At 40.7% G+C, this 144,179-nt stretch overlaps 4 protein-coding genes across 5 annotated transcripts; 1 reads left to right on the top strand and 3 right to left on the bottom strand.

The window, feature by feature from the left end:
* Nucleotides 1-39,278: 39,278 nt before the first annotated feature.
* Nucleotides 39,279-57,031, bottom strand: Mat2b (methionine adenosyltransferase 2B). Of its 2 annotated transcripts, none has more exons than XM_028864296.1 (7): nt 56,639-57,031; nt 48,810-49,004; nt 46,019-46,133; nt 45,187-45,339; nt 42,558-42,751; nt 40,881-40,994; nt 39,279-40,181 (listed from the first exon to the last, which is right to left on the bottom strand). In XM_028864296.1, the coding sequence occupies exons 1-7, from the start codon at nt 56,666-56,668 to the stop codon at nt 40,011-40,013; spliced, it is 972 nt and encodes a 323-aa protein (XP_028720129.1). In that variant the 5' UTR covers nt 56,669-57,031; the 3' UTR covers nt 39,279-40,010. The 2 variants fall into 2 exon arrangements, with proteins under 2 accessions (XP_028720129.1, XP_028720128.1); XM_028864295.2 differs by lacking the exon at nt 56,639-57,031 and adding an exon at nt 54,287-54,485.
* A 5,870-nt stretch (nt 57,032-62,901) lies between these two features.
* Nucleotides 62,902-94,812, bottom strand: Hmmr (hyaluronan mediated motility receptor). Its single transcript, XM_028864293.2, has 18 exons — nt 94,664-94,812; nt 90,379-90,477; nt 89,639-89,718; nt 86,463-86,510; nt 85,020-85,208; nt 83,768-83,854; nt 83,578-83,678; nt 78,318-78,392; nt 77,061-77,236; nt 76,504-76,652; nt 75,199-75,413; nt 70,562-70,678; nt 68,958-69,104; nt 68,490-68,642; nt 68,292-68,391; nt 65,495-65,671; nt 64,356-64,518; nt 62,902-63,645 (listed from the first exon to the last, which is right to left on the bottom strand). The coding sequence occupies exons 1-18, from the start codon at nt 94,707-94,709 to the stop codon at nt 63,626-63,628; spliced, it is 2,142 nt and encodes a 713-aa protein (XP_028720126.1). The 5' UTR covers nt 94,710-94,812; the 3' UTR covers nt 62,902-63,625.
* Nucleotides 94,813-94,968: 156 nt separating this feature from the next.
* Nudcd2 (NudC domain containing 2) lies at nt 94,969-102,774 on the top strand. The gene is given in 5 exon segments (XM_028864294.2): nt 94,969-95,487; nt 97,066-97,114; nt 97,533-97,595; nt 97,598-97,683; nt 102,125-102,774. Coding segments are annotated over 5 exon segments (471 nt in total). The 5' UTR covers nt 94,969-95,298; the 3' UTR covers nt 102,209-102,774.
* Nucleotides 102,775-113,079: 10,305 nt separating this feature from the next.
* Ccng1 (cyclin G1) lies at nt 113,080-118,088 on the bottom strand. Its single transcript, XM_028864291.2, has 6 exons — nt 117,825-118,088; nt 116,605-116,865; nt 114,681-114,934; nt 114,067-114,145; nt 113,888-113,986; nt 113,080-113,705 (listed from the first exon to the last, which is right to left on the bottom strand). The coding sequence occupies exons 2-6, from the start codon at nt 116,863-116,865 to the stop codon at nt 113,514-113,516; spliced, it is 885 nt and encodes a 294-aa protein (XP_028720124.1). The 5' UTR covers nt 117,825-118,088; the 3' UTR covers nt 113,080-113,513.
* Nucleotides 118,089-144,179: the final 26,091 nt, after the last annotated feature.

The following is a 144,179-nucleotide window of genomic DNA, read 5'->3' on the forward strand; positions in this document are numbered from 1 at the left end:
TGAAAATATCAGTAATAGATACAAATGAACTCCCTACAAGTTACTGGTCAGGAAGGTCCCAGAGGTACCCAAAACAACACAGACTATGTCAGTACCCCTAGTTGTCTTCTATTAAGGAGATGGTAATATCCTATTGCTTCAGATAATAGGTATAGCTAAGGTGATATCTATTAACTTAGTTTGGGAAAAGGACAGAAAATCAACCCTGAACTGACTAGGAAACTCTCCCTGCATTCTAGCTGGGGAGGTTCAGTGCAGGCTGCTGGAGGAGAGAAGATTCAGGGGTCTTACCCAGTGCATGATGATTCATTCTACAACACAGAGCCACTAGCAAGATGGGCTCACTGGTGCAACCGTGGCATGAAAATTATGGGGATAGCCAATTATTTTCTGGTTGGATATAAGACCTGCTCCATAGACAGGAATTCATATCTAGTACTGAAAACCTGGTCAAAGACCCATGACTAGGGAGATCACAGGCCCAAAGGGTAGACTCTAATGTTGTTTTTCTAAATGGTCATACCATCAAACCATATTCTAAATATTTATGTTTATAACCATACATTTAAGCTGTTCTCAGAAAAGCCTTTTTTGCAGAATGTAATGGTTAACGCAGAGACTGGTCAAAACATCAAGTATAAATAATGGAGTGAATGGATCATCTATGCCAACTCCAACTATTCAAGGTACAGGGAAATTTGCAGAAGATGAAGCAGAAAGAACATGAGAGCTAGTGGGTGGGGAGGAGAGTTGTGAAATGCTAACTTCTGAACATCACATAACTGTTGTTAGTCACCTGAAGCCCCACCCTCATATAGGCAATACTAACTGGACGTAAATCTGGAAGAAGTTGGGGTGGAGGGCACTTGGAAGTTGGAGGAGGTGATAGTGGATGAAAATGATCAATATACCCTGTATAAATGAATAAAACTTTTCAAAGAATAAACAAGTTTTTAGCTGGGTGGTGGTAGCACACACCTTTAATCCCAGCATTTGGGAGGCAGAGGCAGGTGAAACTTTGTGAGTTCGGGGCCAGCCTGGTCTACAGAACCAGGACTACACAGAGAAACCCTGTCTTGAAAAACCAGTAGAAAGAAAGAAAGAAAGAAAGAAAGAAAGAAAGAAAGAAAGATAAAAAGATAGATAGATAGATAGATAGAAAGATAGATAGATAGATACGTACGTACATACATACATACATAGACAGACAGACAAACCCTGCAAGGTGAAAAAGCCCACTAAGTAGAAAACAAAATGAGCCGGGCACAGTGGTAATTCCTGTAGTCCTACCACTTTGGAGGTGAAGGCAGAAGGATCAGAAGTTCAAGAAGAGGAGTACATGCTATTAACTTCTGAACCTTCTTAACAAGCCCAGGAGAGGGAGTTCAAGGTCAGCACAGGCTACATGAAACACTGTCTCAGGAACACAAGCAAATTTTAAAAGGAGCAAATGTATACATAGAGTGGAAAAGACATATGCTTGTTTATATACATTTGTATATTTATATATAGTTGTGTATACACACATACATATATATGCTAAAATTTCTAAAAGAGCATAAGAAAGGCAGCTTGAAACCTTGCAGAAGTCAACCAGAAGATAGGTACTAAATCCTTAGTTCAGAAACATGTTTACCTTGATTGGAAATTAGCACAAAGAAAAGAGGTACTGTTATTTAAACACTGAAGAAAGCTTTGGAATCCTTCAGGATTGCACTGGTTGTGGAACCCCATAGGCTCAAGTCTGTCCACCTCACCTCCTGAACCGAAAAAGCACCAGCCAGCTCCCAAGCCGTTCTGTGTCAGCACTGAAGATCTGAAAGGCAAGCTTCCAGAAGGTTGGTTTCTGCCTATAATTTCCTTCCCTATATGTTGAAAGGATAGAGACCAGAAAATGCTTTGTACCTGAGACAATTTCTTCTAGAGAAATTCCACACAAAATTTCTCAGAATTTAGCCAACAATTTTTGTGAAACAGAGTGGTCCCATAATCAAGTTTGGACACCTGGTACTTCCTCACACTCGTGCCATGGATAAGGCTGAAAAGATGCTGTCCTCAAGTATGAGGATATTATGATTTTTGTCACTTTATTCTGGCTTTACCCTGCCTGAGAGACGGTTATATAACAATCTGAATAACTTTTCCAGCCTTTCGGCAGTGGGTGACATCAAAGCAGACAGAACCATCCATCAGTCATCAAAGTGCTGAGAATAAATGACTGCTGAGTGCTCAGCCCCAAATGGGACACCTATGTCCCCCACTCTGGAGCCAAAGTGAAGTCTCAGAAAGCTGTAAGTGCTCCAGTATAGGGAAGACCTCTGCAAAATGCTGTCTTCTCAATATGACATGACCATTGTAATCACAGAATCACAGCAGCTGTGACCACTTGCACAAGACTGGCACACACGTTAAAAAGGGATATAAGGACTTGAAAGTAGAAGGGGAACTGGTTGGGAATAAGAAGGAGTCAACAGGAGTGGGAGAGGGGATAGCCGGAGGTAATGGGTGTGGGGAATATAATCATAGTACCTTGTGTAACCTGAAGTTTTCCTGTGTCCAGCAGCTGCTCAGTCCCAAGTAAACACACAGAGATTTATATTAATTATAACTGTTTGGTCTATGGCTCAGGCTTATTGTTACCTAGCTCTTACAACTTAATTCAAACCATTTCTATTAATCTATGTTTTGCCACATGGCTTCATGGAGTTACCTGTATTCCATTACATCTTGCTCCCCCAGCAGTGCTCAGCGTCTCCTCTTACTCTGCCTTCTTCTCCCATCTCTTTGCCTGGATTCCTCACCTGGCTCTATTCTACCTTGCCATAGACCGTAGCAGCTTTTTTATTAACTAATGGTAGCAACACATATTAACAGTGTACAGAAAGACCATCCTACAGCACTTCCCCTTTTCTGTTTAATCAAAAAGGTACATTTTCATTTTAACATAGTAAATTACATATCACAAAACAGTTATCAAGCAAAAATTATAGTTACAATACCTAGTCTGTTTGTATTTGGCAAAATTAAAGAAAATATTCTATCATCTATCCTATATTTGTGAGTCTAAGGTTTTATATCTATTTTACTTTTTATCATAACTAAGGAAAACTATAATTATAATTATCTAGTCTTTAACTCCATCAATGACCCAGAAGGATATATTATTATCTAAGTAAAAAGGAAGTGCATTGTAAGCAACTTCCAAAATTCTAGAAGTGGCAGAGGCATCTAGCTTCCTGGACAGTCACCCAAAGTTCCTCTGTAACATTGGGTCATCTATCTTCAACCTACAGACAGGCCTAGAGTCTCTGGCATGCTTTTTGGTGAAGCAGGAAATTTGAAGGACTATTTTACCCTGTCTTGGCAAGGTTCAGCAGTCTCTTTTCCTTGTATCCAGCTCGTCCAGAAAGAACAGTGTGCATACTGTCAGCAGCCAAGGCAAGGGCAGTTCTTTGCCCAACAGGCCATTTTTTGCCAAGAAGAAGACAAACTCCATATGGAGTGTCTTTGATGCCCAACATCGTCTTGGGAGTAGATCAGTGTTGCCAGGAGCAATCGTGTCTCACATTAACAGAATTCAAAGTTATTAAAACATTTAAATGCCATATTCTCCAGGTATATGAAGTGTTTGAAGATCACCTATCCATCTGACCTTTATTTCTATATTTCTATGAAACCTAATTATATAAGTGTAAGTATGACAAGCATGGGTGACTATTAACCTATAATTATTATCAACCTAAATAGTCTAAAGACTAAAGCTTCACATTATAAAAATAACAATCTGTAAACAGATGTATAGTACAGGAACAACGACCTTAAAGTTGTGGCAATATATGAAAATGTCTTAATCAGAGGTAGAAATGTATAGTGCAATATGACGACAATATCCTTAATATGTATCAACATACAAAATATCCTAGAACATATATACAGTATGACAAATATAATTTTACATTTGTATTCATGTACAAAATATTTCAAACAGGAGTAGGAACGTATGTATAATATGACAAATATATTTTTGCATTTGTATCAAAATATATACTATCTTAAACAGGAATAGAACAGATGGCTCAGATGACCCAATGTTTCAGAGTGCCTCTATTGCAACCCTGCATGCAAGTAAGAGACTGACATGAAATTAAATTGAGAAATAACTTATTTTTACTAGCAAATAGATGTAGATCGTTTGCATATAAAAATATGCAAAAGCACATCTGTATGAATCCCACAAAACACAGGGCACATTGCAGACTAGGGGGTAAAGAGAATGTAAGAAGTGGATCTCTGTAAGTTTGAGGCCAGGCTGGTCTACAAAGTGAGCTCCAGGACAGCCAGGACTGTTACACAAAGAAACCCTGTCAAATACACAAACAAACAAACAAACAAAAACAATGTAAAGCACTAGAGGATGGGAGGAGCATTGTGAAATGGTGTCTTCTTGACATGACATGGCTGCTGAGCTCATGAGCCCACAGAGGCTGTGGTTACCTGCACAAGACCTCAACAAAATCAGAGCAGTCGATAATCCTAGCATGGATGGGAGGGCCTCATGAGAGCCCACCTTTGGCTCCTTGATGACTGCTGGGTGGAGTCATATTTCTTTGAGAATGTGGCTGCTGGTCCATTGCTTAAGTTCATGCAGATAACACTGATTGGACTCCGTGTTATTTTAAAGAAAAAGAAAAGGGCCGGGCAGTGGTGGCACACGCCTTTAATCCCAGCACTCGGGAGGCAGAGCCAGGTGGATCTCTGTGAGTTCGAGGCCAGCCTGGGCTACCAAGTGAGTCCCAGGAAAGGCACAAAGCTACACAGAGAAACCCTGTCTCGAAAAACAAACAAACAAACAAAAAAAGAAAAAAAGAAAAAGAAGAGGTTGTGAAGGTGAGAGGGGAGTTGTTATGAAAGCCCTGCAGGGCATGAGAAAGTAGAACTGGCAGTGGGTATGGTCAGGATACATTTTGTATGTGTATGACATTGTTAAAAATTAAAAATATTTTAAAAGAAAAGATCCAAAATATTCTCTGACTGCATGAGTACCTGAGTCAATCCTAAATATTACTCTTCTTCCCTTTATGCTTGCATAAGTATCAATCACAGAAAAATGAGGAGAAAAGACCCTACAACATTTATTCGTAATATTTAAAGACATGTAATAGGATTGCGAAGATTTTGTCTCTAGCAGTAACAGAAAAGAATTTCCATTAGAAAGGAAAGATGCTTCAGTGTTCTCTAAAATGACCCAAAGTCATTCTAAAATTTACTTCTGCGAAAACATCAGAGTTTCACTGACCTAACCTAAGTCAGATTTCTGGCTAATTTGATGCTCATCTGTGAAGTGGCATGGGAAAGCCTAGCAAGGACCTACAGTTACTTTTTAGTCAAGTTTCTCTTTGCCTGTTATCCGCAGAGCAGATATTATTGGAGTCTGTCTCTTTCCCTTGAGACATTAAGGTCAACAGCTTCTGCCACAATGTGCACACAGTGAACCTGAGCCTGCTCAAGGGCAGGCTATTGTTGGCCTCTTTTATTGATTTGCTTGACCCGAGGAGCACACAGTAAATAGCACTCTGGTCAACTTGAAAAGAGAAACTAGACTGTGAACACTGCCCGTACCAACATGAACTCTTCATTGATTTAAAAACAAAGGAGAGACGAGGTAATGTGAAAACAATAAGCACCAAATCAAAGCCAGAGTAAACAAAATGATGGGCTTCAGAAATAGGCACAGTGCTCACTGATGAATTTAAAAACTGTCATGCGTCAGGCTGTCATTGGTCTCTTTATATGGTAGGTCATTGGCAACTGAACACTAGGTAACTAACATGTGTTGGAGCCCAGGGAGCCTTGAACCAGCCTGTGTAGACTACCGTGTGTGACTGTGGTGATATATTGTGTCCCCCAATATATTGTGAACCCTAATAAATTTATCTGGGGATCAGAGAACAGAGCCAGCCACTAAATTAGACATAGAGGCCAGGCAGTGGTGGCACACACTTTTTTTTAATGGTATTTTTTTTAATTTAATTTAATTTTATTTTATAATACAATTCAGTTCTACATATCAGCCACAGATTCCCTTGTTCTCCCCCCTCCCCCCTTCTCCCCAGCCACTTGGAAGGCAAAAATCCATCTGGATCTCTGTGAATTCAAGGCCACACTGAGAACAGAGCCAGGCATGGTGGCACACACCTTTAATCCCAGCACTTGAGATCTCATATCTTTGCTTGAGAAGGACAAATGCCTTCAATCCCAGGAAATGATGGCAGAAAGCAGAAAGGTATATAAGGCATGAGGACCAGGAACTAGAAGCTTTGATCTCAGTTCAGCTGATATCCCTTCTGGGTGAGGACTCAGAGGCATTCAGTCTGAGGAAACAGAATACACTGAGGAATTGGCAAGGTGAGGTTGGCTGTGGCTTGTTCTGTCTCTCTGATCTTTCAGTTTTCACCCCAATATCTGGCTCCAGGTTTTGTTTTGTTTTTTCATTAATAAGACCATTTAGCAATTCGTGTTACATGTAACTTCAGCCAGCTGCTGCCTTATGGGCTTTTTATTTTTTACCTTATGTTTTTAATATGACAGCTATCCCTGACACTAAGAATCATAAGTCTAGATCTATGTAAGTGAGCCTCATCTTTATTTAGTATTATATGCTTATTTCTTTCTACCTGTCTATTCCCCAGGAGCTTCTACAGGGTAAATGCCATGGAAAACAGTACTTGGGACTCAGTCACCACCTTAATCTCCATGTATGCACGGATACATTAACGATCAGTGAATTGCAAGTGTTGAGATAGTTGACACTAATAAAATAGAGTATTTTTTTTCAGAGGCTAGGTAGATGGCTCAGTGGGTGAAGCTTTAAAGACACGGGGACCTGAATTCAGATCCCCATATTAAAAGCTGGGTGTGGTGGCACACACCCGTAACTCCAGTGCTTAGGGAATATAGACAGGCAGTTCGCAGGGACTCACTGGCCAGCCAGTATAAACTATCAGTGAGCTCCAGGTCCAGTGAGAGATCCTACCTCAAAAACTAAGGTGAAGAGAGGTAGAGGAAGATACTCACCCACGCATGGATACATACCCCCCTCACCTCTCTCTCTCTCCTCTCTCTCTCTCTCTCTCTCTCTCTCTCTCTCTCTCTCTCTCTCTCTCACACACACACACACACACACACACACACACACACACACACACACACACATTTTGGTGAGTCATTCCCCACTTCCTTTGTGTCCTGGGATAGCTTTGCTGTCCAGGCATGCCAAGGCAGCTACAGCATCCTAGAATGCTTCCCTGGCACTCAGAAAAATTAAGGTCATTATTAACACGCACACTGAACAGCTTTCTAAGGTAATTCTCTACAAATGGTGCACTGCTCACACTCTGAGGCAGTACTTTCAAAGTGTATGTAACGACACACATCCGATGGTAAGGTCTAAGTTTATATAATTACACAGTGACGACACTGAGGTCTATGTTTTACTCCATCTGTGCTTAGACTGAAGTCGGGAGTGTCGGCTCCCGCTGGTTGTAAAAGAGTTGAAGTGATAACATGTTTTCTTGCAGCATTTGGGATTTAAATCCCCATTTCTCCTTTTAGAGATGTGACTTGGATCTCACCTGGGAACTTCAGACAGTGCTATTTTACATTTACAGTTTGTTTTGCTCAGTAATTAGCCACGAAGTGCTTTATAGGGTCTATTGGTCTCCCCAGCTTGATCTTAAACTTCTGAGGTAGTTAGAAAGCTTTTGCAAATTAAAGGAACATGGAGAGAAATTTTCCTCAGCACAATGTTGGTGCTTTTAGTTAGGTTTTCTATTGCTGTGAAGAAACACCATGACCAAAAAGAAAGCTGGAGAGGAAAGGGTTTATTTGACTTACCCTTCCATATTGCTATTCATCGTTGGAGGAAGTCAGGATAGGAACTCAAACAGGACAAGAAAATGAGGCAGGAGCTGATGCGGAGGCCATGGAAGGGTGTTGCTTACTGACTTGCTCCTCATGGCTTGCTCAGTCTGCTTTCTTGTAGAACCCAGGACCACTAGCCAAGAGAAAGAACCACCCACGATGGACTGGGTGCTCCTGCATCATCAACTAATTATGAAAATGCCTTACAGCTGGATCTTACGAAGGCATTTTCTCAATTAAGTTTCCCTTCTTTCAGATACCTCTAGTTTATGTGTCAAGCTGACATAAGACCAGCCAACACAGTTGTTTACAGAACTGCATTCAAGGTCTTGGGTGGATGCTTTCTGCTACCTCACCCAGCTCTAATCTGGAGAACAAGCCCTGAAATTGTCACCACCAGTAGGAATTTTAATCAGAATATATTAACTTCTTTTTTTCTTTTAAGAAAACAGGTTATCTAGCTGTCATCATAGAGCCTTTGTCCAGTGACTGATGGAGGCAGATACAGAGATCCACAGCCAGGCACCAGGTTGAGCTCCAGGAATCCAATTGATGACAGAGAGGAGAGATACTCGCAGGATCGATCATGATGGGAGGACGTGCAGAGATGACCAGCCACACTAGTGGAAGCCCATGAACTGTGGACTGGTGGCTGTGGAGCCCCCATGGGACTGGACTAGGCCCTCTGGATATGGAAGACAGTTGTTTGGCTCAGAACTGTTTGGGGGGCACCCAGGCAGGGGGATCGGGATCTGTCCCTGGTCTATGGGCAGGCTTCTGGAAACCCAGTGCCTGTGGTGTGACACCTTGCACAGCCTTGGTGCAGTGAGAAGGGGCTTGGACCTGCCTAGGCTCAGTGTGCTGGGCTCTGCTGACTCCCCATGGGAGACCTCGATTTGGGGGATGTGGGGATGTGGGTGGCTTGGGAGAGAGGGCTGGGGGTGGGAGGAGGGAGGAGGTGGCATCTGAGGTATGTGGAGTGAGTAGAAATTTTCATAATAAAGAAAAAAAAAAGAAAACAGGTTAGGCTAGGTGGTGGTGTCACAAGCCTTTAATCCCAGCACTCAGGAGGCAGAGGCAGGCGGATCTCTGTGAGTTCGAGGCCAGCCTGGGCTACAGAGTGAGTTCCAGGAAAGGCTCAAAGCTACACAGAGAAACCCTGTCTCAAAAAAGAAAGAAAGAAAGAAAGAAAGAAAGAAAGGAAGGAAGGAAGGAAGGAAGGAAGGAAGGAAGGAAGAAAGAAAGAAAGAAAAGAAAGAAAAGAAAGAAAAGAAAGAAAAGAAAAGAAAAGAAAAGAAAAGAAAAGAAAAGAAAGAAAGAAAGAAAGAAAAGAAAAAGAAAAAGAAAAGGAAACAGGTTAGGCTGGATAGCTCAATGGTTAAGAGCTTGCAGAGGACAAGGTTTGATTCCCAATATGCACATGGTGACTCACAACCATTTGTAACTCCATTCCAGAGGATTTAATGCCCTCTTCTGAACTCTGAGGGTCCCGGTGATGCATATAGTATACATACATACATACATGCAAGCAAAACACATAAAATGTATAAACTTTTTAAAAATAATAAAGCTACCATATAACCAACATGTATATTCTTCTTGCTAAAATAAAAAATAAAAACCACTAATTGTAAAATATCAGGCATGCATTAACTGTGAACAATCCTTCATATATTTATATAAAATAAAGAAAAGCTACCTAAAATTAATAAAAAATAATTCTCTGCATTTTCTAAAATGCTTGGTCTCATTCATCTCACAAAATCTTCTCAATTCCCTTGGATGAGGAGGAAGCATGCCATCTTTCTGTTTAATAGCTGGAGATACTGAGCTCAGAGCTGGCCTGGGAAGTCATATGGGTACCAAGAGCAGCCTTCATTCTGTGTTCTCTTCCCACCACCAAAGAGCATTGCCTTCTTTGATGAAAACAGATTAACCCCTCTGTTTGCCTCACTCAGCTGCTGTTACCTCACAAGAGCCCCTTGCTAGTGTATAGTGTCTATAGACCCTTTTCTTCGCTCACCAATTAACAGCTTGTCCTCATATTATCCAGATGGATGGCTGCACCTGGTTATTTGAAGCTGTAAGATGGTGGCGGTGGTGGCGCACGCCTTTAATCCCAGCACTCGGGAGGCAGAGCCAGGCGGATCCCTGTGAGTTCTAGGCCAGCCTGGGCTGCCAAGTGAGTTCCAGGAAAGGCGCAAAGCTACACAGAGAAACCCTGTCTCGAAAAACAAAAACAAAAACAAAAACAAAAACAAAAAAAAAAGAGTGCAGTGGCTGGAGAGCTCACTGCTGGCCAGACATAATTAAGAAAGGGAGTTTGCAGGGTCTGATGGAGCATCAGTGATGGGGCCTAGCTGACCAATGTCCTAAAAATGCTTCACTTGATAAGTTGTGGCACGCATTTGCTCCTACTTCATTGGCAGAGCACTGATGTTGCATTCATTGCTGACAGGACGCACACTCTGCTCTTTCTCTAGAATGTTCATTTAAAGCAATGTTGCTCTGGATCCATCCATCAGTCGCCTGTCTGAGAAATATCTTGGTGTTTATTAAAAATTCAGATTGCTTAATCTCTTCCAAGACCCACTCTTGGAAGATTCCGGCATTCTCCTGAGGCCACGACTTCACAGTATCTAACAGTCTTCCTCTAAAATTGAACTATTGACTTGCTATCCTTTAATATAAGGGATTTCTGAACTCACCTTTAAAAAATTGCATGAGCCTGTACTTTCTGAAACAAGTCTAGTAACATCTTTGGTTATCATCAATCAAATCTCCAAAACTATAAAATCCTAGAGTTGATGTCAGAAGTCGAGAGAGGTTTTGTCTCAGAAGACTCCTGAAACACTTCTTTGGAATGCAAATTCTCAGCCTCACACAGAGACTCCAGAGGCAGGTGCTTACCCCAGGAGTCTGATGCACTCTGAAACTCAAGGACCACTGCTTTAGACTCCTGCTGCTCAAGCTTCACTGAGAATTTGAATTTTGTGAGGTGCTCATAAAACTGTAAAATGTAAATTTAGGAACTGTAGTGCCCCAAGTCATATTGATGCTGCTGATTTGTAGACCATGGTTTGAGTGGCAAATCCCTGCATCTTGTCTTTTTATCTAACATCTTGGACAAAAATCTTATACTTGGAAATGAGTGTGGGGAGTTGGCTCAGTGGGTAAGAGCATTCATTGTGCAAGTCAGAAGACCCGAGTTCAAATCTCCAGCGTTCAAATGAAAATCTGAGAATGCTTTTATGTACCTGTATTTTCAGCATTGGCAGGCAGAGACAGGCAGGTCCAAGGAGCTCATTGGCCTGCCAATCTAATGCAAATGATAAGATCCAGGGTCAGTGATGAGCCCTGTCTCAAAAACTAACGTGAATAGTAATAGAAGAAGACTTCTTACATCCTCCACTGGCCTGTACATGCTCTTGCATGAGCATGCACACCCACACCCACACCCACACCCAACACACACACACACACACACACACACACGCACACGCACACGCACACGCGCACATGCACACGCACATGAACACACACCACGAAAGAGAAAAAAAAATGAGGAGGGGATGAATGTAACAACAATTAAAGAGAAAGAGATCATAAATTTGAGATGGAGCTGTGAGGAATGCAGGAGGAATTGGGGAAGGTGGAGGAGGGGTGGAAATAATGTAAATAAAGTCCTCGGGCATGAGGGTTCTGAAAATAATAATTAAAATAAAAAAGAGTCAGAAGGGGGCTCAGAAGCCTGGTGTGATGTTCAGTCTTTATTGTCAACAAGAACGGCTTTAGAATCACACGGAAAGGTACAGACCTTGACCACAGGGGAAGGCTCACCAGACCCTGCATGTGGGCAGCAGCAACATTCAAGGGACTGAGGTTCCATGGTGAATAAAAGTGGCATGAGCATCCATGACTCTACTTCCCGATGGCAGGTATCATGGGACCAACTGCCTCCCGCTCCTACTACCACGCTTTCCCTGTCGTGGGAACTATATCTTCTCAAACTGTAAGCCAAAACAAACCTTTGGTCAGAGCTAGGCAAAAATAAATAAATAAATAAATAAATAATGCACTTGGACTGAAATGGTTGATTAGCCAGTAGGATAGAAGAATATAGACAGAGAAAGTGAGGTTGCTAATATACCATCAGTGTGTGTGTGTGTGTGTGTGTGTGTGTGTGTGTGTGTGTGTAGGTGTGTGTGTGTGTGTGTAGGTGTGTGTGTGTGTGTGTAGGTGTGTGTGTGTGTGTGTGTGTGTGTGTGTGTGTGTAGGGGTGTACATGTTTGTATAGAGAGGCCAGACGTTGACATTGGCACATGTCTTCTTCAATTATTCCTCCTCCTTTTATTTTCCAAAGCAGAGTTGCTCATTGAACCTAGAGCTTGCTAACTGGCTAGACTGGCTGACCAGCAAGCCCCAGAGATCCCCCCATCTCTACCTTCCCAGTGCTAAGGTTATAGGTCCCTGCTACCATGCTCAGCATTAACATGGATGCTGGCTATCTAAACTCCAGTTCTCATACTTAGAAAGCAAGCACTTTACTGACTGGCCTATTTTCCCAGCCCCCATCAGTTGGCTTTGAGTTTTAAAAACTGAGGATGAAAAAAAAAAAAAAGCCGGGCGGTGGTGGCGCACGCCTTTAATCCCAGCACTCGGGAGGCAGAGCCAGGCGGATCTTTGTGAGTTCGAGGCCAACCTGGGCTACCAAGTGAGTTCCAGGAAAGGCGCAAAGCTACACAGAGAAACCCTGTCTCGAAAAACAAAAAACAAAAAAACAAAACAAAAAAAACTGAGGATGTATGGGCTGGGCTTCTGTGTCTGGGTTTATAGTCCTACTGCAACCAGGGTCTGTGCTGATGCCCATGGCCCACCAAAGGCCACACAGATGCCTGTGTTCTAGGCCACCACCTGTGGTCATGTTGGGGTCCAAGGGACATGCCACTACTGGGGCCATGCCCATCTGAGTGGCCTATGTTGCCACCCTGGAACCATGGTGTCATCTGGGCCTGAGCTGCTGCCCAGGGCCATGTCTGGATCCATGGCCTTACCAAAGCCAGTGTCTGCATCTATGTCCATGGCTCCTGTTACCACCGAAGTCTGAGCAGATACCCAGGGTCTGAGGCCACGTTGTTCCCCAAGGATCATGCTGCTCCTGGGGTCATACAGATTGGAGTGGCCTGTACTGCTATCCGGAGGTATGATGACATCCAGGCCTGAGCTGTGGCTCAGGGGGCATATCTGGATGTGTAGTCCTGCTGCAGCTGGGTTCTATGTTGATGTCCATTGCCCACATAACCACAGGTGCCCATGTGAACCATGTGCTGAACCATGTGTTGAAGTATGAGGGCCATCCCTAGCTGGCCCCACCCCTCACTAGACCAGGGAGAGCCACCCCCTCCCCACTGGAGAGTTGACCCCTCCTCTCACTGGCCCTGGGATAACTGACCCCAATGATCCTGGCACAAGAGAGTTGGCTCTGCCCCTCAGAAGAGAGCTCCCCACACAAATACACAGACACCCACACCCACACACCTCACACTTGGCAGACCTGGCTCTGCCCCTCACCTTAAGGAGCCAGTCCCAGAAGCCACTCAGACCAACTCAGCTACCACCTAGGCCCACATGCAGGGCTTTGAACTGGCACTCCTCAATATCCGCTGGAGCACCTGAAGGGACTGGTCTTCCAAAACCATAGCCACAGGATCTCCATGACTCGGGTCAACAGCAGGATATCTGAGAGGAGTTTCAGTGAGGGTCCAGCACTGATGGTGGACCAGAAGCAAGAGGCCTTGAACCAGACCAACAACGCATTACGCAATGAACATTTGCAATTAAAGCTGTTTGGACAGAAGGGTATACTGCATGACACACAGCAGCTCCCCATGCCACTGAGACTAATGAAGAGGTGATAGAAAGGCGGGAAAGACAGAGGAGAGATGTGTATTCTGTTGTTGTTTGCTTGTTTGTTCTTGTTTTTGTTTTCTTTTTTCAATTGTTTGTTTTTAATTAATATTCTTATCAGTATTTTTATTTATTTTTTATCTAATTTTATTGTTTCTTCTTAAGTTCTCCTTTGGGGGGATGCTACAAGAGTGAAGAGCAGGTACAGAGGAACTGGAAAATGAGTGAGATTGGGGTCCATGATGAGAAATTCCCAAGGAATCAATAAAAAGTCATGTTTTAAAAAAAAATTAAGGATGTGTTTGCTTTATCTGATCTTCACGCCATCCTCCAAATCCCTAATATCTAAGACCATAAACTTTTATGTGCCTGGGGAGAGAACCAAAAATGGCTCACAGGGATCAAACTTTGTCTTTTCGCCCAGTACAAAGAAACAGAATACTACTTGGCTGAAGACGTCTGATAAATTGACCAAATCTGTCTATAGAGACAATATGTCTCCTACACAACCCTGGTCTGGGACTCAGGGAGTCTTAATTCTACTCCCAATGCTGCCGACTGGAGTATTGACTGTGACCACATCATGTTGCACCATTTCACTGGGGCTCTGATTTCCTCACGGACTGAATGATAGTATTCGCCTGCTCTTAAAAGTCTTGGCCTTCCGTTCTGTTGAGTCCTTGGTGTGCACACGCTTTTGGAGTTGCATCTGGTGCCTGCAGACAGTCACCCCTGCCCTTTGCATTTATGAGTTAGTGAAAGCTCCAGAGCTCTGCTCCTTGGAGTCAGCTTCTGTTGCTGACTCGAAGATCACAAGCCTTGGTGACACATGTAGGAATTTAGATGCTACATGCTTCCTGAGTTGTACTTTCCACCTTTACCTTGATGTGTCTTAAATTATTCATCCTTGATGTTCCATCTCACTAAAATTACTAATTTGAAATATGGTCACATAACAGATTAGTTTGCCCGGCTGTCAAGGGTTTACTAAGTAGCTCACGTCCACTGAGATGAGGTATGTATAAATTAGAGAGTGAGGATTTGTTCATAATCGGGACCTTCCAGAATAATTTGTGCAATAAAGACTTTGAATAGCTAGTAGGTTTATAGAATTTCTCTAGTGTAATTAGGAGAGGCATTGTTGTGTAATGAAGAAAATTAATTAGAACTAAATGTTTAGGGAATGTGTGGCTAGGTAACTGAAGGCATATTTGCAGCCTAATTGTTTCTTGGCAGCTGGAGGCATTTTACACCCTTTCAGGATGTTTAGTTAATGGATATTTTAGCATGACCTACTGTTTGCTTTCCCTTAAACCATTTCACTATAGAAAAAACGGTTCATCAAAGGCTTAAGCCCAGTATATATCCCATTGGAAAAATGCCTGTTATCCAGTTTATTTGATCATACTGTCTGTCAAGTGTTAATTATTTCTAAAAGTCCAAATTGAGGCTAATTGGCATGGCCTCCTGCACCGTAGAATTATAGAGTTCTTCTGTATGCTTACAAGACATAAACACTGACATGGTTTCTAATGCTTTGCCATCTTTTCACCTTACCTACATCCCACTTCTGAGTGCTCTGCTTTGAGTCCTTTATGGATTCAGGTAGAGTTTTTAAAAATATGATTAAGAGGCTGGAAAGACGTGAATCCAGAAGACCCATATTCACAGCCATCTATAACTCCAGTCCCAAGGGATCCAATGCCCTCTCCTGGCCTTGGATCTCTGGCACCAGCCATCCACATGGTGAACAGACAGACATACATGAAGGCAAAAAATAAAATTTTTAAAGTTTTTTTAAAATATGGTTAATTTCAGAATCACGGTTGGTTCAGCAGGTAAAGGGACTTGCTACCAAGCCTGAGAACCTGAGTTCTATCTCCAAGACTCATGTGGTAGAAGGACAGAAGCAATTCCTACAGCTTGTCCTCTGATCTCACAAATATGTTGTGGCATACACATATACACAAACACATATATACACACATGTATATACATATACATATACACTCAAATAAACATATACATACAAACACAAACACACACATACACATAACACTCTAAATAAATAAAACATAATTTCAATTTAAAAATTTGTTTAAAGTATGATTAATTTCAAAGTAAGAGGGATTACTTATCCAGTTGCCTGATTGTTTCTATCTTATTAATAAACTTTGAAGGCAGACAGGCATGGAATCAAATCCCTACTCCATTATTTATTATGTGGTCTTACTTAAGTTATTTAAACATCCTAAGACTTAATTTCTTGATTAGTAATTGAGGATAATAAGCCTTATACAATAGGCTTATGGTTAAAAATTCTAGAGAAGTGTATTTCCTTAATGAAGACATTTTTGAGTTTCAGATGAAAGAAACTCCACTTCAAATCATTCATAATAACATTGGGGAATAATATTTTTTAGTTAAAATAATTTTAGATTTCAAAAAAATGCAAAAGTATAAAATGGAGTTTTCAAATGCTCCAAACATAAACTCCTCGGTAACTGCATACGATTAGGAAAGCCAAGATGAAGCAAATCAATGTGAAGACTTGACTTGAAATTCTACAGCTGTCCTAGCAAGTCTGCCTTCTAGTCTAGATACTACCTTGACTTTGGGCTTCATATTCCCTTAGTTTCCTCTAATGTTGGACAATTCTGGAGTTTTTTCTCTTTCTTTTGAAACAATGACCAGCATTATTACATAGTTTCTGTGGGTCGGGGCCCAAGGTACTTCTGCTTCAAGGCCTCTCATGGATTCACAAAGATGATGACCGTCTCCCTTCCTTTCCCATTGCCTTGACAAAACACCGTGCCCAAGGCCACTTATAAAAGAACACTTTTAATTCAGGGCTCCCAGTTCCAGAGGGTTAGAGCCCATAACCACCACGGCAGGGAGCATGGTAACCGGCAGACAACTGGACAGTTATTTTGTAGGAAGACCTTGCTGTACAGGGCTATCCTCCAGGCCAAATGGCTACTATCTTCAGGAGTTCCGCTAGGCCTGCGCATGAAAGTTCATTACCTTCCTTCATAGAAAGAGGGGGTGAAGAGGGTCATGGGACCCTCTCCTGAGCACCAGCCACCACTCCCAACCAGTAATTTACAATTCTATACTAATTGTAAATGGCCTAGCTGAGGGGTGTAGTATATGTATGGGGAATGACTAAGGAGAGGGCTCCATCTATGTAGCTATGAGAAAGACATCATCCCTGCTGACTAAAAGATTTATTTATTGGTTTCGGACAGGTCTCTGTAGCTTTGCGGGGCTGTATGCCATGGCTGGCCTCGACCACAGAGATCCACTGCTCTCTGATCTGGGATTAAACGTGCACACGCCTCTCCACCAGTGCTCTTTAAGGAAGAATCGTGCCTCAGTTTGTTGTTGGGACCTTACAAGGTGGAGGTGTAGTCTATGTTGATGATCACCTGTTAAGAAGGAGCTTTTAGCAACAGATGTTAATTTGAGTTTGTCTTGGATTTCCTCATGATACAGGTTAATAGTGTATGTTATTGCTAAGAATGCTACAGAAGCCAGGCGTGGTGGCTCACGCCTTTGATCTCAGCACTGGGGAGGCAGAGGCAAGCGGATCTCTGTGAGTTCAAGACCAGCCTGGTCTGCAGAGTGAGTTCCAGGACAGCCAGGGCTGTTACACAGAGAAACCTTGTCTCAAAAAACAAAAACAAACAAACAAACAAAAGAATGCTACAGAAACTATGTCTCCTTCTTATAGTATCATTTCAAGAGGCACTTGTTAGTATGTCTCATTGCTGGCCATGGTAACTTTGATCCACTTAACCAGAATGGCACAGTAAGCCTTCCTCACTATGGGGTTACCATTTTTCCTCATGAAATCATTAATTATTCTCATGGAGTGATGAGTACAGATGATATAAATATGTGATTTCTCCTCATGCTTTCATCCACTAATTCCTATTATCTCCAAGGATGATTACCTGCGGCAAATGTTACTATGGTTTGCACAAACTAACAGCAAGTTCCTGTTCCCAGTCTGCAACTGACATTTATGTCCTGGCATTCTAGTGTAAGGAGGATCCATCCCATCTCTGTGACTTCACGATTCACTTATAATTCTATAAGCTAATTTATTATTGTCTCATTATTTTTTATTAAAATTGCCCTCAGGTTTGGCCATTGGGATATTTTTTTTTCAACTTTTAGTTCCTGAGTCCTTTTGATGTAACATTATATTTTCTGAGCATATCTTTGTTTTCTCTAGTCTATGCTCATTTGGTATTTATATCCCCAGAATAAGTCATTTCCCTAAGGAAATTGGTGTCATTGAAAGTTCAAGGCAGTAGAGCTGGCTTCTAAGCACAACCAATTCAAAGAGTTCAAGGGACATCACTAAGTGTTAGAATCTTTCTCATTCTGTTTCTATTTATTTAAAAAGTTTATTTATATATTACATTTTGATCATGTTTTTCCCTTCCCCTGACTCTTCGCAGCTCATTCCTACCCACCAAGCCTTCTCTCTCTCTTTAAAAAAAAATCCACAAAAATGAAAATCAAAACAGACAAAAGGGCTGGGCATGGTGGCACACACCTCTAATCCCATCACCTTCCAGGCAGAAGCAGGTGGATCTCTGTGAGTCAGTCAGCCTGGTCTACAGAGCAAGTTCCAGGACAGCCAAGGTTACACAGAGAAACCCTGTCTCAAAAAAAACTTGAAAACAAAAACAGTAAAACAAAAAGAAAGCCAAAATTAAACAAAAAGCCCACACAAAAATAAATTATGGAATTCATGTTATGTTGGCCAACTGCTCCTGGGTACAGGGCCTGACCTGGAATGTGGTTGATATACCCAGTGACACTCCATTGGAAAATAGCTGATTTTCCCTTCTTTTGCTATCAGGTTTCAACTGCCAATAACTTCTTAGTGAGAGGTGGAACGTTGTGTCCACTTTCCCCTCTCCCATCATTGCTGGGTCCCTGGTTGGTCTGCACCTGCGCAGGCCTCCCGTCTCTGCCTCCCACCTCCCTGAAGGAGCACTGGGATGCTGTACACGGTTTTATCTGAGTTCCGGGAGATAAAACTCAGATTATCGTGCATGCACAGCACGCCCTTTACCCACTAAGCCATCTCCCTAGCTCAAGAGCAGTTGTTTTGTTTTGTAGACCAGGCTGGCCTTGAACTCAGAGATCCGCCTGCCTCTGCCTCCCCAGTGCTGGGGTTAAACGCGTGTGCCACCACTGCCAGAGTCAAGAGCAGTTTTCAATCAATTAAAGCTAGTTGAAATTTTAGACCGGTGAGGTAACCAAGTTTGATGTGCTAGAGTAGAGCTAAAATAAGGCAAATGAAGGAGAAGGGGCTTTTCTGCAATCCTGACACTCACAAGGTAGAGGAAGAAGAAGTAGGCTATGGTTGCCTTCGCCCACATATCAACTGCAAGGCTGAGCTATGTGAGATCCTGTCTCAAAAACAACAATAAGGCAATAAAAAAGAAAATAACTAGTTTCTTTTTAATAAGATATCAGAAACCTACTAAAACATACCAGAACAAAATATATGTATAGCTATGAAATGAAATAAATACCATAGTGTCCCACAAAATAAGTCAAAGAATGCAAAATATATGCATTATCCTTTCTACCCTTATTTTAAAAAGATATATATAGATATAGATATTTAACTTACACACAATTACCTAAATGATAGTAGTTTATTGTTCAAAGCATTTGTACATTTTCAATATTTATCTTGTATTAGATTCAAGATCCTGAAGACAACAGACATGCTTTGTTTTCCCTGATATGCCTATGCCCACAGAAAATTGCATATAGTAAATACTCATTAGATGTCTGTGAATTGACTCCCCCAGATGTACAGGTGTTGAAGTAATATGGGTATAGAGAAAGAGTCATCCAAACTGGTCATGAACATAATGTGAGTGTCCAACTCGACAAACTTCACATCCTTCTCCTCACACCCAGAGATGCTCAGCTGAAATCTGATGAGCGCTTGCCATTCTAATTGCTACTGTGGTACGTGTAGCCGAAGAGACCACACTCTCCCTTATACCTCTAGAAATATGTAACTCATCATGTCACTCTACCCTGCAACCCAGTTCTTCACAGTGCCATCTGCTGTTATATTTGCCACTGTAAAATTAATAGACCATGTGGGTCCCAGAAAAGAACCGGCTTGAAAAGGGAACTTCCCACCACACAGTGCGCAGTTAGAAACAACTGGTCCAGGGAGCAGGGAGGGAGTTGGACTGCTTCAGAAGCATTTGCTGTGTGTCATTGCCCTTCTTGGAGCACCAATCCAGCCCACCCACTCTTCCTGGGGTGACAGGAACTCACAGCAAGTGGTTGCTGCTGCACTTGTTTATTCAAACCGCTTTCTGAAGCAGCTCACATTAATGAGTTCATGAATGGGAAACAGAAAAGCTCTGGTCTCCTGGGCAGTGATGGCGCATGCCTTTAATCCCAGCACTTGGGAGGCAGAGGAAGTTTGAGGCCAACCTGCTCTACAAATCGAGTTTCAGGACAGCTAGGACTGTTATAGAGAGAAACCCTGTCTCAAAAAATAGAAATAAAGAAGAAGAAGGAGAAGGAGAAGAAAAGAGAAGAAAAAGAAGAAGCAATAAAAGAAAAAGAATAAAAGTTCTGGTCAAAAATGTGTATGGCCAAGAAAGTGTGCTTTTGTGAAGTTTCAGAAAACATACATCCTGCATGATTAAGAGCACTTTTCAGTCCACCATCCCTAGAAGTCAAGATTCTTAAAGTGAACTCTGGATGAGGCAACATAATAAACTATTTTTCTTGCCAACATAGAAACCATCGATTTCATTACAAATTACAGAGTTAGGGAGAACACTGAAGATGAGTTCTTGGTGGCTAATACCTTAAACTTCATCCAAAATCTACTATAGACCACATTTGTTGGTTTTCTATTATGATAACAAATGATGCCACCCACATTAAAGGTGGGTCTTCCCTCCAAGGCGAACTTCCCTAGAATCACTCCCAATAGACATGCCCAAACGTTTTGTTTCCTAAATGGTTGTAAACTTTGTCAAGTTCACAATCAAAACTGACCACCGCACCCCCAGTGGCTTAATTTCTAAGCCTCCCCTCTTAAAAGCTCATACCACAGACTGGAAAGCAAATCATCGACACACAGTGTTTAAAGGACGTTGGCTATCTAAACAGCAGCAATGTTTATGACCTTCTTTTTTTTATTTCTTCGCAGATGTATCACTGGTTCATAACCGAGGGAATGAAATCACTGAGAAATTGCTCATCTTACCCAAGATCAGATACTTTTGCTGCTTATATCTCAGCACCTGCCTCCAAAACCAAGTCCCCCTGACCCCAAAACTAGTATTCAGGCTGGTGAGATGGATCAACGGGTAAAAGGCACTGGCTGCCAACCCCAGCCACCTGAGTCTGAGACGCATCTTCCACACAGTGGAAGGAGAGGACCAACTCCCACAAGTTGTCCTCTGACCTCCACATGAGCACTGTGCCACCCTCAATGCACCCCCATGCACTGGTGCATATGCACCCACAAATAACTGAATTCAATTCAATTTAAAAACAAAAACTGGTGATCTCCTCACTAGAGAGCTCCACAGTAGGCGTGGGGCAGCAGGGTCACATAGGATGGACTCATACTCCACCCCTAACCAGCTGCAGGCCTTGACCAGCCCTCAGGCTCCTTGTCTCTCAGGTTCCTCGACCTAGAAAATGGGCACAATAATAGTACCTACCTCATAGGCTACATTAAGTAAATTTGAATTGTAGAGGTAAAAATACTTAGGAAGGTATTTTGTAAGCAAGAGTATTGTGTCAAAAGACAGCTCTGGGATCAAAGAGAAATGGGGGGGAGCTCAGGGTTTCAGTATATGTACACAAGGGAACAGGGCGAAGGAAAGCTTGTCATGAAAGAATATGGGCCAATGAATGTGGAATAGAACCATGATGAAGACAAACGTAGGCATCGTTTGTTCTGTAAAAATGACTACCAATGTGGGAGGCCAGCACCCACCTTTTACAGGTTCCTATAAGGAGGAGAGAGGAAGAAGGTATTTTCAGGTAGAAAGATAGCAGAGAGGAGACGGACAGAAACACAGGATGGCTTCGGGAGGACCTGGATTAAAATCCACCAGCCCCTTCTATCTCTTCAAAGGGGCTTTTATAACAATGTCAAGGGGTGGGACAAAAGACCTCCCCCTTGCTAGAGCAAAGCATACCACACAGCCCAAGTGCGGACCCTTCCAAACACCTGGTAACCCCGCCCCTGGTCGAATCATCCCCTTGTGCAACCCTAAAACAAGCTCAGATTCTTGGACCCTGAGTAAGTTCTCACTAGGAAACCTCTGTGGGTCTCCACATACCAAGAAGTTTGTTCTTATTGGCTCTGCAGTGGCTGTCTCCCCGTCTTTAAAGAAGAAAGACACGGCTTTGTCAAATCGTTTCAAAAGGAATTGTGTAAACAATAAAGTCTACACAATCTGAACTCCTGAGTGGGATTTATTGCACTTGCTCGGCTCAGGCAAAGGCTTCAGGAAGCAAAACACTGACTTTGATTCCTAAATGAGCATTGGTCCCTGTGGCTCAGTTACTCAAAGCTTCCAGCAGCACGGGTCCTAATAGTTCGTGCCGCACAGCTGGGCTCTGAGCCTGGGGCTCCCAATGACTTTTCAGAGAGCTCCATGATTGGTTTGTTTCCATGGGATTTGGATCAAGATGAAAAATGAACCCAAGGTTATTTGGAAGCTGTTTGTATTTAAGAGACTTTCAAACACCACACATAAAAAGCGATCTATAAATACTGTGTAATAACCCTGTAGTAACTCCCTACTTGCTAATGTTCATCATGGGGGTGAAAATTAGAGATGGGTATACCCATGTTTCAAAAGTTAGAAAATCAACTTCTTAGAATCCAAGTTGTCTGGGAGAGTTGTAATTACCATTTTACTCAGAGGGAAAATAGCATCCCGTAAGGGAAGGATGTCACATTCGAAAGTCCCAGCATTGTGATCAAAGCACTCTTTAGAGATGACAGCTCTTCAGAGGCAACCCCAGCCTCCAATACCCACCCGGATTCCTGCCCCCACGGGCTCATTAGCCACAATCCATGGAGCCTGCATTACTCTGTACTTACCAAAATAGGGTTCCACAGACTGAAGAGCACATGTCTATCTTTAATGCATCCAGGAGAGGACCCAATACAGCCATCTCAGGGACACCTAACTACTAAAACGCCTCTTGAATTGCCATTCATGGCCATCTTTTTGTGGCAGTTGTGTTAACTCTGACCCTGCATTCTGGCCTGGAGCAGCCCTTCAGGACATGCTCTGGCTTCACCAGCCAAATCAGCCATTTTTCACTGCAGACCTGCTGGCTGAACTATCAGCCTTTACAAGCCAGTGTGTGATGCCGTGAAGAGCCCAGACAGAAATGTAATAAACAATGTTTGAATTACATTTTGGACATTTAAAAAAATTCTCTGGGCTCCATTTCATAAGACATTTGCATTTGTAATGAAAGAAGAAAAAAATCCATGACTGAGTTTCCAGTCACAGGTTAACAGGCCCTTTTATGTTGTGAGGGTTTTTTTGCAAGAGCAATTACAAATTGTATACAGATTCATTATTTCTTGAGCACTTTATCAGGACATTTCCCCATACATCTAATTTGTCCTGTCTGAAATGTAACTTGACATAAGGGATTTTCTTAATTGCTTTTGAAACCCTTCCAAGATAATCACTGCTTTTTGGAGCATGATAAAAGACAGTAATGATATTGCCAGTCTGTCTCAGGATCATGCTCTGAAGTTTTGGGGGTAAGAGATGGAAAAAAAAAATGGCGGTTTGGTTCTTATACTATTTAGTATTTCTATTTTAATTTCCTTTCGAGTTAAACAGCTTTGTCATGTGGAAAAATGAAATAAAGAAATTGCCCCATTTTTGTCTGCCCCACAGAAATGACTATCAATTTCAGGATTGATATTACCAATACCTCTTTTCTTTTAATTTTTTTTTGAGATAGAGTCTCACTATGCAGTCCTGGTTGTCTGGAACTCACTCTGTAGACCATGCTGGTCTTGAACTCCCAGAGGTCTACCTGCTTCTGCCTCCTAAGTGCTGGAATTAAAGGTGTGTGTCACCACGCCCGGTCTTGTTTTTGTTTGTTTGCTTGTTTTAAGTATTATCATTGTTATTCTACAGAATTTTAACCAGAGATTAAACTGAAAGTAAAATAATCAAATTAAGGAAGAAAAGGAAAAACATTAAGAACTGCTTCTGACATATTGAAATGCATACCATGTTCCATAAACATGCATAATCATTATGTCAATTAAAATAAACATATACTTAACGTTGGTTGTGTTTATACAATCTTCATTTACCATATTTAAGCAAACAATAGTGTATTCATTCACTTTAGGAGAAAATTTTACCTTGAGCTTTTCTTGTTTTTAAAGATTTATTTATTGATTTATTATGCCTTCATGCCAGAAGAGGGCACCAGATCTCACTACAGATGGTTGTAAACCACCATGTGGTTGCTAGAAATTCAACTCAAGATCTCTGGAAGAGCAGCCAGTGTTCTTAACCACTGAGCTATCTCTCCAGCCCCCTACCTTGAGATTTAGAGCTGCCAATTTTATTTATTTATATTTAAATTACAGATTAAGCTATATTCACACCTTCATTGCCATCATCTGATGTGGCAAAATAGGCTTTGTAGGTGTAATTTACTTTACTGACCCTGAGATGGGAAGATGATGCTGGGTTCTTATAAGTTCCAAATCTAACCACATACATCCTCGAAATAACCCTTTCCTACCTGTGCTCAAGGGAGGTCAGATGGTGCTATTGGAGAGAGCTGACATCAAGACTCAACTTGTTAGTGCTAGCTCGTAAAGAAGGGAGTCACAAACCAAGAAATCTAGTGGCTTCTAGCAGTTGACATTAGCACTCAGTGTAAAACTATCAATAAAACAGAAATATCACTCCCACAGTTACAAAGAATTGAAGGCTACCATTAACCAAGATAAAACTGAAGATCATCATCATCACCCCAGATGAGCTGGGATCATATTCTCTCCTCTCTCACACACACACACACCTTGATGTCAGCCCAGAGAGACTGTACTGAACTTCCAACCTACTAAAATCATAAGGTAATACGTTAGAATTATAATTAGAATTATTCAAGCAACTATATTTCTTTGAAGCCACATAAAAAGCTACAAACAACTGAGCAGTGGTGATGCATGGCTCATATCCCAGTACTTGAGGGGCAGAGGCAAGCAGATCTCAGTGAGGAGAGCCTGATCTACAGAGCAAGTTCCAAGACAGCCAGAACTACTGTTACACAGAGAAACCTTGTCTTGAAAAACAAAAACAAACAAACAAACAAGCTACAAACAGTTTGATAACATCCTGTCTTCATAGCTTGATTATCCTGGAAGCACCCAAAAATATAGAAGTTATTATATTAATTTTAATGCATTTAGCATTTAGATAGTTCCATCCTATACAGAATACAAATACTGCTTACTAAAATCAAGTAAATCATTCCATTTTTTATAAATTGAAAAGATAGTCTAGTCTCATTTCAGAAAGTGGTAATTATTAAGAAACTTATTGGAACATTGGGCAAAGGATAGAAATTAATAACTTTCAAATCAAGAATGTTAATATGGATGCTGACCCTTAATTATCTTCCAAGAATTGCTCTTGGAAGGAATCAGAGAATTAGTTGTTTGCTAGTGTGAAGCTTAACCTTGATACTCTATAATAAGAAATCCACCAAAGTTCAAAAATATTCATGTCTTTACAATGAAAGACACTTCAGAAATATTAGGAATCATGACTAATATTAGCATCCATTTTCCAGGTGAAGGCAGTCAATATCAATGGGCAAAAATAAAATGGTTAGTTTAGTACTTCATCTGAGTTAAATGATGACCTTATCTAACATCCAGAATATTCCAAAGTTAATTAACTTTCCCAAAGGCATATTGGCAAAGAAGTGCAATTCAAGTGAACCCAGGGTTCACAAACTATTCTGTAACGTATTGAGCTATAGAAATCCCAGACTTTAATCTCATAAGGCAGGTCAGAGGCACACAGCATACAAGTCCACAAAAATCAATAGTGGTATACAACTGCTCCATATTAAGAAGCAGACTGGAAGCACAGATCAAACTTTACTTTAAAAAAAATCCTCCTTGGAAAAAAAATAAGACATAAAATAATAAGGACAGAAAGAACAGGAAAGGAGAGAGAGAGCCACAACAAAATTTTAGATCCTAGAATGCATATAGACTAATTTTTAAGGACTTAGCTTACTCTCCCACATCTGCCCACTCCCTGCTCCTGAAAAAGCTGAATTTTAGACAGCAGTGTGAAAGCTGAGAAATAAACTAACTGAATCCAAAAACTCTTCAAAACATAGATCTGAATCTTGGATAAAGGGAATGATGGTATAAAAAAAGGGAGCAAATTAATATTCTCCCCAGTACTTCTAGCTTATTTGACTTTCTTCTATGACAGATTAACAAATGAGTCCTGGACTGATAAGCTATAGACAGACAGGCTGAGGATGGAGGGACCACAATGAAACTAGGAAAATGACCTGCACATAGGGAGGTGACATGTTATCTGCAGTGTCTTCAAACTGTGTGGGTGGAATGTCAACATATTCTAGCAAGAAGACCAAAATTGGTTGTCCTACATCATGAGGCTAGGCCTCCATTGGATTTACCGCAGACTCTTAAGAAATACAGACTAGCATATAAAAAGGAAGTCTCGTTCAAGCAAGGGCTCTCTCTACATTACTAATTATGGAATCTCTAAGATGTGATCAGTGGAAGAACAGGAAGAAGATGGCTTGAGAGAAGCCCCTCCTCCCCCGCCCTCAGGCTGCTGGCCCCTCTGGTCCTTCTGTCTCCTGCCTCCCTAGGTGGTATAAAGACAAGACTGTGAAGCAGTGATGTGCTCAGTCTTAGCCTTCTCCAATCTCACTTTCCGTGATGAACTTTCCCTTTAAGCACTTCCACTGAAAAGGCCTCACACTACAGGTCTGAGGCTGTTTCTTACACGCCAGTGTAGTCAGAAGTTTTCCTGTGTCCTGCCTGGCCCGCAGTCAGAAAAACAATCACTCCCACTTGTATCCTGAAGCTGCTTAGTCCAAAGCAAACACACAGAGGCTTATATTATTTACAAACTGGATGGCCTATGGCTCAAGCTTCTCACTAGCTAGTTCTTATAACTTAACCCATCTATTTATCTATAAGTTGCCATGTGGCTTTGTGGCTTACTGGTACTTTCATATCTTGCTTCTCCTGGCCTTGGCTCACAGTATCTCTCCACCTCCCTTTTCCTTTTCCTCTCTCTCCACTTGGAATGTACCGCCTAACCTTATTCTGCTTCACCATTGGTCAAACAGCTTTGTTTATCAACCAATCAGAGCAATACATATTCACAGCATACAGAACAACATCACCCATCAGGTTGGGGAGAGTTACACCTCAGTACCCTTATCACAATTTTTAAGAGTTCTCTTTGGTGGCTTTCTGTCTAGGCTGTTACTTTTTGTGGGGGGTGTAGGGGTAGGCGTAGTCACAGAAGACTTCTTATGTCCCTTTTTCTCCAGTCATCAATATTGTGGCAAAAAAAATATATATCTTCCTTTGCCATTTAGAGTCAGCTGGAGCACAGATCATGTATCTACACGTGGTTTCTGAAGACAGCATGGACCACAGACATCCAAATAGTCTCCAGCATCAGCATGTGCCACAGACCTTAGCAAGGTGACAGTACAGACCACAGACATCAACACAGCCTCCTGCTGCTGCATGGGCCACAGATACATAACCCTTGGTGGCATCACAGGCCAAGGACATCAACATGGCCTCAGGTGGCAGCATGGTCACTCACATCAACATGGCCCTCAACGGCAGCACAGCCCACAAACACCAACATGGATTCAGGCTGGAGCATAGACCATGGACATTCACATGAACCTAGGGCTTCAACAGCTTCAACACAGTCTTGGGGCAGCGGACTACAAACACCAAAGTGGCCTCCAGGGCCAGCATGAACCATAGAGGTCTTTCAAGGAGGTCCAGTCCAGAAAATGAACAGGTCTTCATTTTGGACATCCTGTTGTTGCTTGGGACCAGGGTGATTGGGCAGGTGGGCAGATGGTCAGGGACAGAATCTGAGTGCAAGCTCCAGGCTGTTGCACACCATCCTATCATCCCCATTCGACAACAGCATGTTCTGCCATCCACCCCAGACTTCTTTCACACCTATTACTGCCTTTGCCTTCGAGTCTCTAGTTCCACCTGTCTCCACCACTCACTCAACACTCCATTCTTCTATTTTTCCTACCTCTCCATCGAATATTCATTTGTTGTAGTGGCACTGGAAACTGCAGTGTGTCACTATATATATATTTTTTTTCCCAGACAGCTTTGCATACAAATATCCATTGCAACGAGTGCACTGGTCTGGTTCAAATTTTCTGGTTTCTGATGGGCCATAAATACTGGACCATTGCCGAGACTCATCTCAGATATCCAGAGTCATGGTGAGATTCTGTAGCTCTGGTTATGTGCAACAGGCTCTTTACATGCTCTAGCTGCTTGTAGATGGGGTAGATGTTGGGATGGACTGACTCAAAGCACTGGATCTGGGCCCTGATGGTAGCTGAGTTGGTCAGCTAGTGCAGGGCCAGCTTCTTCCACCTCTGGCTGGGGCTTTAACATATTATAACAAACTTGGTGGCTTAAAAATAAAACAAGGAGCCGGGCAGTGGTGGCGCACACCTTTAATCCCAGCACTCAGGAGGCAGAACCAGGTGGATCTCTGTGAGTTCAAGGTCAGCCTGGGCTACCAAATGAGTCCCAGGAAAGGCACGAAGCTACACAGAGAAACCCTGTCTCGAAAAACCAAATAATAATAATAATAATAATAATAATAATAATAATAAAATAAAACAAGGAGACTGTGTCAGGTCCTGCCCGACCTGTTGAACAGTCCTGAATAGGGGAGTAAGGATTGAGAAGAAACAGCTAGAAAAAAAAGAGACGTGAAAGAAAAGACAGAGACATAGGATAGAACTGGGAGGGCTCTGAGTCAATACTGCAGTAGCCCCAAGTTAATTTTGCACAGCCTTTTTACATCCAAAGCAAGGAGGGCAAAAGACCTCCCCTTCTCAAGGACACCATGGTTCAAGGAATAAACAAGTATAAACACTTCCTTAATTCTCAAGAAATCTGGCAACCATGCCTTTGGCCATGCATCCTGTTATCCAGGCTTGAAGAGCAAAACATCTAGTAACCATGCCTTTGGCTAGTCATCCTGCTATCCAGCCTTAAGGAGCAAAGACAAGCTTGACCTCTCTGACCGTGAGTCGAAACGGAATCAAGCCGCAAGCTGGAGTCACTGTGGTCTCCCACAAGACTGAAGAGATAGCTCAGCAGTTAAGAGCACTGGCTGCTCTTCTAGAGGACCTGAGTTCAATTCCCGGCCCCCCACATGGTAGCTCACAACTGTCTATAACTCTAGTTCCAAGGGATCCAACATCTTCTTCTGGAAATAACACAAGTGTAGCTAGAGTTTTCCTGCTTTGCCCACAGTCAACAAATCTTGTCACCCGCCAGTCCCACAGCCACTCAGACCCAACCAATAAACAAAGACTTATATTGCATACAAACTGTATGGCCGTGGCAGGCTTCTTGCTAACTGTTCTTATGCTTAAATTAGTCCATTTCCATAAATCTATACTTCACGTGGCTGTGGCTTACCGCGTCTTCATATGCTGCTGGTCATGGCGGCGGCTGCAGTGTCTCTCTCCGTCAGCCTTCACTTCCCAGATTCTCCTCTCTCCTTGTCCCACCTACTTCCTGCCTGGCCACTGGCCAACCAGTGTTTTATTTATTGACCAATCAGAGCAATTTGACATACAGACCGTCCCACAGCCCTTCCCCTTTCTTTTTTTTTAAAAGGAAGGTTTTAACTTTTACACATCTCCAAAGTCAGCTTGGTATATTTGGGAATTTGGGCGTAGCTTCTCTTACTACTTCCTGCTGGAGGGGGGCGCTGTATCTTATGGAGACACAAAGAAAATTTTAGGATCATGGAGTAGTCCGTGAGGCTGTATCATCTGAGCCATGGTGTCATCAGAGACCTTTCAGGTGGTCTTGGCTGGTCAAACCTGATGTATCTTAATCTGGAACAAATCCATAGCCTCTGGCTTTCTGTGGAAACAAAAGCAGAGCCTCCTTTCCAAAGCAACATATCCTTACATCCAAATTTTGAAGTCAAGGTACCTTTAAAATATACATTTTGGCATAACTCAACAGCTTTTGCAATCAAATGTTTCTCTTCAGCTACAAATATCAAAGAGAACATAATCCAGATTCTCTGTGTGATAGCCATCTTTATGTGGCTTATGCTTTATATTACCTTGAGCCTATTGCTTTAAACTGCAGCCTTCTAAGCCTGAAACGGCGCTGTGGCTGCTGGCTCCTCCCACTTCAGCTTTCCAACATGGCGGTGGTACGTTTTCCGCCAGCTCTGGGAGCCATCGTGGGTCTGTGCTTTTATCCAAGCAGCATGTAGCCCAGAAACCTCTTTTTGTTTTGTACTAGTAAAGGCTAAATCCACCACACAGCTTAATGTGCCACTTGCAGAGGCCTCATTCCCGCCATACTGCAGGTCAAGCGCACACGCCAGGAACTCGCCAGGAACTCAAACCGGCAGCTGCTGCTCATTTGAGAGAGACAGTTAGGAAGCTGTTTTTAGCTCCGTTTTAGAATCTTTTCTCAGGTTTTAGGTGGAAACTCTTGCCCTCTCGTTGGGCGCCATTTGTAGCTAGAGTTTTCCTGCTTTGCCCACAGTCAGGACAAATCTTTGTCACCCGCCAGTCCCACAGCCACTCAGACCCAACCAAGTAAACACAGAGACTTATATTGCATACAAACTGTATGGCCGTGGCAGGCTTCTTGCTAACTGTTCTTATAGCTTAAATTAGTCCATTTCCATAAATCTATACCTTGCACGTGGCTGGTGCTTACCGGCGTCTTCATATGCTGCTGGTCATGGCGGCGGCTGCAGTGTCTCTCTCCGTCAGCCTTCCACTTCCCAGAATTCTCCTCTCTCCTTGTCCCACCTACTTCCTGCCTGGCCACTGGCCAACCAGTGTTTTATTTATTGACCAATCAGAGCAATTTGACATACAGACCGTCCCACAGCACACAAGGACTGACAAAATGGGGACAGAGACAGGGATGTACAAAGTGGCACAATGCCTTCCTAGCGTGTAAAAGACCCTGGATTTACCCCCTAGCACTAAAGGGGGGAAAAGATTGAACACATAGGGCTGCATTAGTTACAAAGCTTCTGTCCAGCAAAAGAAACAACTTAGTGAAGAGAGAGGCTACAGCATGGGAGAAAATATTTTCTCCCGTTAATAATAATTGTTATTACAATAACTATTAATTATTAGTGTTGCAGTAATAGTAATAATTAATAATACACATGACATCTAGAATCTATTATGAAATGAAAATAGCAGGTAAATTGTTTGGGAAAAGGTAGAGAACCAGTGAAGGGAGAGGGTAATGGGGATGAAAATGTCCTGATGAGACTTGGACCTGCTTCAACTGAGTATACCAGGCTCTGCTGACTCCCCACAGGAGGCCTTGCCTTGGAGGAGGTGGAAATGGGGGTTGGGATGGGGGGAAGGCTGGGAGGATTGGAGGAGAGAGGGGAGGGGATCTGTGGTTGGTATGTAAAATGAATAGAAAATCTCTAAATGATAATAAAAAAGAAAAGAAAATGTCCTTATGAAACCTATCACTTGGTACACTGAGAATGTGCTATTAATTTTTTTTTTTTTAGATTTTTCGGGGAAAAAAGTGATTTCCCAGCTAACATTTTATACACATATGCATAGTTTCTATTTTTTAAAAAAGGAATTAAATATTAAAACCAGGTCCCTGAGATAGCATTTTTTCTCCCATGACTCAGGTTGAGTCAAAAGATATAGGAGCAGGCCAGGTAGCCCTGCACTGGGTATCTGGGTGGTGTGATGTGGAGGAATGCTCAGTCCACACTCACAGGGGGAACAGGCAAGTGTTATCTGTGACAAGTGAGGAGCTCATTTTCCTGGAAATCCTCATTGGAAACCAAGGTCTGCTCCTTGGAGGAAGAAGCAAGACAAACTAGTATTTATGGAGATGAACCAACACAATCTCCCAATTCATAGTTGTAGTGATAGGGCACTGGAGAGGCCTTGGTGAGTTTGGACCAGGGTGTCCCCCTCTAGCAGGTGAGGCAGACCCAGCATGCAGACCCAGCGGCGGGCGGTGGGCCATGTTGGAACCTCACTCACACCCCGGACACAGCATCCACATGGAAAGGGTTTATTATATTAGAGAGATGGAGAGGGAGAGAGAGGAAGAGAGGAAAAGAGGGAGAGAGGAAGAAAGAGAAAGGGAGGGAAAGTAGAGACATGCACACCTCATGGCAGGGAAGAGGTGAAGGGGAAGAGGAAGAAGAAGGGAGGTTGTTTTTTTTTTTTTTTTTTTTTTTTTTTTTAAAAGAGGATTTATGTCACGATGCAGGGCAGGTCCCCACAGAGTGGGCCAGAATGCCAATAGTGACCAGGGGAAGATCACTGAGGAGAGGATAAGTCCATATCCAGATGACTAACACTGGGCTTTCCAGTGAAGCCACTTGACCCTTCATGCTAGGAAGTGTCAATAAACCTGGGCATTTGTTGCAGGATATTGGATCACACTGTGAACCTTGAGATTGCCTTATTTACTGGAAAACCCTGTTTCTAATTGTGGCATGGTTCAGTCCTATCACACCCCCTTTAAAGGATTAAATAAAATCAACCGTAGATCAAGAGGTGGGACTAACAACCGGTTGACAGAAAAAAGCCATAGAGAGTGTGAGGAAGTCAGGAAGACTGACAGGGAGAGGCACAGGAAGTAGTAGGAAAGGTCTTGGAGTTTGGTGGTCCTTTTTGGTTTGGAAAAGTGGAAGAGATGCTCTCTTTTTGCAGGCCAGCAGCAAAGGAGGAAGTAGCTGGGTGCTTTCCCCACCTCTCTGAGCTAGCAGGTTTTCACCCCAGCATCTGGATCCCGAGTCTTTATTGGTAAAATAGCACTATAGAGATTTAGTTAAAAACTACTTTTGAAGGTGGCAGCCGCAGAGGCGGTGGCAGCAGAATGCAGAGGTCCCATTGTGCCTTGACCTGAGCAGCAGGGTAGTGACTGTGGAGCCCCAGTCAGTAGCTGAGAGCACAGTCGATTATGGTACAGTCGCTGTGCCACTGGTAAAACAATAGACCTTTTCTTTTGTGCCTTGGCAACTGTTGCAATTTGCTTCTCTGTGCCTGTGATAAATACCACGACCAAAAGCAACCTGGAAAGGAAATGGTTTATTCTAGCTCATAGGCTATGTCTGTGATCAAGGGAAGCCTGGGCAGGAACTGCAGAGGACCACTGCTTACTGGCTTCCTCTCAGACTCATGTTCTAGCAAGCGCTCTTACACAGCCCAGGCCCACATGCCCAGTGATGGTACCACCCACAGTGGGCTGTGCTTTCCTACATCAAATCGCTATCAAGAAGATGCAGACACGCTCACAGGCCAGCCTTATCGATGCAAATCTTTAATTAAGGTTCCTTCTTGCCGACCGACTCTATGCTGTGTCAAGTTGACAGCTGAAGTTAACTATGACAGCACCCTTGCAGAGCTGGGCTTGTAGACTTGACAGTGTCTGCAAGTCAAGCTTTAACAATGCTTTCTTACGGATCCTTTCTCAGAAAGCTACTAAAAGGGGTGCAACCAAATCTAGAAAGCATAGTACAATACAAGAAATGAAATATGAGTTATAAGTGACCCAACATAGGTTAGAAAGGGAAACTTTAGGATGGTAGTTAAGAGAGATTTAGAAATGTAAGGCTCCATGTCCATATTGGAGCTAAATGACTAAGGAGAATAAGTTGCAGCTTTGGTAATTGTACCGCATTTTTTTTTTTTTTTTGCTCTTGCTTGGTTAGTTTTTATTTATTATTTTTATATTTAATTATTTTATTTTATGTGTATGTGTGTTTTGCTAAAATATATATCTGTGCACCATGTGTGTGCCTCATGCCTGTAGAGTTAGAATTGGGTGTTTTATACCCTGGAACTGGAGTTATGAGTCCTCTGCAATAACAACAAGGACTCTTATCCAGTGAGTCCTGGCTAGTTTTTTATCCTAAGTCTGTCAGAGGAACTTAGCCCAGCTTACAATTGTTCCCAATGTATTTTTCATGCAGTGATAAGTAGCATACAAGGAGCCCGATTTTACCCTTAAGAATAGATTCAGAATGTAGAGGTAACAGCAACAATCTTAAAATCATACAATTCTGAGCAACCTAGTACAAACTAGTTCCCCTTACAATATTCATCCTGGCCACTTGGTCCCTTCAAAAAGTACTGTCTTTTTGGAGAAGGGCCAACTTTCCCCAGGTTCATTGGTGTTCTTACCTTCAGAGTCCCAAGGAACTCTGAAAACTCTCAGGAAAGCTGGAGTTAGAGAACTCAGTTAACCGGCTGGGGGCTGCCACACAGCAGTAGGAATATCATCTGCCCTTCCCCGCTGGGTACAATGTGCTTGTTATAGACGTTAAAACTACAGAATAGGGGTTGGAGAGGATTAGTGGTTAAGGAAGTATACTGCTCTTGAAAAGTTCAGTTCTCAGCAACTACTTCTAGTGACTTAAAACAGCCTGCTACTCTAGCTTTAGGGGATCCAACAGCCTCTTCCGGGCTCCGAGGGGCACTAGCATTCACACACACAAGTGCCAACACACAGACATATAATTTAAAAAAATCAATCTTTATGCAAGATTGTAAAACATCGATAGTGAGATTCTGCCCTCCAGGGTTCTCCCATTGTGCTGTAAACCTGTATTTAAGACCTCTTCCCTCCTTCAATAAACAGCATTCAGCATTAAAAAAAAAATCAATCTTTAAATAAACTAAAACTATATAGTTAGAGACAGATGGGTTATAAATTATTCTACAGATGCTAAAGATACTGATACAAAAAGTCAGAACACCATCTCCTACACACCAAGATGTCCACTGTCAGAGAAAAATTTTGCTACATTTTTGTAGCAAAATGATGTTAAGGAAGTTGAGAAATTGGGACTTAGTACTCTTCCAGTGAGAATGTAAAATGGTGTAATTACTATGGAAAGCAATTGATAGTCTTCCCAAAATTAAAAATAGAATCATCACACAGTCACTCTAGCAACTCAACTTCTGGGTATTTACATAAATGAATTGATAGCAAAGTCACAGAGAAATATATGACTTGCACATTTGCTACAACATTATGAACAACAGCCAAGAGGTAGAAGCAACCCAAACATCCATCAACAGGTTAATAAAATGTGATATAAACAGAGAACAGGGTATCATTTAGCATTTGGGAAGAAACTGACACATGCTATGGATGACCACTGAGGACATTATGATGCTAACTCAAACAGAGCAGTCAAATTCAAATACTGTATGATTTTACTTATATATGAGTCAAACTCAGAGACTGAAGAACGGCTGTCATCAGGGTAGGGGGCGGAATGAACAGAGAGCTTTTGTGAGTATAAAGGTTCAAGTTCTGGAAATAGATTGTGTAAAGTGTGAGTATAGTTAACTGTACCAGAATGTTCACTTTAAAAAGGCTAAAATGATAAAGGTTATTTTACATATACTCCCCCCCCACAATTCTTTTAAAGTTTAAAAAATGGACAAGAGGGCATAGTGAACATCTGGGGAGGTTGACACTGTGATGCTTAATTATATTTTGTAACTTGGCTAGGCCAAGGGGCACCTAGATATTTAGTCAAGCATTATTCTGGGTATTTCTCTGTGCATGTTTTAGATACTAACAGTTATGTCAGTGGACTGAAAATCAAGCATGTATCCCTTAATAATATGGGAGGATTTTATATAATCTGTTGAAGACTTGAGTAGAAGCAAAAGAATGACTTTCCCCAGGCAAGAAAATTCCCTTTTATTAAAGCATATTGTAGTGATTTGAATGAGACTGGCCTCCATAGGCTCTTATGTGTGAATGCTTGGTTCACAATTAGTTGAACTGTTTGGGAAGGATTATGAGGTGTGGCCTTGTTGTAGGAGGTGACCAGGGGTGGGCTTGGAGGTTTCAAAAAGCCAAACCAATCCAATTAGTTCTCTATATCTCATACATGTGGATAAGATGTAAGCTCTCAGCTACTGCTCCAATACAATGCCTGCCCACTGCCATGTTCTCTGTCATTGTGGCTATGGACTCACCCTCTGAAATGGTAAGAAAGCTCCCAGTTAAATGCTTTCTTTTATAAGTTACCTTGGTAATAGAGTCTCTTCACAACAACATAAAACACATATAAAGTCCAAACGTGGCATTGAACAAGGAGAAGTAGACAATTATTCCTAGTCCTCCAACACGACAAAGTACTTATCACTGAGCTTCAGCATCTTGTATGAAAACATTCTGAAACTTTTTTTTTAAATCAAGTTCACATTTTAAAAATTACATCTTGGCCGGGCATACGCCTTTAAACCCTGCACTCAGGAGGCAGAGGCAGGTGGATCTCTGTGAGTTTGAGGCTAGCCTGGTCTACAAAGCATGTCCCAGGACAGACTCCAAAGCTACACAGAGAAACCCTGTCTCGAAAAACCAAAAATAAGTAAGTAAAATAAATAAATAAATAAATAAATAAATAAATAAATAAATAAAATGACATCTTTAGCAATCTATTAACAAACTGGGGGGAATTGAAATTGCTTGGTGATCTACAGTATGCATAAATGCTATAAAATAGAGTCAAGTGGAGGGCAGAGAGGAAAGCAGCTGTTGGGAGGGATGAACAAATGCATAGCCATCTTTTGAAACTACCCATTATAAAAATACATAAACTCAAATGGAATTGTTTCCAGGGATAACCATCGGACCTTAAGTCTAATTATGTTGACATTTATGTGGTTAAAATACAGAAACAAGCTTTCTTTAAAATCTAATTAAATGATTTCCAGAACTATATAAGTATGTTCATGACAGAAAAGCCAGGAAACCAAAAGGGTTCATGTGTTTATGTGTGTGGATATGTGCATGAGTGCAGGTTCCCGCTGGGCCAGCCAGAAGAGGGCATCCAAGCTTGTGGAACAGGAGTTGCAGGTAGTTAGTTAATTATAAGCTGTCCAGTATGGGTGCTGTCAACCAACTCTGGGTCCCCTGTAAGAGCAGAATGTGCTCTTAATTGCTGAGCTATCTCTCCTGCCTCATCCATTTAGGAAATAGTTTTAAAACTGACGAAAGAAAACAAAACCCACTGGCAGTCTTATTATAAAATGAAGGTAATATTGATGGTAACAAGCATGGCATCTGGCCCCAAAGCATTTGATAAACAAAGATATTTGCAAATTTATGTTCCAGAAGTTTCCGCAGGACTTGTGAAACAGGTGGCATTTCCTTCACTTAACTCTCAAAGGGCTTGAAACTCCAAAAGAACACCTTCCTGTTGTAGTTAGGATGTCAAATACACCCCAAAGACACTTATGGCCGAAGTATCTCTGTCCAGATGGTGGCACTATTCTGTGGTGGGCTCCCTAGGAAATAGGGAAATAGTGGGAGGTCCTTGGTCACTGGGAGGACACTTTCTCAGCTGCTGTGACATGCCTATAAATCCCAGCACTGGGGGAGGAGGAGGCTGAGGCAGAAGGATCTTAAGTTTGAGGTCAGCAAGGCAAACTCAAAAACTTAAAAACAGACTTAACATTCAGCATAACTGCTACAACAATCTAAGTCAAAAGAAGAACTGCAGAAGATGTGTACTGTGCTGCTGGTTAAATATAGGATGACAAGAATGTGAGCTGGTCCTGTCCTATTAGCATATCCTCAAATGCAAAGCCCTAGGTACACAGTTATTGGCTCTAAAAGAATGAGAAAATGGCAGTCCATAAGCTTACATTTTGCAGTGTGAAATGCAACAATTATGGATGGACCTGGGGAGATGGCTCAAGGGTTAAGAGCACTGGTTGCTCTTGCAGAGGACCCAGGTTCTATTCCCAGTACCTACATGGTGCCTCACAAGTCTTTAACTTCAGTTCTGAAGGACCTGATGCCCTTATCTGGCACCAGGCACCCATGAAGTGCACTTACATGGAGGTAAAAACATAGCAGTACCCACCCCCCTTTTTAAAAAAATCAGAAAATACAGCAATATGAAGAAAACTCCCAAATTCTCAGTATCATTTCTTAGTTTTTGCTATGTAACACAGGCTGGTCTTGAACTCCCAGTAATCCTTCTGCCTCGGCTTCCTAATGCCGGGAATACAGGAATGTACCATCTTGCCCAACTGGCAGGCTTTAATTTTTTTTTGTTTGTTTGTTTTTGAGACAGGATTTCTGTGTAGTTTTGGTGCCTGTCCTGGATCTCGCTCTGTAGACCAGGCTGGCCTTGAACTCAGAGATCCGCCTGGCTCTGCCTCCCAAGTGCTGGGACTAAAGGCATACGCCACTACCGCCGACTGGCTTTAATTTTTTTATATTCCATTTCAGTGCATCAGCTCATGGTTAAAACGGCATCAGAAATTACGCAGTAAATTCCAAAACATAATGCAGTCTGGGGATTGCTGCTGTAACCAAAACCAAGATCCACTCTAATCCCCAAATTCTAGGTAAACTTTAAAAAGTGAAGGCAGTGTTGAGGCCAAGATCATCTGAAAATGACAGTCCAGACCAGACACTCAGACACTGCACAACCTCCTGGCAGGGCATCCTAAGTGGAAAAGGTAACAAGATTATGGAGTTGATTCTAATCAGTTGGTACAAGAAGCTGCTTCTAGATCTCAACTGTTACCTTATATCGCACTGGATGCTGACTATTACATAGCAGATATTTTAAGTATGTAACTTCAAAACTAAAACAAAAGAATAATTGGTTTATAGTCAGTCTTTACATTCTCTTGAGACAAAGTCTCACTATGTAGCCCTGGCTGGCCTGATAATTGCTATTTAGACCAAACTCGCCTCCCAGGAAGAGATCTACCTGCTTCTTATGGGACAAATGACATGTGCCACCATGCCCAGCAGTAATTACAACTAAAAATAAGCAAAATGAAAGAAAGAGAAACCAATTCTGAGAATGGAAGATAGTTAAAGAGTGTGGTCTGGTCCCTGATGGCTCAACAACCATGCTCATGTGGGTAGCTCCACCCATGAGTACAAGGACAGCAGATTGGACTCAGTTATTTAAAAAGAAGGACACTAGAGGAGGGGGTAGATATAGGAGCTAGGGCATAGGGGTGAATATGATCAAGATACACTGTCTGAATTTCTCAAAGAATTAGAAATTTATATATTTTTACATAAAAAAGAAACCAAAGTGTTACATGCCAGCAGTATTTATTGTTATTCATAAGTGATCAAAAGACATACAAGGCTCATTATTATAACCACATGTATGAAATTTCACTTGGTGACAGAGTGAAAGAGACAGATATGTATTATATTAAAAAAATACACACACATACGCACTCTCTCAGTGTTTGTCACATGGTGCTATGAAGGTGAGGTGTCAGGCTATACAAGTTCTCATATACAGAACACAGGAAAGAATCAAGCATAAAAACCATACTCAAATTTGCAAAAATAAAGTTTTCTTTTCTTCAAGCATTTTGATCTGGGCTCAAGCAAAGCAAATGAGGAACACCGATGATTTCTATAGGATTCTACACACACTGAAACTATCAATATACAAAAGTCAACAAACAAAACAAAACAAAACAAAACAAAAAAGGGAGTTATAGGAATGGACAATGCATTTCATCCAAAGTCTAACAGTCTGCTTTGTGCCAGCTCTCAGACATTAAGAATCATAATTCACATGACTGGAACAGCAAGGTAAGTAAGCGAGAACAAAACAATCAACAGAAAGCCACGACTGCAAACCGGGTATCACTGCCCTCGGTCTGTCCGACGCTCCCCTAGTGCAACAGCATCATTCACCTGAAGGATCATGAGTCACAATTAAGGAGTACTCATACAAAACTATTTCCTTTATTCTTGAAAAAGTGCCACATACTATCCTTTTCATCTAAAAAAATACACAACACATAAACTAATGGAAGACGGTCTGTCTCCATCTCTTGTCGATGAGGAAAGGCCAGAGCGATTCTTTGATTCCAATTCGAAATGGCGTCCGTTGGCCAATGCCCAAAGTCTCCAATTTGGAGCAGTCGAGCTGAGCATTTTTGGGACGTTGTGCACCTATGACAGGGCTGTCAGTGATCTTTAAAGAAAAAACAAAACAAAACAAAAAAAATCATGAGTAAAGGAAGTAATATGTTAAGACTTGATAACTTTATTTTAGCTTTCCTTTATACAAAAAAAAAAAACCCTCTTATTAGAGCTAGTAAAATAAACATGCTGCATCTAGACAATACTTAAAAAAACAAAACAAAAACAACAACAACAAAAACCAGCCAGGTGGTGATGGTACATGCCTTTAATCCCAGTACTCAGGACCGAGAGGTAGGTGAACTCTGTGAGTTCAAGGCCAATCTCATATACAGAGTGAGTTCCAGGACAGCCAGTGTTACACACTAAAACCCTGTCTTGAGAAACTAAAACTAAATAAATCAATTCTGTGTGGGTAGGTGAGAGAGAAAGGGAGGGAGGGAGGGAGGATATGCTCTTGTAGAGATCAGAAGACAGACAATGGGAGTCAGTTCTCTCCTGTCGTGTGGATGGACTCAGGTTGTCGGGCTTTACAGCAAGTACCCTCTTCCCTCCATCCACCCCCGCCTCCTCCATACTTCTCTGTAAACTTCAATACTCTGACTTCTTTAGGGATAATTTACCACCAGGTACTGTCAAGATCCAAACCAAGTTCACTTTGATTCATTACCCCAAACAGAAAAATGTTATCAATAACATACAGCAGCCTTAGGAAGTCAGTCAGGAGGGAGGTGTCAATCAGGAGACTTACAGGTCTTAAGTGACTGCTCGGGAGGTTGAAGGCATCGGCAATGGCGCATGCCATTTCGTACTTGGTCATCTGCTCATTGCCAGACCAGTGAAAGGTTCCCTTAATGGATGGATCCTGACAACGAAGACAAGGGACAAGGGGAGAGAGAGAGAAGAAAGTCAATGGTAAGGGTTGACAAGAAATTTAATTTTAAAGGTGCAAGAATCAAAATGCAAACCTACCTTTTTTTGGAAAATTCTCTTCAAAATACCTAAAATCAAATGTCTACAAATATTTCAAAACTAAAAGCAATTTATAGAAATAACTTTTTGAAATAAAAATACAAATGGCTCTAATTTAGAGATAGTGACTAATTTTAATTGACATTTTAAACTAGTCTGAGTTAAAATAAAAACAATAGTTTTGAGACACGATCTCATACAGCCTACCTCCAGTTTCTGAGACTCCTGGGGACTACAGGCTCACACCACCACGCCAGGTTTATGAGGGAGGTACTGAGATTCAGTACAGGGCTTTGTGCATGCTAGACAAGCACTCTACTGTCTGAACCAATCTTCAGCCTCACTCTTTTTGTTGGTTTTAAGCAGTTTTGCTCCATAAGCCTTGGCTCAGTATACAGACAATGGGCCTAGAATTCATAGGAATCCTCTTGACCCTGCTGTTTTTACAAATGCTGGTATTGCAAGTGTGCACCACCAAGATCAGTTATAAAACCATTTTAAACGAACCCGATAAGCACAATGACACACACCAGTAATCCTAGCATTCGGGGAAGATGAGGCAGAAAGAGCCTTGAATGCACGGAGGCAGCCTGAGCTACACAGGGGTTCAAGGCCACTCTGAGTAACCAAGTGAAAGCCATCTCAAGAAACCTAAGGAGATGAACTAGTTAAATACTCTTAACCATGCCATGCATGCTATGACATTAACTTTTAGTCTTGCTGAGGCTTCCTCCCCTGCTTTTACAGATTTCCAAAGGTCATGATATAGTAGGATTAACTGCATGTGTGTGAACTCAGGTGTGCATGCCATAGCACATGTGTGGAGATCAAAGGACAAACTAGTGGTAGGTAGTACTTGCCTTCCACCTGTTTGAACGAAGGGTTACGTTCCCCCAGCATACACCAGTATAATTTTCATATAATACAAAAATGCAGATAGTCATGCTGTGACCAGCATTATTTGTACTTCAAATTAAACTGTTCCCAGTCTTCTTATGGACATTCTATTTAATGTCAAATTCACCAAATGCTTAAAATGAATTCCCACTCTGGGCTGGATCGATGGCTCAGTGGTTAAAAGAGGATCTGGGTTCAGTTCCCAGGGGATCCAATGGCCTCTGGCTTCCTTGGACACTTACATGCATGTGGTGTAAATAGATTCATGAAAACACACACATGTGTAATAAATTTAAAAAAATTAACTCTCACTGGGTGTAGCTAATGCACTGGGCCTCTACTCCCAGCACTAGGAAGGCAGACAGGGTTGCTTGCATTCTACAGACCTCATGAATACAGCCTCTCCTCTGTAGGAACAGCTTTTGTCTCGTTTCCTGCTTTTAAAAAGCATGTTTACCTTTCAGTCTGTGATAATCTGTGTACACCCGTGGAGGTTCAACACAGAAAAGCAGAACTTTCACTAAGACAGAAGTCAGGCCCCATCCTTCCCAAGACTCACCAGCATCCTCTTTTCTGCCAGCTGCCGACACACACTGGCTACATCCTTCACATGTGTGGGGAACCTCTGCTGCCAGTGGTCCATGTTTGCTGACTTGTTGCTGAACTGTACCTTGTCAAACATAACAGTCACAGCACTTTCCTCAAGCTTTTCAACTTCCCCATACAGAACAGGAATTCTCAAGACAGCAGCCCCTAGGGACAGACAATACACACAGGTACTTTACGGCTGCCTCTTCCCCAAGTTTGGATGTAAGAGAAATTGTGTGGATTTCAACAACAGCAAAGTGGAAACCTTGCCTTTTAATAAAATTATACCAGAATGGGCTGTAACTCATAACTGAACAAACTCAAAGGTGGTCATGATTATTTTAAGTATCTACTGTCATGAACAGAATTCTTATCTAATTGGTCATTACACCCATTAAAAATAGAGCCTATCTGGACAACCAAATGAAATGAATACTCCTGACTGGAGGTCAACTGAAAGACAACAACACTGAAAAACAATTTTGGGACAAGTGAGAAACCATCTACACAAGCTACACATGTGATAGCAGGAATACATCAGCTTAAGGTTTCCTCCAGACCTTGTGATTATGTAAACAACACTCTTGTCCCTAGAAGATACACAACCAAGTGTTTGATTAATTAATCATTGCTGTGGGATGGTCTGTATGTCAAATTGCTCTGATTGGTCAATAAATAAAACACTGATTGGCCAGTGGCTAGGCAGTAAGTATAGGCGGGACTAACAGAGAGGAGAAAATAAAGAATAGGAAGGCGGGAGGAGTCACTGCCAGTCGCCGCCATGACGAGCATGTGAAGACACTGGTAAGCCACGAGCCACGTGACAAGGTATAGATTTATAGAAATGGATTAATTTAAGCTATAAGAACAGTTAGCAAGAAGCCTGCCACGGCCATACAGTTTGTAAGCAAAGTCTCTATGTTTACTTGGTTGGATCTGAGCAGCTGTGGGACTGGTGGGTGACAGAGATTTGTCCTGACTATGGGCCAGGCAGAAAAACTCTAGCTACAAATAATCACTGGATTTGGCCAAGTATATACACACAAAAATACCAATCAAAAACTGATCAATCTGGGGGTTGGGGGATAGGGTTGAGTGGTCACTTACAACCATGAATGAAGAAATGTTCAATATTAGATTTTATACTGGTACCTGATGAGGGGTTGATATCTTTAGATTATTAGCACTTTAACAAAGTAGACAAATATTTTCTTTTGTAATTACTGAGCAAGTAAAGACAGGTCTTGCTGTGGTTTGAATGTTGTACCCACTCCAAAATTATATATTCAAGTTTAATTCCCAGTCCAACAGAGCGTATGTGTGTGTGTGATTGGTTTGGGGGAGGTATGTCAGGAAGATGTTTAGGTCATGAAGACACCACTCTGAAAGACCTTAATGGGGAGTTGTCCAGTTTGTTTGAGGACAAGCAGGAAGGAGGCCTTTACCACAGGCTGGCTGTTGGATGTTATACTTCCCAGCCTCCAGAACTGTGATAAGTAAATTCCAGTTCTTTATAAGCGATCCATTCTGTGTACTGTAGCAGCAACATGAAGCAGAGCAAGAAGGAAGATTGATGCTAGGGAGACTTTTGCAGGGTTGATTTATACATTTATTTTATTTACTTTATGTATTTACTTTATCTGGTGGTGCTGGAGATTTAACCTTGGGCATCATGCATGCTTAGCAAGCATTCTACCACTGAATAAGTACAGAATAACTTAAAATATTAAAAAAAAAAAACCACAAAATCCCAACAAATTAAATGTCTGTAAATGAGGGCATTACAAGCTGGTGGCTGTTTTTCAGGGGCACACTATGACCTAAGGCATCAGTTCCCACAGGAATCATTATGTTGAGCATGGTGCTACAAGAGATAGAAATGAAGTTGAGCATGATGCTCCCACAGACAGGAAGAAGTCTCCTCAGAACTGGCACCACATATAATGAGATGCAAAGAAGTGGGAAGAAAGTCAGATTATGGATCAAAATGCAAACACTTGAAAAAATTATACAAAAATATCTCTCTTAAGAAATCACATTTTATTTTGTCTTCCTGAGGAATCAGCACACAGGAGAGATTTATACTCCCACCGTTATATTTTCTTTTAATTTCTTTTTAAAGAAGTTATTTTTATGTATGTACACATGAATGCACATGGTAAAAAACAAAAAGATCATGGTATATAGGATGCCTCAAAAATTTTATTACATTTATTTATGTGTGTGTGTGGGGGGGGCGCACAAGTGTGAGGGTCTGAGGACAACTTACAGGAGTTCTCTGTCCGCAATGTAGGTCTCAGAAATCGAACATATCAGTTGGTGGCAAGCACTTTTACCCACCAAGGTATCTCACCAGCCCATACTCTATAATTCCTAGTAATCTATGGTCCCTGTTTTCTGTTTTTGTTTTTCCTTTTTTAATTAGAAGAGGGGAGGACAGAACCTCACTGACCCAACTTCCAAGTGCCAGGAGTTCAAGCGCGCGCACGCACACACACACACACACTATTCTGGCTATTTTTATAAATTAAGAATACGTTCTTCATAAACAACACAACAGTCTTCAGAAATGATCAGGAGCCAAAGATACTGGGCCTTACCTAAATTATTCTCCAGGACTGCCTTTTCTCCGTCTAATTTTGTTTTGCCATAAAGATTCAGAGGACTTGGTATATCTTCTTCTGTGTAAGGGGGATTTGTGCCATCAAACACATAATCTGAGCTAATGTAGATGAGAAATGCTCCAATTGCAGCTACAAAAAGAAAAGGTAAGTCTATTTCATTACTTTTGTTTGGAATGTTTTTCTGTGGTTTGTTTTTGTTTTCTGTTTTTTTCTTAAACACATGTAAGAGAGCTACAAAACTTTCAACTTAAAAACCCCAGTGAAGCTGGGCATGGTGGTGGCACACCTTTAATCCCAGCACTCTGGAGGCAGTGCAGGGATTTCTTTTGAGGCCAGCCTGGTCTACAAAGTGAGTTCCAGAACAGCCAGGGTAACAGAGAGAAATCCTGTCTTAAAAAAAACAAAACAAAACACAGTGAAGGAGGCTGGGGAGATGGCCTAGCAGCTAAGAACACTGGTTGTATCCTGGGCAGTGGTAGTGCATGCCTTTAATCTCAGCCCTCAGGAGGCAGAGCCAGGTGGATCTCTGTGAGTTCGAGGCCAGCTTGGTCTACAGTGCAAGATCCAGGACAGACACCAAAACTACACAGAGAAACCCTGTCTTGAAAAAACAAAAACACTGGCTGCTCTTGTAGAGGATCTGGGTTTAGTTCCTAGCACCCATATGGATGCTCACAACCCTCTGTAACTCCAGTTCCAGGGGTCTGAAGCAGGGACACATATGGCACGCAGACATACATTCAGACAAAACATTCATAGACATAAAATAGGCATGTCTCAAAAAAATCCAGTGATGATGTAGCATTACCTGCCTCCTTTGCTAAATTCTCAGAGGCACCCACATTCAGCTGAGAAGCAGCATCTGGCTGACTCTCAACAACATCTGGTCTTCTCTCTGCAGCACAATGTACTATGACATGAGGCTGAAAGATAAACATTGAATTTTAACTCAAAATGGAGAGCAACAGAGAACTATGGCTTCCTTAGAGTAACTTCAGAGAAAGAAAAGGTTCTTAGGTCAACATTCCTTCAATCAATTAATAATAAGTCATTTAATTTTTAATAGCTTTCTCGTATTTCCTTTCTTCCTCAAAAAACAAAACAAAACAAAAACAACAACACAACACACACACACACACACACACACACACACACACACACACACACACGGTCTGCAAAGAATAGAACAATTTATTTTGTTGGATTTGGTTTTTTGGGTTGTTTTGGGCAGTGCTAGGGATCCCAGAACCTTGTACACTTTGCACATTTGCACATCACACACTAGGCAGGTATGTAACCCCGAGCTACATCCCTAGCCAAGGTAAGAAACAACTTAGTAATCCCTAGACAAAAATGCAGAAAAAGGACTGGAGAGATGGCTCAGTGGTTAAGAGCACTGGCTGCTCTTCCCGAGGTCCTGAGTTCCCAGCAACCACATGATGGCTCACAACCATCTATAAGAGGATATGATACCCTCTTCTGGCATGCAGAACACTCATACATAAAATATAAATTAAAAAAAAAAAGATTATTTTAAAAAAATGCAGAAAAAACTATTAGTAACTATATCTATAATCAAAATAAGACTGTTCTCTCCCAATGTGGTGGAAAAGGGTTATCACGCACATGACTCAGCAGACCCCAGGCCTCACACACACTGTTCTGCCACTCCAGCCTTAGCATTTAGTGACTTCATGACAAAAGGCAAGTAGTATCAGTTGCAAGTGAAAGGTATAAGTTCAAGACTTTTGACCAGTCATTTAACCAGAATCAACTACCTACACAACCTGTGTGTCCATCTGACCAGAAATGCAGTAAGCCATCATGTTCTAGTTAGTTTCCTATTACTATGGACCAAAACAACTTGGGGAGGAAAGTGTTTATTCGATTTACACTTGCACACCAAAGTATATCAGTGAAGGGAGTCATGGCAGGAAGTGGTACAGAGGCCAGGCAGGGTGTACTGCTTACTGGCTTGCACTCGTCGGTATGTTCAGCCTGCATTCTTATACAACTCAGGTCCACTCACATCAGTCATATTAGTTTAAAAACAAAAAAAACAAACAAAAAAACTCCATGGACCAACACAGTGGAGGCATTCTCTCAACTGAGATTCCCTCTCTGCAGATGACTGTAGCTCCTGTCAAGCTGACAACTAACCAGGACACAGTAAGTACTGTGAGAAGACAGGTCTTCAGACTTGAGTGAAAGAGACACATTTAAAGAGCCCCAGATACACCAAAACAGAGTGATGCAGATATTCAACAGAGAAGGCTTTTTTTAACGCAAAAGGAATAGAGCAAAAACCAAGATTGGTGTTAACAGTCAGTGTGCTGGGAGCTGGAACCCATACGATGGTTAACAACCATTTGTAAGTAACTCCAGTTTCACCAGGCAGACTCCCTTTTCTGCCCTCTGCAGGCACCACACACATGCACTGCATAGACAGACATACATCCACGCAAAACACCCGTATGTGAAATATTACTTTACACTATGTGAATGTGTGTCACTGTGATTGGATTGATAAAGAAGCTGGCTGGCCAATAGCTGGACAGGTAGAGGTTAGGCAGACAAAAAGACTTGTAGACAGGAGATCATGAAGAAGGAGAGGAGCCTCTGAATCACAAAATGTGGAGAAAAGGAGATAAACCTGCTGTACTGAGGAAAGGTACCAAGCCACGTGGCAGAGCATAGATAGGTAAGAAATGTGGGTTAATTTAAAATGTATGAGTTAGCTAGTAACAAGCCTGAGCTATCGGCTGAGCATTTATAATTAATAATGTCTCTCTGTGGTTATTTGGGAGTGACTGCTAGGACACAGAAAAACTCTGCCTATACTCACACATAGAAAATAAATAAAAAATAACCTTAAAAAGAGAAAGAAAGTGAGAGACAATGAATGCCCACACACCCAATTTCCTCAACAACTGCTCCAGGAGGCATAATCTAAGAATTGTTTTTAAGCTTAAATGCACAGAATCTGGGATGCTTCAAATGCAGCATCCTGGGCCCATCACAGACTTCATACAGTACACTCTTTGGGCATGCAGCATAAAATCGGGTTTCCTTGGTATTTCTAGTACCCATGCTCTTGGGCCCAGACCTTTAGAAAGAACCAAAGCTAAAATTTGATAAGGAGAACAGTATCTCCATTTCCTTCTAACTTTCCTTGGATTATGACAAACAGGTTACTGAAATCCCCCTGACTGTTACTTTCTTGGCTCTAAAGCAAAAATAATGTTTTTTTTTTTTTTTTTTCCAGTTCCCAGATAACACCCAAACATTTATAAGGGGATATTATTAGGAAAGCACTGCATAAATACAAGCTGTGCCACTCTACAAGGCTGTACCAGACAGAGAGGAAGATCTGGCTCTGGGGTAGAGTACCTGCCCAGCATGCTGGGGATCCTGACTCCCACACCTGCACCACCACAAGTAAACAAACAAACAAACAAACAAAAGAAGTGTGAGCTGCACTGTTGCTGCTCAACGGGTTACAGTTTCAAGCACAACTTCCAGTCAACATGCACACTTTCTGTATAATCCGGAGAACTCTTAGTAAAATGCATATACAACTTCAATATACAAAGTCATACCTGAAAATCATGAATGAGGTGATGAACTGCTTCAGAATCCAACAGGTTCACTTGTTCAAATTTTGGTCTGGCTCTTCGAAAGCCACTGCCAATGGTGTGCCAGTTACTTTGCTGAAATTCTTTGTAAACCGCTCTGCCAAGAAGCCCTGTGGCACCAGTAACTAGAACACGCCGGCTAGGGATGTTTACTTCCTCCTAGAAGAAGAAAGGGTAGCCAGAGTTTGAAAACAATTCTCCTAAAGAAATGAAGTGCTGGGCTGGAGAGATGGCTCAGAGGGTAAAAGCACTGGCCGCTCTTCCAAAGGTCCTGAGTTCAATTCCCAGCAACCACATGGTGGCTCATAGCCATCTGTAGTAAGATAGTAAGATCTGGTGCCCTCTTCTGGCCTGCAGGGATACATGCAGGCAGAACACTGTATACATAAGAAATACATAAATCTTAAAAAAAAAAAAAAAGAGGTGCCATTATTGTGTACTAAATACCTGAAATCTAAATATTTTTTACATTAATGTCACATACCTAAAAAGTCAGTTTCAAAGCTAGATTAATCAAACTGCATCAACAACTGTATGAGTTAATGAGTTTTGTTTTTTAATTATTTTATTTTATGTGTATGCGTGTTTTGCCTGCACGCATGTGTGTGTACCACCTGCGCTGCCTGGGGAGTTCAGAAGAGGGTATAAAATCTCCTGGAACTTGAGCACAGGCAGTGGGCTAACAGGCAGGTGCAAATCAACAAAGTACTCTTAGCCATAGAGCCATCTTTCCAGCCCCAACTTGATAAGTTTTAATAACCAGTCTCATTGGGACTATAGAGGTGGCTTAGTGGTTAAGAACACACACTGCTTTTGCAGAAGAGAGATACTGAGTGGCTTACCACTACCTATAATTCAAGCTCCAGATCTGATCTCTGAGAACAACTGCATTCCCATAAGTAGACACCCCCTCTCTCTTTCTCTCTATTAAAAACAGAAAATATGAGGCAGGAGAGATGGCTCTGTGGTTAAGAACACTGGGCGCTCTTCTCGATTCCCAGAAGCCACATGGCAGCTAAAAACTATCTGTAACTCCTGATTCAGAGGATCCGATGCCCTCTTCTGGCCTCTGTGGGTACCAGGCAAGCATGCGGTGCACAGACATACACACACAGATAAAACACTCATGAATGTAAAATTAGTTTATTTTTTTTAAATGAATAAGTTAATAAAAACTAAAATCTTCCAGACTAGTAAAAAAAAGCAAGAAAAATTAAAGGAACAAAGTGTTAATAATCAAGAAAAAGAACCTAAGATAATCACAAGTAACTTTGATTTAGATTTCATGTTAATAATGGGAGTTATTTTGCTTTTATGACTGAAGTGATCCTATCACCTTGATGAGTAATCAACAAGAAATCTTATCTTCAAGGATATTATAAAAATGCACAAGACTCAGATGATATGTCTCATTTTGATGGGTTTGAAATCTGTCAACATTTCAAGAGTTTATTTAAATTAAAATTGATTTGACCCTTAAAGCACATATTCTAAATTTGAACAAACTAACGTATGTCCCTCAGTCAGTACTAAATTTACTTGTACAGAATCCTTATGACTAATATACAGTAAAAAAAATTTTTTTAAATTGATCTGTGTTGCTATTGAGAAAAATATTCGTGTTCCAAGAAATTTTAAAAAGTTTAAGAAATCATTTAAATTCTGTATGTTCGAGGCAAAGTTCCAAAATCAAGCAACATTTTCCTGCCAAATTCTCAAGTAAAGCCAACCTTTTCATTTTTAAAAATAGTGTTTGGAGCTGGCACGGTGTCACACACCTGTAAGCCTAGTGCGAGCTCCACAGCTGGAAATTTCATTAAAGCTTATCATGGGGACTTATTTCTGTTAACGCCACCCAATTCTCAACTAGCAAAAAACCTTTTACAAAAGCAACAGCCAAAGACATTTTCAGCCCTAATTTTACATATGCTAAACGATTTAGTAAATATACATACATTACTTAAGGACACCACAACCAGGTGTTTCTAATGTATATAAAGGCTGAAATCCAAAGGGGATGGCGGGGTGGGGGAGTAGGAAGGCAGTATATAAAAAATATGGAGGATTTTAATTCAACCAATTTCAAAACAGTTTTTTTAAAAGTTAAAGAAATTTCATGTGGCAGCTGTAATACCACTTTAAGCAGGCAATTTGTGAAAATGAAGCCTCAAGCTGGCAAAATATTTTCTTTGAACTTTGTCAAGAAAATAACTATAAAACAGGTGTGGAGATGATCTTTAATCCCAGCACCCAGGGGACAGAAGCAGGAGACTATCAGCCAACTAAGAACAATCTGGTCTACAGAGGGAATTCCAGGCCATTCAGGACCATATAGCAAGACCCTGGCTCAAGAAACACATTTGTGCACACACACACACACACACACACACACACACACACACACACACACAGCTGAAATGAAAGGGGTCAAAACGTGTCAAGTCTAGTAGATCCAGAAAACACTGTACATGTACTAAATACCATGAAGATGCCCGGGGAAACACCATACAAGAAAACAAATGGGGCTGGAGGAGGCCCAGAGGTTAAGAGCACTGGCTACTCCTCTGGAGGACCCTGGTTTGATTTCACATGGGGGCTAACAACTATCTTTAACTCTAGTTCCTGGGAAACTAGCACCCTCTTTGGACATCCAAGAGTACTGCACGCATGTGGTGAGCAAACATATATGCAGGCAAAACACCATACACATAAAATAAAAAATAAATCTAAAAAAATGTTGCTCTTGCAGAGAATCAGAATTGGGTTCTCAGCATCCACACTGGGCAGCTTGTACCTCTGTACCTCCAGCTCTAGTGGAATGGACACCCTCTTTTGGCCTTAGTAGGTATTGGACACACATGGTACACATCTATACGGTTAGCACACACACACACACAAATGTTTTAAAAAGAAAGAAAACTGGGAAGGCTACATGTGTGGTGTGCTCCTGTAATCTAGCACTAGTACTGGTCATTCCAGGCAGGAGGTTCCTGAGTTCAAGACAAGGCCCAGATACAAAGACCGGCCTCCAAAAGGAAAAAACAAAAAACAAAAAACAAAAAAACCCCACAGAAAACCTGAAAGTTTCACACGCACTTTCCACCTCTGTAACATCCCTGAATATCCTTGAGATTTAAGAAAAGATGTCCAGTCAGGCAGTGGTGGCGAACACCTTTAATTCCAGCACTCGGGAGGCAGAGGCAGGTGTATCTCTGTGAGTTCGAGGCCAGCCTGATCTACAAAGCCAGTTCCAGGACAGGCTCCAAAGCTACACAGAGACACCCTGTCTCAAAAAACCAAAAACAAAAAGAAAAAGAAAAGAAAAGATATCCAGACTGCTTAAGTGGGAAAGGAATTCAGATGGGACTAGGCCAATTTGCTGTCTCCCCATTATACTCACAGGCAGTATTCTTAACAAGAACTAATAAGGGTTGCTTCTCTAGCATTAACTAAGCCAACCCTCAGAGTGACCAGAGTAAATGTCAATTGTACAGGTTGAGACAGCACCAACTGCGTGCAAACCATAGCTGTCTGTACCATTTTGTTGCTGTTTTGCTTTGAGACAGGGTCTCACTATGCAGCCTGGCTTACCTGGAAATCCTCCAGCCTCAGCTTTCAGACTGCTGGGCTTAAAGCATAAGCCACCATGCCCAGCTACTGTACTATTGTTTAATGGAAAACATTGCTGGGTGTGGTAGCACCATTAATCTCAGTGCACCAGAGGTGGAGGCAGAGGCAGACAGATCTCCACTGGTTTGAGGCCAGTCATGAATACAGTGTGAGACCCCGTTTCAAAAACAAAATATAACATGAAAAGTCACCCATATACCCCACCATGCTGAAAAGCAATCATATCTACCCATCACTACTAATTTCCTGAGTGCTGAGATTATAGGCATTCCAGTCAGTTACACCTAGCATACCACTTTCCACTTTGCTTTTAACTCATTAAGCTTACATGTATACATACATGTATGCATGCAGAAACGGTCACATGCTGTCAGCAGTCTGGAACTGTAAATAAATTTGAAAGTTAGCTAAGGCCCAGTCATTTGGAGACAATACTGAATGTACTGTCACCCAAATATAAACAATTTTGCATCAACAGCTGGATGTGGTGGCCCTTGTCTTTAATCCCAGCACTCTGGGATGTAGAGGCAGGGTAATCTCTGTTGAGCCCAAGGTCAGCCCACTCTACATAGTGAGTTTCAGGACGGTAAGGGTTAGGGTTAAACAAACAGAACCTGTTCTAGTTAGGGTTACTATTTCTGTGAGAAAACACAACCAAAGCAAGCTGAGGAGGAAGGAGTTTATTTGCCTTACATTCTCACATCACTGGAGAAAGTCAGGACAGGAACCTGGGGGCAGGAGCCCACAGAGGCTATGGAGAAGTGTTGCGTACTGGCTTGCTCCCCATTGCTGGCCTGCTCAGCCTGCTTTCTAATACAGCTCAGGGCCACCTCCTAGGGAAGGTCCTACCCATAATGGGGTGGTCCCTCTCATATCAATCTCTAATTAAGAAAATGCCTCGGTGTTGGCGGCACACACCTTTAATCCCAGCACCCGGGAGGCAGAGCCAGGCGGATCTCTGTGAGTTCAAGGCCAGCCTGGGCTATCGAGTGAATTCCAGGAAAGGCGCCAAAGCTACACAGACAAACCCTGTCTCGAAAAACCAAAATAAGCCCTACAGGCTTGCCTGAAGCCCAATCCTATGGAGGCATTTTCTCAACTGAGGCACCCTCCTCTGCAGTGACTCTAGCTTGTATCAAATTGACATAAAACTAGCCAGCAAAGACCCTGTCTCAAATAAATAAATATTTTTTGGCATTAACAAAACTGACCACCTCCTATCCTTTCTTCTATCTACAAGACAAATTAGTTTGGGAATTCTAACAGTCTTATCAACTGTGCTGGATACATCCTGTAGGTCAGCGAATGCAAGGGGCTGGAAACTGAAGGTGGGTCGGATTTGGGAGGAGGCAGGGGAAATTCTAACAAGAAGGCTTGAAACCCTAGGGGGCCAAGGGCCAAACAGATCTGTATTGGAATTCCTGCTCAAACCTTACCAAATAAACTCGAGTGACCCTTTCTTTATGCCTGTTTTCTCCCCCCCGTGAGACTGAGCGTTAACAGTAATCGCACACCGGGAAATACTGACATCCACACAAGCGCCCGAAGTAATGTGCCCCGTGCAAACTCTGAATTCACCACGGTGACAGCCCCCAACAGCCGTCATCTATGAAAAGCCACCCTCCCTTCTCCTTAGAGACCCAGGAACACAGAACAAGGACGATGAATCCAGAACTCAAATGGCAACAAGCCCTCCGCGGCGGCGGCCTCCACCCCCCAGCTTCCTGGCTGCAGCGGCGTCGGGGACCTTGCCCGGAGCGAGGTAAACAAACTCAGAGGCGCCGCCCAGGGCTCCACGCCCCACACCTCACCTCCACCAGCCGGCAGCTGCCGGGAACGAAGTGGATGGAGAGCTCTTTCTCCCGGCCCACCATGCCAGCCGTCTTCGCGCCGCCGCAGTCGCGACCGCAGCCTCCTCCTGCGCAGCACAGCCGGGGGCCACAGCGCCCGCGCCCTTGGCCCTCCTCCCCTAAGCCCTGGGCCGACCCGGGCCGCCGCTTCCGGCTTCCGCCGCCATGGCTGCGGCTGTTGATTGGCCGCCTCCCGCCACGCACTCAAAAAGGGGCGGGACCTCAAGGGACGCTCTCAGCCCACGTGCCAGTCCTTAAAGAGATAGAGCCAGCACAGGCAGCAACGCCAAGCATTGACTGCCGGCTTCCTTGGGTTTGAGGGTGTAATGTCTTTTAATCACTCCGTCTGCTTCTTTCTTCTTAGTGAAAAGGTGTAAAGAATCGAGTGGCCTAGAGTTCTAGGTTTGCAGGCTGCGAAATGCCTAAGAGTCAACTGTGCATGTATTATACAAAATAGATTCCAGCATCTGTAACGTTAGGCGTGGCAACAGCTAAGGGTGTTCCCATCAACACAGCGATAAGGCTGGTTTGGGTTGGTTTTAGGCAGTCTCAAGCTCAGGGAATGATCTTGAACTTCTGATCTTCCAGCTTCCCCTCCTAAGAGCTGGGTTCACAGGAGTGGACGACCAACCCAGGCAAGGTGTGGTTGGTCGACTGTTTTAAGGCAAGGAGGAAGAATAAAAATAGGTGCTGCCCTCTGAGTCATTAACACCTCTGGAACCTATGTTTTTCTGGAATGCTAAAAAAAAAAAAAAAAAAAAAAAAAAAAAAAAAAAAAAAAAATGCTGGGAAGTTTTTTTAAAAAGTTTATTTTTAGCTAATTAAAAATAAAAAGGTGTGGGAGAGAATATTATCTGGGTACTTTTTAAAAGGCAGATTCATTTTTTTTTTTTCCCCTCAGAATTACAGAACCAGAAACTGAACTGTTAACGAACCCGGTCTACTTTTAAGTAGATTTAAACAGGTGTCCTGACTGCCCTAAGTGGACCGCCACTTAGGGGACTCTGCCAGGGGCTGCTCGAGCCAAGTCTTGGAGGAGCTGCAAAAACTTAAAATAGAGCCAAAGAAGGGCGCAATGCCGGGCACTCTTCCAAACCTGTGTGGCTGTTTAAAAGTTAATGAGGAACAATGGCCCCTAGTGTCTGACTCAGCATTCAACCGAATTACCTGCAGGTTAAAAACTCCAAAGTACAGCGCCAGCCAAGCCTGTGAAACTTACACTGAAAAAGCCCGCACCCAGGAAAGGATTGGCCCGCTTTCTACCTACCCAGCAGTCTGCTCTCATTCAGACACCCACGACAAGATATTTCAAAACTCGCCCCAAAACGTGACCACTGCCTGGATTTCATCCCCAAAGGCCTTATTTTCACAATTCTGGTTTATTTTTAAACTAACGATTAAGTTGCCCTTTAGGGAAAGTTTTCGTCAGCTTCTTCCCCATAACACTAAAGAATTTATTCCCCACTCACGTAATTCTTTGTAAGAGAAAACAAAGACAGCCTGAGGTCCGCCACTTTTCCATTTTTTTTTTTTTCTAATCCAGGCAAAAGCTTAAAGTATTTACTAAAAGAAAGGGCTACCTAACACGAAATTACAAGAATAATAAGAAAAAGTCCGAAGGAGAGAAGATTTAAGACCCCTCATCCTCCTTAAAAGTGAGAATGTTTCAAGTTTCTAGTTCGAGTGTGTGAAGGAGTCTCTTCCTAAGGAAGTTTATACTCAATAGGAAGATTCAAGCATTTCTGCAATTAGCAGTTTGATTCCCAGTGCAATGTTGTGAGTGAGTGAGGAAATGTTTGCTTGCCTACGTTTAAGAATACGGTTTGACACTTGTCGGGCAAAAGTTGGGCATAGCTCTGGGGGCACATATTAAAGTGCAATTTTTAGTCATTTTGCTTTAATAAGAAGAGGTTCTATGTTTACAGTCAATGTCTGACTTCCGACGGGGGTCACTTCTTAAGAGTGCAAACTGGAACTGAAAGTCCCATTAGCAGATTCAAGCCCTACAAGACAAAAGCTGGGCATGCACCACGGATTAAATTTTATACTACACAGAACCTGCACTACCACTGCACTGAATGTGGAGAGTGAAACCACCGTTCTGCTTCACATTTTATTTCTGTCGAACTGAGTTTGATTTCCTGGGTCAGAAACCCAAGATAGTTTATTCTGTGCCTCTAGCGTATGTTTCTTAAGGAAATAAATGGCACCGGCTAGTGTTTTCTTTATACCCATTCTGCTCTTACCAGTCGTTTTGAATCGCGTTTAAGGCGACGCTGAGGCGAGATTGGGTCTTGAATTGCTAGCTCTTACCTGTTCCATGTCCTCCGGCATTTCAGGCATGATTCCAGAACTATTTTGGGGAAAACAGCGGCGAGAGGAATCTAGGCGTCTGGCTTCACTTGCCGGGTCTTTGTTTGCTCCGCCCGTACTGAGCACACGGACGCCAAAAACGTGAGGCGCAGCTCCGCTTGACCTTTTAAATTAGCATTTCCATTCCAATCCAGGAATCTCGTGCAGCTTTCCACCGTGCAGTAAACTGGCAGCTGATTCCTCCTGCTAGTTTCGAAACTACCCAATGAGAAGTTTCATGTTTAATTGCAAGTCAAGCGAGGATCCGTTACCAAAACCCATATGGCAGAACTATTAAACAAAAACAAACAAAAGCCCTGCAATTTTCGCGGTAGAACTTTTTGATGTCTCTTGCAGAGGGAATGAGTCAATGGTGGGACGCACGCTGCCATTGATTCCTGTTGTGAAATATTCCACACGTTTCACACAACAGTAACAACCTTGAATAAAATTCCTCAGTGCTTTTCAAATATTTTATTTTGTGCGTATATTTTGTTCGTATACATGTATATGCACCATGTGTACCTGTTGGATTCCCTGGAACTGGCATTAAGGTTTGGTTGGGAGCTGGGAATCAAAGCCCGTTGCTTTGAAAGAGAAACAAATGATCATAACCACTGAGCCATCTCTCCTGCCCCATCCCAGTGCTTTTTTAAATTCGACAATTTCAAAACCTTAGTGGTAGTACACACAAATGTAGAGTGCATCTGGTCATTTCCATGAACTGTGTTTTGTTTATATTTAGCCAAGCATTAAATACTACTGATCAGTACTTCCCAGACCTGCCCCTAACAACATCAACAGTGTAAGAAACAATTTCTAGGAGTGAAGTACAGCTAGCTATTTTTAAGTTTCAAGGGCGATTTAAGCTTAGTTCAGCTTTGAGCCGCTCTTTGAGTTTATGGCGTCCCAGTATTTTAACTTTAAAATCAACAGAAGCTGGTATTGAAATTGAACTTTGAAATATCTCTCAGCTTTGTAGTCTACCCAGAGGGCATATAGCACATGGCAAACTGTAGGAGGCAGTCAGAAGATCCACAAATGGTCAAAAAATCAGTGGAGGGGTGGGGGAGTGGGAGGTGTTGAATTTAAATATATATCTTAAAGATTGGCTCTGTCAAAATTCAAGAGTTACAGTATCAAGGAATTAAAAATAGGGTGATATCCTCAGGCATCTCAGATACAACAGTAAAATTAAAACCAACCAATTTTTCTAATTGATAAATTGAAATTCTTCAAGGTGAAAAACTCCTGCTTAGTAAAAGAGACTATTAATAAAACAAATGAAAATAAACTACAGACTGGGAAAAAGAATTTCAATACATATACCTGAGGATATATTCAGAATATTTAAAGAACTCTAACTCAATGATTTGAAAAGGCCATTTTTATGATTTATTTATTTTTATGCTCATTGGTGCTTTATCTGCATGTGTGTCTGCATGTGAGGGTGTCAGATCTTGCAGTTACAGACAGTTGGGAGCTGCCATGTGGGTCCTGGCAATTGAAATGGGGTTCTCAGGGAGAACAGCCAGTGCCCTTAACTGCTGAGCCATCTTTCCAGCCCTGAATTTTTTTACATGGACAAAAATTTTACTAGACATCTCCAAGGAAAACACAGGAATGGCCAATAAGCACGCAACACATTGAGCATGGGGATATGCAAATTAAAAGCACATTGAGATATCACTGTACACCTACATAGATGGGCTAAAATTGAACAGATTTACCAAACTTTAAATGCTAAAAAGCAATGTTCACCTGTCTTCTTAATGCTCTTCAGCTAGAGCTGAGAATTAAATTATCATAAGACAAATAAGCTTATTAAAAACATGTTTTACATGGCATAGCTGCCCTAATAAGGCAATAAAGACCCAAACAATAAGGATCCAAGAGTTCAGCAATTATACATTGAATTAGACAAAGAATAATAAGTTATGAGCAGCAAAAAAAAAAAAAAATACATGGTGAGATTAGCAGTTGGGAGTAATTTTGGTATGGTTTGCACAACTCTCTGGGGCTCAACTCTCCTTCATGTTAATAGGAGGGTGGCTTTGCTTCTAGCAAAGCAGTGCATCTATAGCAACTTCATCTCCTACCTTCAGGAAACAGAAAGATCAGTCATCTTTTTGCACCTGCTTTCTTTAAGTGTCTTTAACTCAAAACAGTGGATATGTTAACGTGGCTCTTTTGTAACCCCTTCGCTTGAGTTTTCAACAGCTGGAATACTCACTCTACACTAGTGGGAACCCAAAAATGATGGAACTGTTTGAAAAAAACAGTTGGCATTCTTAAATGTACGCTGCCCCATCAAAGAGTAATCCCAGGTACAGGCATGTATTCATGAAGAATAAAAACATGTATCCCATCCATGAAGAGCTATACATGAGTATTCATAGCTACTTAATTCCACTTTTTAGAAATGTTTCTTTTTTTTTTTTTCTTTTGGTTTTCCGAGACAGGGCTTCTCTTGTGTAGCTTTGTGACTTTCCTGGAACTCACTTGGTAGCCCAGGCTGGCCTCGAACTCACAGAGATCCGCCTGGCTCTGCCTCCCGAGTGCTGGGATTAAAGGCGTGCGCCGCCACCAGCCACCACTGCCCGGCTGAAATGCTTCTTCTTTTTGTGCATGTTCCTGTGGGGGAGGGTCATGTTGCTATGGGGCGGGGGCAGAGGTTAACTTGTAGGAGTTGGTTCTCTCCTGCTACTGGGGACTAGGTGATTGGACTGGGTCTTTAGGCTAGGTGCCAAGCACTTTGACCCACTGAGCCACCTCACCGGCCCCATCGCTTAATTCAAAATGGCATGAAACTTGAAATAAACTAAACAACTGTCAACAGATGAACAGATAAATTCTGGCTCATCCATACGGGGGAATATTATTTAGGAATATAAAGAAATAAGCTACAGGAATGAATCTGTCATTTCGCTGAGGAAATGAAACTAGGCACAGAGAATGATTCCATGTATGTGAAATTCTAAAACAGGTGAAAATTTCATCTTTGTGGAAGACATAATCTTGTGTTGGTGGAAAAGTAAGGATTGACAGTGAAGGCCTACTTTCTGGGGAATGAACCTATTCTTTGTATCAACAGAGTGTTGATTCCAAGAGTATACACGTTTACCCAAACTTGTGTTAAAATACATAAGAGCTGTTTATTTCACTCTATTGCTATATGTAGCTTATATCCAAATTATTTATAAGGCAGGGCCTCCCTATGAATTCCAGGCTGGCCAGAACTTACATCTTCCTGCCTCAGCCTCCCAAAGTGCTGGGATTACAGGCATGTACAACCATATGTGGTGGCTACACTCGCATTTTAAAACAATAGTACAAATACATTTTGGATCCTTTAAGTCACAACTTTAAACTCAGTCAACATTTTCTGGGATATTAGTTTGATGTAGCGAGAGCCACTGCGTTGATAATCAAGTGATAAAATAGACAACCAAATTCTAAACTCATTTGGATCTGAAAAAAATGTCAAAAATCTGTTTTCCTATAAAGAGTACGTGTATATTTTGCAGGTTTAAAAAATATCTTTATGCTGTTATGATACTCTTGGGGCAAAAATCAATGTTTTCCTTTCTTTTTAAAATTGTTTTGCCTCCACAAATATGTACAAATGAAATGAGTGAAATCTAACAAAACCTGTTTTGAATCTCTATATAGTAGCTCTCACTGAAAAACAAAACAAGGGTTAATAAGATGAGCTCAATGGGTAAAGATATTTGCCACCGAGGTGACAACATAAGTTAGATCCCTGGAGAACCACCCTACAAATTGTCCACTGGTCTCCAAAAGTGTGCCATGGTACATGCACATATTGCTTTAGCGATCTTACCACCAATATGCTGGCTAGAAGTTTTCACTCTTTTAATATGAATCATGCTGAATGCTGCTGCTGGCAATTTTAGGTGAGTGTCCAAGGGGAAAACTAATAAACCCAGAAGCTTAACCAGAGACTTAGGGAGCTGGGATCTCATTTTGAAGGCTCATCATTCTGTGCTTTAGCTACCAGCAGCCCTGGTCCTTGGCAGATTCTATAAATGGCTTCTGGCAGCAGACAGCAACAGGCCATGTTACAAACTTCATAGTTCAAGGTGTTGGGATCCTTAGCCCTATAGTGAAGTGTCATAAGCTTTGCACCGAGAGTGCTGGATTCTTAGCACTTAAGTCTTGGTTGCTCTCTGGTTACTCTTCTGGCCATCAGAGTCCACAGTGCCTGCTCAACTCTAATTTTATGGATGTTTTCCAGCATCTTTATCTGTGCAGTGCCTGTGAAGCCAGAAGTGGCCATGGGATCCCCCGGAACCGAGCTAGACAGTTGTTAGCTCCCGTGCAGGCGATGGGAATTGGACCCAGTCTTCTAGAAGAGCAGCTGGTGCTCTTAACCAGAGGCATCTCTCCAGCCCTTCCTTCTCTCATCACTGCTGATCTGTCCCTTCTGTCCTGGCTGTCCTCTGATTCTTCTGCTGTCCTGATGCTATTGCCACTGTCACTGCTGCCTTTGCCATCATATGCCCCTTTTCTATGTACCAGCTCAGTCCACTCTAATGCTTAAAAGTAGCAAGGAAGTGCCATTCAAGAGAAGCCTCTTACTGGACCTTAAGCTTAAACATGTAGGCAGCAATCAACCACAACAGCACACGAGAACTGTGCCTTGGTTGGTATGAACATCCCTTCTTCTAGCTATATGTGTAAGCAAGCTATTCAGCTTTACCCTGAAGGTCAGCCAGGAAATGCTTAGAATACTGGGAATTGCATGGGCTTTTGAAACCTCAAAGACCACCCACCCCCCTCCTTCCAGTGACAAAGATCCTCCAAAGTCACACCTTTTAAACCTTCTATAACAGTTCCACTAACTGGTGAGATTCAAATACATTAGCCCATAAGACTCATTCAAACCACCACAAACGGTATGCCCCCAGGGCCCTCATTTCTGTCCAGGAGACCAACTTCAAAGGATTCTACCTCCCCTCCACAACACAAACTTCACATGGTCTTTTAGAGACTTGCCACTAAGATCCAAATCAAAACAGTATCCCAGAATCATTTTCAGAGATCCATAACCAACGAATCTTCTCTGGAGGCAAGAGCTCACTCTGAGAGCTGTGAACCTAGAAACTTAAATGCTATGGGAATAACAGATCCCAGGATGGCAGGGCCCAGGGGTAAAATCAACTGCTAAAGGCAAGATGTAGTTTTCACAAAGGACAACGGAGTCAAAAAACAATCAAAATAGTATGACTGTAAACTCACATGTGTTTAGGTAGTTAAAACTTGCTCATAAATCAGACAGGAACCCTACTGAATTTTCACTTAACCTAAATGAGCCTAAGAATTAATTCTCTCTCTCTCTTTCTCTGTGAATGTGGGTGGGGGAATCGGGTGTGGTCTTCTATCACTCTTCATCTGGTCCTTTAAGGTAGGGTCCCTGAAGCTGGGGCTTGCTGTCTCTATCACTAGGCCAGGAGCCATTGAGTCCTAGTGATTCTGTCTCCACCTGTCTCAGACCTGAGGTATCAGGCATGCACCAGATGCCTACCTTGTTACATGGGAACTGAGACTCAAACTCTGGTCCTCATGATTGTGCTGTAAGGACTCTTCATCACTGAGCCCTATCTTCAGCTCCACAAACGACTTTGTAGATAGTGTCAGCACAAAGCCAGTAGTCTACCAAAGATCTGATTATTATGATGTTTTCCTTGTACATATTTACTATGATTAAAGGTTATAAATATCCACAGAATACTAGAAGAAAAGATGACTAATATAAATTTTCAATGTTTAGACCAGGCTAGTCTTGAACTAACCCATCCGTCTGTCTCTGCTCCAGAGTGCTAGGATTAAAAGTGTGTGTCACTAACCCTGGCATAAATAAACCTTTAAAAGAAATAAATAAGAGGTATCATTTATGATTCTGGGGACAAATTCGGAGGGGAGATAGACATAATTAAAAACATCTTAAATAGAAGCAATACTGTAACTTCATTAAATGAAAATTGAATCACTCTTTGGGTGTTATGAGTTTCCATGACTTTATTCTAAATTACACACACATATTCAGAGAATATGCAGGTGACACAGTCTTTAAAAATCTAGTATGTACAGTTTTTCAGACTTCCTTGAGCCTGGGCATGGGGTACTTTGCCTTTAATCCCAGCAATTGGAAGGCAGAGGCAGGTGGATCTCTGAGTTCAAGGCCAGCCTGGTCTACAGAGGGAGTTCCAGGACAGCCAGAGCTACACAGAGCAATCCTGTCTCAGAGCCACCCCCCACCCCAAAAAAAAACAGATTTCCAGTCTATCTAAAAATTAACAGACTAATCTTTAAAAAAATGTAGGTTTATAGGCCAAGATACATGTTTTAGTTTAGAACTAGAACTGGAGTAGAGCCAAGGAATCTGGAAACGATTAAATACCCAGTGACTATGATTTAAAATCACAAGGTTACTGTCGAGTTAAAGGTGTTCTTATTCCTATGGGAAGTGACGAGGAGACCAGAGCGAGCATGATGAGCCAATCAAAGTAGACACAGGAGCAAGGCAAAGTGCTTGAGCCTTTCCACTCTTCATCAGAATTCAAAGAACTCTAAAATCAAGCTAAAAATTATTGGGGGAAGAGGGGGAAAATTTTTAATACTGATCTTTTAAAAAAAAAAAGTTGATTTTTATGGTAGTGCAATGTAAGCTGCAAAGCAAATAAGGTGGTTCAGAATGAGGTGATAAAGGTAAAGATTAAGGAGACATATAATGAAAATAAAATGTCAAAAGACATTTCCATAACAAATGCTGAATGTCCTTTCATATACCTAAGAATAGGCAGTAGAAATTGAATATATTATATAATATATACTATAAACATAATATCGGGAATAATGAAGAAAATCATCTTCAACAGGTATTTCAGACGTATACTTTCATGATCCTTGATGTTGCATCAGAATTCAGCAGCAGTTTGTGTTGCCTGAAAAGAATATCACAAAGAGCTATAAGAATTTTATATTAAAACTACTAACCAATAATCTAGGCTGTGGCTGTAGCTCAGGTACACTTGCCTAGCATGTTGAAGGGCCGAGATTCAAATCCTTGAAAACCAAGCTAAACCAAACCAAATTCCTAAGTCATTTAAACTAAAACCAGACCTATGTTCTTGAAAACAGAGGAATCAATGTTTATATTCTGTACCATACTATAATACATATACATGTATTATATGAATACACACACACACACATACACTATTGCAAGCAATTAAGCCTTAATTGTGAAATATATAAAGATTCTGTCAAGAGAAAAATTATTTCTCTAAAACTGAAATTTAAAAAATAATTATGAAGCTATGACACAGTTAGGTTACACTGTGAGCTGTGTAGAGGGACTGGCCTTTGGCAAGCCACATGCAGTCGAGGAGGTAAGGAGGGATGCTAGTAGGAGCAATAAAAGAAAGACTTCAAGGAAGATGTAGTCTGAATGGGGCTTGAAGGACAGGGCATCTAGATAGACAGAAGCAGAGGAAAGGAGGAAAGCGGCGTTGATACATCTTCTTTATTAGAAGATAACAACAAAGTTTCGTTTATAAAAAAGTTAAATCACCAACTGCTGTGAAAGCAAAAGACACAGAGAGCGAGAATGACAGGTACATAAATACACTATTTTATTTTATTATTATTTTACCTTCTTTTAATGGGGTTTTGGGGACAAAATTCTCTTTACATTCATGCTGAAAAGCCTTGGAAGGATCGAAGTGTTTGATACCCAGAGCTTTATTCAATTCTCCCTGAAGTCTGAGCTCATTTTGTTTCCTTTTAACAAGCTGAGATCTGAGTTTTGACACCTCCTAAGTAAGAAAAATATAAATAATCACTAAAGCACACAGTGGTAAAATGTGCTATCATTGTTGCAGACATGTTGTTCGAGTCTTCGATGGTCTTATAATAAAAAACCCAGAGCCAGATTATCAGGGTGAAAGCTGAAAGAGCGGAGAAGCAGAACAGCCAGCCACTAGTTCTTACCTCTATGAAATCCTCTAAAGAGAGTGAGATCCTGTTTCCTCCCGCCATATATACCTTTCTCTGCCATGTCATATTACTTCCTGGGATTAAAGGCGTGTGTCACCACTGCCTGGCTGTTCCTCTCATGTAGCCCAGTGTGGCCTTGAACTCACAGAGATCCAGACAGATCTCTGCCTTCTGATTGACAGGATTAAAGGTGTGTGCCACCACTGCCTGACCTCTATGTCTAATTTAGTGGCTGGCTCTGTCCTCTGATTCTCAAGCAAGCTTTATAGGGGTACACAATATATCACCATACAGACATATTCCAAAAAGTTGCTTATGTATCATAGCTAATGGCAAAAATAACTATTACATATTTACTAAGACTGAATTACAAAGTGATCTGGGCAAGCCCACACAAAGTAAACAAAGCATTTTAAATTTTCTTTTCTTCTACAGTTATGAGTATACTCTTCTGATCAAAAGTGAACTGAAAATAATTTGCCTCCAAATCAACTTTCGGCTTGACAGAATAACAGGCTGTAGCAGGCTTCCTAATAAACCTAAATAGTATAAAAAGGCAACCAATTATGTTCTTCATCTAGAAATTGTCCTCCTGAAAGTAAAATAACAAAGGAAGAAATATGTAAAACTTGATACAGTCTTCCAACTCTAGCAGCAATTATAAAGCTAAGTAAAATTGAATATCCATCTGGTCAACACTGAGTAAGTCCATTCATTCTCAGGTGAATTTTCCCCGATAAATTGTTAAAGTTTCTGGTTGTTAGTATATCTGAATATAAGTGTTATTTTACAAACCGATTTGAGTTGGCTATTTTCATCTTTCAATTTCACAACATGCTTGATTTTTTGCTTTAGATTCTGGTGACCCAGCAGCTCTGCATATGAGTCTCTGATTTTATTTAGCTGTTCCTGAGTTGCACCATGTTCATTCAACAATGCCTGCTTCTCTGCTTCAAATGCATCCAGTTGTTGCTGGAAAAGATATATATGTATATATTTATGTTTTTAATGAAACTAAGACTTAAAATTGTTGAACTTGTGCATCCTTCTGCTTCTGCACCAACACCAGTAATTAAAAGCATTTGCAACCATGTCTGGCCTAAAACTTTTAAATCTTATTAAGTTCATATAAAGCATAAATAAAAATAATATAACAAGAACTCACACTTTTCTTGAAGGCTCTATAAACTCAAGAAAATCTTTTAAGCTTTGCATTTTTTTTTATCTTAAGTATCATCAAAAGAAAAGCAATAGAGTCAGCAGCTTTCTTAATCTATCAGCAAAATATCAACTTTATAACCAATATCTCTTTCCATTCTTTTTTCTTGTTTGTAGGCTTTTTTGTTATTGTTTTTGAGATAAGGTCTCACTATGTAGTCCTAACTATCCTGGAACACACTATCAGGGTGGCCTTGAACTTTATCTACCTGCCTCTGCCTCCTGGGTGTTGGGATTAAAGCATATGATACCATGCCTGCCACCTTTTCTTTATAAAAAGATGAAGGTATTGCCAATATGATTGTCTATCGCTATAAATTCAGCATTCAGAAGGCAGAAGCAGGAGGATCAGGAATTCAAGGCCATGTCCAGCTACACAGGAAGTTCCAGGCCAGCCTAGGGTCTAAAGGAAACAAAGATCGTCAGACATGAGGCTGATACTCATAATGCTAGAACTTGGTACTAGAGGAGCACTTCAGATCCCAGGCCAGGCTGCTTGGCACACTGAGTACCAGGTCAGCTTGGGTTATAGAAGACTCCATCTGAAAACCAAAGGATGAACTATAGTACAAAAATCAGGCCAGTAACTTGAGAAATACTGAGTAGAACATATCAAAATACACACCACAGAGTAACAAGTGAATGATTGATGTTCCTACCAGGAGAGCCTTCAGGACCACTAATTTCAAGTTGTTTATTAGAAAGCACTTCTTATAACTACATTAAATTGTATGTCTACTAAATTTGTCAATTGTATTTCAATAAAGCTAGAGAAATTATAAATCAAAATATTTAGCCCGTTACTTTCGGTTTCACTCTTTTTATGTAGTGCTGGGAATTGAACTCTGGACCTTGCATGTGCCAAGTACACTCTACTTGAGTTCATCCCCAGATAATTTTTTTTTTTTTTTAAATTCCAAGATAGGATTTTTCTGTGTAGTCCTGGCTGTCCTAGAACTAAATCTGTAGACCAGGTTGGCCTCTTAATTCAGAGATCTGCCTGCCTCTGCCTCCCAAGTGCTGGGTACCAGATAAAATTTGAAAACTGTTAATATGCAGTTAAGGTGTAAGCACGACTACATAGTGAAGAGACACTGCAGAAGCACCAAGTCACAGCCAAGACTAACAGGGGAGAATACATTCTTAAAATAGATCCAAGTAGACTTATTTCTTTATTTTTACTTTATTTTATGTATATGGGGATTTTGTCTGCTGTATGTCTCTGCACCATCATGCCCATGGAGACCGAAGAAGGTGTCGGATCCCCTGTAACTGGAGTTACAGCCAGTTGGGAACTACCATGTGGGTGCTAAAAATTGAACCTGGGTCCTCTGGAAGAGCAGGTAGTACTCTTAACCACTGAGACATCTCTCCAGCCTGCAAAAAGTTTAATTATACTTTCTTAAAAAAAAAAAAAAATAAAGAATAGGCTGGGAGCAGAGAAGTAGCTCAGTGGAAGAACATAGTATCTATGAGGACCTGGACTCAAAGCCCAGTACCGTGAAGAAATAAATAAATTGAAAAGGAAAAGAGAGATGTTAGTGTGAAACAGATCTCTAAGTTCCTGGGAAGAGCTTCCTCTGAGCTTTAAATTTGGTGCCCTGTATCTGATATGAGTTATAACCTTTAAGCTGGGCAGAGAAATGGCTCAGGAGGTAAAGGCTCACTGTCAAGTCTGATGACCCAAGTTCCTTTACCGGAACCCACAGTGTAGACAGAGAGAATGAATTCCTGCCATTTGTCCCCTGACCTGCACAAATATAATAATCATGTACGTACACACACACACACACACACACACACACACACACTAAAAAAGACATTTCAAAACATATCTGTTTCTGTGGAGATGACTTTAGCTTACACTTCTGCCAGGAGCAGCCGTGCACACACCGTTAGTCCCAGGACTCGGGAGTCAGAGGCAGGTGGATGTCTGTGAGTTTGAGGCCAGCCTGGGCTACAGAGTGAATTCTAGGACAGTCAGGGATGTTACACAGAGAAACTCTGTCTCAACACTGCCTCCAAAAAAACAACCACTGCTATGAGTTACAAAATAGAGGCTTCAGTTTTCATACATGTATGTAACTTGTTCAAAATAGGCATTTTCTACTAACGATCCATTCTAGTCAGTATTTTCATGGCATATCTTTGGGCTCTTTATGATAAACTAAAATAACAGACCTCTCCAACTCGATGTTGTATTTACATATCTATATCTGTATAAAGTAATGATTATAAATGCATGTTTAAAAAGGGGAAGTGCAAATGTGAATTTAACAAGAAGTTGTAGATTTTGAACACCATACACAAACTCCTTTGTTACAAATAAGTATTTATGCTTCTAAAAACAAAGGTTTAATTCTAAGCAACAAACCTGAAAAGGTTTAGTCTTGTTATACAGCTCTTCGTAAAGGAGACGCCACTTGTTACTCTCCACAGTTAATTCTGTCACTGCAGTTTCTTTCTCTGCTTTTCTGTACGGGGAAATTAAGTTAAAAAAAAATCATGTTTTTCAATTTATTAGAAAAAACCCAATGCATTAAATGGCACTCAAGGTCTAAGCCAGAATTACCTCGCTTCCTCCTCTTCGAGTTGCTTCTTAAAATCTTCATCCTGTTGTCTGAGTTGATTTTGCAGATCAGTTATTTTCTTAAGAGATGAAGATGTGATTTCTTTAATTTCTGCTTCTTTCAATGTTGATCTGTTCTGCAGATCTAGAAGCATCCTTAGATTTGAGAAAAAAGAATACACTAAACATCTGATAGACATTTCAATTTTTATCCCTTTCTTTTCGAAAAAAAAAAAAACCAAAACAAAACAAAGCAATAGAAGAAATTCTTAAAAATTGTAATCCTGACTGGATGTGGCAGGCTTTGCCTTTAATTGCAGCACTTGGGAGGCAGAGTCAGGCAGAGTCTCCATTTGAGGCCAGCCTGCACTATATGGCAGGTTCCAGCCAAGTCTACATAGTGAGACCCCATCTCAAAACAAAACAAAAAGCTGTAAGTATTTTCTTTAACAGAGCATTTGTGTTACTCACCTTGCATATTCTTGATTTGTGCTCTCAGCTGTCAATAGCTGGTGTTGAACGTCTTCTACACCTTTTTCAGCCATGGCTACTTTTTCTTGTAGAGTCAATTTCTCCAGCTTAAGATCTTCTATTTCTTTAAGTGTTGATGCTTTATAGCTTATCAGAAAAAAAAAAAAGTTAACACTTTTTCTTCCTACTGTATACGTAACGAAGTTTAGATTTTATATACTTCTTGGCAGAAGAAAAGCTTTATAATATATTCATGTACTCACACAGGTAAGAATTCAGTACTCTGAGGTAAAAGTTTACATAATATTTTCTGTTCGACATATGTGCAGTGTCCAAAGATCCAGAATATGACATCTGATACCCTTAAACTACACATATGGCTGAGACACCATGTGATGTTGGCAATTGAACCTGGGTCCTTTGGAGGAGCACTTGGTGCCCTTAACCACTGAGCCATCTCTCTAGTGCCCTTGACCTTTTTAAAAAAGGAAAATAGGGCCAGGATGTGGTAGCACACACCTTCAATCCCAGGAGGCAGAGGCAGGTGGATCTCTGTGAGTTGAAGGCTAGTTTGGCCTACATAGATAATTCCAGGACAGTCAGAACTACACAGAGAGAGTCTGCCCCCAGTCACCCAAAAAAGGAAAATAGGAAGGATGCGGTAGGAGTACAGTATGAAATAACTATATGAAAATTACATTATCCCAAGATAATTCCGAGAAGATGGACTGTGAGAAGAATAGAATGTTGTGCTACAAAAGCACTGGGAATGAGTGCTCTTGGGGAGGTAAAGGTGACGGTCAATGGAGTTGTTTTCTTTTTTAACGTCTGCATTTAAAAATGACTGCACATCAAAATATATTCATACTGACTGAAAACATTTCTAATTTTCTCCTTTTCATTCCAACATAGGATCACACTATATTGGACTAGAAATCACTGTGTAGCTTGGTCTGGCCTCAAACTTACTGTAATTCTGCTTTAAAATTCTCAAGGGAAAGAGTACAGGTGTGAGCCATCAACCCTAGCCAACAAAAATTAAAAGAGACAAGGAAGAAATGATACTATATAGTTACTGAAGGCTAAAAAGACTAAAATATTAGCATCCACCCACAGAGGAGCATTCCTGCAATACCAACACTCAAAGGTTAAGGCAGGACTGCCATGTGTTTGAGGCCAGGCTAACCAGTGCTATCACAGCAAGAGTATCTAAGGAAGAGGGTAACGGTTGCGGCAGAGGGAAAGAAAAGCAACCAAGAAACTTAAGAAATTATTAAATAGTCAGGGAGATAGGATAAGTTTACGTGCTCCTAAGTCAGATGAAGCTAGAAGAGCCTTTGATGTTATTTTCAAAAGATGCCATCAGGAAAGTAAGATAGTGGTGCTAACGGTTGGCTTTAGTTTGAACTGGATGGTAGGAAAAGGGACATCTACATAAGTACAGGAAGATTACCAGATGACACCAAGTGCCCATTTACAGCCGGTCATCATGGAGTTTAAGGTAATGGCAGTCATCTCTATGGATTGCTTTGTTCTTAGATTTCTGTAGGTAAACACTCCTCCCCACTCATATATTCCATAGTGAACACTACAAAGAAAGATACCTTTCCAATTGAGCAGAAATGTCTCTAAGATCTTGCACTGTATCATTATACCTCTCCTGTAAAGTCAAGGTGTCATGGATGTGAGCAGCATTACTTTTCTCTAGCTCAACTTCTTTCCTAAGAACAAGAAAAAATGACAAAAGATCAGAAATTATGCACCATATATCTCATACAATTCTTCACAATAGCTGGTATATAATTTAAAAACATACATTTATGACTTAATCTCATAGCATGATGGTTTACTAACTTATTTACTGGCTTCTTCTATATATACTTTCTACTGGATTTCCTTTCATATCTCCTGCATTATGCAGGCAATTTAGAGGAAAGAACAACAAAAACCAATGTTACAGAATAGTCAGCTGTAAAGACTGAATGCGGGGCTGGAGAGATGGCTGAGAGGTTAAGAGCACTGACTGCTCTTCCAGAGGGTACTTGTTCAATTCCCAGCACCCATATGGCAGCTGTCTGTAACGCCAGCTTCAGGGGACCCAACACCCATGGCAAAAACATCAATGCACATTAAAATAAATAAAGACTGAATGCAATGCCAGCTAAAAGCACCTAGACTTAATGAAGTTTAATTCCTTTTATTGAGACACTTCACGTTAAAAACTCTTTTGAAAAGTAGTTATAGTACTAATGTGTATTTTTGATATGATTAATCCATATATGCCATTATTATTTAATTTTGTTTGAGATAAGATCTTGCTATATTTAGCCCAAGCTGGCCTTGAGCTCACGATCCTCTCAGCCCACCAAGTGGAAAGATAGCACATGCCCAACACTAACAAAATCTTCAGTTTTGTACAGTAGCAAAATAGGTTTTAAGTCATTTTTCTGAATGCATACTATAAATTTCAAGTATCTTTTTCAAATATTGCATATTATTAAAGTGCTGTAAGGTCGAGCCAGCCGGGGTTCTCAAGGGGCATTTGGGCCTTATTATGATAAAGAAACACGTGGTGGAGAAATGAGAGAGGTAGAAGTAGAGTGGTTCATGCCCAGTGGAAAGATGCAGAAAGAAGAAAAGAAGATGGTGAGGAGTGGGCAGCTGGAGGCCTGCTGTCTACCTGGGGCCATGGTCACGTCCAGGTTGGGCACCTGCCAAGGGCCATGTCTGGGTCCCTGGTCCTACTCTGTTTTGCTGTCCATGGCTCCTATTGGCCATCAAGTGCCATGCTAATTCTAGTGGTCTGGGCTGCTTCCTGGTGCTGTTTAGGTCCACAAACCACGTTGCTGCTGGGGCTGAACCGATCTGGGCAACCTTTGTCATCACATGGGGCCATGGGGCCAACCAGACCCACACTGCTGCCGAGGACCATGACTGGGTCCATGGTTCTACCATGGCTGGAGTCTGTGCTGAAATCTGGGTTCTGATTGCCACCAAAGGTCACAAAGAGACCCAGAGCTGGGGCCACAACCTGAGGCCTTGGTGGTGTCCAGCAGCCATGTGGCCGCCAGAACCATCACAACCTGTGTGGCCATTCCTTCTACCCAGAGCCAGGATGTCCTCCGGGCCCGAGCTGCTGCACAGGGCCATGTCTGGGTCCATGGTCCAGCTGCAGCTGGGGTATATATTGATACCTGTGGCCCCATGACACCTCAGGAGGCCTTAGGAACCATGTGAGATGAAGTTAGAGGGCCATGCTGAGCCAGCCCTGCCCTTCACTGGCCTAGGAAAGCTGGCCTTGCCTCTTACTGGACACTACAGCAAGAGAGCTGACCCCTGCACTCGGGAGAGATGGCCCAACCCCTCAACACAGGTAAGAGTAGACCTACCCTGATGGTATACACATAGGGGAGCTGACTCCACCCACTCACTGGAGGTGGGTGGCCCCAATGGCCTGGACTGACCAGTTTGGCTACCATGCAGGCCCACAAATGGGCTTTGGGTTGTCCCACCCTAGAATCTACCCTATCTAGGACCTGCTGGAATTCATAAAGGGGACCAGTCCTATGATACCGGTAAGACCTCTAAGACTCGGGGTGGACACAGGATATCCCAGAGGAGTTTCAGTGAGGATCCAGTGATGATGGTGTGCCAGAAGCCAGAGGCCTTGAACCAGGCCAATAACTTATTGCAATGAACATTTGCTAATATAGCTGATGTGACACACCAAAGCTTCTAATGCCACCAGGACAAATGGAGAGGTGTTGGAGAGGCAGGAAAGAAGAAGCAAAGAGATTTTTCTGTGGTTGTTTTTGCCTTTGCTTTTGTTTGCTTGCTTGCTTTGTTTTGTTTTCTTTTGTGGGGGCATGGCAAGGATGAGGAGAGGATGTGGGGGGAACTGGGAGGTGAGCAGAATGGGGGTGTATGATGTGAAACTCCCAGAGTCAATAAAGAAGCTAAATAAAAAACGTTCTACGATGTTTGGTTAGGATATGAGTTTATGAAGGGTCTCTAAAATAGAGTGAAGGAAAAGTAAGCACTGCTCAATTCTAAGTGGAACAGTCAAATAAGACAGAGCAGGTCACTGCACAGTGAGGAGGACCACAGTCAAGTAAGACAGAGCAGGTCACTGCACAGTGAAGACCACAGTCAAGTAAGACAGAGTAGGTCACTGCACAGTGAAGACCACAGTCAAATAAGACAGAGCAGGTCACTGCACAGTGAGGAGGACACCGTCAAATAAGACAGAGCAGGTCACTGCACAGTGAGGAGACCACAGTCAAATAAGACAGAGCAGAACACTGCACAGTGAGGAGACCACAGTCAAATAAGACAGAGCAGGTCACTGCACAGTGAGGAGGACCACAGTCAAATAAGACAGAGCAGGTCACTGCACAGTGAGGAGACCACAGTCAAGTAAGACAGAGCAGAACACTGCACAGTGAGGAGGACCACAGTCAAGTAAGACAGAGCAGAACACTGCACAGTGAGGAGGACCACAGCACAAACAACCAAATGCTACTACGTGGTTTGTTATAAAAATATTTTTCCTTTTCCCTGGGAAGAGTGACTTTCAGTTTTTGTTTTTTTAATGTAAGCCTAAAATGTTTGGTCTAAGAAGGACCTTAGAGGTCAGCAGCTCACATGGCACCTAATGAAGAGAATATGAAGGCGTCAAAGCCATTTTTCTCGGAACTGCACAGCTAACTAGTCAAGCTAGCAAATAAAGCTCTTGTGAAATCAGAACCCCCTCTAGAAAATGGGTTATCTACTCAACTTTTCCAGGTTCCCTTTCTCTAAAACCAGCTGCAATTTAGAACAATTCCCACAACACCTTTGTACTGCTCCCCGAGAAAGAGGGTACACAAAACCCTGGGGTGCCTCTTTGTCATGAATTACAAAAAAACCAAGAAGAGATTATTGAGTACTCAACAGGGGCAGGCGTGAGATACAGGTTCATATCCCATCCATAGCAGCTTGCTACTTTGATGGGATTTCAGGAACTTAAATGATACGACGTATTGTAGTTTAAATTCAAGAACCAAATTGCCAGGATCAGATAAAGAATCTGCTGTGCAGCCTTATGACTTGTGTTTGTCCCTGAAAGCCATGGTAGAGAAGGCTGACTCCTGCGATTTCTCCTCTGATCTCTATCCATGCCTGACTCACACATACACACACCACATGTACCTGCCCACAGTAATACATTTAAAAAATATTTTTAAAGTAAATAATAAAAATTAAAAATAAAAGAATAAAATTGTTAAATTTTAATTCAAATGCATGTGTTGGAAAATAAAGTTATAAGAAGTAATATGAAATGATATAAAACTGAGATATTAGTTTTTCTTTTAATAAGAATGTTGTTTTTGAACGTTTACCAGCAAATTACGATTGTTCTTTTTTTTTTTTTTTTTTTTGAGAGCAGTCCATTCTACAACACTGGCTGGCCTCAAGCTCAGGGCTGTCTTCTTGCCTCAGCCTCAGTAGTGCTGGGATTACACTCATGAGCCACTATGACTTGGCCCCATTTTGTTTTCTGATTGTTCTACGATGCAAGACTGGCCGAGGAGGTAAAAGCACTTGTCAACCTTAGTGATCTGAGTTTTAGCCTGTGGACCCCCACTTGGTGGAAGAGAAGCAACTCCTGAAAGTTGTCCTCTGACATCCACATGCATACAGGCATGTGTGCCTGCCCATGTGTGTACACATCCATAAATCAACGAAGTGTTTGTAGTCTCTCAAAAAAAGCTATTTAAAAATTAAAAGGCTTAGATGTTTCCAGATCTAAAACACTATTTTACTGCTGGTGTCCAAAGACTCTTGGAAGATGGAGTAGCAAAGAAGCATGCAATCTAAGTTTTTGGGCATAAAAAAGGGATCCCTTTTGTTCTTTTTTTTTTTTTGAGGCAAGGTTTCACTATTATGGCCCAATACCATGAACTCAATGTGCAACTCAGATGAACTTCAAACTCATCATCCTCCTGCCTTAACCTCTGGGGTCCTGGGAAATAAAAGTGTGCTAGGCAACACTTACTTTGACTGCCATACCTGCTTACATATATATGTGTGCAGTGTTAAGTGTGTGAGCATATGTATATTCTTACCATGCCTTCCTCTTTATCCTTCCTTACCTTGTAAGATAATTCCAGCCTCCATGCACATACATAGGTGACAAGAGAATTCTAAGAAAACAGTTTATAGTTCAAGTCCCACGTAACAAGACCCTATTAATACACACTCTTTCAGCAGTTCGTCCAGCCGTTTTAGTTGCTCAGCGGTTGACCGTGCCTCCTCTTCCAGCTGTTTCACCAGCCTTTCACTCTGGTCCTCCTTCTGCTGCACCGCATCCAGCTCCTCCAGGGCAAGCTTTAACTCTTCCCTAAGGACGTTCTTCTCGGAAGCCATTTCCTCTTGAAAAGAGCAGAGCTGCTGCTGAAGACGAGCAGACAATTCCTGCATTCAGACAGGCAAGCACAAGATGATTAGACGTGGCCTCAGGACCTCTCTCGGAGACAAAAAGTGCATCACAGACAATGAAGTATGGCAACTAAACTAGAAAGCTTAAAGGACACACAAAAACATACATTCCATATTCACTTTCTCCATATTTTATAATTGAACTCTGTGGAAAATGCAATTTCTAGTTTTTTTAGTGTAAACCATCACACCACTTTCTTTATATCTGCTTTACAATTGGCTTATATGCATACTTCAATCTACTCTATTCAAATGATAAAAGTATATTATGATCTCACTGTTACATAAAATACACATTTCAAAGTTTTATAAAACATTATCATTGAGGAAAAAAAAATCTAGATTTAAGTAAAGTGAGTATTAGTTTTCACTAGTGCCTATCCCAATCTGTTTTTCCTTTCCAGAGATAACTTTCAGGTTAGAGTACATATTGCCCATATATTTTCATACATGTATACATTGGGGAGGAGTCTATGCTATATTTTCTGTAAATGTAAAAATATTTTTAAAATCATACAAGCAGTTGAGATCTTTCTGGGTCAGTATATATTAACCTACTGAACCCCTTTCATTGCCTGTTGCCCCAAAATACAGTATCACATTAGTGCCATGTCCATTCCTACTGAGTCAACCTTCACCAAAGTCTAACAGTGAAATGGTTTAGTTTCTGGACACCTTGTTAATGAAGATTTCTATTCCACTGATTACTACAGAGAAATCCTCTTTTCAGGTTTACAAATTATCGGAATGTTGTGTCAGAATCATCTATTTCTATCCCCTGACCATGTTTTTTTGTTTGTTGGTATTTTCTAGTGGGCTTTTCCCCCTCACTAATATGTAAAATGTTCTTTGTGTAACTTGCCTGTTCAAATTGCTTTCCTTTTTTCCTATTGTTAGATATCCTTTTTAAGATAATTATAAATACCTATCCTGTCTACTTGAAAGAAATGTGTGCCAGTATCTGTGGCTAAATATTCAAAGTATACCCACAGAGGTTTTCTGACATAAAGGAAAAATGGTATTTAAATAAGTAGCTTTAAAAAAAAAATTAAATGTAGTTAACTACCTTCTCTTGTTGTAGAAGTGACTCAATTTCCAATTCTTTTTGTTGCAGCTTTTCATATTCTTGTTTTTCCAGAACAAGCTTCTCTGTTACAATCTGGATCTCAGCACTGAGACTTTCAGCCCTTTCTCTGTCCTTGTTGGCAAGATCATCTATAAAAGGAAAGCACGAGACTTTCCAGAACCAAATACTAATGCTAAGGGATTCAGTTGACCGAATATTTCACCCCATTGCTTTAGCACACTACACAGAGAGGGGGGAAGATTATAGTCATTACCTTATCACATATGCTACACAGATACGTTAGTGATGAGTTTGCACTAATTATGAAATGGCCACCCACAGCAAAAGTCATCAGCTACTATAACTACTTCCAATCAAAGAATATAATGTGTTGAAATAAAAACAAACACTACAGCATTATAAAACTTCCCAAATACAGCACATGGGCTTTTTGGTATTTACATTATTATGAAAAATGTTGTTGTCATACAGCCATGCATTTTTTATAGACAGTACCTAAGCTTTACTGAAGTGAAATCATATGAATAGCACAATACCTCTTTCCGTTTCAAGCAGCTGACATTTAACAGTCAGGTCTTCTATTTGCTTAGAAAATGTGAGGGTTTCCTCAAGAGATCGCTGAAGACTTACAATTTTGTGGTCCTTCTCTTTCAAATCTTCTTCTAACTGAGCAATATCAAGTTTGTACTTTTCCACTTGATCAGATGCACAACTGCATTAAAAATATTATGAAGAGAATACCTCTTTAGGTACTGAAAAAACATGTTCAACAAATTAAGGTGTAGTGGGTAGCCATTCCAGCTTGGATCTGGAAATTCTAAGCCCCATTGGGACTCTGGCAACTGTCACGCCTACTAGGCGGGGTCAGGGAGGCGCCTGGAGACTGGAGAGCTGGATGGGCCAGCGCTCTCTCTGTGCCAGGACCCTGTACGGTGGAGGTGGACCGAGCAGAGCTCCAGAGAACACCGCTGGATTGTGATACACCTTTTCCAGACCCTGCGACCTACCTTTCCCTTTTTGTAAGTTGCCCACTAAATAAATCTTTCTTTTAACTAAGTGGAGTGGCCTTAATAATAATTTCACCAATAATAAGGTGCTCTTGTTTTGTATGAGCAAAACAATTTTGATACTGAATCTAGGACTTCCCAAATGCCAGGCAAGTGCTCTACCAACAAAGTTATATCCCCAGCCAGTAAGGTCCATTTTACTTATTAACTTGTCAATTATTTTCTTATTCAACATGTATGAGGGTTTTACCTGCCTGAATGTCTGTGTAGCACATGGTGTGCAATGCCCACAGAGGCCACCAGCTAAGATTCCCCTGGGGGCTGGAGTTACATATGGTTATGGGTGCTGGGAATTGAACTGGGCCTTCTGCAAGAGTGTGGTAGTCCATCTGGACTTCCTGGTAGCTTTGCCCAGCAGGTCTGCATAAAGAGGATGACTGGACCACAGACCTGAGGACCAGGTGTTTGGAAGGGTCTACACTTGGCTGTATCTAGCAGGGGGAAGTCCTTTGCTCCTCCCCTTGGCATTGTCATAAAAGGCCTTTGAAATAAAGTTCTGGGCTGGTGAATGAAGACCCAGGCCCTCCCGAGGCTATCCTGTGTTTTTGTCTTTCCTCTCGACATCTAGGTATCTCTTTCTAGCTAGAAACTTCTTTCTAGCTACTCAAGAGCACCCTGGGACGTAAAAGTGGTGGCTGGTCTGCCACAGAAGAGCAGCCAGTGCTCTTAACCACTGAGCAACTTCTCCAGCTTGGAAGTTAAGTTTAAAGCTACTATTTATATTACCTAATTTCTTCAATGTATTCTAAGAGTTTTTCTGTTTCAGATTTTTCATCAATCTTTTCTTTCTCTACGGAAACTCTGAAAAGAAACAAAAGAAGTATATACATATGGTTCATTTATTTAATAATCATGCATAGATAGTAGTTACTAGATGCTAAATACTATTATGTCAGGTAAGGTAACTCCAGAGGTCAAATTCTTACCTATAATTTCATGTGATTTTTCAGGTTAACAACTTAGATCAATACAGGTGACTAGATTTTATTTACATGATAAAGCTTTCCAAACATGCTCTGATGAAAGAGGTATGATGAGAACCACAGTATAAATTAGAAATGATCTTATTTTGCAGCTTTCCTAGTTTTCTTACCAACCCAAATCACATTTTGTGTGCTAAGAGGCTTCCATCCCAGGCTGTACAGTATTTGATTACTTATGTGATTTAAGTTCAAGATGATGTATTTTGAGGGATGAATGAGATTTAAACAGACACATCATAATAGAAGATACATAAAGTCTATAAACACACATAACAGCACTTAACATTAATAAGACATTAAAATAATAAATTACTGCCAGGTCATATGGTGCAGGCTTGTAAATGCTGAGAGGCTGAGGCTGGAGGATCTGGATTCTGAAGACTTTCTGGGCTACTTGAGACACACAACCTTGCTTCAAACAGGAACAAAGACAAATGAGAAATTAGCATATGGCATCATTAGAAAGGCTGAAACAGACCAGCAATATCAAACACTATGATTATAGAACGACTCCAGGACCACACCTGGCTGCAGGGTTGTAAAACAGCACAGCTATGCATGCATGTGGTGTGTGTGTAGATGTGTTTCTGTACGTGGGTAATTCATGAACAAACAGCTTTGTGTGTGCATGTGGGAGTCTGTGACATGTGTGAGATATGTTTATGTATACAGGTACACACGATGTGTGTGTGTACTTGTGGAGGCTGGGAAGTCATCAGGTGGCCTCCTGTTATACTTGACCTCATTTTTCAGAGGCAGGGACTCTCAATGTGGAGCTCATTGGTTTGGCTAGGCTGGCTGACGAGCAGGCAGTCAGCATCTGCCTGTCTCCATTCACCAGTGCTGAAATGATACACAAGGCCCCAGGCCCAACATTTTATGCAAGTCCTAGGGATTCTACGTGGGCACTCAGGTCCTCTGGTTTGTGCAGCACACAGTTCACTGAGCCATCTCCCAGCCCTTAACTCTGAGCTAGAAAAGATGTTTAATACACATTATTCTGGTCTGAGATTCCCACTCCTATATGCTTATTAAAGAGAAATAAAAACACATTCATGAAGACATACACATGTGCATAGCTGTCTTATTCAGTAGTCAAAAAACTAAAAAACAGCTCAAATAATGATCAAGAACAGTAATAAATTGAGAAATAGTCCTTTAGTGAAATTAAACTAAGCAATGAAAATGAAAAAAATTATACTACACATGAAAGTATATATGAATTGTGATGAACAAGTCTTTTATTCTGAATATTATTGTAGAATACTATTTTAAGATCTGTTATGTTTGTTTATGCTGTGGAACATTTGTTTAACGATACAAAGATGTGCTGCATTCTTTTATGTTGCATTTATTTACCTCTGTGAAGCCGTGCTACTTTGCCTGTCTAAAACACCCGATTGGTCTAACTAATTAGGAGCTGAACAGCCAATAGCTTGGTAGTAGAAAGGATAGGTGGAGAATAAATGGGAGGAGAAATCTGAGAGGATCAAGGAACAAGAGAACAAGGAGGATGAAAGGGGCCAGCCACTCAGCCACACAGCCAGGCATGGAGTAAGAGTAAAAGCAAGATTACAGAAGAAGAAAAGGAAAAAGCCCAAAGGCAAAAGTAGATGGGATAATTTAAGAAAAGCTGGCTCAGGAGGATCTCTGTGAGTTTGAGGCCAGCTTGGTCTACAGGGCAAGATCCAGGATAGGCACCAAAACTACACAGAGAAACCCTGTCTCAAAAAAAACCAAAAACCAAAAAGAAAAGCTGGCTTACAACAAGCCAAGCTAAGGCCAGGCATTCATAAGTCTCGCTTATGATTTCTTTGGGAGCTGGGTGAAGGACCCTCCAAAAGAGTAAAAACAACCAATAACAGAATAATGATAAACTTTCCCTAAATACAAATTTATAAAAGACAGAAAACAGTATGGGGGATGAGGAACATTAAAAGATTAGAGAGGCAGCATTCTGAGGGGTGGAAATGTTTTCAGTTTTGTTAAAGGTGTCACAGGTGTATATGGCGCTGAGGTCATCAAAATGAAAAATTGTGATATCTACATAGTACTATATTACATGGTAGTTATAGCTCAGTGATGTTTTTAAAAAGTTATAATTTGACATTAATCCTATCTTCCTATACCTGTGTTTCAGTTTGGGTTTGACAACTATCTCAACACAATGATGCTAGAAGAAAGATTTCAAGATCTTCCCTGTTCATCAGAACTGAAGATGCACAAAAGCAGATGAAGGTAACAACTGTCAGAATGTTGGAGAATGATTAGGATTTAATTGTCACTTAAGAGGTTAAGGAAGAGCCAGGGGGAGGCGGTGGCGCACACCTTTAATCCCAGCACTCGGGAGGCGAGGCAGGCAGATCTCTGTGAATTTGAGGCCAGCCTGATCACAAAAAGAGTTCCAGGATGGCCAGAGCTGTTACGCAGAGAATCCCTGTCTCAAAACCACCCCTGCCTCCTGCCCCACCCCCAAAAAAGAGGTTAAGGAAGGCAATGAAGAAAGTAATAAGGAAACAGTTATAGTAAATACAGCTTTCAGAGAAGGGCAAATAAAAAAATCAGTTAACAACTTACTGTAGCCTTAAGTTAATAAAAGGAAACAATAAAAATCAGAGCAGAAATAAACAAAATGGGGACTGAAAAAGGCTTACTCTGTAGCTTTGACCTTCTGATGTTCCTGCCTCTACCTCAAAAATGCACCTGGCTCTTTTCATTGACCCCTTGCAATTTTTTTTGTTTTGTTTTGCTTTAAACTTTCCAAGGACCCATCCCTAGAGGCCTACTTCCCCTAGCTCTGCCAAACCTCCTCAAGGTTCCATAGCCTCCCAATGGCATGACCAACTGGAATCTGGTTCAAAATATGAGCTTGGATGGGACATGTGCCGTTCAAACCACAACAGAGATATTATTTCTATAATAAAAATTATAAAATATTGATATAAAAATGTAAAGGCTATAGGTAATTCTTCATATTTATAGATAGAAGAATCAATATTGTTATAATGTTCATACTCAAAGGAACCTACAGATTCAGTGCAATCTCTAACAAGATAGCAAAGAAACTCTTCACAAACTGAGAAATAAATCTACAATTTGTATAAAATAGTGAAAGACCACATAACCAAGACACCTTGAGCAAAAAAGACAATGAAAGAGTGATTACACTACGATTTTATATACTACAAAGTTACTATAATGAAAACACTGTGTTAGTGTAAAACTAAGACAACTGGATAAATCAACAGCGTAGAGCCAAGGGGGCAACAAACAGGCCCACAGCACACACTTGAGACAAGAGAATTCTCACAAATGGTGCTGGGAACACTGTGTATCCACATGCAGAAAGATGGTAGTAGGTCCTTAGCACCCCATCAGCTTCCAAAGTCAACTCAAAATGGACTAAGTACTTAACACTCAAAGCAATAATATTACTAGCACACACCCAGGGGAAATGCTTCAGGACACTGAAGTGGCATGGGCAACTGGCTTGTGTGTGTATATGGCAAAACCCTCAAAATAGAGAAAGCAAAAGTAAAAATAAATGTAACCACATCAAACTAAAAACATTCTGGACAGTAAATAACTATGATGAGACCACCTACAGAATTGGAGGAAATATTTGCAAAGTATATCTCTAATAAAGTTTTGATGTTTAGATTATATAACAAACTTTGAAAATTTAATAGTAAAAAACTTAACCCAATTAAACAATGGGCAGTAGATATAAATGGACATTTTTCAAAAATATATAAATGGCCAAGAGATATACAAAAATGCTTAATATTATTAACCACTAGGAAAATGCAAATAAAAAAATGTGAAGTATTAATTCACCCTAGGAAGAATGTTCATTAAATAACAGAACAGACTTAGCAGGTTGTATTTACATTTGTGCACACACATACAAACAGGTAACAATAATGAAGAAAAAGAGGCTATCAACTTAAAAGTGGAGGGCCATAGGAAGGGTTGGAAGGAGGGTAGCTGGGAGGAGATAGCGGGAGAGAGAAAGATTGATTCTGGAGGCTGGAGAGATGGTTCAGCAGTTAAGAGCTCTTATAGCTCTTGCAGAAGACCTAGGTTCGATGCCCAGCACCCACATGGCGGCTTACAACCGTCTGTAAATACAGTTCCAGGGGATCCAATGTCCTCTCTTGACCTATACACTAGGCATGCATATGGTGCAAATACAAACATACGGGCAAAGTACTCATACACATAAAGATAAATAAATCTTTTTAAAAAGTCTGAAGTTAGTAAGTGCTGCTAAGGATACTGAGGAAAAGGAATTCTTGTACACAGGTGGTAGGAAAGCAATTTGCCATGAATTATTATGGAAAACAGAATGTAGGTTTTTCATAAACAAACGAAACAAAACACTGAAATGAACTAGCTTCAGATCAACAATCCTATTTGTGGGTACACAGCCAAAGGAAACAAAACCACACTATATGAAAGTAATAGCTACACTCCCACGCTAGCCTCAGCACTACACACACAGCCACGACACAGAAGCCACGGACACCTAGTCAAGAGATGAGTGGGTAAGGAAAATGTAGCAAAGACATACAGCGGAATAGGACTTGAGCATATAAAGAAAGCAAAATCCTTACATTTGTTACATCATGGACGGAACTAGAGTTCGTTATATCAAGTGGAACAAGCGAGGCACAGAGACAAATACCACATTTCCCAAAAGAGTGGAATTAAAAATTGGTTATCATAGATGCTGAGGATAGAACACGGTTACTGAAACTTGGGAAAACAGGGGAAGGCCAGCATGGGAACGGTTGGTCAAGAGGAAATGTGTCATATTTGTCACTATAAGGAAGTGAGAAGATTCTTATGTATAATTTGATTCCTCACTAAACAATGTATATGTACATTAAAACATTCAGAATTTTGGTAATGTATAGTTATGTATAGTTTAACAGAGCAGTTAAAGTGAAAGAAAAAAATTAAAAACTGTCACTCTTAACCTTTTTCCTTTTACCACTTACAGTTTTCCCTCCAGTTGGACTATTTTCCCCTGAGATTCTTCAAGGTCCTTCTGCGTGGCCTGCAGCTTCAGCTCCATGCCTTCCTGTTTAGCCATCATACTCTGCACAACAGAGATAACTATTTTAGGAAATGAGAAATTCTTAGGTCCCCAGAGTCAAGAGCTGTATACACACCAAAGGCAGCACTCACCCTCATCTTCGTTTCTCTTTTATTTCTAAGTTTCATCAACTCCAGGCTTAGAGTTCTCATATTCTTTTGGTTGCCATCTTCAGAAAACTGTAATATAAAAATTCAGAAATATTTTCTGCCAAGTCGCATGTACACTTACTTAAGTCTGGTATGACATCAGATGCCCATTATCTCAGCACTTGAGACAGAGGCAAAGTGATCGAGAGGTCAAGGTCAGTCTGGGCTTCCGAAGACCTTGTCTCAACAACAACAACAAAAACTTACTGAGATACTGATTACTGGGCTTGTCACCGGAGCTATTAACTGTGTGCAATGTACTTTGAAACAGTCTAAGTCAGTGGTTCTTAACCTTCCTAATGCTATGACCCTTTAATGAAGTTCCTTGTGCTGTGCTGACTCCCAACCATAAAATTATTTTTGTTGTTCCTTCATAACCGTACTTTTGCTACTGTTATGAATCATCATAACGTAAATATTTTTAGAGACAGAGGTTTGGCAAATGAGTTGCAACACACAGGTTGAGAACCACTGGTCTAAGTGGTCATTTACTGGTACATGCTAGAAAGGCCACTGTAGGGTTTAAGACAAACCCCAGAAAAGACTTGTGGAACTACATTTGCTAAACTAGTCTCAGCTGCCTGGGACACCTGAAGTATACAGGATGTGGGGCCTAGTCCAGGCCTTCTAGGTCAGGATCTCCCTTGGGTTCTAATATACCTTTTACTCCCTACATAAAGAGTAGAGTCTATCACAGGCCCTGAATAAATGATGAATTCAACTGAACAGTGACTTGCCTCTTCCATCTATTTCTGCCATTGGTTAATGGAATCATATTACATTCATTAGAATCTACTAGTACATTATTTACTTATAAACACAATTTATGTATTGAGTATATTCACTCCATTAATTATTTCTAAGCTCTTTAATAAAAAAAAAAAGATAAAAATAATCCTACAGAAGTAGGCTAATATTAAAGTAGTTAATAGTCACAGCGAGACTAACGGCTTGCCAATGTCTACTACATTCTATTCAGACCCTTGCTTGCCTTCTTGAAATAGACCAGTACTTAGCAAGTCCACCATCACTCTAGTTTGTGTGACTAGGACCAGTGAAAGCAAGAACTTACCCTGTAGTGTAAGTGTATAAAGAGCCTCAACCCCACTTCTAAGTTTCATAAGCTTAAACTGCCAAACAACTTGAATTAAAGGTAAGGACCATTCCACTGTGTGCTCTCAGGAGGTTCAACTACCTTAGATTTTAGCAGCTCGTTGGCTCTGGTTAGTTCAATAAGCCTTTTTTCCAGTGAAGCATTACTTGCAGAAAGAGACGTTTTCTCTCTGACAGCTGCACTTAGCTTTGCTTCTGTCTTCTCCAACTCAGATTCCATATCCTGGATTCGTTTGTCCTGGGCACCTCGCTCCTGCAAAAGCACACGAATCTGGAAAAAAATGAGAGAATAAACGCATGATTGATCCGATTGGTACCAGAAACCTCAAATGTTCTAAGAAACTTATAATTTGATATGGTGTTCAGACATTCTTATTTTACTTGCTATTTGAATAATCATATTTACCTTATGACACATGTTAAAGATATGCATTATAAATACAGAATGATTAGTTTTGAGAAGCAGAAGCAGACAGATTTGTGATTTTTCAGCCAGGCTGGTCTACACAAAGTTCCAGGCAAGTTAGAGCTACATACTGAGACCCTGTCTCAAACACACACATACACAACAAAACACAATGATTTTTACTTGCCATAAACTTACAAGTGTAAGATAGCTAGCTATTTATTCCCTTAAAGGTTGTAAAAACTCTTGCTTTCTCTGGCCCTAATTTCACAAATTTAAATTAAAAGGGCTGTATGTTTGCTATTTGAAGAAAACAGTCCTCAGTAGAATTCAACAGGCTGCAGTGAGCCATCAGTTTTGTCGTCTCTACTGGTGAACTAAACAAGAGCAAAACAAAGAAGCTAGTATTTGTCAATAGTAAACAAAGAAACAACACATTGAAAATGTCTAGGGAGGACCAGGGAGATGACTCAGTAGGTAAAGGGTTTGCTGCTCAAACATGAGGATTGGAGTTTGGAGCCCCAGGATCCATGTATACCAGGAAGGTGTTGTGGCCCATTTGTAATCCCAGTACTTAGGGTAGAAACAGATCTCTAGAGTGAGCTAGCTGGGCAGACTAGCTGAAATGGAGAGTTCAGGTTCTGTGAAACTCTGCCTCAATACTGAAGGTGGAGAGCAATTTAGGAAGACACTGTTTTCCACATCTAGGCACAGGTGAACATTTGTACATAAAGTATGCATACCACACACCCATGCAAAAAAAAAAAAAAAAAAAAAGTCTGGGTAAAAACTTGCCAATTTGAAATCTGATGCAAATAATCAGTCCTAATCTTGGCAGTGCCACTCCCTCATCAGCAATGTCACTAACTCAATCATTACATGTGTGTCAATCACAACCTCCTCATTGTCATGGATCCTCAATAAAGCAGTTAATATTAAATTAAATGTGAACAGTGACTAAGCCAAGGAACTATTCCCTAGAGGTTCTGATATGAATGACATGTTTACCTCACTGCAGAACTATTCAAAATGTTATAGGATCTCGGCCTGCAAATCTATGTAATTCTCTTTCTATTATATAGTATTTATTCCCCCGTAAGTTGAAAGAATATGGTTTACCTCTTTTTCTAATCTCTTCAAATCTTTATCATTCTTCTGAGACTCCTTCTGTATAAAAATCAAAAAACAATTATGAACTTACGTGCCACAAACACCACAGTCCAATCTGATATTCAATTATTTATTTTTGATCATTTCCAAAGTAAAAACAACTAATGTGTATGGGTGTTTTGCCTGCATAAATGTTTGTGAACTATGTGTGCGCCTGGTGCCTGCAGAGGCCAGAAAGCGGCACTGAATCCTTGGGAACTGGAGTTATAAACTGTTGTGAATTGCCAAGCGGGTGTTGGGAATTGAACTTGGGTCCTCTCAAAGTGCAGCCACTGAACCATTTCTCTAGCCCCTAACTTTTAGTCTTCTGAGTCAACAACTCACTATGTAGTACACATTGGCCTTGAATTCACAATCCAACTTTCAAGTGCTGGGACTGAAATCACATACTAATACACCTATCTTCATGTGTATCTTAAACACTGTAGAGAGCTATTAAATATTTTATTGGCAATTTCTCTGATAAATAAAATACCACCCATCCCACCCCCAACTCCCGTTTTTCCAAGACAGGGTTTCTCCATGGGAACACGCTCCCAGACCAGGCTGGTCTCAAACTCACAGAGATCTGCCTGCCTCTGGCTCCTGTGTGCTGAGATTAAATGCATGTGCTACCACCGCCTGGCTAAAAACATTCTTAAAACCTGAAAAGATTTCACTTTTCTAAATTTCAACCCATTAGAAAAATAGCTTTTCCTTTCCTTTACAATAAAATTAGAGGTCTGTAACTAAAACTTGTGACTCTGGTTTTCTTCATGGCATTTAATTTACATAAGACATAATCTTCACATAATGTTGTATATAGCAGCCATTCTGACACAATGGAAGAAAATATAAACATCCTTACTGACATTTATACATACATATGTGTGTGTGTAGGTATATATATATATATATATATATATATATATGCTTGTTATAGGTGTTTCTAGGTTGGGATAAAGGCCTAATAACTCTATTCATTTCAAAACTGATGGCACTTTATACTAGAAAAAGTCTATTATTTGAAAATCTATGCATAGTCATATGTATAGTATCTATGGGAATTTGTGAGTTCTATAATTTAAAATTTTAAAATTGTTTCACCAAGAAATTCAAGTCATGTCATTTATATCCATTTCCACAAAGAACATTTACATGCCCATTATCCAATAAAAAGTCAAATATGTACTTTAAATTTTTTAATAATATTAGTATATTATTTATGAGAAAGTACAAAAACTCTTATATGTATCCATATTTCATAGCCATAACACATTATCAAATTAAATGTAAAAATTTTATCAGACATTTATGCACATTTTATAAAAATTCAGATACCTGCTTTTCTAAAAAATTTAGAATTTTCTAATAACAGGGTTGCTTTTAGTGGTCAATCAGTTGCCTACCAAGTATAAGCTCTGGGCTTCATTCCCAGTACCAAACACAAAAGATGAGGAATTAAAAATTTCATTCCTGGGCCTGGAGAGATGGCTCAGCAGTTAAAAGTACTTGGTGATCTTCTAGAGGATCCAATTTGGTTCTTAGCATCTATGTTGAATGGCTCACAACTACCTGTTACTCCAGCTTCCTGGGACTGGACACTGTCTTCTGGACTCCATGGGCATCGCATACATATATATACATGTGCTCACACACACTGTCTTATGGTTAGTATTGCTGTGATAAGACACCATGACCAAAAACAAGGAAAGGGTCTATTTTGCTTACACTTCCACACCACAGTCCATCACTGAAGGAAATCAGGGTAGGAACTCTGGAAGCAGGAACTGATGCAGAGGCCATGGAGGAGTGCTGCTTACTGGCTTGCTCCTCATGGCTTACTTAGACTGCTTTCATATAACACCAGGCCGACCAGCTCAGGGATGATGGTACCATCTACAATGGGCTGAGCCCTCTTACATCAATCACTAAGAGAATGCCCTACAGGCTTCCTAAAGGCCAGTCTTATGGAGGTTGTCTCCTCTCAGATGACTCTAGATTGTATCAAGCTGCATAAAAACCAGTCAGCTGGAGGGGGGGCAGTTTGACCCTCCCACTTTTTAAAACAAAACTTAGTTTTTCATTAGCACTAGTTGCATTTCAAGTACTCAGTAGCCATATATGTTATTTACTCCCACAATGGACAGCACAGCTCTGTGTTACAGAATAAGAGACCTTAGTTAACTACCAAATAAATCAAATGTATCAGTCACATAATAATATCTGTTAATCTGCACAACTCCTAAACAAAGAGACATTCTTAAGAACTAATGAAAAACAATAGGGCCTTGCTTAAACAATATTATAAAGTTCTTAAGAGTTTATTTAGGTTCTTTGTTTTTGTTTTTAAACTTTCCAAGACAGGGTCTCATGTAACCCAGGCTAGCTTCGAGCTCTCTGTGTAGCCAAGGTTGGGCCTGAAGTCTTAAACTCCTAATTCTCCTGACTCTGCTACTCAAGTGCCAGCATCAAAGGCACATGTTATATAGCCAGCTCTATTAGGAAGAATTTAATTTACTGTTCAGCAATTTGAGTAACAACCTCCTTTTGGTCATCGAAATTTTTATTTTTCTCTTTTCTTCAGCAATACATATCCTTCTCCACAAAAAAAGAAGACAAGCAAGCAAACAAACAAGTACATAGAATAAAGCAACTCAGATGATACTAACAAATCAAAGCATGACACATTGTAAAGGCTTACAAGGTAATTATCAGATTTATCTCTATAAAGAAATGGCTTTGTAATTATAAACTAAGAGCCCATTCAAAGAGACTTACTAATAAATTAGGCAGAATGTAAAACCTGCTAGAATTCTAATGATACTTACATTACAAATAGATTTAAAAAAAAAAAAAAGATTTACTCTTATTTATGTATATGTCTATATGTGTGTATACCTTGTGACTATGAGCGCCCTCAGAGGCCTACAAAGTTATCAGATTCCCTGTAACTCCAATTCCAGGGGCGGGGACCTGAACTCAGGTCCTCTGAAGAGCAGTAAGTGTTCTTATTGAGCTAACTCTCTAGCACCAACTTACATATAAATTTAATTTATACACTTAGCCATTTTAATCAAATACAGTATCTTGCAGGTATGTAGTCAATGACATAATATACCAATAATCTTATAACTGTTTCTCACCTTTGACACCAAAGTCTTTGCCTTTTTAGATGAAGCAAGCAAGGTAGTATCTTTGTCAACATTAAGATTTTGTTGAGATTCTGGAAAAAATAAATTAATATGATCATGGTTGATGTTTGCATGTTTAACCATATACAATAAAATTTCCAAACTTCTTACTGCAGATAGTAATTGAAGCAAGATAAGCTTTCCTTTGGCTTGTACATTTCAAATAGTTACTTGCACAATTATTTGTTATAGACCTAAAACCTTCTTGATATTCTTTATTTTTTTTAAAATAAACCTTTTTTCATTTTTAGATGAAAATATAAACCTTATAAAAAAGTTTTATTATTTTTTTTAAAATAAATTTGTTCATGTCTGTGTGGGGGTATATGTACTTGAGTGCTTGTAACCTAACTGAGGTCCTCTGCAAGAGCAGTATGTGCTTTTTAATCACTTAGCTAGCTCTCCAACTCCTTATTGGCAGTCCCAATATTCTGACAGAAAAGAAAAGCAATTATCAAAAGGGAAACTACCTATCTGCAAAAATCTTGCATAATTTCTCTTGTTACATACAGTGTAACTATGAAAAATATCATTCTGTACTTGATTCTTTAATAAATATACCAAATAATGATATTTAAATACACTTCTGGTCATGAAACTCTAGAAGTGCAAAAGCATTTTAAAATTTCAATAGTATTGCTTACATTAGGTTATAAGGCTGTATAACCACTGTTTGTTTAAGGACCCATTACCTCTTTGGTTTTTAAATCTTTGTGATTTCTGAAAAGACACTGGTCCTTTAGATACTTCTGAAGTTTTAACATCATAAGCACCTGGAGATGGAGCACAACCTACAGAAAACAAAAAATAGCAATGTATCATTTAAAGTTATTATTTGATTACTACTATTAGCATGTTAGTAATACCTATAAGTATCTATGATCTTATGTTAAACACACAGGAAGAGGCGATCTCAATCGAGGAACTGACTTCATCAGAAGTTCCTGTGATATTCTACCCCTAGGTAAGTGGTCCTGGGTTAACAAAGCATGCCATGAAAGCAAGCCAGTAAGCAGAAGTCCTCCCCCTGTGCTTCACTTCCCGCCTTGGTTTGCCAAGGATAGACTGTAACCTGGAAACCAAATAAACCCTTCCCACTCTGCTCCCCACACATGCACGCATTATCTAGCTGAGCTGTTTTCAGTCTGTTGATGAATTAATATAAATGGCTTCAGAAAACTTGTATTTCCTAAGATATACCAATATACTATGATGCTTTTGCTTAATAGTCTTTCTTCCCTGGTCTTGATCTGTCCAGTGTTCCACTATTTAAGTCAGGCTCACCCAGAACTCACTATACTCTAGGCTCATCTTGAATCCATCAGTCTCTCAATTTAGCTTCCAGGTGCTTAGATGACATGTGGCATGATAGCTCGCTTCAGTGTACCTTCCTTTACCTAGCTCTTTGTCCTCTCTGAAAGTATGGGCCAGGTGGTAGCCTATGATACTAGGACTCAACATGCTTGAGGAGTTTTTTAACCCTGCCCCCTCCACTGGCTGCATGCCAAATCAAAAGCTTTTCCACAGAGGCATCTCTCAGAAGCAGAGAGCAAAGGAGAAGAGCCCTGTTTTCTGTATTCGGAGTGGAAAACTGTAGTGTCAATAAGAGCTTGTCAGTGCAGTAAAGCCAAGCTACATGAGACAGTCTCTCCCATTTCATGTCAGCCACAAGGAAAGCATCAGAGGAAATACAATTTCGGACTTCATAATTTTATAAATACAAGAAACTATGGGCTTTAAAGAAACAGAGTTCATGGCTTCCTTATGCATGCATATCTAGCCTTGAGCACTGAAAATGCGCCATGTTACAACACAGGGGCAGCTAATGTGGACAACTGTGATGGAAGGGACTTTGAAGCAGGTCCATTTCATCTCTTTGGTGTCTATGTTTATTTTGGTCCCACATGTGTCTGAATCTCTTAAGACATAAAAATCTGTAAAGCTCCAAGCAGGCTTTTTTTTTTTTTTTTTTTTTTTTTTTTTTTTTTTTTTGGTTTTTCGAGACAGGGTTTCTCTGTGTAGCTTTGCACCTTTCCTGGAACTCACTTGGTAGACCAGGCTGGCCTCGAACTCACAGAGATCCGCCTGCCTCTGCCTCCCGAGTGCTGGGATTAAAGGCGTGTGCCACCACCGCCCGGCTCCAAGCAGGCTTATTATAGCAGTAGATATTTACTCTTAGAAATGTACCTGCTTGTAATTAATATACATGTTTTTCACTAACTCTCTAGAATCTCACCAAATAATCACTTTTTATCCATTATGGACTTCAAGTATTTAGAGATATCTATTTCATTATCATGGATTTTTTTCTTCTTCATACTAAGTATCTATTATTCTATCAACTTTTCTTATAATGCAGACCACTGATTCCTCTTATGTGTCTCGATTTTTTTTTTTTTTTTTTTGTTTCGAGACAAGGTTTCTCTGTGTAGCTTTGTGCCTTTCCTGGAACTCACTTGGTAGCCCATGCTGGCCTCGAACTCACAGAGAACCGCCTGGCTCTGCCTCCCGAGTGCTGGGATTAAAGGCGTGCGCCACCACCGCCCTGGCGTGTCTCAATTATTTTAGAAGTTTTTATTTGTTACTATTCTATTTAAAATTCTAAATGTGTGTTCTGAATTAGGACCATGAGACCATTACTAGAAAAGTCACAGAGACAACAGAGGATTTCCACAAAGTTAACCCTCTCTGCTGTTATAGGTACAATTCATTTGTAAACCCTGTTATTTACTAAATCACAAAGTGGCTCCAATTGCTGGTTTGATTATTATTATTTTTTCATGTATTTCTTACCCATGTTGGTATCTTCTGACTTAAAACAATCAAATCAGCTAATGAAGTAATGGGTTTCTGTATGGGGTTTTTATTACACTAATGCCTTCAAGCTTCCAAACTTCTGTATTTTCTAGTCGGCCATTTAGAATTCATTGTCCACTGTCAATTTTGTCCAGCCGATCCTCCTTTACCTTTCAGATGTCAATCTGGATATTGCTTCTAGCTTTTGCAGAGTCCCCAAATTAGGCTAGAAAATCCTCACAGCTTCTTCTATCTTTCCTCCAACGAACTTCCATGCTTTCCTGAGGACTTATTTGCTCCATCTCCACATCAGACAAAACTGCTTGCAATCAGGGGGAGCCAGCACGCGTCTACTGCTCTAGTATTTAGCTCATGGTTGTGTTGAGCGGTATGTAAAACATACTGGTTTGGGGTGTGGAAATGGACTCGGCTTTTGTAATCAGCCAGGTGATGGATGATTCATATCCAGCTCTGTCTGACAAGCTACAGAAAACACTGTGCCAGATACTTTGTGCACACACAGAGAACACACTGAATAAAAACATTAGATTCCCTCCTTTTCCCAAGGATGATTTTTCTTGAGGTGGAAAAAACAAAATGAAACAAAAGAACCTTCTGGTTTTGAAGATTACTGGGTTAAAAGAAACTACCACTGACTCACAACTATTAAATATTGGGTAAATGTTATTCTTGAAACTGTAAAGGCTGAACTACTACTCCTTAAAACCAAACAGCAGCTGAGCCATATGTGGTGGTGTGGGTTTGTAAGTTTCAGAACAGATGGGAGACAGCAGCAGGAGTTCATGGCTAGCCTGGGATACATGAAACCCTATCTCAAAACAAAAACAAACAAATCACTGGGCGGCAGTGGAACATGACTTTAATCCCAGCACTCAGGAGGCAGAGCCAGGTGGATCTCTGTGAGTTCAAGGACAGCCGGGGGTCTACAGAGTGAGACCCAGGTCAGGCTCCCAAATTACACAGAGAAACTCTGTCTCGAAGGACAAAAAACAAAAACAAAACAAAACAAAAAATCTGCCCTGATCTTCAGAACCTAAATTGTTTGAGTATCTTGGAAATGGTGTGGCCCATGAGCTGGATTAATCTGACCACTCACTTGACCTTGTAAATAGAGTGGGGTTGACAGAAATCAGAGATGTAGTACTGACTATTATAGTATGTTATAGTGGATATGGCCTTTGATGGTGGGCTCTATCACTGACTCACTATAGTCAGAAACTCCCTCAAATTTCTTATTTGTAAAGAGTACAGGTTTAGTACTTTGCTCATGTGGCTGCTTAAGGGAATAAGTTCCAGACCTTAGGACAGTACAGTTGTACAGTTAGCACCTGTCAAATCATACCCAAGGCTCTCTAGTTATTGTGGTTAAGAGCACAGGATGTATCAATGAAAGCCTGGGTTCACATCCCAGTTTTGTTATTTAGTTTTAAAACACTGAGCAGATTTCAGTCTCATTTTTCTTTTCTTTTACGTAAAACTTTATGTGTTGGGAAGGGTGAGTCACTGACAATCTTTCTATGTAGCTCAGGCCACTAGACCTGGAAGCATCTATTTCTTAATGATGAAAACATTAAAAATTCCTTTACCCTAACTTTTTGGACACTATCACCATCTACACTCAATTTACTGTGCCATTGACACACCAAGTTCCAGTGTTTAATCACTAAAACTCTATTACTTCAGGATTGTTTCGAGAATGGAAAAAAAATGGAGCAGCTGTTATTACTCAACTGATTTCTCAAGCTCCATGCTTCTATGCCTAAATGGTCAAAAAAAAAAAAAATTAAAGAAAATTCAAACGAAAGTAACTTTTTTTTTTTTTTTTTTTTTTTTTTTTTTTTTTTTTTTTTTTTTTTTTTTTTTTTTAAGGAACGTAATGCCTGCCATTTCTAAACCCCTTGAACCAATTTTAGTTTCACCACGGCGCTGATGGCTTATTAGTATAATTTCCAGCTTGAAGGCTCGCCGTGTCGGGGGAGGACCCTATTTCACTCGGAGACACATCCCTATCATTCCTAGACAGCACTTGCTGAGTGTTTACTGCATGTATTTTGAGAAAAACAAATACCATCCCAGCCCTCAATCTGGCTCCGGGTCGACTGAGGGAGGAGGGGTCGAGGGCGCGTCCCCTTCCCACCCTGCTCCCGCACCCGTACGCACCCGAGGGGTCATTGAATCTTTTCAGGGGCGCCTTAGGAAAAGACATCCTGACAGCTGGATCCACGACGGCCACCGAACGCCTCTGCAACTGTCTGCTCGCTGAATTCAAATCCACCCCGCGTCAGCCAACCCGAAAAACCTAAACCGAACTGACCAATCCTAAATAGGCCGAGGAGCATGCGCACTAGATTTGTACCGCGTCCAATTGGGAAGTCTGTAAACTGGTAGCCAATGAGAGACTGTTTCTGTTCGCCGCCGCCGCTGCTCTATCCAATCACGTTTGGTGTTGCTCCAGTTTCCTCACGGTTCGCGCAAGCGCACTTCGCCGGTGCCGGTAGGCGCGTCCGCATTCTGGCGTCAGACAGGTTAATAGTTCGCGAGCGCCGGTCTCCTTTGTTCCGTTGTCATCGTTCTTGGGATGCCAACCTCTCTGGGCTTCGGTTCGTCCACACCAGGTCTCGCGAGTGTCCTAAATGGGCCCTGAAAGGGAAAAATTTGCACACTCGGACACGCCGGCTTGGGCTCTTGCGCATGTGCAGTGACCCCAAGGCGCGGAGGGCAGCCTCCTGAGTCGCATCCCGTGTGTGCAGTGCTCTCTCGGAGCGTTGTCCCTGTGCCTGCCTGGCGTCCGGAGGATGTCTGCCCCGTTTGAGGAGCGTAGTGGGGTGGTTCCGTGCGTCACGCCGTGGGGCCAGTGGTACCAGACCCTGGAGGAGGTGTTCATTGAAGTCCAGGTGCCCCCGGGCACTCGCGCGCAGGACATCCAGTGCCGCCTGCAGAGCCGGCATGTGGCTCTGGCCGTGGGTGGCCGTGAGATCCTCAAGGTAGCAAGCCAGGGCTTGTCCCGAGTTCCTTCTTCTGGCCTCCCCGCACCCCGAGTCCTAAAATTCACGGTTTCAGAGGGATGACTGCTGGGTGGAAAGGTCAGTTTCTGGCTGGCAGAAAGAAAGCAGTAAACTGATGTGGCGACGGGGCGGGTGGGGGGGGTCTCGTCTCATCACCCACTCCCAGGGCAGACCTTGCGTGGGTGATAATGTAAAGATTTGGTGTCCATCTTTGTGTCTAAAATAGATTTGTGCTACTTCTAAATCCTCTGGGGTTCCTCTGCTGACAGAAGGCTGACTAGATAAAAAGAACAAATATACATCTTCTAGGTACTGATCTAAGTCCCAGAGACTGTAGACAAAAGGTTTCTAAACTCTTCGTGATGTGTAGGCAAAAAATAATGAAGAGGTGTGTGAAGAAAATAGTGCCTCTTTTATTTGGTTCATCAATATATTTTTGAATCTGGCTACGCCTTTAATCCCAACACTCTGAGAGGCTGAGGCAGGCAGATTTTTGTGAGTTGGAGGCCAGTCTGGTCTACAGAGCAAGTTCCAGGATAGCCAAGGCCTGTTTCACGGAGAAACTCTGCCTTGGGGGAAAAAAAAGAATTTTCACATAGCAATTTGAGATTATATTTTGCCCCTTGATTAGATGCCTAGCCTGTTGGCTGGCCATATAGTGTAAGTGGTGAAGGGAGACGTGGTACTATGTTTTGTAACCTTGACAGAAAAAGATGAAAAATTAGTCACAGCTAATTTCGACATAAAATCTGCAATATGTGATTAAATCTCCTTAAGAAATTGGCATTTTCTAGTAATAGCTTCTCAAAAGAGATTGAACTGTCTTTTAATAGCATTCACTTTAAAAGATAGCATTTTCCAGGCAGGCATTGGGGCACACACCTTTAATCTCAGCATTTGAGATTCAGAGGCAGGTGGATTTCTTCGAGTTTGAGGCCAGTCAGGTCTACATAGCTAGCTCCAGGACTACATAGAACAAGTGGTTCTTAAACTTCCCAAATGCTGCAACCCTTTAATACAGTTCCTCATGTTGGGATAACCTCCAATATAAAATTGTTTTTGTTGCCTCTTCATAAATAATAGGGTTTTTTTTTTTTTGCTACTGTTATGAATCATAATGTAAATATCGGATGGGGGTCACAACCCATAGGTTGAGAACCACTAACATAGAGACCCTGCCTCAAGGAAAACAAAAATAGAACATTTCTTCTAGTTTCAGCAGGAGTTCATTTTGATTGGTAAAACATTTTATACATTAATTTCACATGTATTCTATTAGCAATGAGTAGTATGTCTTCATCTGTTTTGTTTAGAGGGTCCTGTGTTCTTTTGCATGCTAAATATGTCAAATTTGTAAACTGGAGTCCCTTTCATTCAGTGGGAGGAAGTTCAAGGTTGAATACCTATAATTAAGCTGAACTAGTCCAAGATGTGGCTTAGCTTGAAATGAGCTAAATATTCATTATGAGAATGTATAAAATTTAATGTTGTATCTTTAGTACCTTATATTTATTTATTTTTTTTTTAGTACCTTATATATATTTATTTATTTTCCAGGGAAAACTGTTTGATTCTACAATCGCTGATGAAGGAACATGGACTTTGGGTAAGAATAATCTATTATGATTCATTAACTTTAAAAAAAGTAGATTGTGGGGGCTGGAGAGATGGCTCCGTGGTTAAGAGCACTGGCTCTACTTCCAGAGGCCCTGGGTTCAATTCCAGCACCTACATGACAGCTCACAATTGTCTGTTGTCCAACTCAAAGTGATTCAATAGCCTCATACAGACATAAATGCAGGCAAAAAAAACCAATGCACATAAAATTAAAAAAAAAAATCATTAAAAAAATTTAGATATAACGTTTCTTCTTTTTTTAAATCTTCTTGTCCTTGTAGCTGTGAAAGATGGACAAAAGTGTTGGGAACAACTGTGTATCAGAATTACCTAACAATCTTTAGAAAATACAAGGATTAATTCCTTCTGTAATGACTCTGTAACTTGTTTCTTATTTTTATCTTAAGAGGATAGAAAAATGGTCCGCATTGTCCTGACAAAGACCAAGAGAGACGCTGCAAACTGTTGGACTCTCTTCTAGAATCTGAATATGCAGCTGATCCTTGGGTGCAAGACCAAATGCAGAGAAAACTTACATTAGAGCGGTTCCAGAAAGAAGTAAGTCAGATGCAGGTGTGAGTACGTACAGTTACATGATCCAAAATCACAGGTTTTCATTCATAACGTAGTATACAAAGTACTTAAAAAAACCTTCTGGGTGAAGTTTAAAGTGAATCGCAAGAAAATAGCCTAGTGTATGGGTTTTAAATTTCACAAATATATTCATTTCTGTGAGACTTAAAATTGCTGAATGCACATCAGTAATTCATGAATAATAAATCTAAATAACTGGACCACTGTAGTGTACATAGTACAAAAAGATGAGAGATCCCTGCGTTGCTATTCCCCATCTCATAGCTCTACCTCATTCTCATCTATTGGCCTTCTGTCTGTTTAATTTGTAACAAAGGTGGGGGCTCTACCTTGCTTGTTTTCATGGTGCTTTTTCCTTTAATAGTGTAACTTTGGCCTCTTCCCCCAATTGTACATATGGCTAAAACTGCTTTATTTCTCTCATTTGCATCCATAAAACCATCTCTTTCCCTTTGATACTGTATCCTTGTTTTTCTCTGTTTTAAACAAACCTGTATATACATCTCTGAAACTGCTTAAATGTTTCAAGATAGATATTTGGGAGAGGAATTACTTAACTACTGGACTTCTAATTGCTTAACCACTGGACTTTTAAAAAGTTTAGTGGATAATTTCTATCTATATCATGCTCATTTCCAAGTATGTGTCTATAACCTAGACTTTGCCTTGTAAACTTTCAACCTGCATTTCCAGTTACTTATTGAACATCTCCATTTAGCTATCTGTCAGACTCCATGTCCAAAGTGAACAAACTAATTTCCCTCCCAAACTTATTCTACTTTTCATATTAGTTAATGCAAATTAGTTGTTTAAAATTAAAAGGGTGCCAGGGGTGGGGGTGGGGGGCTTGGAGATGGCCCAGTGGGTATGGCACTTGAGATGCAAGCATGAGGACCAGAGACCTGCTGGAGGATCTCCAGAATCCATGCAAAAGGTAGGCAGGTGTGGGGGCTGCCATTGATCCAGCACTCGTGAGGCAGAGACAAAGGATCCCTGGGGCAAGCTGGCCCTCTAGACTACCTAGAATTAGGAAGCAGTTGAAGAAAACACCTGATACCGACTTTAGTCCTACACAGACACACATAGGTGCATGCACACAGGCCCTCCCGCCCACCAGGCAGGTTACTGACAACTCCGAGGAATCTTAGTAGCATTGTCTTCTACTTCCATTCAGAGTTTTACCACTTCACACCGCTGGATCTGCTAGGACTTGGTCTGGATTACTTCAGGAAATTGCTAACTAGCCTCCTAGACTCTTACCCAAGTAGTCATCTTAAAGTAGCCATTAAAGAAGTCTTTGAATAGTAAAAGTCAGACCAGTGCGTTTTTCTTCTCAGAATTCTCCAAGTTCTTCCTTTTCTCAATGGGATAATTGGTCAGTTACTTTCTCAAGCACCCCTCCTTTGTTTTGTTTTGTTTTGTTTTTTTGTTGTTTTCTCTCTCTCTCTCTCTCTCTCTCTCTCTCTCTCTCTCTCTCTTTCTCTCTCTCTTATTGTAATTGTGTTTCATTTTCTTGAGACATTGTCTACCTGTGTAGGTCTGGCTAGGCTGGAACTTTATGTATTCATCAGGCTGGCCTTGAACAGAGGTCTGCCGCCCAACTACTGGGATTGAAGGTGTGTACCAACATGCCTGGCTCTGCTGACTCTGACTGGCATGTTTATTCTCTTGTAGCTTTCAGCTCATCACATGTTAACTATCCCATTTAAATCTATAATCTCTCTAACTCTTTCTGCTGCCGTACTTCCTGTTTGTCTTTTTTATAGCACTTACAAGCTTTTACACTAGCCAAGGGTTGGCAAAATGTAGCCTGGGGAAATTCAGTCTGTTGTATGTCTCTGCAGGTAAAGTTTTTACAGAGACATACCTTTGTTCACTTAGTAGTATGTTATATATAGCCCTCTCTTTCTTTCTTTCTTTCTTTTTCTCTCTCTCTCTTTCTTTCTTTCTTTCTTTCTTTCTTTCTTTCTTTCTTTCTTCCTTTCCTTTCCTTCTCTTCTCTTCCTTCCTTCTCTCTTCCTTCTCTTCCTTCCTTCTCTCCTTCCTTCCTTCCTTCCTTTCTTTCTTTCTTTCTTTCTTTTTTAATCTAAGCCTTTATCTCCTTTCAGGTGTGATATATTGGGTTCAGATTTAATTATTAGAATGATGGCATACAAGGTATGTAGAGGCAATCGACATAGTAAAAGGCTGACCACCACAAAGAGAGCTCTCCCTTCGGTCCTCTACCCTCGTCGTCCTTGTCCTCCGAGTCCACGTTGAGAGCTGCACACACCAGTATTTCTAAGTCCTTTCTTCAGAGAGGGATACATCGAGTTCATTTTGTTTCTAAATCATTGTATGACATATTGCTTTCCAAACCTATTTGTTCCCTTTTAGATACCCCACTTGACTGGTAGATCCCTCTCATCTATTACAAGTTGCTTCTTGTCCTTTGCCCCAAACGTGCAAATGTTTTTAGTTGTATCACTCTATTCATCTGTCCAGGACCCTTGCCTTAATTGACACCCTCAACAGCCCTGGTCTAAGCAGCTTACATATTCAGGACGGTTTCTCTCCCTGCCACTAAGTTAACAGGAGAAGCATACTTTAAAAATTCATTTAAATATTTAAAATTTAGATTTATTTAGTTTATATGTATGTGTGTTTTGCCCACATGCATGTGTGTGTGTGTATGTGTGTGTGTGTGTGTGTGTGTATGTATGTGTGTACCATGAGTCTTCTTGGTGCCTGAGAAGGCCAAAAGAGGCTGATGAATCTCCTGGAACTGGCATTGTAGACACAATGTGGGTGCTGGGAATTGAACCTGGGTCCTCTGTAAGATAGCCAGAGCTCTTAACTGCTGAGCCATCTTTTCAGCCACAGTAACTATTTTGTTGTTTCGTTGGTTGGTTTTTTGTTTTGTTTTGAGATAGCGTTTCTCTGTGTAGCCCTGGCTGTTCTAGAACTTGCTCTGTAGAACAGCACTGGCTTTGAACTCATAGAGATCTGCCTGCCTCTGCCTCCACTGCTGTTATTAAAAGTGTAGACTACCACCACCTGGCTACAGTAACTATTTTTTTTCCCTATTATCATCTTGATACAGTACAAATTCTTATCCTAATAGTGAAATGTTTCACTAAGGCTTGCCCGGTGATTGAGTAAAACCAAAACTTACTATAAGCCACAGTCATCCTAGGGTCCCCCCTGCTATGTAGCCTCCCTAGTTCTGTGGGTTGCAGTCTGATTGTTCTTTGCTTTATATCTAGTATCTACTTATGAGTAAGTACATACCTTGTTTGTCCTTCTGGGTTTTGGTTACCTCACTCAGGATGATTTTTTCTAGTTCCATCCATTTGCCTGCAAATTTCATGCTGTCATTGTTTTTCTCTGCTGAGTAGTACTCCATTGTGTATATGTACCACATTTTCTTAATCCATTCTTCAGTTGACGAGCATCTAGGATGTTTCCAAGTTCTGGCTATTACGAATAGTCCTGTATAGCAGTTTCCTTTTCTTCCCCCGCCCCCGGACCTGAGGACTGAACCCAGGGCCTTGCGCTTGCTAGGCAAGCACTCTATCACTGAGCTAAATCCCCAACCCCAGCAGTTTCTTATAATCAAGTGTTTATGACAGGAGTCTTGTAGTCTGCATAATGTAAAGTGATCACTGCCTGTTTCTGTACAAGTCAAGCTTGCTGAGTTCTGTGTTTGTTATTTATGGTTTGCTGTTTGTGTTTTCCTGCTACAGTATAAGCTCTTCTAGAACAGAGGTCTTTAATTTGTTTACTTTTGAAATCCGCATGTGTTTAATGGTATTTTCCAAGTAGTAGGTGCTCAGTAAATGTCGTGTTCCCAGAGAAGTCTAAAGCTTGAAGAAGTACTTCATAATAAATAATGTGCATCAATATGCTAATATACATATAGCTCTTAGAACTCTCCATGCCTTATGGTAAGCTTCAAAAACTTGCCGGCTATTAGCTGTGTTTGGTGACATTCACCTTAATTCCAGCTGCTTAGGAGGATGAGGCTAGAGAACTGCAAGTTCAAGGTCAGCCTGGGCAACATAGCTATACCATGTTTCAGAAGAAGAAAAAAAAATAAATTTAAAATGGGTATACTTCAGTGGAGTAGAGTACTTGCCTAGCTTGAAGGAGGCCTGGGCCTGTGTTCAATCTGTAATACCTCCTGTCCCCCAGAAAAAAAAGCTTTTGGAATCTTTTTATGTAGATAGCAAATTGAAGTCCATGTTTCACTGTGCAGCCACTGGTATTGTCACATCCACACCACTCTTGTCAATATTTACAGATCTGAGCGTTGAAAGGCGCCTCTTAGTTTTCATTTCCCCTTAGGTGCTTACAGTGAAGTTCGGTGTCTTTTCTTTTTTGTATCAATTGTGAATTCAACTTATTATTATTTTCTGTCTTTCAGAATCCTGGTTTTGACTTCAGTGGAGCAGAAATCTCAGGGAACTACACAAAGGGTGGACCAGATTTCTCAAACCTTGAGAAATGACTGCTATTCTTTAGTTTTGTTCCATCTTGTGGATCCCAGCAGGTGCTGACAACTTAATGCAGCAGGTGATATGAAGAATGAAAAATACGGATGTCTACAGTTAACATATTGCACAATGTATTTCAGTATGGTTCTAAAAGATTCCATTGAGAGATGATTTACATAGGAGGTGTCCTGTGGCTAGATGGTAACTTTTCTGGTTCTGCGTTAAGTTTTATATGATACATTTTACTAATTTCATATTTAATTGTATTTTTACTACAAAAGCATTGGATTCTAAATCATATGAAATGAAAAAGTGCCTTCAGGGATTTTTTTTTTTTTTTCATTTTTTTGGTGTGATGCAGGAATGATGTTCAGTAAACTTCTGAGTAAGAATTATGCGCCCCTTTGTCTAAATATGCTAGTCCATACAGGGAAGTACAGTGCTGGAGAAAGTTTAAGGAAGGACAAAAGTATACAGAAGAGCTGTGGCTAATGTGTAGAAAGCTTACAAGTATTAACGGTTTAAAAAATCTTGTACTATTTTTTAATAAATCGACATGATGTTGTCACCTCAATCTTTACTGGTTTTTCGTTGTTGTTGTTGTTGGTGGTGGTTTGTTTTGTTTTGATTCCCAGAAGTATGTTTTCTCAACAATGTGGTCATTCAAGTTAAAAAAAATCAGCCTGGACGTGGCACTGCTGTCTAGTCCTCAGACCTGACGCCGTTCGTGTTGAACTGATCCAGCAGTGTCCTTTAAGTACGAAAGCCCGGCAGTTGGGTCTGGAGCTCACTGCAGTCTGAAACAAGATCCCAATTTTTCCTTGTCTTTTACTGCTTTGCCATTTTTCCACGAGAGAATCTGGCTAGGCAGCCTGGCCTGTAACTCGTGGGGATCCTTCGGCCTCGGTCCCCCAGCTACCATGACTGTGGGCGTGCACCTCTGCCTGCCTTAGCTTCTGTGCTTTAGAAAATCATAGGGACTTTGTCTGTTGATTCTTCAGAATGAGGCTAGTCTGGAATGGTCCCAAATACTGTCTCCTGTCATGAATTAAGAATTCCACCCTATTGCTGATGGTGAGTGATGGTCAGCGAATACTTATTTTTAGGTGTTTTGTGGGAGGGTAGTTTTAAAACACCTCTTGTTTTAACAGAGGTCTAACCAGACCTTTAATTTATTTACTGTTTTATGCAGTGGGTAAAAAGTATTCTCATTACTTTGATGTTAAAAATTGTATAATTTGGCTAGTGAAAAGCAGTCTAGGTGGCTTCTTGTCCTTTGACATATTTCCATCATTATTTGAGCAATTTCTTACTCACCAGACTTAGGCACTTCCTGCCCCACTCTAAGAATCAAAGAATCCAGTTCCCTTTAGGGAATAAATGTTTTTAAAAACAAGATGTGTGTGTTGCAGTGTGTTTACCACACACACGTCAAACCTACACATGCATGTTGGAACCCATGGGTTCACAATATCCCATGGGATTTATTTTAGTTCTCTCTTGGTATATTTAGAACTTACTTTGGTCGTCTGGTTTCCATCACTCTTTCTGTACTTGACAACCTGCTAGAGGCCATCTCCACATGAGCGCCTCCACGTGTGAGGCTGTGCTGAACAGAGTTGTCTTCAATGACCGAGCCCCAGCACTGAACTTCAGCAGCTGGCCTACTGTATGATGCCTTCCATTTTGCTTACATTCCTTACTATCTTTAAGAAGGAATCCTTGGGAGGAAGAGGCTTTCTTTTCTTTAATTTGTTCTCTTTGATATAATACTTTTAAATAATACTTTGAATAAACTTACAGGTAAAATTATCATTTTTTAATGTGTAATTGGGTGGATTTTAGCACATGTATAGATTTGTAAACACCTCCCCATTGACCCTAAAATAATGCAGTTACCTGAGTAGTACTGAAATTTTTTCTTTGTAGTCACACTATTGGTGTTCATCTCTAGAAACCACTGTCTCTGCTTATAGCTCTTCTCTATAATTTTGTTTCTTTTAGAATAAACAATGTAAACAAAATCATATGCAACCTTTTAAAGGTGTTTGCTGAGACAGTTTACATATTATAGGCTCACCCTTACTAAGTATATAATTAAACATGCCCAGAGTACACAGCCATCGGCTTAGTGAATTTTCAAGCAGTTTCATCATCCCAAATAGAAGTCTTGTATACTTCAGTTGTCGTGCTTTGCTGCCCCAGCCAGCTCTTCTGCTGCACAGATCTTGTCGTCCAAGACGTTTCGTATACACGGCACCATAGAATTTGTGGTCTTTGGAAAATTCACCCATGCTTGTTTTATGTCTGAATACTATCCCCTTATATGGCCTTATCATACTGTTAGTCTATTTTTAAGATGTATGTTTAGGTATTTCCCTGTTTTGGTTCTGCTGAATAATGCTGCTATAAATGTTTGTGCTGCTGGTTTTTATGTGCTTACAGTGTTTTCTTACTGTTCTGGCCACTTCTGTTTTAACTTGACTTGAGCTAGAAACATCTTATAAGAGGGAACCTTAATTGAAAAAAAAGCCTTCTTAAGATCTGGCTATAGTCAAGCCATAAAGGCTTTTTTTTTTAAATTAGTGATTAATGGGTGAAGGCCCAGCCCATTGTGACTGGTGCTATCTCCAGGGTCATGGTCCTGGGTGTATAAGAAAGCAGGCTTAGCAAGCCATGGGGAGCAATCCAGTAAGCAACATTGTCCATGGCCTCTGCATCAACTTCTGCCTCCAGGTTCTGGCTGGATTTGAGATCCTACCCTGGCTCCCCTCAGTGAACTATGATTCAGGTTATGTAAGTCAAATAAGCATTTCCTTTACAGATTGCTTTTGGTCATGGTGTTTTGTCATTGCAGTATTAATCATAAGACACTTACATAGTAGAACATTTATGTTATATGCTGTCTTAGGGTTTCTGTTGCTGTGAAGAGATACCATGACCATGGCAACTCTTATAAAGGAAAACATGAAATTGGGTGGCTTACAGTTCACAGGTTCAGTCCATTATCATGGAGGAACATGGCTGCATGCAGGCAGACATGGTACTAGAGAAGGAGCTGAGATTCCTACATCTTGACCTGTAGACAACAGATAGTGGTCTGAGACACTGGGTGTGGCTTGAGCCTGTATGAGACCTCGAAGCCCATCTTCACAGTGGCACTTCCTCCAATAAGATCTCATCTGCTCCAATAAGGCCACATCTCCTAATCGTTCTTTTCCCTTTGGGGGCCATTTTCTTTCAAACTATCACATGTGCCTTAATTTAATCATTTGAAGAACTGCCAGGCTGTTTTCCAAAGCAGCTGCACATTTACTTATGTTGTGTAGGTTGTCAGTTTCTCCACACTGGTGCCTACACTTAGCTGTTCTTAGCTGGCTTTTTGGTCATTTGCTAATCATTCTAGTCATAAGTGACTGGTATCTTTGTGGGTATATATACATATATATGTAGTTATTTATGTTGTACATTTGTCCATTGTATGTAGGGGATGAGTGAGTGGGGAACTGGGGCACTCACGTTACACAGATTTGAATAAACATTTCTTTTGGAACTTGCTCCATAGACCAGACTGGCCTCAAACTCACAGAGAACCACCTGCCTTTACCTCACAAGTGCTGGGACTAAAGACATGGCACCACCGCTCAGCGAGAAAACATTTCTTTATCTTTATGGATGATACACAAATGCTCAATAAACACAAGGATTCTAGCTGTAACTTGCCTTCACAGAAAAGCAAACCCAAAACACAAAGAGGCTATGAGATAATTCAGTGGTAAAAGGACTTTTCACCAAGAGGGGTGACCCAGGTTTGGTCCCTGAGACCTACATGGTGAAAACAGAAAACTGACCTCCTTACACTCTCTGTAACATGCATGCCCCAACCCTGTGTCATGAGTATCACCCAGTTTATATATTTACATTCACTTCAGATTTGTGTTCATTTGGGATACTGATCATTTTTCTTCATCTAGTATATTATCTTCCTCTTGGCTTAATGTGCTAATTCTGTCCTGATAAAACTGTGAACTGTGAAACAGTTCTGTCTAGAAGAGAGCTTTTATTAAAGTCTTGTGAACCTTTTAAAATCTTAACGAGTTTTCCCTTAAAGTTTTTAAAAAGTCGTTTTTTAAAATATCAGAAATTACTCAAATTATGTAATTCACTTCAGTTAAATTTTGGCAGTTCTTTTTTTTTAAAACAATTTTTTTTTCATTTTATGTGTACGAGTATTTTGTCTGTGTGTATGTGTACCACATCTGTATAGTGCTCTACATATATTCTACATGGTGTACCACATATGTAGAGGCCGTAACAGGGTATTGGATACTCTGGAACTAGAGTTGTAGACAGTTGTAAGCTGCCTTGTGGGTGCTGGAAAGCGAACTCAAGTCTTCTGCAAGAGCAGCAAGTTCTCTTAACCACTCACTCTGCCATGTCTCCAGCCCCATAAATTTTGGCAGCCTAGGTGGCTTCTGTGTCTTTTGACATGTGTAATTTGAACTGACTGTAGCCGTACTGGACGGACCGCCAGCTCCCAAATAATGAAACAAAGACTTCTTAGTAAGTGTGAAAGCTCAGCCTTTAGCTTAGGCTTGTTCCCAACTAGCTCTTAAAACTTAAATTAACCCATTTATATAAATCCATGTTCTGTCAAGTGGCTTGTTACCTCTCCTCCATACCATATATCCGCCTCTGCATCTGGATGGCGCATCTCCCTGCTCTCAGATTCTTTCCCTGAGTTCTTCCCTCTCCCTGGAAGTTCCACCTATCCTCTCTGGCCTAGCTATTGGCTGTTTAGCTCTTTATTAAACTAATCAGAAGGTGCCTGAGGCAGGTGAAGTAAAACAGAGGCATCTTCATAGTGGATTAAATATTCCACAACAACTTATTTAATATAACTCTGTAGGTAGGGTTATTCATTGTATCTTCTTTATGCTCCTTTTCCTTTTGTAACTCATTTATTTTGGATGTGCATTCAGACACAATTCCCAGAACTTGTGGACGTCAGAGGACGTCTGTTCTCTCTTCCGCCCGCATGGGTCCTGAGGCTTAAACTCAGGTCATGATGCTTGTCGAGCACCTTTGCTCTCCGAGCCACCTCACCAGCCCTCGATCCCTTTTAATGTCTTCCAGGGTCTGTACTAGTATCTCTTCTCTCTAATACCGGGGTTAATCTAGAGTACCAGCTATTGCTCTTTTCAAAGAACCAGTTTTGGGTTTTGATTTTTCTTTATGTTAATTTGTTTTTAATTTTATCACCCCTTCTTTTCCATAACTTGCTTCTTTCTGCTCACATGGGTTTCACTCAGCCTTCCCACTGCGGTATCTTAAAGTAGAAGCTTTATTGGCTCTCAAGACCGTCATAGTCAATAGTGCAGTGACTGTAATTCGCTGTTCAAGTACTGATTTAACGCATTCCACACATGGTGCTACTTCATTTTCACTGCGTTTAAAATGCTTTCTATTTTGAGGCTTATCCTTAGAACCACAAATTGTTTGGAAGTCTGCAGTTTCATTTTTAAGTTCTTAGAATTTTGCCTGTTACTCTACTTTTTTTCTGCACACATGCTTTGTATGCTTTCAGTTTTTTTAGTCTTTAAGATCCCAGGATATTGAAATCTTCCCAGGGGCCTGCCCTGAGAAGATTTCTTCCAGAGTCCTGGGGAAGAGACTATGGCTGGCATGGGGGTATTCAGAGGGAAAAGAATCTGTACACCATGCTCTTTCATCTGTTCACTCTATTTTTCTAAGACAAAATTCTATCTACACAGCTTCAGTTCCGCACTCACACACAGCTCCTCTCTGTCCCTTTTGCTGCTCCCTCATAGTCTTAGTAATAACTAAGGTCTTATGCACTCGACCTCATCCTTGTCCTCCATTTCTTCATCCGCCATCTTTCCTTCCTCTCCTACTCTCTTGACTCAAATCTACCTACAATCTGCAAAAACTTTTCCTTGCTGCTCTTTCCTTGGCCAGCCAAGTCAGGAATTCTGCCCCAGTCTTCACCTGGTTGTGCAAAAACCCCTTTTGTCCTGAGTCAGTAGCTCTGCAATGCCATTAGGCCTGAAGGAAAGGGATGGTATGAGTTTCATTTGCACAAGAAACAAAGCTATGCATTTATACATCTGTCTGTCCCCAGGAGACAGGCATTGTCTCTGTAGGGGTGTTACCTAGCTCAGATGAGTACACAAGAATATTGATAGCAAGAAACAGCTGATATATTAAAAGCCGAATAACATCAAATATTCATTGATATTTGACTTCTCCTCTAGAAGGATTCCTTGATTCTTCAAGGTATAGCTTTATCATATACAGCTGAATCTCTATTTCATCTTCTGGTGGCCTGCAGCACAAGGTCCAGTCTGTCTTGAGGAATGTTCCTTACTCACCTGAGAAGGTTCACATGCTGTTTTAGGATGTAGTGCTTAGTCAATTAGTCATTTACTAGTATTCAGCTTTATATCACCACTAATTTTCTAGTGGTTCCATGGATTTCCAAAAGTAATGTCTAGTTTTCCAACTATAGTTGAAGATTTCTCCTCTCATTGCTGGGCATTTGTCTCATATAGTTTTGATATATTTAGTGATTCTTTGGTTGTGAACTATCCTCCTTCAGCAGTTTTGATTGCTCCCAAGTCTATTTATTGAACTAAAGGAAAAAAAAATCATCTCATTTGGTTTTGGATTAGGAAAATTATAAGTTTCACATTTAAGGCTATATAAAACTTGGCACATTTTTGCTAGGTTGTTTTGTAATGGCACATTTGATAAAAGCCATTTTGTTATTATAAAAGAGGGAAAGTCCTATATTATTCTATCATGGTAGTACACAGAATATGATTTGGATTATGGGGATTATACAGTTTCACAAGAGTTAATTCTTCACTTTGGGACAGAATATGAGAATCCTAAGAGCAAAAGGCTCTGGAGTCAGAAGCTCCTGAATTTTAATGTAACCCCCTAAAACCATGTATGTAGATGTAACCGTCTTATTAAATAAGAAACACAGAGCCAAATACAGAGTTAAAAACCCAAGAGGTCAGAGCAGTAGCTGACAGCTGAGACTTAAAACCGCCTTTCTTACCCTTTGCTGCAGCTATTGTCCTTCCCCTCAGAAAGAAACCTACTTCCTGTGTATCTGTCTTTTTATTGACTTTCGGTTCTGCCTTCTCATTGGTTGTAAACCCAACCACATGACCTCCTCCTCACTGCCTGTCTATAAAGACCTCCAGGTCTTCTATGGTTGGTATTGAGATTAAAGGCGTGTGTCTCCATGCTGGCTGTATCCTTGAACACACAGAGATCTGTCTATCATGTGATCTGGATTAAAGGTGTGTGCCACCACCACCTGGCTTCTGCTATGGCTTGCTATTAGCTCTGACCTGCAGGCAACTTTATTTACTAACATACAAATAAAATCACATCTCAGTACAAATAAAATATCACCATACATGTATGTGCTGGGTACAAATCACTTGACTTTTTGTGTTTCCAATGCATTTGTTAACTGTTACCTTCATTCAGTTCAGGACTTACATGAGGTGAGTTATAGTAATACCAAAGACTCACTATCTTATATTTGGGAATACACAAAAGTTCAGGTACTTGGAAAGGGGAGCTAATGTGATTTCCTCACAATGCCCACTTTATAACTCTAAGTGCTGAGTCCATTAACTTTTTATCTTGGAAAAGGAAAGCGTTCATGAGGCCCCACCCATCCCTAAGGGACTGTTGACAGTGGTGACTAGGGGGAGGGGTGTGTCTTATTTAGGGTTTCTATTGCTGTGATAAACACCATGACCAAAGGCAAATTGTGGAGGAAAGGGTTTGTTTTGCTTACACTTCCACATCACAGTCCATCAAAGAAGGGAGTCAGGGCATGCTCTTCTCAGACATTCTCTTGTAAGCAATGAGCGTGGGTGTACACACACACACACACACACACACACACACACACACACACACACACACGGGAAGTAGTAAGGGATTTTACCAGGAAGAGGGGATGCAAAGAGTGTAATGGGAATGGTGTGAAAGTGACTGAAATTCATTATATTACATGTATGACTGTCAAAGAATAAAACATTTTCAAATATGGAGTTCAAAATTAAGTTTCTCTTCAATAACAATTACCACTTGATCCAAGCAGGTTAACATAATAGCATCAGTAGCACCCACCATGCTTGGATATTATTTAATTAGGTAAAATGGTTTGTTTAAAACCTCAGGTGGGTGGGATCTAAGGGTAAATTTTTATGGTGAATAATATCCACAGCAGTGGTGTATCTAGATTAAAAATGATTAACAATAATGCATAAATACAGCTTTTTAGTATACATTTAACAAACATACTTAGTGTGTGTGTGTATGTGTGTGTGTGTTTAAATTAGAAAGTAATTAGACAGGCGGTAGCACGAGCCTTTAATCCTTTAATCCAAGCACTCAGGAAGCAGGGGCAGGTGGATCTCTGAGTTCAAGACTAGCCTGTCTACAGAGTTCCAGGACAGCTGAGGCTACATAGAGAAACCCTGTCTTGAAAAACCACAAAAAAAAAAAAAAAAAAAAGAGAGAGAGAGAGAGAGAAAGAAAAAGAAACCAGGTGATAGTGGAACTGTATTTTTTGAGATAGGGTCTCACCATGTAGCCTTGGCTGGCATTGAACTTCTGGAGATCCACCAGTCTCAGCCTTCTCAGTGCTGGAATTAAAGGCATGTGCCACCATGCCCAGCTTGATAGCTACACTCTTAAAATAAATTTTCTTTCTGCTTCTTCTTTTTTTTTTTTTTTTTTTTTTCTTTTTCCAGAGCTGAGGACCGAACCCAGGGCCTTGAGCTTGCTAGGCAAGCACTCTACCACTGAGCTAAATCCCCAACCCCTTCTTTCTGCTTCTGTGCATCTTACTTTAGTAAAATTAATAAACAATATAAAGAAAGCTTACTGTATAATATTGCTAAAGTACTCCACAAAAGAAACAAACACCCAGGGAAGGACTGCATTTCAACAACTTTATTGAAAGGTATATTCCTTAGTCAAAACATAATGGTAGTTGGTTAGTTTACTTCAGTCCACTCAAAATCAACATTGTTTTTCAAATGGAGGCACATCAGCCTTCAGAAAGAACTGAAAAGTTATCCATGAAACATGGTTCACAAAGGTTAAGGATGAAATACTCCTGCTCTTTGGTTTATTTTTCAGTAGTCATTATCCATTACATGTCAAAATGGTTACAGCCACTCTGGGTGGACTCAGGATGCACAGTGCACTGAGGAGCAGCCTACAGTTTAACAGTGGAGATGATACAATCAAGGCCAGCACTGAGAATCTGAACACAACCTCGGCGGTCTTATGGAGTGCCTCCTTACTTCCCTTAAGACACAGCAGAAGTTTTGCAAATTACTCTTTCTTTTAAAACAAAATACATTAGAAGCAGAGGCAGTTTTATAAAAACTGTCTGTGGTTAAAAAAAAAAAAACTTTTGGAGTGCTTTATCAAGACTGAACTAATTTCAGTGCAATAAATACATTTTCAGAGTGATCATTCATCCAGTTATTAATACAGTAGAAACAAATTTTTTTCAAATGGGACTAGATTGAAGCAGCAATTCTCTAGAATTGTTCTTTTATTATGGATACAAACAACCTATTCTCTAAAAGAAATATTAAATTTTCAAAACTTGTGAGATCTGCTTTATATAAAACACCCACAAGTTTAAATGTAATTCTCATATAGCAATAAAAATCCCATCTCTAAATTAGCTATTACTTGGTTATGGGTGCCAAGAAACCATTTACTGCTTAAATTACCCCTTTATAATACCTTAAAAGTGCATTTGTGAAATGTTGGTTTTGATGTAAACCTCGTAATTTAAATTTTGAGATTTAAATTAAATAGTTTACCATTTTCAATACCACCTAAATATATATTGATCCAATCTAGGAAGTTAGATCAATGTTAAAATGAAGGTTCACAGTTTTACTTCACATTTATATCTTTAGCCTTGATTTGAATGTTTCACGGGTGAATTCAAATCTAAGCATAGCTCTACCAAACCTGGAATCAGTTTTCCCAACACTGAGACCATTCTGCTAACGTGCGGATGTGCTGAGGTTTCATAGCTTAAATTCTGTACCATAGGAAACTCATGGTCAGAGTGGCAGAGATAGACTTCAGGAAAACGTTGTTGTTGTTGTTGCTACCGCAATCCTACTGCCTAAGCAAACAACAAACCCAATTTAACCGAAATCTGCCTACGTACCTGGAGCTACTAAAGGTGAACTGATTTTATCTAAAATGCATGATCATATATGTACTGTGTTGCGATTGCAGGGTGCGGGGGAGAATGTGCATATGTTATGGAAGTTTGCTCTCTCCTTCCATCGTGTGGTTCCTAGGGAATGAAGTCAGGTTGTTAGGCTTGGGGCACCGTTACCTGCTGAACCATCTTTCCAGCAACATTTACTTTTTTTTTCTTTTTTTGGTGTTTTTTGAGACAGGGTCTCTCTATTATATAGGTCTCTAGTTGTCCTGGAACTCACTGTGTAGATCAGGCTGGCCTCAAACTCACGGAGATCCATCTTCCACCTACCCCTGCCTCCTGAGTGCTGGGATTAAAGGTGTGCACCACAATGCCTGGCAACATTTAGCTTTAATCATAAAAAAGATAAATCTTTGCTATGATTAAGAAATTTAGATGGCAAAAATGTATATGTATTGGGGACTAAGTTTATATTTTTAAGCATATAATTACTTTGTAATGGACCAACTGCTTAGAGATAAAATACTAAATATAGAATTGAGACACCTCAGCAATTTCCAGAAACCTAATGTGGAGACTCTCTGCCCTATATCACTTTGTAAGTACATCACCCAAGTGCATACTATGTTTTCTATGTTTTCTTAATCAACAAAAGGACTTGAATTTGTTCATATGTGGGTCAAACTTTTTGTTTCATCCTTCTGCTTGGGTTTAAGTAACTTTAAATAAGCTACAGTGAGGTGATATGTAATTTAAAAAATATTATTTCATTAACTGCTTTTATAAATTCAGGTTTGGAGGATTCTCTTTCCTAAGCTAATAATTTGACAAAAGTGTTAACATATAGAGGTTTGCTAAGTCCTTTCTCTTGAGACTGCTGTGCATTGACATGGTAAATGCCTTCCAATATTCACTAACTAGATCAACAGTCATTTTTCCCTTTACTATTTTAATCCCATATTGTTTATATTGAAGATAGTATTTCAATTCTTCAGTTGTAAAAGAAAATTATCACACTGGAAAATTTTCTGTATAGAGAGGATAACAACCAGATTTGCCAGCTAAGAAGCTGTTTCCGGGATTGTTGGGAGGTGCGTTATTCTGTAGTAACTGTGCCTCAGTTGCCGGGCAGTGCGTCCAGACACGATCCACTTCAACTTCTGAACGTTTGGCTTGGAACACTTGTTTGATGAATACTCAGTTAAACACTTGGATACAAGCTCTTGCCAAAAGGTCAAATCTCGGCCATTTATCTGTACATAAATAAAAAGAATTATTAAGAGTCCCACTGTATTTACAGTAATAGATGTAATCCCATTAACGTGTTTTCTCATCCAAAAAGAACCAGGGGAGGACCACTTAAGCTTCCCATCAATACATGGCATCTTACTTTGCTTTAAGAGTACAGTGGCTTGATGCTACAACCTTGACATACCTTGGAATGTTTCTGAATACATTCGATTCCTTCTGTTAACTCTACATACTTCAGTGCTTGGATCTCCAAAGCAATGATAGACAATGCCAGCACAGAAGGCTGAAAAAGATAAATATAAAGTAAATGTCAACCATAAAAATAGGTCTCTGTAACTATACTTAATCTTATAAAATATTTACCTTTGCCTTAGAAAATATGATCCTGCAGTGGCATGCCTTAAGTTGGGCTTCTAGTCTTTCAAAATTAAGATCGTTCCTCCTTTAAAAAGAAAATGGGATTGATTTTATGTAGACAAAATTATATCTAGTTGGCAGACAGTTTTAGAAATGTATTAAGGTCAGTTTTAAAAATGAAACTCATATACACTTATAGAAAATTATTTGCAGAAAAGGAATTTCTCTTCTATTAGTGAACGAAACTTCTTAAGCACGAGTTTTAAATTATTCTGGTAAAAAAAATCATTAAGGGAACAGTAGTATACCACAAATATGATTATATATTTCAATAAAAATTTCTACATCTTCTAAATATCTCTCTAAAATTTGTGTGAGATGTTTATTTCCTGGTTCTATGAAATTGAAGTGTCCTTTAATCTTAAGAAAGGGCCTTTAATAAACTATCGACAGCTGTCTTTTCACTTCTGTTAGGCAGCAAAGTCCAAGGGACCACAGGTGCCATACACTTATTTTGATAATTTTGATAATAATTCTATGAGGATACCAAATGTATGTAACAGCCAAACAGTACCCTTTTGATTTCCAAACCTGTTTTGTTCAAAACCAAGTTCACATACCTTTCAAATGGCAAGTTCTCTTGAATGAGTGAGTAATAGAGTTGCAGAAATTGAAAGGCAGTAGTAGCTTTGACTTTCCAACATACTTTCTCCAACACAATCTTTTCCATTCTCATCAAGTCGGAAACCGTGAACCTATACTGACTTATTCGGATCAAATCAGTAGCCAATGGGACATTCCTTTCCTCTTCTATCGATTTGACAGCCAAATAAAAGCAGCTCAGTCCAACACACCCAAGATGCTTTGCCTGTACCTACAAACACAAACATCAGCAGTGTATCTTTACCATTACTCAATAAATAGAACCCAAAGGGGAATCTAGGACTCAGAGCCACCATTATGAAAGTGTATCTGCAACACATACCTTAGCTACAAGGGTTTTAACATCTACCCTACTTGGACAGCAGCCTGTCAGTCTTATATGCCCTACTTGAAATCAATGACTTAGTAGATAGGGTAGAGAGCTTCAGTCTTAACAGTTTAATTTGAAAGCCACACAAGTATTTCGTCAGTTATTGGGGATCCTCCTTCAGAAAATGCTTCCTTTCCTATTGCATGCAAATGGAAGCTGCACATGCCAATTGGCTAAAGGAATTAGAATTTTTACATATGGGTAGTGATTAAGAAATACATCCTGGGGCTGGAGAGATGGCTCAATGGTTAAGAGCACTGTCTGCTCTTCCAGAGGTCCTGAGTTCAGTTCCCAGCATCCACATGGTGGCTCACAACCATCCATAATTCGATCTGGTGCCCTCTTCTGGCCTGTAAGCATTCATGTAGACAGAATACTGTATACATAACAAATAAATAAAAATATTAAAAAAATACATCCTCATTCTTAACCACAACCTAACACTCTGACTTTAACAAACATCTTTAAATCTATGAACATGTGTAGATGAATGGAAATATTCAGTCCATCAAGAAAGGTTTTGATAGGGCTAGTGAGATGGCTCAGTGACCTGAGTTCAATCCCCAGAACCTAAAGCCTGCAGTGTCCTCACCTCCACACAGGATGTAGCATGAGTGTGCCCATACACACGCAAATATATAAAATATGTAAAGTAGTTTTTAGAAAGATTTCTAGTTTTTTTTAAAAATTTTATTTTTTGAAATGGTCACACTGTGTAAACCAGGCTGGCCTCAAACTAAAAAAGATCTACCTGTCTCTGGCTTCCAAGTGCTAGGATTAATGGTGTGCACCATTATGCCAGGCCTTTCATTTTTTGCTATTATTACTGTGTGTGTGTGTGTGTGTGAGAGAGAGAGAGAGAGAGAGAGAGGAGAGAGAGAGAGAGAGAGAGAGAGAGAGAGGAGAGAGAGAGAGGAGAGAGAGGTGGATGTGAGGACAGGTGTGTGCCATGGCACATGTGTGAGGTCAGAGAACAACTTTTGGGAGTTGGTTCCCTCTTTTCACCGAGTGTTCCAGGGATAGGACTCAGATTTGACTATCTGAGGCGTGTGCAGCAGGTGCTTTTACCTGGTGAACCGTTTTGCTGGCTCAAGGAAGGTTTTTAAATACAGCCAGATTTCCTACTGGAGTACGACAATTGTTTGATGTTAGAAAATTTTTCTCTTTCCTAGTAAGTGATGTATTACTACTCTTGATTATGAGAAAGAAGCATTACCACAACATTTGAACATGGCTTTTGAATACCAGTTCTAAACCAGCAATTTGACAGCTTTTTTTTTTTTTTTTTGGTATTGATTTTAATGTGCATCCATGTGTATATGGGTGGTGTTTGCACCAGAACGGGGCATCAGATCCCAGCTGCCCACCTGGGTGCTTGGAACTGAACTCAGGTCCTCTGGAAGACCAGCAAGCACTTCTAACCCCTGAGCCATCTCTGGCCCTCTGCAATTTGATCTCTTAAACACACGCTGAGCAAAATTAAGAAATGGGATATTGTAGCTTAAACATACCTTCATTTTAGACAAGAATCTGTCCAGTAAATTCACAGCTAGGGAAAATGTCTCCGTGTCGAAGCCAAAGAACTGGGTTAGACTGAGTAGGTCTTTCACTTCAAAGTCCCTGAGTCTTGCAGTCATTCTAAGGCCATTATCATGTGCCGACTCAATTAGTTTCAAGCCGCAGACCTTTGGCTGACATCTAGACTCCTGTTCCAACAGGGTGTTCAGCTGGTGTAGCAGTTTCTGAGAGTCAGTTGTCAGTACCTCTATCATCTAAATATAGAACAAACCCAGAAAAGAGTGTAAGAGCCCCTTCCTGCCTGGCCATCTTTGTATTGTGCCAAGACGTGCTTTATAAAACATGATTCCCCCACCTCCATCCACTAAGTCAAAGACACTACAAAGGGCTGTAAGTTAATTTTTACCTTCTCCCAGTTGGTCACATTTCTAAAATGTGAGTTTGTACAGGACATAAACTATGGCATAAAAAAAAAAAAAAAAACCTTTTCCCAGCTTCAGGAAAGACTTATTCATTGCCAGTACATAGCCACAAACAGTTACTACTGCCACACAAGACACCCAAACCAAACCAAAAAGTCAAAATGACAGTACACACATACTCTGAAGTATATATTAACAATGTGAACCTTCTTAGTTCCTTATCTGTGAAGTTGAAATAAGATTATTACCTAAGTTCATAGATTGTGTGAGTTAAACGGAATCACACAAACCGCTTAGCACATAGATTGGTGCTTAATTATTGCCAGATAATGAGCTTATTTCTATATCTCTGAAATGAGGATAACAACATCTGTTTCTTGGAACGGCCGTGAATAACACACGATATGACTCAATGTGGCGCGGTGCTTAGCACACAGTGCTCTTAATAGCTTAACGTCATTTAAAGACCCAAAGAAAAAGTTAGCTGAAGCTGGGAGTCGCATTGGTGTTAAGTATGCATAACACTTCCCCTAAGTCCCGGTCACAAGCTAAGTCCTGGATACAGAGGATACCCCTTCTCTTGTCAATTTAAAGACACAACAGAGGAGGTGAAAGTCGTCCTGGCAAGGAACCGCTAACTCAGTTCAGGGGTGCAAGTTGGGACTGGGAGGCATGACACAGGAACATCCCAGGACGACGGCTCCGGTTGCGCCTTTCCAGGAGCAGACTAGCCCGGGCTTGCGCTCCGGAGCGCAGGGGGTCCCCGAGGTCCACCCCTAGTCCCCTCTCACCTTGACAGCCACAGCTCCTCCGCGGTGGTCACCACCCTCCCCGGGCCTGCTCTCAGCTCGCCCTACGTCCCCGATCCGAGAGGCCGACGAGGGGAACGGACTCGCGGGCGGGCAAGCGAGCAGAGGCCCGGGGAGGGACGGGCGTCCCGGGTAGCGGGTCCCGCAGCGCCCTAAATTGGCGCGGCGTTCCCGGGGGTCAGCGCGCAGCGAAAGAGCGGTGCCCGGCAGCTGGGAGACAGGCCGGGGACCGGGCTGGCTCGCGGGGGCGCGTCTTAGCCGCTGATTGGTGTGATCCTTTTGATGGATGGCTTCCGAGAAAGCTCGGCCAATCAGCGCACACTTGCCATTGTCCAGACTCCAATTCTCCGCCCCCTCGGTGCCACGCCCGGATCTCTCAGCCTCTCTCATTGGAGCATTTCCGTTCTTCTCTGAGCTGCGGAACTGAACACACGGTGCCAGGGCTTGCCCGGGCAGGTCAGGCAGCTAGTAGCCAGAGTGGCCTGGGGAGCTTTCCCGAATGTGCTGGGAGGGTTTTCGTTTGTGTGTGCTCTGCAGTTCAGCAGTTGTGTAGTGGTTCAGCCCCCCTTTCTAAAAACACAATGACAAGTTAAAAAGAAGAAGAAAAAAGGCATGCTTTCATTCTCTTTATAGAGGCGGTAGACTTCTCTATAGTGTGGTTTATTACATTCCAGAGGGTTCTCTTTGAGTTTTGGAAATCAGTTGATCTTTTTCTTATTCTGCTTTTTTTTTTTTTTTTTTTTTTTTTTTGTGAAATACATTACAGTGAAGTTGGACTATGTAGTTTCTTGGTCCTCTACTAATTTTCAGGATTCGTTTTTAAAACAAATTTAACTTACAAGCCTGATGGAGCGCCCTCCTACAACCTCCAGTGGCTTAAAATGAAAAGTGTTAGGCAGACTATAGCAGGAGCAGTACGTGGAAAACTCAGCTTCAGGGACTGGGCTCTCAGGCTCCAGAGTAGGGTGTGGAGGAATATTACTCTCTTTGTTCTTGTGAACTTAATCTCTCTGGGCCTCTTCTCTCCCAGGTTAACGGGAAAACAATTATCCCGCCTGTTTATATTTTTAACTCGTGATTATAACTCTCGCAGGACTCCCTTCTCCCGGTTGAGAAGGGCAGGCCCTCAGGAGCAGCGCGGAGGGAGTCAGTTCTCGACTCTCAGAGATGGTCCCGGGTGCAAGACTTCACTGGTTTTCATGAAAAGAGCTCAGCCAGCTGGCTGCCCATAAAGGTCATAAACGAGTTGCCAGTCTTGTTTTGTTTTTTTGAGACAGGGTCTCTACACAGTCCTAGCTGTCCTGGAACTCTCTATGTAGACGAGGCTGGTCTTGAACTCGGTTCTACCTGCCTCTGCCTCCTGTGGTACTGGGATTAAAGATGCACACCATCACACCTGGCCTTTTTCTTTCATTAAAAGTAAAAAGGTTTATTTTGATTTTTAAATTGTGTCTATATGTGTATGTCTTTGTGTGGGCATGTGCGCATGAGTGTGGATACTCACAGAGATGATGGATTTGGAGTTTCAGGACGTTGTGAGTTGTCCAATGTGGGTGCTGGGAACCTACTTCACTTGGATTCCTGGTTCTGTAAATCTACAAAGCAGTGAGTGCTCTAACCCCTGAGCCATCTCACCAGTCCCTTTATTTTGGTTTCTCAAAAACAGACAGTAAAAAGTATCTTAATCATAGATAACTGGGAGGAATAAATAATGGAAAGCATGTGGTAAGTGGTAGCCTTTATTCTTAACATAGGTTTATTTTTGAATATATAAATACTTGGTCCTGTTTATTCTGTTGTCAGTCACCTCAATCTAGAAGAAAGATCTGAGTAGTAGAATTTCTAAACTGCATCTGTTACTTTCTACATCTTATATCTAAAAATTTCCATTGAGAGCTATTGGCAATATATTATCATATGTTGAAAAATATTTTCTCTCAAGACCCTGTTTTTTCTTTTCATTGAACTCTCAATTGTTCACATAAAAATTATTTCACTGACATTAAAGAAACATACAAATCAAATCTAATAGATATTCTTTGCTTATTTTTCTTTCCTATTTCAATTAAAAAAAACTCACTATTTTCATTTTTATTTAAGTACATATGTGTGTGTATGTGTGGGTTTGTGCAGTGCCCTAGGAGGTGGGGAAAGGGTGTTGTATGCCCTGTGGTTGGAGTTCAGGTGACTGTGAGCTACCCAACATGGATGCTCTTAACTTTGCAGACATCTTTCCAGATCTCTGTTGCAATTTTTAAATCTTAATATTTTGTTCTGACAAATTCATATACATATAGTATATCACAGCATCACGAAATGGCCTCTCTAGGCCTTCATTCATGGACACCCCTGACACATGCCTGACCTTGTGGTGCAGAGGCAAATTCTATAACCTGTTTCTTCTATCCTTGACTCTAAAGCCAGAACCATGTGGCTGAAGCTGCCAAGTTCTGCTGCTTGCTGGGGCTGGAACGTGGCCCCTCGTTCAATGACATCTTTGCCAGCTTTCTGTTTTCCATAGTCTTCTTCACTGTCCTGAAACTTGCTCTGTAGACCAGGCTGGCCTCAAACTCAAGCTCCACCAGCCTCTGCCTTCCCAGTGCTGGGATGTAAGGTGTGCATCGCCACAAACTGCTCTAAGCTTTTCTTTAGTTCCTTTTTACAAGTTGGAAATTCAGCTGGATGGGATCTTGCCCTGAGGTCACCACTCCCTTCACTCAATTTCTTTTTTTTTTTTTTTTTTTTTATTAAAAACATTTTTTTTTTTTTATTTTACAACATCATTTATTTCAACATATAGCACAGATTCCCTGTTCTCCATCTCGCCCCTTCCCTTCCCCATCCACCCCCATTCCCACCTCCTCCAGATCAAGGTCTGAGGACCGGGATCGACCTGGTAGACTCAGTCCAGCAGACCAGTCTCCCAGACGAGCCAAGTGTCCCTGCTATGTCCCACGATTCAAACAGTCAACTCATGCAACAAGCCCAGGACCCGGCATTTCTCTCCTTGAACACAGGACTAAGCTCCATTTCATGTTCTGGTGCTCTTTTTCTCCTCAAATATTTTCCCTTGCTCAGCTTGCTCCTTTTCATTATAAATCTCCATCAGAGTTAACACTAATAACCACACAACAGAGTCTATCCTAGACTGTTTTGAGCTTTCCTCTGCAACATAATTAGTCCCAAGTTCTTCACTTTAGCCTCAGGTAGACTTTCCAGACAAGGTCAAAAAGCAGCCACTTCACCAAAATATCACAAGAACGATCTCTAGGCAACATACTAAAATTCTTCTGCTTTATATCCTTTCTGAGCAAGCCCCCCCCCCCCCCCCAGTTTACCAAGTCACATTCAACGCCACTGTCTTCCATGCTCCTATTAGTATGGCCCATTAAACATCACTTAAAACATTTTACTGCTTTGGGGCTGGAAAGATGGCTCAGTGGTTAATAGCACTGGCTGGTCTTTCAGAGGTCTTGAGTTCAATTCCCAGCAACCATATGGTGGCTCACAACCATCCGTAATGAGATCGGTGCCTTCTTCTGGCCTGCAGGCAAACACACAGGCTGAACATTGTATACATAATGAATAAAATAAATCTTAAAAAATATTAAAAAACAAACATTTTACTGCTTTTCTTCTAACCCAAACTCTCAAGTTCCATATTACTCCAAACAAAAACATGGTCAGGCCTGTCACTGCAGTAGCACAGTCCCTGGTACCAATTTCTGTCTTAAATTAAGGTTTCTGTTGCTGTGAAGAGACACTATGACTATAGCAATTTTTATAAGGAAAATATTTAACTGGGGTGGCTTGTTTACAGTGTCAGCCCATTATCATCATGACAGGGGACATGGTGGTATGCAGAACATGATTCTGGCTTAATAGCTGAGAGTCTTACATCTTGTAGACAGCAGAAAGTTGACTGAGACACTGGGCAGTATTCTGAGCATAGGAAACCTCAAAGCTTGTCCGCACAGTGACACACTTCCTGCAGCAAGGCCATACCCACTCCCAACAAAGTCATCGCGCCTAATACTGCCATTCCTTATGAGATTATGAGGGCCAATTACATTCAAACTACCACGCCATGATTTGAGTGATTTAAAAGAATTACAGAATTTAAAATAAGCAATTTATCTATTCTTGTAGAAGGAAAACAAGTCCTTCATTTAAGATTTTATTTTTAAGAAGATTATATTTATCATGAGTTTCTATCAGGAAGTTTTCAAATGACGACTTCTAGAATGTTATCTTGTCTCTCTCTCTCTCTCTCTCTCTCTCTCTCTCTCTCTCTCTCTCTCTCTCTCTCTTTCTCTCTCACATGCACACACACATTTGCAATAGGCTCTACTTGTCTTCTACTTGCCTCTATGCTCCTCCCTGCCCCCAGAGTACAGGCATTAAAGGTGTGTACCACCACACCTGGCTCAATGGTATATTTAATTCCCATCTTCCTACTTTCTTCTCAATTAATAGTTGAATATGAGTCAGAATAATAACTGTGATGGAGGGTAAGAATCCAGTCACCAAGAGGAAGATGTAATCACATTGTCTATTATAGTCTAGAGACTTGCCCTTAAACAACAGGAATTATAACAAGTAGGTCTGACTGGGATGGTTCCTGCCATGGGTAGTGTTAGCTGCCATCTTGCCCCCAAATCTACAATTTCCTGGGAGATGGGTCTCTGGGCTTGCCTACAAGGTAGTATCTTGAGTTAACAGAAGTGTAAAGATATGCACACTGTGGGTAGCACCATTCCCTGCTGGGAACCTGTGGAGAGAGGGAGCTGAGCCTCAGCAGACACTCATTGCTCTCTGCTTCTGGACTGTGGATGCCATGTGAGCAGCTGCTTTGAGCCCCTGCTGCTTGTCTTCCCTGCCTTGTGATGTACCTTGATCTGTCAGTCAAAAAGAACCCTTTTCCATTAAGTTGCTTTTCAGAGCATTTTCATAACCGCAACAATAACAACAACAGTAAAAAAGAAATGAAAAGGAAGAGAGAAAGGAAGAAAGAAAGAAAGGAAGGAGGGAAGAAGGGAAGAAAGGGAGAAAGAGAGAAGAAACCAAGACAGAATGCCAAATGTTGCCCTGAGCCCTAGGGAAATCTCTAATTGCTTTTGTCTGCCTCCACCCTAGAGGGAGCTCTTCCTTCCTCCTGTACATGCAACATGCCAGTACCTTATTCTCTATTCAACCTTATAAATGCCCAAACTTTCGGATAGTAAACTTGTCCTTGTCCCTTGAAGGCTAAGGAAGTGAGGGTCAAGAAGAGCCCCTTCCCTCTACTTCCTGGCTCACGTAGTCTCCCGTACACCCCAGTTTTCCTCTAGTCAATCTGTTCTGTTTTATTCACTAGCAGATGGCTGGCACAGGCTTCCTTAATTTTTTTTCTTTTATCTAACTTTCTTATCGCTTTGCATTGTACTCAGATAAGGACTCTGGTAGGTCCGAACCTTTGTACCCTAGGTCGATAGTAAACTGGTAAAGACTTTTTGGAGTTAGGTTACCACTTTCACTATCTCCTTAGTGTTTTCCCTCTTCCTCCTGTCTCTGGTTTTGGTTGTTGGTGTTTGGTTTGGGTTGTTTTATTTTGCCTTTGCTGCTTTTCTCTCCCCACACTCCAATTTCCCAACACTCAGCAAATCCCAGGATTGTTTCCTTTCACTAGAACTGGAGTCACAGACAGTTGTGAGCTGTGATGTGGGTGCTGGGACTCGAACCTGGGTCCTCTGCAAGAGCAACTAGTGCTCTTAACCACTGAGCCATCTCTCCAGTTCTCCAAGTTCTACAGATGCTAAGATGTTCCTTTGAGCCTCTTGATTCGACCTCAGTTCGTGCGTTTTGACCAGAAGCTTCTGTCATGGTACTGCTTACACGATGAGCAGACTTGTGTCCATTCATTGTCTTGTATTAGGTGTCTTGTATTGATGTGGCAGTTACATGCTTCATTTTTTTCCCTGATGACTTTCTTGACGTTATTTAAACAAGTCTTGCTTATCTTTTGCTGTCCCTTTTTTTTTTTTTTAAATGGTTGCTGCCTTTTAAGCCACAGCTGTCTGAATCAGCAACTGCAACTGGGCCTGCAAGGGCCATAGCTGGAGGGAAATCTGTTCCCTCAGGCTCCAACTCTCACAAAGCTACAAAGGGAACTTAACTAAACCTCTCTCCCTCTAAAGAACTCAGGATTCAAAGGTTAAAGCAGAATTCTGCTCTTAGGAGGCTGAATAGCAAGTAGCCCACCTCCTCTCCTTGCTCTCCTCCTCCAAAAAGCCCTCATGCTTCTCCTCACCTCTCCTTATAGACCCTTTCTCACCTGGCCCCTCCCTACCACTTCCTGTCAACTAGTTGCTGACTCAGCCTCCTGACTGCAGGTGAATTTTATTTAATCAAACACATCTTTGCATTATTAGACAAACGTTCCAGAGCGCAAAAGTAACACACCTTGAAATAATATTCTACAACAATCTTTCAAAAGAAAACTCTCTCATTTTATGTCCACCCTCTGGCTCTTGCCTTATTCCTTCCAGTCAAGTTCCCTGCAGAGTGATTCATATTTTCATTGGTTTGTTTCACTCTTCTTCTTACATTTTATTTTCACCACAGAAGTAGATATTGTGTTCATTTTCTCCTTGAAACATTTTTTTTTTTTCTGGATCCCAAAAGCTGACTCCTTTCTGAGACTTTTCCCTCCTGATTTATTCTAAGTCTTCTCACATTTCCCTTTAGTATAATGTGCAAAGCTCTGCATAGCATTTACTACGTGGTCTGTTTTCTTGATGTTAAAAAAAATGTATTTACTTTTTTTTTTAACTTCAGACATATATGTATTTTCATCATTGCTTATTGCTGCTTTCTTTTCAAATCTGGACTCCCTATGTGACCCAGGATGGCCTCAAACTCACAGAAATCCCACTGCCTTAGTCTCCCAAGTGCTAGGATTGTGGGCATAGTCACTATGCCAGTGATTGGTTTCATTTTAAAGACACACTGCGATGCGGAATGCTACTCTAACTCAGCGTTTTGGCAACAGTTCTGGGACTTGTTGAGTACCAACAAGCAAGTAGCGCACAGACATACATGCAGGCAAAACTTCCATCACATAAAATAAAAACTAAAATAATTTTACTTAGATAGACACTAAAAAAAATACCACTAATTGCTTTCTAAGTGTTGTTTCTTGTAATTATTTTATATTTATAATTTCCATCTTAAAATTATTCAAAGTACCCCTTTTGATTTAAAATCTTTATACCCGGGGCTAAAGAGATGGCTCATCAATTAAGAATATGTATTCTTCTTGTAGAGGAGCCAAGTTCAGTCTAACACCAGTGTCAGGTAGCTCACAACTGCCCATAACTCTACTCTAGCGCCCCCTCCTGGATACCATGGGCACCTGCACTTTCTTGTGCACATACCTGCCCTCCCCTTCTGCCTGCACCCACCCACCTCCCACCAGTACATGTACACATAATTAAATAGAAATAGAAATAAGTCCTAAAACCTCATTTGAAGAAAAAACCCTTGCTACATATGTTTACTAGGAGATGCAAACTAGCACGTCCCTTTTGGAAAGCAGTATGGAGAGTTCTTAAAAAATTAAAACTAAACTATGGCATGATATTATAGCCAAAATCAGTGAAATGAGTATGTCAAAGAAACATCTGTATACCCATGTTCATTGCAGTATTATAATGGAATCTCTAACTGTCCACCAGTGGATGAGTAGATAAAGAAACATGGTGTACACACACACACACACACACACACACACACACACAGATACACAGACCACAGACATACAGACACACACACACAGATAGATACACAGACCCACACACACAGGCATACACAGATACACAGACACACAAAGAGACACATACACTACACAGACCACAGACACACACACAGACAGACACTCACAGATACACACAAATACACAGACACATAGACAGACAGACAGACAGACACACACACACACACACACACACACACACACACAGTCCATCCACAAAAGGCTTAAATCCTGTGATTTGTAACAACATTGGAAATGTAGGTCATTATACTAAGTGACATAACCAGGCACAGAAAAATGAGTACTAGCTAGCTCATTCACACGAGGACTCTAAAAAACGTTAATCTTACAGATCATGAGAGTAGAATAGTGGTTTAAAGGGGCAGAAGGACTTCCCTTATACAGGAAAGTGAATGAATGATGACCCTCACCAAGAATTGTGTCTTCTATTTTTGGTAACATTTAATATTGAGAGCTGCTGGTAGCAGAAGACCATGGGAGTATACAGCAGGTGACAACTAGAATTCAGAAGGTCAACCTATCAGAACTAAGGGTTCTGTTAGAGGAAATCAAGAAGCAAGGCGTTATAGAATTACTGCCTTTTGAATGAATTGGCTGTTTCTTGTTGTAAACTTCTTGTGCAATAACAGCTATGATTCTCCTCATTTATTGTGCATTCTCATGTTATGTGTACATGTAATCTCATGATTGCATCTTAGTCTTATGGGCACACGTAATTGTGGATAGTCTAGAAGATGGTTTCTTATTTAACTGTACAATTTTTATAAATAGAAACATACTAAAATATACTTCATGCTAGATCTATTGTTCCATGTGGACTGTAGACACTTAGAGGTCTTGTTCTCCATCCTTAGCCACTGACAAGGTAAATATTGGCCAGACAGAGTGTCCTTGTAGAACTTTCACAAAGCGGAGTTGTAGGTGCCTGGCCTTGTTGGATCAAAACTCTTCAGAAGAATTATAGCAAACTACAAGTGATAGTGCAGGTGTCTGGCCTTGGTATATCTTAGTCCTTCAAGAGATCAATAGCACCTATGTTGCCCTAAGCTTCCTCCACCGGCACCTCCCAGCTCTGATTCAAAAACAACTAACGCTTTGTATTTATTTCAACACCAGTTTTTAATGCAAGATTTTAGGCTCAGCAGACTAATTATACATAGGTCCTGAGAGTCAGGTGACTAACAGAAAAAGGCTGTTAACTGACTAACCATATCTGGATATTATTAATCACATAAAATAGTACACATATTCTTTGCCTTTTCCTTAAATCTTTCACTGGTTTAATTTCTTCCCTTGTAACCCTTGTGGCTATCCCTTTAAGAGATAGTCAGAAGTTTTTACAACCTACAGCTGTTGTTAGTCACCAATTAAGCTGACCAAGTCTTTGCCAAGTGTGACTCTTATCAGAATACTTGTCCCTGATAGTTTACTTTGTAGTTTTACAAACAAGTTGTTAATGAATGGATATATGCTTGGGGGAACAGAAAAGGAGGAGGAAGATAAAAAGAACTAGATAGATAGGAGAGAACAGCAGAGGAGAATTGATTTAGAAAAACAAAGATGAGGACAGAGATGGAAAGAACTAGGCAGAATGATGAGAGAACAGAAAAGAGCAGGAGAGACTAAGAGGAACTAAATATGAAAACAGAAAAGAAGCTATGTAGATAGAATTGACTTAGAAGAATAAAGTGAATGAACTAACAAACTCAGTGTTCTTAGATTCATTGAATATCCCTCAGATTAGAATCCTCAGCTGGTTGTTAGACTCTTCCACGGACCCTGGGAGAAAACCATATAGGCTAGACCTTTTACTGTTTTCATTAATTTAAAGCTTGAAAAGTCCATTCGTATATGTCTTTCCATCCAAAATTCCTAGAATACTGGACACAATTTTAGGACTAAGATAGTGTATTATTCATTTTCTGGGACTGCCATAACTAAATCTAAAGTCCTTTAGACCAGATGGCTTAATTAGAGGTTTATTTCTGGAGGCTGAAAGGTTGAGATACAGTGTTCAATAAACTTAGTTCTTCTGAGGTCTCTCTTTAGCTGGCATATATCTTCATAAATGATCTCTGTGCATCCTCTTCCTCCTCCTCTTTCTTCTTTCAAACATTTATTTATTTATTTATTTATTTTTATTTAATGCATATTGGTGCCTTGCCTTGCATGTATGTCTCCTTGCATGTATGTCTGTGTGCCATGTGCAATGCAGTCCCTGCAAAGGACTGAAGAGTGTTAGGTCTCCTGGTCTAGAGTTACAGTCTGTGTTAACCTCCTCATGAGTGCTGGGAATCAAACCCAGGTCCTTTGGAAAAGCAGGTGGTACTCTTAACTATTGAGTCATCTCTCCAGCACCCACTTCTTTTTTAAGCAGGGTTTCACATGGTTCAGAATTGCCTTCAACTACCTATATAGCTGAGGATGACTTTTAGCCACTGGTCCTCCCACCTCCACTGGGTCAATTTTTTTAAAAAAAAATTTATTTTATGTGCATTGATGTTTTGCCATGGGTGTCAGGTCCCTTGGAACTGAAATTACAGACAGTTGTGAGCTGCCATGTAGGTCCTGGGAATTGAACCCAGGTCCTCTGGAAGAGCAGTCAGTACTCTTAACCACTGAGCAATCTCTCCAGCCCCACTGGGTCAGTTTTATAGGTATACACCAGATGCCTGGTTTATGTGGGTTTGGAATCACACATGCATGCTAGAAAAGCACTCCATCAATTTATAAGAACAAATTCCCCCACATTAGAGAATAAGCCTTCAATATATAAATTTTTTGAAGCCTACAATTCTGATGATAACAGATTAAAGTTCATATTCAGTGGGGAGAAGACAGTAAGACTAGAGATGTGAATTGATTTATTCAGGGTCATGTGGCTCTTGAATTACAAGTTGGGACTAATATTTGAAACTTTCGAAGTTCTATTTCCTCCCTTCTGGAATTGCTTCCTCCAGGACTTGTGTTCACGAGATAATTTCAACTTTATGGATGAGAAAGAACATCATTTATCCACATAGGAAATCCACACTCAAAATCGTGACTCGGTCATGTTTTTTTTCTACTCAACTAAACGCACTCTCTGAGTTGTCCCTATCTCTAGATGGCCATTTCACAGTAAGATATCAAGAACTAGTTGATTCAGATACTCCCTAGCACACAACTCCTTAACAGGAAACATTTAAAGAAGGAGTACTCCTAATTATGTAATTCCTGGTGAGGAGGATGATAGGAGCTCCTTTGGGGTCAGATTATGGCTGCTGTTCTAAAATTTCCTTTTGAATGAGGAAATTCATGAGGACATCTTGTGTGTATCAAAACAAACACAGCATTCACTTTGGAACACAGCATCTCGGTTCTGCCTCTTAACACCTTGCAGTTCAGCAGGCGCAGGCTGCGCTGATTCCTGCCTCACACAACACAGAAAAATGTCAGAGTTTTCATTTTATAATTGAAAGTTTGGATCTGTGATCAGCATCTTCCATTTCCCACACACTCTAGCCCCTGGCAACCACATTCTACTATTCTGGGAACCTAATGTACAATATGGTGACTATAGTAAGTTATGTAAAGAAAATGAAGTTTATATAAGTCTGCATGACTACACAAAAATTTGTCTGCCCAAATGAACACTTTTTACTGCATCAAGTGATAGAACTTGGTAGTATTTCAACTCAAAACATTTTTCTAATCAGGTATTAAGTATACTCTGTCTTACATTCTTAACCTTGATCCATTGAATAAGTGAAAAGATGTTTAATGCCAGCTTCTCTCTGATTTACTGTGCATTTTGTAGTTTTTTTTTTAAAAAAAATAGTTTACTTTTAATTATTTGTGTCCGTGTGGGTAGATGTGTGGGTATGTGCATGTGTGTACTGGTGCCCATGGAGACTGGAAGAGGATGTCAGATTATCTGGAACTGGAGTTACCGGTGGCTGAGTCACCTGATGTGGGTGTTGGGCACTAAACTCAGGTTCTCTGCAAGACCAGCAAGTGTTCTACCACTGAGCCTTATCTGAAGCCTGATTCACTGTATATCTTAAAACAGAAGATATTTACATAGCCTGTATTATTTTAGTCTTCTTTCTCCCAAAGATAATTATACATAATTAGACATTATACAGATAGATAATACATAGAATATACATAGAAATATAATATATAGATAACATTATAGATATTACATAGATTATACAAACAGAAAGATAATACATAGGAAGATATATACACATGCACCAGGAGGAGTGGTGCAAGATTGTAATCTCAGAGTGGAGGTTGAGGCAGGAGATTGCAAGAATGAATTTAACCTGGATTACATAGGTAGCCTGGGCACCATTCTATCTTTAAACTCCACCCCAATACCAAATCTACAACAGCAACAAAAAAAAAAAAAAAAAAAAAAAAAAGAAAGAAAAAAAAAAAAAAAAAAAAAAGAAAGAAAGGAAAGGAGGGAGGGAGGGAGGGTGGAAAGGGTGGAGAAACACTTATACCCAGTGCGGAGTTGCCTGTCTTCTGCTCTCTTGAGATTGAGTTCAAAACTCAAAGGGATTTAATGACTCTGTGGGCATGTGTGTCTTTCTGACTTTGCATTTCCTCACTCAAATGTTCTTCCCATAAATACCATATATATCACTCCTCTCCATGATCACACTGATCTTTAGCTTTTCAAATCATCTTTTAAGAAGAGCTCATTTGACATAGTATAAAATTCACTTATCTAATCGTCCAATTCAGTGGATTTTAGTATATTCTCATATAGCCCAAGTTTGGAGCATCTCACGCCATTCAAAGAAATCTAGTATCTACAAGTTGTCATGGGTTCTCCATTACCTCCCCCTAGAACTTAGATGGAGGCTACCAACAACTTACTTTGTGACTTTGTGTATTTGTCTGTTCTGAACTTTTCTATAAATGGGATCATATAATACAAAGTCCTTTATTATTGGATTGTTTTACTAAGCATAGTATTTGCAGGGTTCCTTCATGCTGTAGTATATATCAGTATTTCATTCTCTTAAAATCCTGTTCCACAGCATACCACATCCTCCCCTTCAGTTTTATTCTATCCTCAACAGGAAGAATGATGACCATGAGACCTGTACGTACAGATCATCTTTCCTCCATATCCTACCGACACCAACACCGATGTCTTCTTGCTTTGATTGTAGTTTCTCCTTTTTTTTTTTTAAATTAAAATTAAACGTTTTTTTGAGAATATCATACTCGAGTAGGGGATTACCTAGTTTCCACCTCTCCTGACTCCTTCCAACTCCTCCCAGGTCTGCCCCACTGGATCTCTCTAGTTCATGACCTCTTTAATTATTATTGTTACAGTCCTCAGAAAGCTCACTCACTCACTGTGTGTCATTGATCCTGGCCTTTCTATGGAACTTCCACACTGGCCAGAGTACTTAGTTACCTGTGTCCTTTCCATGTGGCCCTTTGGCTTTCCTCTCAGCATAGTGGCTGGGTTACAAGGCCCAGCATTCAGACTGATGTGACGAGGGTTGAACAGAACCATCAGAAGTGACAGTGTGTTTTATGAACTAGTCTGGGATATAACATATAGTCTTCTGTTCTCTACTCATGAGGCAGTGAGACAGCCTAGTTCAAGGGGAAGGAAAAGTGGCTCCACTTCTGTGAGTGAGTGACAAGTTCTGGAATAGAATGTGAGACTCATGAATACTGCAGTGATTATTTTTAGAAAACACACAATCTGCCACACACCTCAATGGTAACATATGAATTTTTAGAAGGGAAACTGTGTTTTCTAAAGAAACGAATGTCAAAGTGGTGTGTATTTCAGGCACCTATGGGAGAATTATTTACACAGCTCATTCAATAAAGGTCAAGTGCTAGGTTGACAAACACACACGGACTAGTTCTGTTTGAAAATAATATACTTCCCTTAGCATTAATTGAAAAAAGTTTTCTATGCAGAACTTTGCAAATTATATGTGTGTGTGTATATGTATGTATATGTATTTTCAAATTTGCAAATATCAAGATACAAAGGTAATGTTCTAATAACTTTTTTTTTTGTCATTGTGGCTTAAATGTGTATAGAAACATTTCCAAGTAGTCATGGTATCTTCAGTGTGGACTCTTTTTAAAGGCTCTGAAACAACCTAATTATAATGTTAGTTTAACTGATTGTCATCAGAGGGACATCATCCAGCACTTGTTGGGAGCAGATGCAGAGACCCACAGCCAAACGCTAGGCAGAGCCAGGGGGACCCTGCAAAAGAGGGGAAGGAAGTGTTGTAGGAGCCAGAGGGGTGGAGGATACCACAAAAACAATGGGCCCACAGAATCAACTAAGTAGGGCTCATAGGGGTCCGCAGAGACTGAAGCAATAATCATGGACCCTGTATGGGCCTGAGCTAGGTCCTCTGTATACATGCTATGGTTGTGTAGTTTGGTGTTCTTGTGGGACTCCTAACAGGGGGAGTGTGTTGAGGAGTGTCTCTGACTCTTTTGGTTGCTCATGGGACCCTTTTCCTCCTACTGGGTTGTCTTGTCCAGCTTTGATATGAGTCTTATTACACCTTGTTTGGTTGATATACCTGGGAGGCCTGCTATTTATTTATTTATTTATTTATTTATTTATTTATTTATTTATTTATTGAAACAGAGGATGAGTGGATCTGGGGGAGAGGGGGGGTGGGGGAGGGGAATAGCGGATGGAGGAGAAACTGTGGTTGGGATGTAATGGATGAGAGAAGAGTAAAAAAAAAGAGAAAAACGAGATAATTTGAAAGATGAATGTTTCAGATCTTTGTCTCATCTTTACTAACATTATAATTAGGTGGTTTCAGAGCCTTTATTTACTCATGCATTTGAAATATGTATATATATAACATACATATTACATATATATATTTGGGGAGAGAAGAGGACATTTGAGGAGAAGAAATTGGACAAGGGAAGGCGATGCGGGCATAAATATGAGCAAAGTATAACGTTATACATGCATGAAAATGACAAAGAAGCTGAACACCTCCTGAAAAATGATTACTAAAAGCAGGGACAAGATGAATGTTGAGAGTGGTAACGTGTCAAGGAAGACTGAAGAAATGGACTTAAACATCGTGCAGGAGTCTGCAGAGAACGGTTGTGTTGCAGGGGAGTGGTGAGGCTGTTGGCGGCGACTTTCCTGCTGGGTTTGAACTTTGGCTGAGTGACTGGCATTTGAGTTTTCCTCATTAAATACACACCTATTGTGAAAGCAATTCAGGCTTGGGGCGGGAGTGGAAGGAGGAGAAAGAGATGCTTTAAATGTCATTCCCGGAGCACTAGAAATGGACACACTTGATGTTTTTTTTGCAAACCCCAGTCTTGCACTAAAAATCTGAAGTTGACTGGACAGGAGCAATAAATGAATATTAGGTTGTTACTCTGGCTTGAGAAATAAAGTGTGGTGCTTTGTGTTGTTCTTCATGATATCACTGCCGGTTTTTATCTCCTGTTTCTTCTCATGAGCTGTGTGTTAAAGGTAAGCAAATCCTAACAGTGCCAGTTAGCCAGGCTATTCCACCAACCCTCTTTTATTATTCTCCTGGACAACAGATCTATCTATCTATCTATCTATCTATCTATCTATCTATCTATCTATTTATCTATCTATCTACCTACCTGTTTTTATTATTTCTTCACTTCTCTCTATGTGGTGTAGGTGTATGTGTGCACATGTGTACCGATATGCTTACCTGTGTGTTCACATGTGGAGACCAGAGATCAATATTAAATATCTTTCCCTATCATTCTCTGCCATTTTTAAAATTTATGCCATTTTTCAGATTATAATATAGTTACATAATTTCTCCCTTTCCTTTCCTCCCCCAAATTCTCCCATATATATATATTCCTAAATATAACTTGCTCAGTCTGTATAAGGTTACTCATAAGCATGTTTTCAGGGCTGACCACTTGGTATTGGATAACCAGTTGGTGTGCTCTTCCCTGGAGAAGACTCTTTCCCCCATTCTCAGCATCCCTTAGTTGCCTACAGTTGTTTGTGTAGGGTGGACAAAGCCTCTTGTGCTTTCCTAGTTCACTTCGGCATGTCTGTTGGTGGTGTTCTTGTTCAGGCCATAGTTGGATAGTCATGTTGGTGAGACTTTCTGGGTATAGCTTCTGACATTACTAGGACACAATTTCACAGCAAACTCCCTGTTCCCTTAAAAACCTTTCCACCCCCTTGTTGGGCATGGCAGCACACGCCTTTAAGCCCAGCACTCAGAAGACAGAGGTAGGTGGATCTCTCTGAGTTCAAGGCCAGTCTGGCCTACATCGCAAGTTCTAGGACAGAGTAGGATTACATAGATACATAGAAAGACCTTGTCTCAAAAAAAAAATCCCCAAACAAACAAAGAAAAAACAAAAAACAAATCTAAAAAAATCTTTTCATACCCTCTTTCCCAGTGCTTCTGAGCCTTAGGTGTGGGAGTTGTGTAGATGTATCCACTAGAAATGGGTTCTACAACTCTTTATTTTTGATTGGCTGCAATTCTCAGTCTGTTGCAAAGAGACCAGATTTGAGAAATTATGTGCTAGCAAGAACATAAAGAGCAGGATTTCTCAGAGTTGGAGTGAATGTGAGGAAGGACTAAATCATATCTTAAAAGGTGTACTTGAATTAGATCCCGGGGTTCCTGAAGTGCTAACACTGATACTCAAAGTTGAGTTATGGACCAGAATCATCCTATCACCCAGGACCCATTAGAATCTCACATTTCATAAATCATACCATGGAGCCCAGTGGTCTAAGCCTTAGAAAGTTTTCTAGAATATTTCGATGTACCTAAAAGTTTGAGATTGCTTTAAGAATGTTTCTCCTTAATTAAGTATAGAATACAACGGGATGAAAACTGATCTAAATGAGATCAAACCAAAACGCAAATCCCCATGGAATGACTTTGGAGCGTAGATTTTCACCAAACATCGTGAACTCAGCAGACTACTTTCAGCACCATAGCTGGAGGGCAGTGGGATTTGACAAGTAAAGACGGAGACCATCCTCGTCTAGACCCCGGATGGGAAGGTGGGGCACATGATTGAAGAGAACTTGAGGAAGCTGCTTGCTTTTGACAGAAACTCTGCTGCTATGACGGAGGCAGTTGGTACTTGGCTGCCACATGAGACTTGTTTTTGAGTGTGTGTTTTGTTTTGTTTTGCTTTTCCGTTAATTACAAAAACTTTTGGAAGGTTCTAAAGGACCACTAGATGGCAGTATAGCGCCACTTCCCGAGAAATCAGCACCACCCGAATTTAGGGGAAAAATAAGCCTAAGCGTTTGAAAAGAGTGCTATGCTAGCTCATACCTTTCTACCGAGCACATTGTTAAGACATTCTGTTTTTAGAACGTTTTGTTTTCGAAGAGTTCTCCATTAATTTTAACGCTCAAAGTTTTTGTTCACTGAGAAGAAAGCCAAAGCTGTAATTAAACCCCGAGGGGCATGGATTCAAGCCTGAGAAGGATATTGACCATGGACAGGCCTTTACATAAATCCTTCCGTCTAGTCCTTACAAAGTCACCCTGAGACAGCTGTTATAACTTCTCATTTTACGCTGAGAGACACCAAGAGCCAGGCTTAGTAACGAGCTCACAACCACTCACCTGGACGGCAAACCTGAGTCTGGAGCTCCTGTTTGCTCAACTTGCCTACAGACTGAGCTCACTAAATCCTCATGCGCACTGGTTTTGTTAACATCCCAGGAAATTACAGGTTTTCAATCCAAGTTTTTAAAAACATGAGTCACACATAAGGCTTCAAAATAACTCCTCTGTGTATTTTAACCTAATAATAATTAGCTTGTTTTTTCTAGGTTTAGTATTAATGCCATTGATTACTATTTATTAGTAGGACTCAGAATTAAAATTTCTTGCTCTAACTTCCTTTCTCTAAACTGCAAAGAGATTTAGCTATGATTTTCTTACAGCCTGCATCACTTTCTATTTTGTGCAAATACTATTTTTGTATTAAAAATTTTTTTCACATAAATTTAGAATGATGGGATTTGTCCTTCAGTTTAATTCTTCACATTGTGTCTTCTATTGCTTTTATTGGGTTTTACCGAAAGACTTTAATTTATTGTGGAAACAATGTGTTCTCTTTCACCTGTACTCACTTTTCTTAATTGCCAATATTTAATTGTCCTGCCTAATTATATGTATACTTTTAGCAAATCTCAAACTCAGCTGAAGGGAGCAGAAGTGTGTGGGCAGTCTGTAAGATCACATGGGAACCTCTAACAATTCAAAATGTCCTGTTTACTGGGCTGCTATTTCACAGAGAGGCAGAGCTCTGATTTATGCAGTGAGTCTGGTAAGAGAATTTATGTTGGGTCTAGATTGTGTATCCAATTGGTAAATGAAACCACAGGGTGTATGCCATGGGTTGTGGAAGTTAGTCTTATGTGCCAAACAGTTTTTGGCTGCTCTTTCTTCCAAGCAGATTTTTTTTTCTGAATCAAATACCATCTTGGCATCATACTGACACAGCTTCCGATTGGGAAAGAAATAAATTTGAATGACAGATATTATGAAGATCATTTTATCTTCTTATATTATAAAAACAGAATGAAAGGATAAGCCACATAGAGAAAACACTTAACAGACACTTCTACCCCAAGGGATGGAAGCCGCATAGTTAATTCCAGCTGCTGAGCCAGGGACTGCACGTCTGTTATCTCAGTCACCTCTTATGACAATTGAATATATTAAATATTTTATAGCCATTTTATCCATGAAGAAGTGGAGTGTCATTGTGGAAGTTTCTCTTAACCCCCATGTGATAAAGCAGCCAGCAGGTGGTGGAGCAGCAACAGCGAGACCATGTGAGCTCAGATCAAGAAAAAAATTAACGCAAAGTCATCATGGTGAGCAAAATAGCAAATTTTGTATAATATACGATCCCTAACAGCGCTGTGCAGAACCATAGTGGGGAAAGAAATCTTTCTGACGCTTCCTCACTTTGTACCTGGACAGGGACATCAATAGTTTATCCTCTCCCAGCCTCCAAAGTACTCCAAAGCACTTGCAATGTAGAGACTTCCCTTTCAACTTTTATCAGTAAACAGTTACTGACTAGCCACAGTGTGCCATCTCTAGTTCAGTATTTGAGACAATAGCAGATGACTTTAATTGGTGGTCATAGTGTTTAATGAAGTAAGTGTCTAGAGTTGAGAGGTCTTGCTATGTGATGCATCATTAGTAACTTACTTGAACATCAGGCGGCCAACTATGCAATTGCCCTTGAATGGAGCCTTGCTTTTCAGCTGATGTTCTAACCTCAGAGTACAGTTTGTATATTGGAATACAAAGTTATGAAAGAAGTTTGATTTGTTATCATAATATGGCCCTAGAATATTTTTCTCACTAGTGTGCCCTGCCTGGCAAGATTGACATGTTATCATCATGCTATCCTACTGTGATGGTTAGAGTCAGTGGTTAAAGTCTTTGTTTTTGACATGGGATATCCCTATTTAGCTCTGGCTAGCCCAGAACTTGCTATGTAGACCAGGCTGGCCTAAAACTCACAGATATCTGCCTACTTCTGCTTCCAGAGTGCTGGAATAAAGGTGTCTTCTTCTTAGTATAATGAGAACAGCAAGAGTATATAAGAAACTGTGTAAGGTGCTTCAGCATTTCATAAGCACACAGTAGACACTTAATAGATGTGATCTATTAGTGGTGGCAGCAGTTCTGTCATTCTGGCTGTGATCCTAGGTAAATCACCAAATTATTTGCCTTATCTGAAGCTCAGTTATCTTAACTTATAACTAGAATAAATGACAGAACCTGCATCACAAGGCTCTGGAGGTAATGAATGTAGTCAATGCATACCACAGTTTGGCATAAAAATTTTCAAAAATATTAGCTCTTATTTTTTTTTCAATGTATCTGCCAAAAGATTCTTGGAAGTGACTGACACATGACTCTATACATGTTTGATGAGATAATGTGGTAATGAATGAATATAAATATTGGGATCATAGATGCCTATAATTAGTTGAGTATATATACAATTTTTAAAAAAAGGTCATTCTGGTTGTGTGTGTGTGTGTGTGTGTGTGTGTGTGTGTGTGTGTGTGTGTATGAGAGAGACAGAGACAGAGAAAGACAGAGACAGACACACAGATAGAAAGACAGAAAGACAGAGGGAGATAGAGAGATAGAGATAGAGAGAGGGAGAGGGCGAGAGGGAGACTCTGAGAGAGAGAGAGAGAGAGAGAGAGAGAGAGAGAGAGAGAGAGAGAGAGAGAGAGAGAGAGAGAGACTATACTGCACAAGAATCCCCACAGAATCCTGAGAAGCCTTTTGGTGCTCCCCTTGAGCTATGGCTTAAACATGTCCTCTCCAAAATTCAGGAGTTGAAACTCAATGGTCAATGTCATGGAAATAGTTGGAGCCATCAGGAAATGGTTAGGTTACCAGGGTGTCTCCCTCATGCATGGGATTGAGGTCTTCATGAAAGACTTGAAGCAAGTTGGTCTCTTTTGCCTTTCCACCTCCAACCATGTGATGAAGCCGACACAAGATTCCTCCATCTTGGGAGCAGACAGCAGCCCTTACCAGGTAGCCACACTTGGTTGAGCCTTCGTCTGGAAACTCCCAGCTAATAGAACTGTAGGAAAATCCAATTTTATTATCCATAAATTCCCCTGCCTTAGGTGATTGTTATGGTAGGGGCCAAAAGACTATAGTACCGAGTTTATAAGTTTCAGGAAGGAATGGAGATTTTCACACGTGGGTATTTCCCCAACAAATCACCCAGCTTAAGTGGGGCTATTCAATTATTCAAATAGACATTATAATAGATGGGTCATTAGAGAGATTCGTTTCTCCTTGATCCACAGCTTCTTGATCCTCTTCTCAGCCTAGCTTATCCCTTTACTTTCCTTCCACATCTTTTTCAAAAGTTATAGAAAAAACACTCTGTCAATCAATGTTTACTTTGAAGATAAAAAGGCTGCATCTTTCTGAAGGTCTATCTTTTAAGATGGTGCAGTGAATATGAGGGTGCCTGGGTGCCTTGCTGCACAACTGGAAAGTTTTTCATCCATGTTCATCATTAGTTGAGTTGTTTTGAATAATTGACAGGACGAAATATTGAACTCAATCGCTGGAAATTCAGGCGGTAGAGCATTTGTTGTCAGGATGCCTCATAAGAAAAAAAGATCCACCATCATCAAGAGATTTTTCTTTTACTAGAAAATAATCAGTTAAAGTAAATAATTCAAAAGTAGTTAAGTCGGTGACCTTTGGGGCCAGATTGCCAAGCTTTGCCTTCCAATTGCACAATTTTCTCAGAAATGAGGCTTTATTAGCTTATTTTTTCTGAGATCCGGTTCTCTCATCTACAGAATAGAGATGATATTTGTCACATAGTGTTGCTGTAGGAATTAAATGAGGTGTGTTAGGTGCTTGGCACTGTGTTGGCCTATCTTAAGTGCTTAATAAGTATTGATTTTCGTCATTGTCATTCAGCCAATTGATCATCGGACAGCTGAAGCCGCTGATGAAGTCAATTCTGGAAGGGGAAAAGTTAGAGCATACATCCCCCTGGTTGCTATTTTGCAAACTTTAATATTAATGCACTCAATTCACAAGATGAGCTTCAGAAAAATGGATAGCTGAAGAGGAAAATTACCTAATCACCAATGTGCTTTAAGAAGTTTGTTTCAAATTACAGCAAATGCTAATACCAAACTGTTAGGGAATAAGAAGATGGATACATCATTCCCAGGGTTGTTTGATTTCAATTGCACTCAGCATACTTATAAAAACTACAATTGACTAGAAACCCAGTGTATATGTAAGAATATGTAAACTATTTCTTTGAAGTGAATTATAATGGTGTTTGTAAAGAGTTTTAGTACATAAGAAGTTCCCAAATTGTTGGATACACACACACACACACACACACACACACACACACACACACACACACACACACTCACATGTGCATGCACTAAGGGCAAAATATTTCTTTTTAGGGCAAAATATTTTAATGTCACCATTACTATTACCAAGTGAACATATACAATAATTTGGTTTCAGTGGAAGAATTGCTACTTCTGGGCAATTCCATTTATAGAACTAACACAAATAAGAATATTTGAATATTTACTATTAGAAAGATCCAAAGTCAGGGGTGCTCAAAATACCTCATTTCTCTTGATCTCTGAAAGGAGTCAAGAGTCTACTCACTTATCTATCCCATGAATATTACTTATTTATCCAGTGCATATTTTCAAGATAATCACCATCAGTCTTAAAATAGCTCAGAAGAGAACGTTATTTATTTTAGTTTAGTGTGTATTTTCAGCATAGTCAACCAGCAGCTTTATGATATGCCTTTCTATCGAAACTAGTGAGCCCTGAATCTTCCTGCTGTGTGGATTGTTTATATTAGGTAGATTTGCTGTCAGGTGCTACAGGCAGAAAGTATGGCTTAAGACCCTTGAAAAGAGTCATGTTAAAGATGTCATCAGAACATGTACAGGCAGTTCTCAAACAGAAAAACACAAATGGCAAATATGCATTGTAAAAATACTTAAGATCTCTAATCACCTGAGAAACACAGATTAAAACTACTTTGCGATACCACCTCATCTCAGTCAGAATGACTATCATTAGGAAATCTGACAACAAATTTTAAGACAAAATGTGGGGGAAGAGGAACCCTTATTCATGGCTGGTGGGAGTGCAAACTAGTAGAGCCATTATGGAAATCAGTATGGAGACTCATCAAAAATTAAAAATAGAACTACCATATGGCCCATCTATTTCACTCCTGGGCATATACCCAAGGGAGTCCATCCCCTACCACAGAGACACGAACACATGCTTATTGTTGCTATATTCATGATAGCGACAAAAAGGATCCAGCCTAAATGCCCATCAATAGATGAATAAATAATGAAAATTTATACACATGCACAATGGAATATTATTCAACTGTGAAAAGATGAACTAATAAAATTTTCAGGAAACTTCAGTTCCCAACTACATTTGTTTCTTCTTGCTAGCATTTTCTTGGAGGATGTAGAAAGTAAGGATAGATGCAACAAAAATAAAGGTCATTTGCTGATCTACCCATTTGCTCAATTCCTGTTGTAATCCTTTCATATAATTTGTCTTTTAATCTTAATGGAGTATGCTATGGTACAGATATCTCACCCCCAGTCTGCAGGTGAAGTAGCTGCCTCCCAGCATCCTAAATCTAGTAAATAAGATCTGTGTTCTGCAGCCTGGTTTCTGTTCCGTCTACTATTTTTAGAGTTTATTGCAGGTAAACCAATGGTCTCACATGGAGCCCTTTCTCTTTTGCATACCTTCTTCTTCTTGGAAGAACCAACCAAAATTGGATACTTGTTCTATTCTAGAATGATGACAAAGGAAATTGTGACATCTCTTTAAGGCTTTAGTTATTTTTAATGATGGGCATGTGTGTATTTCTGTGTGTTGGTTTGTGCCTGTGAATGTGGTGCTCACAGAGGTCCAAAGAGATTTCAAGATTCCCTGGAGCTGGAGTATAGGTGGCTGTGAGCCACTCAGTGTAGATGCTGCGAACCAAACCCAGTTGCTCTGCAGTCACAAATGCTTTTAACCGCTGAGCTGTCTCTCTGGCCCTCTTGCTCAGCTCATTTTTACATAACATTTTTCCTTTGGTCCCATGGCTGTCTATGACTAAAGACTGATTGTTGAAAATGAACAGTCCTGTAGTTAGCATATTAAATAGACTGTTATCTGCCCTGTCAATGTTGAAACAACTAATTATCAGCCCTGGTTGGCAGCAAGGAAGGTTGACCTCTGATGGACCAACAGAACTCTTCAAAGAGGAAAGGAAGAATGGGGGTCCCCTATTCCTTCAGTTGCTAGTCATCTGATCTAAGTGCCTGAGAATAGAACTCAAGTACTTGAAGTCTTCACCGATGCACACAGCCTTGGAAACAGTGGTGACAGAAAATCAGGGCTCATGAATATGCAGCTTATTTCTGCTTTGAGACGTTTCAGTTATCTAAATTAAAAATATGAAATTATGGATTGCAAAGAAAGCAGTAGGGACTTTTTTTTATTTTAACAATTGGAAAATATCACTGGAAGTGAAGTCTTCCTGCCAACATGAAACACATAATCATTGTGCCAGGAAAAGGATGCTTTTCTAGATAGTTGTTTTAAATACTCTCCCCCCAAATATATTTAAAGATAGACTACAGAAGCTTTAATTCATGTGATTTTTTTTTCTTGTGAATTTTAGTTTCAAGGCTATCCATTTCAGGATTGAATCTAACACCAGCTCGTTCACAGGATGCTCCTTACACTCAACATCTACTCTCAGAAATTCAAAAGTAAGGAGATTGATTTTTCTGCCTTTTCCTTCCGGAGGCACCTTAGTTTTCTTCAGAGTATTCTGAAATGTTCTAAGTCTGATTTTTGGAAGACTCTGCATTCTATTAATTTTTGACACTGTAGACCTTACACCCATGCTTGAAAATGCACCTCTTTTCTCTACTGCTTCATGGAAATGACTCATTTGGTTCTGTCTTTATTCAGCATCTTTGGAGACAGTCTGGTTAGTAAGTGTAAGCGCATGTGTTAATGTTTCGTAATGTGTCAGGTTAGCATTGTCTTTTTGCAAGCTAAATTTGCTAACCTGATTTTTAAATCTCTGAGCAATGCCAGGCAGCTACTACATGATAAAATGGACTGGATCATGTGACCAAGCAACTAGACATCAGAATATATGACTAAAATATGACATGTGTGTTTGAGGTCATAAAAGGCAGTACGGAGTTCGGTGATACACAGGAGAGACGCAAAGGCGTAGCAGGTAGTTCTTCCGTTTGCAATGAGAATGGCTCATTCTTGTGCTGCCCGTTCCCTCAAAGATTTCAGAATCCCCCCTCTTTACATGGCAGCTGAAGCAGACCGTGGCAACTAAAACATGACATCTGGAATAAATCACTTATTTTTCTTAAAACAGGGTACGTCTGATGAAGCAACAGCAAAAACTTTGGTTCGTCTAGTTGGTAATGGGTGAGGGTAGAGATGATCCTCTGTTACAGAGGTGGGACTTTGAAATGAATAAAACAATTCATGGGAAGAGAGTTGCAGGGTCAAAAGGAGAGGTCCAATCCCAAATCCCAAGGGCACAGAAAGGCATAAGAAATCCTGAAGTAAAGCATGTCTGCTGGTTGGATTGGGCAGGTTTGGAAGGAGAAAGAATGTGCTGAAACGGAAAAATGCTCCTTGAGACTTTGCAGCCTTATTTCTGCTTAAGCCATATGTCTCTCAAAGTCTACTTACAAAAAACAGCTTGGCATTTGTCATCGTAAATGCATATGCTGGCACATTTGTCCTGTTCTTTACGTTCTTGCGTGCGCCTCTGCAATTGGGTGAAGAGCCATTTTTTTCTAATAAAAAAAATATAAAAAACAAAACCATGTGCTTATTTCTTAAGTGATGCTGTACCCCTAACCCTGGTTTGTTATTACGTTTGCTCGTGTTTCCAAATGAAATTGTAATGATAAAAATCCAAGATTCCTCCAGCTGTCTCTAGACTAGTTGACAGTCACCTTCACTGACTTCTTCTTTCTTGCTACCTACTGTAGAAAAAAAAGAAATTAAGTTTCATGCCCAAATTCACCACTGAGCAGGTAGCTAGGAGGCCTACTGTTCCACCAGGGAAGCAGTCTTTAAGAGAAACTGGTGGCCACTAACGTTTCATCATGTCTATCTAATAATTTATCTTCTCATTTTCTTGGCTAGGTGGGATATGGATACACTCAGAGCAGAAAAGATGAGAAGCTTTTGATAATCTCCTAGGCAGATGCAGCACCCTGATTGTTACCGGACACATAGATTCTCACAGAGGCTGGGTTACTTTTGCCTTTCCAATGCTATCCTCATTCTTACCCTATCCTGAGTGTAGCTAAACCCAGGGACCCACGTAGCATCGAAAGGGAGGATTACGGCAGACATCAGAAGCAGGCCAAGCTATTTACTAAACAGGAATATGTTACAAGAGGGAGAATCCAGCCTTTGCCCACATCTCTTTGGATCAATGAACACAGATAACTAGAGGAGTTAAATCATCTTGGGCCAACGGTGGTCTGAACTAGTGTGCGTGAGGTCACGTGTACTTCACAATGAACAGCCAAAGTCGACAGCTATGATTCTTATCTGGATAATTCCTAAGTTATATCAGGAGCAAATCTAGTTTTGTCAAGTAAAACAAAGATGCATTTTTGGATCTGTGTTACAAAGGCAATTTTCTTGCTTAATGATTTTTGTTTGATCTGGAGAGAATAGATTAAACTCTTTGTGAGAGAAAATACAACAATGCAATATCCAAGTTGTTCTCCCAGGCAATTGTCCTTCTTTCATTTCTAACACGTTTCTTGCTTAATAGAGTAGATTTTCATGGCTGCTGTAACAAAGCACCACAAATTAGAAGGTTTCTGCAACAGATATTTATTGTATCATTATTCTGGAAGCTGGATGTCTATGG

The sequence above is a fragment of the Peromyscus leucopus genome, chromosome 8b (genome assembly GCF_004664715.2).
Source record: "Peromyscus leucopus breed LL Stock chromosome 8b, UCI_PerLeu_2.1, whole genome shotgun sequence".
In the NCBI taxonomy this organism is placed as follows: Eukaryota; Metazoa; Chordata; class Mammalia; order Rodentia; family Cricetidae; genus Peromyscus; species Peromyscus leucopus.

Excerpts from the sequence above, each read along its gene's own strand:
- Ccng1 (XM_028864291.2), bottom strand. The coding sequence starts at position 116,865 with ATGATAGAGGTACTGACAACTGACTCTCAGAAACTGCTACACCAGCTG. Across the intron at positions 114,935-116,604 it reads GATTCTTGTCTAAAATGAAG|GTACAGGCAAAGCATCTTGG; the intron begins GTATGTTTAAGC and ends TTGTGTTTGTAG. Across the intron at positions 114,146-114,680 it reads GAGAACTTGCCATTTGAAAG|GAGGAACGATCTTAATTTTG; the intron begins GTATGTGAACTT and ends TTCTTTTTAAAG.
- Mat2b (XM_028864295.2), bottom strand. The coding sequence starts at position 54,349 with ATGGTGGGCCGGGAGAAAGAGCTCTCCATCCACTTCGTTCCCGGCAGC. Across the intron at positions 49,005-54,286 it reads GCAGCTGCCGGCTGGTGGAG|GAGGAAGTAAACATCCCTAG; the intron begins GTGAGGTGTGGG and ends TTCTTCTTCTAG. Across the intron at positions 42,752-45,186 it reads AGTCCTGGAGAATAATTTAG|GGGCTGCTGTCTTGAGAATT; the intron begins GTAAGGCCCAGT and ends GTCTGTCCCTAG.
- Hmmr (XM_028864293.2), bottom strand. The coding sequence starts at position 94,709 with ATGTCTTTTCCTAAGGCGCCCCTGAAAAGATTCAATGACCCCTCGG. Across the intron at positions 85,209-86,462 it reads TGAAGAGATTAGAAAAAGAG|ATTCGTGTGCTTTTGCAGGA; the intron begins GTAAACCATATT and ends ATTTTTTTCCAG. Across the intron at positions 68,643-68,957 it reads ACAAATCAAGAATATGCAAG|GATGCTTCTAGATCTGCAGA; the intron begins GTGAGTAACACA and ends CTCAAATCTAAG.